This window comes from Podarcis gaigeae (assembly GCF_964106915.1).
Source record: "Podarcis gaigeae genome assembly, chromosome: 4".
NCBI classification, from domain to species: Eukaryota; Metazoa; Chordata; class Lepidosauria; order Squamata; family Lacertidae; genus Podarcis; species Podarcis gaigeae.
Genome location: NC_139677.1, coordinates 28,171,038 through 28,315,216, shown reverse-complemented (window position 1 = coordinate 28,315,216; position 144,179 = coordinate 28,171,038). Strand labels below are relative to the sequence as shown.

Genomic DNA, 144,179 nt, shown 5'->3' with positions numbered 1-144,179 from the left:
GTCTCAGAAGTTTTCTGAGAATATATGTCTTCTGAGAAATTTCAGCTCAGCTCGAACTGAAGCAACTGACCAGAGCCATTTTGAGTAATCAATATTTATCAACTCTTTAATGTGGCAGATCTATATCAGTCACCAACAACAAAAAGATGTCTATTACCAAATCACATCTCTTATTTGCTTAAAGTTTGCAGGTCTAAGCTGCAAGTATGTCACATTTGGACCAATGAGGGTAAAAATACGTTGTGGAACACATCCTAGATTTCGAAGGACATGATAATAGATTTGGATGACGTGCATACCTATGGCATGAAAAAGCAAAGGTCCATAAAGCATTTCAGAATCATATAATAAGAAAATTGATTTTCAGGGTATGGGGAAAAATTTATTTGTGCAAAAAATGCCCTGGTGGCTTTCCCTTTTGGAAGCAATATCTTTGAGAAAAGTGAACATGAGAAATAATTGGCTGACATATAGAGAACTGCTAACCAAAGTGGAAAATCAGTTAAAATTAAAAGATTTTGAAGAGATAAGGGAACTAGTAACAGATTGGCTATAGTATTTTCAATTGAATGATATCTTCAAGATAAACAAAAAGAGAGGTTTTAGTTATGACATATCAAGATTCCAAAAAGAACTTCTAGAAAACAATATTAAAACCCTGTCCAAAATGTACAACTTGCTCCTAGAATAGCATACAAAGGATGAACAGGTTAAATCGCTTATGATGAACTGGGCAAAGGACTTAGGACATAACATACAAATGGCAGATTGGGAGAGGCTATGGAGAACAGATTTGAAATTCACTGCATGTAGTACGCTGAAAGAAAATTATATGAAAATGATGTACCGGTGGTATCTAATTCCTACTAAGTTATCCAAAATGTATAGAATAAGGTCCAATAATTGTTGGAAGTGTAAAGAAATGAGGGTACCTTTTATCACATGTGGTGGTCATGCAAGATAACAAAGTCTTTTTGGGAACTGATATACAATGAATTGGAAAAAAACGTTTAAAATAACATTTGTTTTTAAAAAATCAGACACATTTCTATTAGGAATCACAGGTTCCGATATCCCACTTGCATATGTTACCTATGAATCACTTGGTTTTCTATGAATGCCCAAATATGCCCAGATAATATGTACCTTGCTTTTTTCTATTGAGAAGTTTCCTGTGTGTCTCTTTATCATGTGCCACAACAACAACAAAATCAAATGTTTTATAAAGATAGTAATGCATTCAAAAATGTTTTAAAATCATTTGGAATCCTAAAATTGCAGAGTTGGAAGGAACCATGAGGGTCATTTAGTCTACCCTCCCCGCAATGCAGAAATCTTTTGCTCAAACCCATGACCCTGAGATTAAGAGCCTCATGCTCTACTGACTGAGCTGGCTGTGTTTATCCACTTCTGATGTATCTAGCATTGTGATTATTAGGCTCTTTTGAAATTGGAAATGCTTGCAAATTAACACAACACAGGGGTGCAATACTGCAGGTGGCGCAAACACACAGTGAATTCATCTGGTAGAAACCAATAGTGCCCTCTGTCCCCTACCAGTACACTGAAATACAGTCATACCTCTGGTTGAAGTAGCTTCAGGTTAAGTGTTTTCGTATTGTGCTCCGCGGGGACCCGGATGTAACAGAGCATGTTACTTCTGGGTTTCGCCACTCATGCATGCGCAGACGCTCAAAATGACGTCATGTGCATGCGTGGAAGCGGTGAGACGCAACACGCAGTCATGTGTTATGTTCTACTCAGGATGCAAACGAGGCTCCGGAACAGATCCTGTTCGCATCCAAAGGTACCACTGTAGTCTCTTGTGCTAGGGAAGAAAAAAGCTGTAGAGCAGAGATGGACAACCCTTGGCTCTCTGGGTGCTGCTGAGCCACAGCTCCTATTAGCCCAAGCAAGCATGGGCTATGGTCAGAGATTATGGGGGCTGGAGTTCGGCAACATTTAGAGGCCCATAGATTCTTCAGCCTGCTATGGATAAATAACTAAGTCATACTCAGAGTAAACCCATTGAAATTAAAGGACATAAATCTATCTACTCTGTACAGTCATACTTCGGAAGTCGAACGGAATCCGTTCCGGAAGTCTGTTTGACTTCCAAAGCGCAACTTCTGATTGGCTGCAGGAAGCTCCTGCAGTCAATCGGAAGCCACGTCGGACGCTCAGCTTCCAAAAACAGTTCGCAAGCCGGAACAATCACTTCTGGGTTTGCGGCGTTTGGCAGCCAAAACGTTCAAGAACTAAGCTGTTCAAAAACCAAAGTACAACTGTACTGCCAACACTGGATAATGCCCAGTGATTCAAGCAAAACTGTGTGAAATTGGCCCATTCATTTGAGGATATATGATCCCATGAACAGCCCAACTAACTTGGTTTCATTTTTGATTTGCCAATTCATTGATACCTTTACTTAGCAATAGGGATGAAGGAGAATTCTGGAAACAAGAGGAAATACCGACAATAGAAGAATGGAGACTGAAGCTGACTGACTATGCAGAATTGGACAGATTAACCGGGAAAATTAGATATCTTCGAGACCAAAAGTTCATCGAGGACTGGGGGAAATTTGTTGAGTATCTGAAAAGAACATGTGATGTGCAAACAACACTGGTGGGATTTCAAGAAGCACTGTGAAAGTCGAGATATATTGTTAAAAAGAAATAGGAGTGGGAGGGAAGTTTAATGGCAATATAAACAGAGGAATGCATAAACTGAGAAGTAAATATGGATGATTGTCAGAGAAGCCAAAGGAAGTCTAAAAAGAACCAAATTTGTGAAAATCTGATAGAATTGAATATTTGTGCTGGAAAATAATAAAAAAATATTTATTTAAAAAAAAGGGATGAAGGAGAATTCAATTTGGTTAGCATTTAAATGCAAATCTAACAAAGTCATATTTCCCAAAACAATATGAAAACCAAAACACAACCAGAGTCAAGTCTTCACACATATAAAAAAATAATGCTGTGAAAATGCTTTTTTAAAAAACGTTTTGAAAAATACATTAAATTTTGCATAGCTCGCTGTCACCATCTAGTGTCACATTTGTATATTGCACTTTACAACACATTTTAAATGTTTTATTTGCAGCTGTATAGCTGAGTCCCAGCTTTCAAAATTCACACTCATCTGAATTTTGCAAGCCAGTTGTCTAACCAAAGAATGTCCACACAAATGCATGTATTAGGGAGAAGTGTACATAAGCATTAATATATTAGCAAAAATAACATACAAAAATGCATTGCAGTAGAGGAAATTGCTTGTAAAATGTGCACATCAGTCAAAACGGCATCCAGAATGTGTTTATTCAGAGAAATTTTCACTGAAATGCTAATGAATTTTCAAGGAGAGGGTTTTTTTAATGTAAATTGCTGCAGAAATGTCAAGAATTGAATTTAAGGTTGGAAAAGTGAAAATTAAAATTGACAGGTCCTTCAATCTCTATTTGGCAATAATCTCTATTGAACTCAGTGGAGCTTATTTCTGATTCGATTTGCATATATGATATGATTGCTCTCAGTTTCCAACCTTCCCCCCCTCCCCAGCAAGGGACACCTTCTACATTCCAGGTCTGCTTTCAAATAAAGCATATCTGAGTTTTATCAAACATTATTAAAAGAAAGAAAAGAATTCATGTATAAAAGAATTTTCTCTTGTATTTCAGGTTTATAAATAAGCTCCCATAGAATGGCAACATTATATTATTAACAAGCCTGCTTCAATCATTGCACTTTCTTTGGAACATATTTTAATATTGCAGATCTCAAATAAAATAAGCGGCTTGAGAAACCGTCTGCCCATTCTTTAAAAGTGTCTGCTTTTCTGTAAATATTCTACTTCTGTACACTATAATGGTAGCCCTCAGTGAGTGGGGAAAGGTAGCATTTGTGGTGTGGTGGTATTCAAATACACTGCTGAGATCAATGTTTTCTCAGAACAAAATATCATAGATGTGTTTTCCCTGAGACAATAGCACATCCATCATGAAATATTTACTCCCAAAGTGGGTGAAATGATTGGAAACTAGTCAGTTTGCTACAGCTATCCTCTGGCAGCTCTTTGGGGTCCAACTCCCTGGCAGGGTCTACCACTTAAAAACACACACATTCCAATCAGTGCTGGGCATCTGGGTCTGGGAGATGCCAGTTTAATTTTCCAGAATGTCCCCAGTGTAGCATCATCATGGAGCACTGTGGCAAATTTAAATGCTCCACATATCTTGAGCTGATTGAGATAGCGATTGCTACTGCTAGACTAGCCCTCCAGAATCTCTGTTTTCTTTTACCTTAAATGTTTGCACCTGCAAATAAATTACAATATTACCAGATCTATATTTTTGGATGTATTAGGTACCCATCTCAAAATGCAAAATATAACTTTCCCCTACTTCATCTAATTAATAACTTGGAAAAAAGGGGGGAGGGGGAGCCTACAGTATTGCGTTGGTACAGCTGAGCTTTCTACAAACATCTTCAAAATCTCATCACTAGATGGCAGCGACCTTCACAAATTTCCAATCAATGAAATCTTTATACGAACTCAACGTATGAGCCAGCCTTTTGCATTTCCCTTATTAAATGCTGATTAGTGCCTAATGTGGATGTTTTGTTTCCATCCGCAAATACTATTCACTCGGATTCCTCACAATATTACTGAACCATTTGTCAGGAAATTAAATAGGCAGGTTTTCAAGATATGCCATTTAGAAAATGAATATTTGCATGCAGGGAAAGCGTCGCCTTCATTTAAAGTAGAGTTCTGCAACAAACTTAAGGAAAACTTCTTCACAGCTTCTAGCTGATTTTGGTGAAATGGAGAATGTGCATACAGACTAGCCGTTGTGCACATTTATCCAAAAGTGGATAATGTGTACAAATGAGAATGGACAATGGTCAGGGACTATGCAGACCCTCTGATCACCAGTGGTACCATATTTTGCACATTGCCTATTGCACAAATTCATATTCTCCATTTGGAGACTATGGGCATTAGCTGGTCAATGTGTGTAATACATTGTCCAACATGATGTGAGGTCTATGCATATGAAACAGACAATGTGCACAGTTCTCTATTTATGTTGTCCATGAATGATCATGACAGACCATTTTTATGCACATTCTCTATTAAACTCACATCAATTCACACATTGGAAAGAAATGAGCTGTTGGAAAGTGCCCGAAGATTTTTTTAAAAGCACAATATACAGTAAGCATCACGTAACCCAAAGCGATGAGTTGAAGAATTAACCAGATTAGTTGAGCCCTAGATACTAGTGAGTCCAATGCTCAAGAAGGTGGTTTCTGCACATGCTATAGAGCAGGTACCCCCAAACTCGGCCCTCCAGCTGTTTTGAGACTACAATTCCCATCATCCCTGACCGCTGGTCCTGTTAGCTAGGGATGATGGGAGATGTAGTCTCAAAACAGCTGGAGGTCTGAATTTGGAGATGCCTGCTGTAGAGGGAAGTAAAGGATAGATGGGGCTCCTCAACCTGGGAAGGTAGCCCATCTAGGAGAAAGAAAACTCTGATCCTAAACCTCCTCTGCCTTGCAGGATATCTTCAGAAGAAGAAAAGGCTAAGGAGTAAACCCTACACCAATCCAGAGTGGAGTTGGGTGGCATTTGTACACTCCCTTCCAGCAACTCCTGCTGCCAAATGTACTGTCCTGCTTTCCTTTGGACCACATCAATGAAGTCAAGAGGGGGTTCTTATTGTCTGGGCAGCCCAGAACCTCCGCACACACTGCCTAGGGCAGGCTTCCTCAACCTCAGCCGTCCAGATTTGAGACTACAATTCCCAACATCCCTGACTGCTTGTCCTGCTAGCTAGGGATCATGGGAGTTGTAGGCCAAAAGCATCTGGAGGGCCGAGGTTGAGGAAGCCTGGCCTAGGGCTTGCACCTGAGGTCACTTCAGTGCTGCTAACACAGCCATTTGACTTCACCCCTGGAGGCGCACTCCATTGTCTTTTGAGACAGATGGATGTCAACAACAAATGCTAGGCAAGGAGGCTTACTGCACAGGGGAAGAATGGGAAGAGGAATAATAAGCCTATCTGTCTCTACAGTTGAGTGTCTGGTGTTATAAAGAGTTCCAGGAAGGAGGACGGATGATGGTACATATGGCATGGAAAGGAAGGGGCAAAATTAGAGATATTGAAGCAGAACAAGAAGAGTCAGAGCTGAGGCTAGGCTGCTGCAAGGCTACGCTAAGGTCAGAAATGATGCAGTGAGGAAAGATGAGATGAAGGCAAACAAATCTGAACAAAAACATAGCCAAGAGCACAGAGATGTTTAGTAATCAATAAAGGTAAAGGTAAAGGTACCCCTGCCCGTACGGGCCAGTCTTGCCAGACTCTGGGGTTGTGCGCCCATCTCACTCAAGAGGCCAGGGGCCAGCGCTGTCCGGAGACACTTCCGGGTCACGTGGCCAGCGTGACATCGCTGCTCTGGCGAGCCAGAGCCGCACACGGAAACACCGTTTACCTTCCCGCTGGTAAGCAGTCCCTATTTATCTACTTGCACCCGGAGGTGCTTTCGAACTGCTAGGTTGGCAGGCTCTGGGACCGAGCAGCGGGAGCGCACCCCGCCGCAGGGATTCGAACCGCCGACCTTTCAATCGGCAAGTCCTAGGCGCTGAGGCTTTAACCCACAGCGCCACCTGCGTCAATAGTATGCACCAAATCGTGTTGCCCCCAGTGAATACATCTGTCTGATGCTCAAGTCACACACCTCTATAATTAAAAGTTGGGTTTATCTCTCCACTCCTTTCAGGTCATGATTATTGATAGATGGGGGAAACAATTAGTGATTAATTCCAGATAATTACTGGCAATTACTCTAGATTAATAAATCAGGAGTAAAAGGTTGAATTGTATGTACATAGCACTGAATGGTGGCGCTTGTAAATTCGACCTATACAATTTATTATCGTGATCCTTTTTAATAATGAACATGCATGTTTGAGTGATTACAAGTTTGGATGTGAAACAGGGCCACCCAAAAATAAGAAAGGGGTTTCTACATCCTTGTGGGAACCTCTTAGGAACACAAATTGTGCAAACTAATAAATTGAGGGGGGGGGGGACTAAACAAAAAGAGGTTGCAGTCTTTCAAGACCCGAGATTTTCCAGCATTTTTTGGAATGTTTAGGGCATATCAATTATAAAAGTCTAGAGCAACTTATATTCTGGAGAGGGGACATCTGTATTCACACTGAATGCTACTTTTTGTTTGGTGTGAGACACCCTGTCACATCCACACTAAAATCCTGTATTTCGCCATCCCTTCACAATGGACACATCTCCCATTTGCTCCAGAAAAAGGAGGGGAAAGGGTTTAAATGAACTGGAATTCTTGCAGATGTGGGTGTTGCAAGCCAGTCTTTAATTAAGGGCAGTTGAGTCATAGTATGTTTGAAGTGTCAGCTGAAGAAGGAAATATGAAAACAAAGAGGATTCTGGGCTGCTTGAGCTCCTAACATTTTCTGCTATACTTCCCCCCGCCCTTCTCACATTTGTTGTTGTTGTTGTTGTTGTTGTTTAAAGGAACAGGGTCAGCACTGACAGTCCTGATATTGATACCTTCTGAACAGCAGGAGGAGGTTTGAGGAGGATGAGTGTAATGTACTGAGTTGAATAGGATCCAAATGCAGCAGTCTGATTGGTCCTAGAACAATAGGATTCAGAATGCAGCAGTCTGATTGGTCCTAGAACACTGCAGCAGTATGATTGGGTCCGCAGGAGCCACCCAATCCAGCTCCAGGTGGAAGTGAATCCACAACCTGATTGGCCTACAGGAGAATCCAGGAATTAGCCAATCATGTGCGGCCCATTGTGTAAATAATGTATATAAAGCAGATATTTTGGGAGAACTTTCATTCCTCACTACTATGAGCTGAATAAAGAGCATGAAATCCACACTCAACTCTGAGTATATTTCAGTGAGAATGAAAAAAATGTCTCTTCTTATGAGCACTAAGCCAGGTGTGGATAACTTTTTGCCATCCAAGCTGTTGCTGAGCTGCAATGACCATCAGCCCAGGGGTGTAGGGTGGGGAGGGCCAGGGGAGCCATAGCCCCGGGGAACAGCCAGGCAGAAATCCCTGCCCTGTCTGCCACTGGGGGGGTTGTCTCTGGGCCCCAGAGCCTGCCCTGACCTTACTGCCACACCCCATAGCTCCTCGCTGATTGGGTGCCCGGACAGTGTTGGGGAGATGCAACTGCCAAGGGCAGCCGGCTGGGCTCTCACCTGCACGGGCAGGCAGGCAGGTAGCACAGCGCGGCCCCATTAACCCTCTGTGCCCTGCGCCCACCCGGCTGGCGCAATGGTTTTGTTCAGCCCCAGCAAGCATAACAGCTGGAGATGATGGGAGTTATAGTTTGAAACAGTTCGTGGACCAGAATTTTCCCACACCTGCCCTAAGGAGTGCTATGCTATGAGGCTCTTGTTTCATAATAGCTGGAGCTCTGATCAGGAGTACTGTTAGGGGCTGAGGAGACACAGCGCCACAGGGACACACAAGTTCCTATTCACTCCCTCTAATGCCAAATGTGAGTGGTCTGCTTTCCACCCAAAAAAGAAGGAGTGTAAGGGAACTCTGTAGGAATTTATTGCTTTTTAAAAAAATAAATAAAAAGAAATGTTCATAACCTCCAAACATAGCCAACAAAAAAATCTATGCCCAGTGACTTCCAAGAAAACATTGAAGGAAGCCGATCCACAGAATGCCAGCAGTAGGTACTTCCAGATGGGGATAATGTTAAAATTCGGTCGCTCAGATACAGTGGTACCTCAGGTTAACTACTTAATTCGTTCCGGAGGTCCGTTCTTAACCTGAAACTGTTCTTAAGCTGAAGTACCACTTTAGCTAATGGGGCCTCCTGCTGCCGCCGCGCCGCTCCGCACGATTTCTGTTCTCATCCTGAAGCAAAGTTCTTAACCTGAGGTAATATTTCTGGGTTAGCAGAGTCTGTAACCTGAAGCGTATGTAACCCAAGGTACCACTGTATCGCAAAGAGTCCACTGGCAATAGAGGTTTGTTTCCTAACAAACTGAATGTCCTTTGGAAGAGGAAAATCTAAATTGAATTGAATGGGGATGAGGGAAATATCGACTGGCATTTTGATGGCAAGAATGTTGTGTGAACCCTGCGGGGGGAAGAGAGACATGTATGTGGAATATCAACCTCACAATAAATACAGTGGTACCTCGGGTTACAGACGCTTCAGGTTACAGACTCCGCCAACCCAGAAATAGTACCTCAGGTTAAGAACTTTGCTTCAGGATGAGAATAGAAATCGCACAGCGGCGGCAGCAGGAGGCCCCATTAGCTAAAGTGGTACCTCAGGTTAAGAACAGTTTCAGCTTAAGAACAGACCTCCGGAACGAATTAAGTTCTTAACCCAAGGTACCACTGTGCTGGCCTGGAAGCATAACTTGTAAGGTGAAGAAATGGAGTGGGTTTATAGAGTCCTGGAGGGAGGGTTAGATTGTGTGTGTTTCCATGCACGCATGCATGCAGGGGCACACATCTCATTTCACCACCTGAGGCGAGACAGGAACATGCCGCTGCCCCGCCCCTGCCGCCCCGCCACCAGCGCTGCTCCCTCTCTTACTTGCTTTGCACAGCAGCACCCATGAAGAGCCAGCAGCAGCAGCACTGGTTTTTGGCGAGATCTCACCAAAATCTCGCAAGATCTTACCGGACACTGGTGCCAGGGTGGCTTTCCCACTGGCAGCAGAGACAGCAGAGTGGAAAGTAGAAGCAAGGGGGTGCTGTTCCTTGGGCTTCTGCTACTTGAAGCAAGTGCCTCACCTTGCCTCATCACTGGGCTGGGCCTAGGTGTGTGCATGTGCCTGTACATGACATGAGATTCTTAAAAACCCTCTTCTCTGCATCCTATGGGGAGGTTTCTAGAGGAGGAAAACAAAAGAGGACAACTTCGTTCTCCTTGTTCCCCAAAACTCTCTCCAGCACATACTACATAACACCAGGGAAAGGGGGTGGGGAGTTTCTGAAAACAGAAAAGGAATGATCTTATTTTCCCCTCCTCACTGCCAAAACTCTCTGCCTAAGCCCTGAACTCCAGATTTGAACACTTGTTTGTTTTAGACTATTTATAACCACTGCGTTTTTCTGGGGGGATGCAGGAGTACGCATACCCCTAAATATTTTGTGAATCTAAGTTTGGCCTCATGGAGGGGCAGTATTTCAATGTGTGTAGGAAAATGAGAGTGCCCCTAAACATTTTTTAAAAGGAGAAAAAAAGCACTGTTTATAACCAACTTTAGGGGGATATAAATAGAGAGGCTTCAAAAAAAAAACTTCTCACAATAAAAAGGATGTCCACAGAAATGTCCCACAGAGGTCCTCTGATACAAAGGAGAGGGGTTGAGCAGCTGGGTTCTCACTCAGAAAATCAAAGAGGCCAGTCAACCCTTGCTGGTAGTTAGCATTGCCAGACAACAGCTCATACTGAGGCTGTAGAATGCGCTGCAACCTTTTGTTGCCGATTCCTAGTTGTGACTTAATATTTATGATTTGTTATTTATAATGACTATTTATGTAGCTCCAGCAATGCCCAATGGCACCTTATGGAGGACAAGCCTCAAGGTAAAGGGACCCCTGACCATTAGGTCCAGTCATGACTGACTCCGGGGTTGCAGCGCTCATTTCAACTTATTGGCCGAGGGAGCCAGTGTACAGCTTCCGGGTCATGTAGCCAGCATGACTAAGCCACTTCTGGCAAACCAGAGCAGCGCACAGAAACACCGTTTACCTTCCCGCCGGAGCGGTACCTATTTATCTACTTGCACTTTGATGTGCTTTCGAACTGCTAGGTTGGCAGGAGCAGGGACCGAGCAACGGGAGCTCACCCCATCACGGGGATTTGAACCGCCAACCTTCTGATAGGCAAGTCCTAGGCTCTGTGGTTTAACCCACAGTGCCACCCGCGTCCAGCCTCAAGGTACATACCATCAAAAATATGACACAGGAGGATTTAACGCAACATGTTCAAAATCAATGCACAGGAAGAAGCAAAAGAAAGAGTCAATTGAACTCTACACAAAGGGTTTAACAAGGTGCTCAGGCAGTGGTGCATAAGAAAAGAAATGCAGTGTTAACGCTGAACCTGCTAATTTTCTTATTGACACCTGTATAAGTAACTTATAGATGTTTTGACCTCAGAGAAGCTACTCTGCCTACACACTGATTTAACACCCCGAATTGTGAGCCCAGAGAAAAGGGAGGCTGTAAAATTGAACCCTGCTTTAGAAAATGGAATTGCATGTCATCCGTCAAAAAACGGTCAGAGGCAGAGAAAAGACAAAATCAAGTTCATAAGTTCAGTTTCTGGGATCAGAGAGGCTGATTCACAGAGGTTAAGTACAGTTTAAAAATCCATAAAGAAAGAAACCTTAGCACTGCTTGATGTTCATAACACAAATAAGAAGGCAGCATATTTTTAATCAGTAGCCCTCAAATCTCTAAGACAGAAATAACACTGCTGCTCTTCCTTTCTCTGCAGGCAGAGTAATTCATACATTCATACACAAGAGGGAGTCTCTCTTTTCAAGTAAATAATTGTTTATGCGACACACAATCTGCCTTGCGTCTTGATACAGAGACAGTCAATGGAGATTGCCCTGTAATTTTGTGCTTTTTATTTCCAACAATAACAATACAGTAGTGATAATAACAGAACAGAAGCTGTTTTGATTTTCTTCCTCATTCAGCTAATCTGCAGGGTTTATTAACCAATGTTGAAGTTTGGGGAGATGAGTTAGCAGCACAATTCCATACAAGTCTATTGAGAAATATGTGCCATTGATATCAATGGGACTCACTCCCAGGTAAGTGGGTATAGGATTGCAGCCTCAGATACGCAAAACCGGCTGGTTGCTGCATTTTAGCGGACTAGCTTGATTTGAGAAAGACCATCCAAGATCAGGCCTGCCAACTGAGGGAAGGCAGATCAAAAACCGGAGAACATGCATATACCCTTAAATCAACAGAAGTATAGTCTCTAGATCAAGGGAAGTAATAGTGTCGTTCTTAATTTTTCTCCTGCAGTTTTCTCCTGTTCTGAAACCAATGGCTTAAAGTTACAAGAAAGGAGAATCCGACAAGAGAGCTGTTTGGCAGTGGAATGGTCTCTCTCAGGAAGTTGTGGACTCCCCTTGCTTGGATGTTTTTAAGCAGAGGTTAGATGGCCATCTGTCATGGATGCTTTAGCTGAGATTCCTACACTGCAGAGGGTTGGACCAGATGACCCTCAGGGTACCTTCCAGTTCTACAACTCTATGAAACCTGGAAGGACAGAGATCAATTTGGTCACAAGCTATGTGGTCACATTTGTAACCAGCCCTTTGCACAAGGAACTCAAGATGGTGTGTGCTCCATAACTCTACGGAGAATCGCAAGTACCCCTTCCAAAGGCAGCTCCCAGTTCCAGCCAACCAGCCACAGCTAGCAACTTAGGTTGACTTTGGAAGTATCTTCTAAAAGCACAAAGAAATGCAGGGGTGAGGGGGAAGGGGAGTGAAAGGACTCCTAGCAGTATTGAAGAGACCTTAGGTACCCCAGAATGCAAGCTTTTTTGTGTGGACGGGCTTTCACCCACCAGTCTTTGTTTGACAGAATGAGAAAGTAGCTAATTCTCAGCTCTACTCACAATATGGATTACTTACAAGACCGGTGCAAATATTTTCAAGCCCTTAAACAAATAGTGCCGCAGGGACAAAAACAGATAATGCTCAAATTATCTTGTACACAATGCAAATGCAGTTAAGGCAGAGACAATCTTGTGCAGAACTTGAACACAACAAGGATTGATTTCCACTTGGTCTTTGCATCCTTACCAGGACTGCTAAAGTTCCATCTGAATTCAGGAATGATTTTTGTGAGTTTCGTCAGCTCCTACAGTAGCAGCTCTCAAACCATTCCCCTTATGAAAGTTGTGCCTTTGTTTTAAAGCTTTCTTTTCACTTGGACTGAAAAATCACGTCTCTCCGGGGCATCAAGCAGCATTTCCTCCACCATCTATTCCCAGAAACTTGACACTTTACCTGCAACCCTTTGATGACCCACCAGGCCTTTCACAGACCTTTAATTCAGGAGTCCAACAATATCTGAAGGGCCGCAGGTTCCCCACCCCTTATTTATCTAAAATAACAAGACCATCTTATTTGTCTAGAACAGCTAAACAACAAGGAATATGTATGTAGGGTTTTCATTATATGCACAAGTGAACAAAAAGTCAGTCCAAGTTCTGCATAAGGGCTGCTTCTGATGTCTTAAAGAGAAAACAGTCACCTTCAGAGCTGCAGTGGCTAGAGTCTAGACCTAGGGGAAGTGTAAACTATGTTTTACCCAATTGCTCACTAGTAAGTAATAGAAACAAATCACTTTTAACAAAGTACCTGTGTTTATATGCTGGCTGTTCTTCAGTGTCTCGCATGGCCACCATGTCCTATCAGAACAACATTTCCAGTTATAGTCCTGGACCTCTTGCAAGAGATGAATGCTACAGGGGGTTTCCAATTAACCTCCTAATGACTTTATGATCGGGGGATGGGAATGCATCTGCTGGCCACCCCCCCCCCCATACTAATATGTCTGTTGGCCATGTATTAACATGCAGAAAGGAGCTGTGGACACACATGTAGGTCTTCTTCATCTGGTCACGAATGCTCATTTGCTAGACTTTCCCAATTAGGTGGAGGAGTCCACAGACCTACAGCAGAATGTGCATATTATGTCCCTTTTCTTACTAACGTCGAATGTGCAGAGCTGCTATGGGCATGTTTTCAGCATGTGAAGTGGATGGCCAGAAGATGGCCTGTTTCCACTACCCCGAATGTGTGAGGGGAATAGTTGGAACCCCCTTTATATGCAAATATAGTGTGAGACCACTCATACACAGAGGACATGGTCCCTTTGAAAGAAATGGGACTTAAGGTAGAAAAAGAGGCACTGGAACTTACCATGAACACCTCCCTCATTCTCTCATAATGGCAATGGCGCCTATCCGAGAGGTGCCAGAACTGAATTCTGGAGAGCTCAGGCTGAAAAAAAGCACTGAATAGGACCACAGTCACAAGTGGGGTTAGAATTAGGCTGGAAAGAAGACATTGGGAGTAAATAACTGTTCTCTCAGTACATTTATGTATCCTTCAGGTTTGCTGCATTCAATGTGTTGGGAGAATATTACCGGTATATACTGAGAGATGAAGGTGTCTTATCTGAGTGCGCCAGTGTCATTAAAATGTGACCTGAGGAAATGGCCCTCATTTCTTGTTCTCTATTCATACGTGTGTGTTTTCCCCCCGCTTTGAAGCAAGGTGAGAACATGGAGCTGGAACAGGAAAGTCGTAATGTATAGATGTTTTGTGCTAATACAAAGGGAAAGGTTATCATCTCTCAGCTCCTTCTCACAGAGTGCTGGGAAGAAAAACGAGATAAGAATTCTAAAGCTCTTTGTGCATTGAAAAAAGGCAGCAGAAGTATATTTCATAATGGTAAGGTTAAGAAAACGCATCACGTTTGTTTAGAGGGCCCTAATAAAACGCCTGCTTTTTCTCCCAAGCTGGAGCACTTAAACTAAGAGCATTGGAGGAACAAGCAAGTCGGTCTGCATTTCACCGTAATAACAACATCCTTTAAGATCCTTTCAGGGAAATTCTATGCCAAAGCCTGTCAAAGATTTGCAATGAACTGACATTACATGTGGGCAGCCTCCGGGGGGGGGGGGACCACCAATGCTCATTTTCAGCCCATCACTCAATCTTGGGAGAGGGAGAGAGAGAGAAACTCTTGTGGAAATCCTAAAAGCAGGGGGTCAAGAGGAGGTTGCAATAGCAATGAAAATATGAATGGAACCAAATATTAATGGTTCTTCTGGCTCAATTGTGGTCATTTTTGCGTTGAAAGCTTCTGTACTGTTTCAAGCTTCCTAACAGTCAACGTCGATTAACATAGCCATTCAGTAAAAAGCAGGGAGAGAGGTACATAATGAGCACCTGCCTGTACACGTGGAAAATGGAAACTCTTAACGCTATTTCACTTCTCTGTACCAAGCGGCAAGTCGTTATTGTAAAAATGCAAATGCCCTCTGTGAAGGGCTGTTTCATTCTGGTGTTTCGTTCTGCCTTAGGTATTTCATTCTATTCCACCTAAAGGGCATTTGAAGACGACAAGGGGGCTAGTATTACATGGAAGAGGCTAATTCTGCAGAATAACGTTAAGAGAATGAGCTTGCAAAATGCAAGTCCGGCTAATTCTCCCTGAGATGGTAAACTTGTGTCTGTGGTATGTGTACCACATAAGTGCTGGGTGACTCATGCAATTAAATCTTCCTTAAACAAACAAACAAACAAACAAACATTTCCCAGATAGAAAATGAGAAATCAAGGGCAAAGGATTCTATCAAAATCATTTATTTGAAATTTTCTATGCTCAGTCATCATTGTTACTTGTGTCTGCTGGTTCGTGCAGGGGTGCATTCAGGTATGTGAATTGCCACCACTTGTGGTCAGCATTTGGCTGACAATGCAAAATAACTCCCCCAAATGAATTAGGTTATCTAAGACTCTCTGCGTTAGTCATTCACTTACTCTTTTTGGAAAAAAATAGAAGCCACTTTTGTAGAGCTTCTCTATCTGGTTGCCTGGAGAAAACTATCAAGTCACCACAGGCCAGCAGAAACATGACTATTTGCCCGCCTTAATTTAGGGAGCTGTGCAGGTCAGGACAGAGGTAATTAGAACTTTGCAGGTAGTGGGTGTAAAGCACAGTAAAATCTGAAATCTACCAAATTTTCAGACCCCCAGTACCTGTCACCTGAAACACAAATTTTCAGCAGTCAAACTCATGAAAGACAGTATGTTGACAACCCTACATGAAATGGTAAGAAGAATATGAAGTATGGTTTAAATTTGCTACAGGGAAAGAAAGCTCTTCGTGCTGGCATGACTCAAGAAAGCTCCAAAAGTAATGTTTCCTCTTTGATCAAATGGCAGCAATGCGCTCAAAACATTTCACAAGAGTGAATCACTATAATTCAAAGAACCTATGACTTTGAGCACCAGATGCCCTTTGGAGCTCAGACTTGAGATTCGGTAGCCTCTAGTCACATAGCAAACATCTTTTGAAACTGAATGGGGAGGAGTAGGGAAAAAGAGGGGGTGGGTGGGAGAGACAGTGATGTGGCAAATAAGCCAAAAAGTGAAAGAAAAGTGAAAGATTCTCTGGGCACAAATGAGACCTTGCTTTAGCCTAAAGTAGTTCTCTGGATCCTGGCCAACATCTCTGGACAAGTTCAGCCAACGAGAGATGTATACAAGCTCTCAGCTTGAAGAGCCTTGCTTGCAAAACATGTGCATAAGTATCAGGCACTCCTGTAAGAGTTGGGAACTGTCATGACCAGGAAAACAGGTCACACAGCTGCTGCATCCCCACGCCACTCTTCCCAAGTGGCCTTGAAAGGCTCGGATCCGGGGAAGGCGCTGCAAGAAGGGCACAACAGTCATGCACCTCTCAAAGATGAGGCTGGGATCGGAAGGCACATGGCTGCGGCCCCACTCCCTACATGGTCACCCCCATGAGCGGCCTTGCAAGGCTGGGATGCGGCAAGAGCAGCGCAAGAAGGATGCAACAGTCATGTGCCCCTTGATCCCAGCCTCACCTTTACTGGCAAGGTTGGGATAAAAGGGCTCATGGCCACCCTCTCATAGCACCCTTCCTGAGCTGCTTTGCAAGGTCTTGGGGAGGGCAGCAGGGCCAGTCATCCCAACAGCCCCACCACCACACTCTATGCCCCTGGTAGCAAAAGGAGGAGGAGAATGAGAGGAAGCTGTACATGTGATTTTAATAAGCATATTTGCTGGGCAACCACCAGGTACGGTAGATGGTCTTTTCAATAGCTAGTTATGCAACAGCCTTTTCCAAGAAGCCTCACCTGGTTCCAACCTCTGTGGTCCTTTCAGTGCCTGGTGAAGAGTATTCAACTCAACTAGGCTACTCCCTAACTAAGCATATCTCCACCCATCTTAAACCGTTCCCCGTCAGCCAAAGATGACCCACCAATTCAAACGATCCAATTCTGGAACGTAAAACAAGTGTAGAAAGAAGTTAAAGTCATGAGTGTTTTAGAAGTACAAATGAAACAGAATTTACATGATAATGATTCATCCAAGTTGGCACCGCTTGTTCAAAGTGAAACCATCGCTTGAATTGTAAGTGGCACTTCCATTGTGGGTTAATAATCAGTCTCTGCTGTCTTCAAAGGAATTATTAGTATGGGGGACAGCCATTCAAGGTTGGGGTGGGCAGAAGGATATGTTGGCAGTTTGCAAATATTTGATAGGACCTCGGATAGGAGAAGAATAGCAAGCGCTGACTCGGTTCCAGCGTTGGGCAATAGTTTAACTAGTTGTTTACTACTTGGGCATAAGAAAAGCCTGGTGGATCAGGCCAACGGCTCATCTGGTCCTTCATCCCATTCTCACACGTTGCCTATGGGATGCCAGAAAGGAGGACCAGAGCAGAGCAGCCCTCTCCCTGCTTGTGATTCCCAGTTCAACAAACAGCAGAGGCAGAACATAGCCATTGATAGTCTTACCCACTATGAATTGGCCTAAACTTGTTGTTTACTTTACATGTAGTTGAATGACAATTGCAACTACTTTCAGAAAAGTGGTTTAAACTATGTTGTAGTGTAGGCTGAAGGGACACGGTGGCGCTGGGGGTTAAACCACAGAGCCTAGGACTTGCTGATCAAAAGGTCAGCGGTTCAAATCCCTGCGATGGGGTGAGCTCCCGTTGCTCAGTCCCTGCTCCTGCCAGCCTAGCAGTTCGAAAGCATGTCAAAGTGCAAGTACATAAATAGGTACCACTCCAGCGGGAAGGTAAACGGCATTTCCATGAGCTGCTCTGGTTCGCCAGAAGCGACTTAGTCATGCTGGCCACATGGCCCGGAAGCTGTACGCCGGCTCCCTCGGCCAGTAAAGCGAGATGAGTGCCGCAACCCCAGAGTCGGCCATGACTGGACCTAATGGTCAGGGGTCCCTTTACCTTTAGTAGAGGCTGACAGAGCTCGGTAGGGCTAAATGGAAGGAAACCTCTGCCCCACAGAGACATATATAGGGTCCCTTGGACCCTTGGCAAGCAGCTGTATTGGCATCCCCCCTCCAAAAAACCCCACAACAAACCTGTGGGAATGTTCAGGGATGCAGGAGAGGATATATTGTTTGATTGTGTCCTTTCCAACTTGTGTTAACAAGTTCTACAATTTAGCAGAGTAACATTCCCCTTTTTAAACTTGCACAGCGGATGCATTTGCTCAGGCTTGCTAAAGCCTCTAAAATACGTTTGATTGGCAATTTCCCCTTTAGTCCCTCATAAAAAGATAGTTTACTCAGTCACAATCTGTTCACAAATGGATTCCAGAAGGCAGACTTAAGTTACAAAAGTAATATACCTGGAATCTATCCCATAAAGAGACAGTCCCTTTGTCCTCTCTTGGCTGGAAGCATCTTAGGCTAAGCAGATGTTGCTTCTTCGATGAATGTAGTCAGAGAGAGAGAGAGAGATGGCTGACCAGTCCTGCTCTTTTGTTACCTGGGCAGGTGAGGTCATACCCACCTCTAGTCACATGCAGAGGAAGTCTGTCCCAGCCTAGGAGAAACAGGAAGTTCCGACTGGCTGGTCCAGACATCCCCTTTTATATCCACTCTAGGGATGTTGTATTTGACTCCTCTTGTGTTTCACATCCCACAATACCCTTTTCCACAATAGCCACATTATTTGTCTAAAAATTACTGCGAAAACGACATTAATGACTGTCAGTTTAGTTGTGAATGCTTTTGTTTCATTGATTAAATGTGGCATGTAATTTAATAGTGTAAATAATAAAGTATATAAATCAATTAGACAGTAAATCAATATATACTATGAGCATAAATCAGTTACCACTATAATACATGGGCTAAATGTATTAACTTAACCCTGGATTACTAACCCTGACTAAAATTTACATTGTAACTAACCCATCATATTTGTTACAACTTAGGTAACCTTTTTTAAAAAAACTTCCCCCCCTATTCGTGTTTATTTGGGGGGGGGGTTTACATGATCTACTATGGTAGAGTATGGGGATGCAGGATAAAATAAATAAAGGCCAATCTAATTTCATTATTTATATATTTACGTTTAGGAAAACATTAGCTTTCTAAATGCACTATCAGATGGCTTTTTAAGCCCCATGTTGTTTTATACCATTTTATTACACTTTATACACTGTACAATACTGTACGCTGAACCGGCATTGCATGCTGACATCTACAGCAATCAACTACCACTACTTTACAAAGGGACACACCTATCTGATCATCTAGAAAAAGACAGTATTGAGAAAGAATATTTTTTTTACAAATGAATATGTGACAAGCATTTGAATTTCCCAACATCTCTAAAGGTGATCTGAGGCTGACCAGCTTCCCAGTTGATTGATTAGCCTTCCGTTCATGTAACATAATCCTCCCTGTCAACAAAATCCAGCATAATGCAATTTACTACTCTCCATTTATAAGTGAAGATATCAAAGTACATTCAGATTCCGTAGTACCCAAAGGAGTGGGGGGCATCAGGGCGCTCTCCTGACAGGTTTCACACAATCAATTTTAGCCGCTCTGGAGTGTTGAAGTTCTACATAATTTTCCCTGTCATCTTGCAGGGCATGAAAACCAAGTTCTAAGCTTCTTGTGTGTGTGCGTGTCATTTCAGAATGAAGTCCGATGCAATATATCATAAGGCACAAGGTGCTAATGGGTGAGCAATGATGTGTTAACGGGCAGATTCCAACATAGTAGCACACCCTGCTTCTGCAAAAGAGCTGGGTGCAAAGTTACCTGTGGAATTGGAAGCAGTGGTTGGTGGCCACAGAACATGCCATTCAGTAGCTGGCGGCCCAATGGCACCAAGTCGCAGCATGGTTTTTCGCCCCCTGGAGGCCTGCATCCACGGCAGGAACTGGTTCTGCCAATCCCTAGGTATGTCCTTACTGCCCAATCCAAACTGGCTCTAGATGAGAAGTTTGGATTGCTCTGTTAGTGCCCATCAGTACTCTTATCCATTTATTATTTGAAGCATGCAAAGCGTGCCTTTCCTCAGTCAGACTCAAAGCCGCTAACAAGAGTAAATTAAAGCAACTTTAACACACACACACACACACACACACACACACACACACACACTGGTACCTCTGGTTGCAGACGGGATCCATTCCGGAGGTCCGGCTGGATCCCAAGGTTTTTGCAACTGGAGAGACCGCTTCTGCACACACACATGCACACACAGTAGTAGAGCGCTTCAAATATCCTTCCGGGTTTGCAGCTTATGTATCCCGAAGTTTACGTAACCGGAGGGATACGTAAGCGGAAGTACGACTGTATATACTCAAAGCTGCCATGAAATAATAAAAGGGGAATTAATAGAGTATTTCACAAACACACACTCACACAAGGTTAGGAAAGTGGGTGAAGTAACTCTGAAACAGTTTCCTGCCATGACGCACACAGATGTTTCAGGTGCGCTTTACAACACAGTGGAAGGCAGGACCTGGTGTCACCTGCCAGTCACACATACAGCAAATGTGCAAGGAATGCCGCATAAGTAGAAGTGTGAGCATGTGTGACACACACATTCCTGACCATTGGTCATGCTGTCTGGGGTTGGTGGAAGATGGAGTCCCACAGCATCTGGAAGGCAGTGCATGAGCTACCACTGCACCATTTCTGGTGTAAACATCCATCCGTCTTCTCTGCCCAAGGAGATTGAATATGCTGCTGGGAAGCGACACAGGAAAGCAAGCTCTGTCTCCCCAGTCAGGGTGCAAGAAGGGCGATATTCAATAGCCTTTGTAATGGATTTCACCATTGAGAAAAAGAACAGAAATGTATTCCCTTTCCTTGGTTATTCAATGTAACAAGATGGCAGAAAGAAAGAAAAACTAGTCAAAAGATTAATTTCAGTTCCTTGGGCAATATCTGGACTTGAATTCATACCATCTTGAGCAAATCATTCATGTCTCACCAGGTTATCTCCTATGATAGCTTTCCTTACGTTTTTACTACCACATTATGCAATTATAAACTGCTAGACACCTATATAACTATATAGTATTAAGTTTGCTTTTAATTTTATTTTTAGAATTCATACCAGCCTTTCAGGAGGACTGTCTCAGCATGGCATACCCTCCAGTTCCATGAGAGCTTGAAGCTCACAGCGGAAGCAGGCAGTGCCATGGCAAAGCAAAGGGCAGACAAGAGCAGGACCATGGATAGCTCCAAGAGGAGTCTTGCTGAATGAAACATTCTTATCCTATGGCAAGGATACTAACAGGAGCATGTCGTCGTCATAGTCCAAAGGGAGGAAGGGTGGGAGTAAGTTTTTACCTGGTACCGAGAAAGATGTCAGCAAAGGTACCAGGCATACCTCACTGGGAAGAGCATCTCATGAATAGAGCCACAACTTGAAAAGGCCCTTTTATCGTATCAAGCCATCCCAATCTGCTTGCCACATTGTACATATAGGAACTCCAGCCCAAACACACACCTCCATACATGAATCTACATCACCTTCTTGAGGAGTTGGATAATAGGTGGGTGGAGTGTGCCTTCCCTGTTTGGGGAAAGGGTCATAGCTCATGCTTTGCACGCAGGTTCAGTCCCTGAATCTTCAGTTAAGAGGACTTGGGTAGTGTGACTGGATCTCACAGAGCTTTTGAAGGAAAGCAGTGAAGGAACACCTGCCTTCCATCCAGAAGGCCGAGGTCCAGTCTCCAGTACCCCCACTTAAAAGAATCTAAGCTGCAAGGCTGAGAAAAAGCTCAGAGCCTGGAGAGTCACAGCCAATCAGGCACTAATGAACTGACTCATCATAGGTGCATTACGCAGCAGTGTAAACCTAGTGGTCCTCTAGATCAGGGTTTCCCAAACTTGGGTCTCCAGGTGTTTTTGGACTACAACCCCCATCATCCCTAGTTAGCAGGACCAGTGGTCAGGGATGGTGGGAACTATAGTGCAAAAACAACTAGACACCCAAGTTTGAGAAACTCTGATCTGGATGTTGCTAAACAACATCTCTTACCACCCCTGGTCATTAATGGTAGAGCATTCATAAGGCCCCAGTTTCAGCCACTGCTACCTCCACTTTAGGGCTGGGGAAGTCTCCTGCCTGGAACCTCAGATAACTGCTACCATTCAGAATGGATAGTACTTTAATAAATATACTGAGTCAGACCATTGGCCTAAGGCAGCCACCTATTATCCTAAGGCAACTTGGGTTTTCATTCCCATGCAGCATTTCCTGAAATGGAAAAGGAGGAGCAGGGTGTGTCACAAGCCAATCTATGTTCACAGGAGCTCAGTCATATCAATTCCTAGTCCGTCCATCCGTCCCAGAACTAAAGAATCAAAGCCAGAGTGATATGGACTCTCTAATACAGCAGTGCTAAATATTTCCATTTTTAGCTTTTCAGCATGATGTTAAAATATTATGTATATAAAACGTTCAAGCAAGTTTAAAGTAACAAGATGCAAAAATCAGGAAAGAACTATGTATGTTGGATTACAGCCAACTGTGATGAATACTGAAGTTCATGACATTATTTTGTCAATATTTCTGTCAGGTAGTTTCAAAGGAGGATGTAAAATTATTAAGGTATTCTGTGTTGTATCCAAAAATACTTTTTTAAAAAAAGCATAATATTCAGAGATGTTTATTTGCACTAAATGCAGTTTTGTTTTCTAGATGATAAGGTCAGCCATGATGACCACAAAACCACTGAGATCAGGGTTAAAACATTTAAGTGGTGCTTACACAGGTATCACAGAAGCAGTAAACAAATGTAATTCAAAGCTCATTCTGCTTACATGTTCATCTTAACCTTAGGTCACCCCAGTACATTTCATTTCCTCCTCGTTCATTCCTCCTTTATTCATGAAGAGGAAAAGCTAGCAGAGCATCATCAACATTTTCCCCAAGCAGAAGAAACTATATTACCATTAATCTTACTATTTATACCAAAGATAACCAGTATATATAGCCACTGTAAAATAAAAACATGCAAAAAACATCTGAACGCTACTCAAAACATTGAAAATAAAAACATGATGTGTTAACTCAAGGGTCCGTTGTGCCATTAAGAAATTAGTGACAAGTATGACCGAAACTTCCAAAGCATATCAAAAACATTTGTACACTCATTTTGTAATGGAGTGTCAAAAGGACTACCCACAAATGTCATTCTCTGCTTGACTCTTTAAGAGTGCTTGTTTTTTGAAGCTCATATGCTGATAAGAATTTGCCTAGGAACATTTAAGAACACCAACAGAAAGGTGTTCCTATGTTCATTGTGAATGTCTAAAGTATTCTGTGAAATGTCTGTCTGTAAAAAACGGAGAGACAGTGGACAGTCTGTTCAAATGAAAGGACAGCCATTGCAAGAAGCCTATAGTCCCAGCTTTTTTTTTTTACTATATGATTATTTGAATACTTTGAACAATGTGCTGGTACTTGACCATTTTTGATCATATACAGAGGTTTGCATAATGTTAAATATTTTTAGATTACAGTACCTAAATTTTGTTCATTTCACTTGCAGGCCCAGGCACCTTCTGAGAAAAAGCTGTTCTGCTAGAAATTTGTGAGACACAAAAATGTTTGCAAAAAATAATAATAGTGTTTTACAATTATACTATTTTTTCCCCAAGAACTTTAGAGTTTGTTGCCTTTTCTGGCCCGAAGTTGTGCTTTCTACCACTCATTTTGTCTTTCTGGTACTATAAGGGAAACAGTCATCATTGAGTGAATACTGTGAATATTCGAATTCCAACCGCCACTGGCCAACAGCAACTTTGTTGTTGAACCTAGCCATCTATGAGGATGTAAATGTGTGTCAGATTGTGCAGCAAAAATGTACTTCTAGGCATTAGAGCAGATATGCAACAGGGATGGGGAATCTGAGGTTCTCCAGGTGTTGACAAGACTTGAATTCCCATCATCCCTTGGTCACTGACCATACTGACTGGGGTTGATCAGATTTGGAGTCCAACAATACCTGAAGGTTCTCCATCCCTGATCCAGAAGAAGTCATAGTCAGGTGTTGTTGGATTCCAACGGCAATTAGTCTCAGCATGACCAATAGGTGGGGATGGTGTGAACTGTAATCCATCAACTTCTTGGGGTAGGGGACGGCACCACAGTAGCTACCTCTGAAGTGACTAGAGTGGATCTGAAAATGCATGTTAGCCATCCCTAAATTCTATGCTATCCAACACATTTATTGATATATTTCGTTCTTTTGAAAAACCCTCCCTTCAGAACAGGGCAATGACCACTGTGAGAACACAATGGTAGACTCGATGGACCTTTGGTCTGACCCAGCAAAAATCTTCTTCTAATTTTCTTACATATATTTAGTGCTTTTTTTGACAGTGCTCACTGGTACAGAGTCCAAGCACCTCTCTTTTTTTGTTGCCCATGGCAGCCATTTGGTGCTGGCATCCATGGCACTTTTATCAAGATATGACTTCACTATCACTTCATTATTCATTATTATCACTTCATTATTATTATTTTTCAAAAAAAGGCACTGTATATCTTCCTCTGTTATCACATGCATGCTTTCTTGATAATAAATCCATTATAATAAACTTGTTGATCCTGCAGTTCTTGGGCAGTTCTTGTTTGTGTTATTACTTAAGTACAGTGGTACCTCGGGTTACATACGCTTCAGGTTACATACGCTTCAGGTTACAGACTCCGGTAACCCAGAAATATTACCTCGGGTTAAGAACTTTGCTTCAGGATGAGAACAGAAATTGTGCTCCGGCGGCGCGGCAGCAGCAGGAGGCCCTATTAGCTAAAGTTGTGCTTCAAGTTAAGAATAGTTTCAGGTTAAGGACGGACCTCCAGAACGAATGAAGTACGTAACCACAGGTACCACTGTAACTTGGTTTCACATAATTGCATTGGGTTATTATGGATGGGAGGGTATTCCTTTGAAAAACAACTGCAGTTATCAAGAAGTGTGTTCATAATAACACTTAATCCAGCAAAAGTTGTGGCGAATTTGAAGGCTTTTGGTCCTACCAGATGAATAATAAACAGTGAGGTCCCTGACACTGAGGGAGACAGCAGGTATATTATAAAGAGAGCTCCACTGGTTCTCTCATTCTCTCAGCCATAAAGGAGTGACCCCTATCCACACTCACAACTTAAGGCTGTAATCCTACTCATACTTACTAGGGAGTAAGCCCCACTCAGGGATAGCCCTACCATTAAGAGTATGACCCGATTGCCTAAACTGGCAGATACTGGGCAGTAATGGCTGCCCTGGACCATGTCACCTACTTCCTTCTCTTAACCAAACACAGGTAGCGTTCTTGGGAAAGGGCCCTGATTGATTAAGTGAGCTAACAGAGTAATGGCCAGGCCATGCGCTCCAGAGGGCATTGTGCATGTGTTGCGCAGCTCATGCGATGCACCGTGAGGCTGCTGCTGCTGCATCACAACATTGGTTCAGGGGGCTGTGAGCAGCTGCCAGGTGGAGCAGTGAGTGAGCAGAAATTAGTTGGTGAGGAAAGAGCTCTGTGTGCAGTGAGGCCTGTCTTGTACCCCTAAGCTAGCCTGCTGCCCCTCTGCTTCAGTGAAAGCTGCTTTCCAGTGGCTAGTCTTGAAGTCAGATTCAGCTTATAGTTTTTTAATATTATTATGCCCCCATCTGACTGGGTTGCCCCAGCCACACTGGAGAGCTCCAAGCAAAAAATAATAATAATAATAATAATAGTAAAAACACAACACAACATCAAATACTAAAAACTACCCCGTACCCCGTACAGGGCTGCTTTCAGATGTCTTTTAAAAACCACATACAGTGGTACCTCAGGTTACATACGCTTCAGGTTACAGATGCTTCAGGTTACATACTCCACTAACCCAGAAATATTACCTTGGGTTAAGAACTTTGCTTCAGGATGAGAACAGAAATCATGCTTCGGCGGCGCAGTGGCAGCAGGGGGCCCCATTAGCTAAAGTGGTGCTTCAGGTTAAGAACAGTATCAGGTTAAGAATGGACCTCCGGAACGAATTAAGTATTTAACCTGAGGTACCCCTGTAACTATTTATCTGTTTGGCATCTGCTGGGAGGGCATTCCACAGGTGGATGTGACTACCGAAAAGGCCCACTTGGCCTCTCTGTGTTGATAGGTGAGGGACTCCGTCTTGTCCTTCTCTTCAGGTAGCAAAGGTGCATTATGCCAGCTTAAGGAAATCAGCCCTGAGTGCTCACTGGAAGGACAGATCGTGAAGCTGAGACTCCAATACTTTGGCCACCTCATGAGAAGAGAAGACTCTCTGGAAAAGACCCTGATGTTGGGAAAGATGGAGGGCACAAGGAGAAGGGGACAAACAGAGGATGAGATGGTTGGATTGTGTTCTCGAAGCTACCAACATGAGTTTGATCAAACTGCGGGAGGCAGTGGAAGACAGAAGTGCCTGGTGTGCTCTGGTCCATGGGGTCACGAAGAGTCGGACACGACTAAACGACTAAACAACAACAACAAAATGCTCCCCCCCCAAAAAAAAAGGCCAATGGAAAGGAGTTCACAATCTCAGGAAGGAGACCTGGGAAAGAATGTCTGGGTCATTATGAGGAACACTGACGTATCCATTGAAACATTTCATTTGCATGTCCTAACTGTAAAGTTAACACTGTCATTATACATTATAAGTAGAGGGTCTTTCTTGCGCCGCCATATCTCAGATTAATGTTGGTAGTTTACGGAAGGGGCAGGCAGGAGGCTGATCAAGATCTAGTGGTGAGCGATTTGCATGAGATCAGCAAAGGGTTTCTATCTCCCAGTTGTTTAGCAATAGCAACAACAACCTTACTGCCCCACCTAAATTAGGCTGTTGAAGTGAAGAAAGCTTGAAGTATCCAGTAGTAGTTGGAGGAAATGGGAATTCAGTTTTGTTTTGCAACTTAGAATAAATTTCTGGGCTCAGAGGTATCCTGTTCTTTAATATGAAATGCATGCCCTTAGTACCTTCTTCTGGTTGGTAGATCTTGAGGTTCTTAATAAAAAGCAAAATGTCTGAAGTCTGTCCACCCCTGGTTTAGAGCAACAATGTAAACAACCTAAACTTATATAAAATATGATGTATTGGTGTTAGGTGCCATTTCCGAAGCAATTCCTTAAAGGTGCCATTTTAATATCCAAAACTGGGCAAAATGTTGGGTGATACCGCACTAGCTGAACTTCCAACTTCAGATAATGTGATGTTATTGGGCACATCTCTGAGAAAGCTGGATGTAATTACATCCTGCTGAGATGGGGGGAATTCTGAAGTCCCACTTCTGAAGTGTGCATGCTTTGTTTTGTTTTTACTGAATTATGACCTTTCGGGTTTTTTTGTTTTGTTTTCCTCTCATTTCCCTCCAGTGGTTCCTTCCTGAGGTGTTTCTGGGATCAGCAGATTTACAAAGCAATCATGATACATAAGTACATGACTATCCCAACGCAAGATGAAAGGGCAAAGTGGTGGGATTCATGTTATACCATAAACCTACATAGACAGTTATCACTTTATACCAAAATACCACCACTAAGCATGCTAAATTTGCATATCAACATTTCCATGTATCTTCCATAAGTATTGCAACAGATATTGATCCAATGAGATATACCAACTAGCTTTATCCATTTCTTGTATGTATAACCTTCCTTAACATTAAATTTTATATATATATATATATATATAACTTCATCGTCCTGCAAAGTCCAATGATCAGCATTTTTATCTATTTCTAAAACATGTACACCGCAGTTCTAAAGTAGAACTCATTTGGATGTATATTACACTATTACTCAGCAACCAAGCAACTATAAAGCACATGCAGGCGAATGCTGGGAAGCAAATTCAACTGAAGTCAGTTAGCTTGGGGCTAGTCCTGCATAGACAGAAAAATGAGGGGGTGGGATGGACTGTCCCATTTTTCCAACTGCAGGTATGCTGCCCATCACAAACATAATCTGGGAGGACACTAACCTTGGCTTCTGCCTGTTCTTCTAGGCTTATTTGAAGTGATTATTTCAAATATTTTTATGCCACCTTTATTAACTCGCTATGTAATTTAAGACCATATGTCTACTTTCAGGAAGCATTTTACAAAGAGGAGAATTCCAGTCAAATTAACATCCCCTGCAGCCTGAAGCTGTACAACCCATTTTTACCATCCAAGGGCTACACCTGACGACTTTACAACCTTTTCCAGCCTTCAAGCTGTTCTACACCTTATTCAGAACAAGGCAGTGGGATGAGATGGTAGAATTCTGGACTAAGTCACTCTTCTAAAGTTTTCTAGTTTTCTAAATACAGGGAAATTTTCATTCTGTACTACAGAATACAGCCTCCCCATTCTCCACCTTGCAATCTGATTTCTACCACCTCAGTTTCTCACCTCATTCTGCCTAATATGTGGGATGGATCTTGTTGTGTACAACACCACTTAGAAATTCTAAGGATTAAGCAGTATATAAATGCCTTAAACAAACAAACAAACAAGTACATGTGTGATGGGCTGAGGTGCATGGGATTCGTCCAAAGATGAATAAATAACAGTTTCAAGAAAATGTATTATTTTACTTCCACTCCAGGTGAACAAAATAGTGACAACCACAAATGTTTGCACCCTGTTTCATACGTGTGAGAGCCAGAAAGAAAGGTATGTTTAAATCACACAACCTTCACCCCGCCCCCCCCCCCCGCCCGACATGCTGGTTTTACTAATTGGATAATAACACATATTACCACGACTGTCAGTTACCACTGTGCTCATAAAAGTTATGTGACTTAAGTGTGCAATTTCATCACTGAACTGCATAAATAATCAAGTAATGGCAAACCATTTAATGTGAGGCATATCCTCCCCCTTCTCTATTTCTTCCAACACAGCATTTGGGTTTCTCTGCTACAGTGATGTGTACATTTCAAGCTCTTGTCTGAATTCTACAATGCAAAGGTAAGCGTTTCCTTTACCTTATTGTAAACCCAACTCAAGAGTTTACCAAGGTAAAACCCAAAAAGAGGTTGTGCATCTGGTCTCTACTTCATAGCATAAGATTGGAGTTTCTGGAGCTGCTGTTGTGAACAGTGCAATCTCTCATTGTAAAAACTGCGATGGGGGTGTCATTAATCCTTCGGTACATCATCTCGCTGTCTTCTAACAGAGTTTCAGTCTGCATGCAGTAACCCTTTTCTGACACATTCTTCTAACACTGATCTTAATCTATATATCTGCAAGCAATTGAAAGATATACTGCCCACTGCTTTCTTCCAACCAGCATCTGTAGACTAACAAAATTACTGACATCTTTAATATAGTAGGGATTCCAGATGTTGAACAAATGTGTGGTTTGCTGAAGGTTGAATGTAGCATCTGCAAATATTAATAAATGTCTCACAAACTTGAGACCTGTGGCTGAATTTTTAAAATAGTTTTTATATGAGAATTCATGAACATGACAGGTACTAAACAATATCCAAAGTCGAAATACATTTAAGCATACACACACACATTCATTCACACAGAACTTCTCCTTCCCCAGCCTCCAAGTTAAGGCAGAGCACAACATCCACTTTGGACAATAGACCATCTTCTTTATATACCCAAAAAGTCTCTATCTAAAAGTACCAAGAACATGTATGGCACGGGACAAACAAATGCATCCATAAAGCAATACTGGTGTGTCTATTGCCATGTGTCAGATAATGCACATTAAAGATTCTCTAAATTGTGTGCTAGAACCATATAGCCGACATCTCTCTATAAGACAAAACCAAACCAAAAGCACTTCACACAGTTTCCAGTGCAGTCTTAGCATACATGTCCTTACCAAAAAATAAATAGACTCTACTCCATCTCAAAAATAATACACCTTCCATTCTGGTAAAGTAGTCAATCACACACACTCTTTCCTTAGTTGTTCCCTCAACACCACTTCCAAGTTCACCGGTAGAACTTTCCCCAGTTTCTTTTACCTCACCTATTCCTTGACTCACACTTAAAAGCGAAGGGGATTTCAGCCTACCTCTGGGTGTCTTGCGGTCCAGTCGCCCGTACTGTATGTACACAGTGATGGAGAGCAGGGAACTCTTCAGTGATAATCAGTGCTGAGAGGCTGCTCCCTTGCATAATGTACATCCTCTAGCAGCAGGCTCTGTTCTCCGCAGCTGGCAGCAGCCTTTGCAGGAGGAGTGATGAGCACAGCTTGAGACTATCCACAATTAACCAAATATTGTATGGCAGCAACAAATCAACAACTGAAAAAAAAGGGGGGGAGAAACCGAGCTTATAAATAAGAGCAAAGTACAATTTCAGATGGGAGCTGAAAGCTTCGAGTCACCGAACAGTACATTTCGTCTTGAAGATTATTCCAGCAAAGCTCCTTCTGCTATTTTTTTTTTTTACTGTACCATAATGCACTAGGTCTGGCTTTTACCCTATTGAAAGAACATGAATATATTATTATCCACACAAAAGAGCAGGTTATTGTTTATGAATTACCAGCCTTCCCAGCAACAAAGGCTATTTTCATAAGAAAACTCAATTTCATTTTAGCTCCAATTTGATTACCAGCTGAAGAAAAGAAACCCTATGCCTAAACCTCAAAGGATTTTTATTCATGCCACTGAATGGGCTTTATTGCTTCCCTTTCAAGACTGACGTAGAAAGCTTTTAGAGTAAAACATTGACAAAAAATTATTGCGCTGCTATTTTGTGCAATAACAGAGCTGAAGAGGGGCAATGATTTCTCAGTCATCCTTCACTGTACTTCAGAATAGCAAAGGCTGGAATTAATGACAGACCATAGAGAGGAGCCAAGCTAAGGTCTCACAATGCATGTCAAATCTAAATGATCACTATACATTGAAAAGGCCCCCAAAAAAGAGCTTGCAGCTGATTGATTCATGGCTTTCACAAGAAAGACAGGCTTGAAGAGTTTATTGCACCACAATTTACTCTGAATTATCATAAAAATGAATGTAGAGGCTGAATGTCACCCCGGCACACTCCAAAATCACACATCCAATGACAAAGTTCAACCAGGAATTATAGCAAGGCTGTTCATGCTACTGTAGTTAAAGGTCTGGCAGGGTTTTTTTTGGGGGGGTGCTCCCCCTATTATAAGAGTGTTGGTTGTTGTTTTCAGCTCAGCTGTAAAACTAGGATTTAAAAAGAACTTGGCGCACAGGGTTTCCTTTTAAAAAGAGTATTCTTTTAACAAATTTAACAATTTTTCCCTCCTTCCTGCCTGGTTTAAAGTTAAACATTTGGAAAAGAAAAACACAGAGCAACAGCTTAGCAATTTCTTCTGACTCAACCATTCTGTGTCGCTTGAGAACACTGTGTGAGATGTTTGTGATGCGCGTCTTTAAAAATAAGATTAACTATCAGATCACTGGTTATGAAAGTTGGCTTCAGTGGTAAAGTCTTTTATCTAACTTATATAGAAACACCTTTACATGTTGTGTAATTCACTTATATTGATTTCTATACATTCTTGGGCATTTCCTCCCCACTCAGAGTAGTTGCCATCTTCCTCCTCCTTCTCCTCCTCTTCCCCCTCATCTTCTGGATTCTCAACTTGACTGATGCAACTGATCAGTGGATGATTTGTTCCATTAAGAAATCACCACACATCTAAGAATATGTAAACCAAAATAATTCTGCAACTTATAAATATTAAAAAATGGTCTCACTCCGTTTTTCTACAGCATTGTTTTTGCTGCCTTTTGCGCTGCATCTGGAATTGGCTTCACCACAGTGCACAAGTTTGATTCAATCAGACTAAAGCTTCAGTCCTCTGTATCAGCCTTCCCTAACTTGATGCCCTCTCAGAACCACACCTCTCATCATCCCTAACCACTACCTGTGGTTGACTGGAGTTGTATTCCAAAACACTGACAGGGCATGTAATTGAGGAAGGCTGCTATACACCTTTCCATGCGAGAATGCCCCACTGAATTCAGCAGTAAACTTATTTCTGCCACAGATGGCAATATTGAAGGCTTAACGCCTAGCTGATAAGGAGGCTGTACCAATGTGCCTCAACACAAGAGGAATAACCAGTATCAATACAATCATACATTATCATTCTAAATGGATGAAATCTAATGTAAGAGATCTTTGCTTCTTCTTTGACTTAAACTTGTACTTGAACTCTGAGTTAGAACTCTGCCTCTAAAGGAGGCATTCTGGAAGTGGGCATGAGTGAATGATTTAGCATTCGGTAAAACAATAAACTACAAAACAGACTTTCAGCAGGCTCGGCTCTATCATGGTTTCCTTTTGGGTTTAGAAATCCAAGTATGAAATAGCTTGTCCCCAAATCCTTAACTTCTGGTGCCTTACACTTAATCTGAATTGATGTTCTTTTCTTCATCAGTAAACAGTAATTGGACTTCTAAAAAAAATAAAGAAATTGAACAGCCCTTGGAAGCTTGGATGGAAACCCTAAGTAAGAAGAGGTACCGACAACACAGCTTAAGTCAACATCACACCAGGGCTGCCATAAGACTTGGCGTCTGAAATCCCTTTCAGGTACCCTCCTATGCAGAAATCTCACCTCTCCGTTAATCTTTGCTATAATAATATGAAAATTACTAAATTTAGGATCCCAGATCATAAGTCTGTGAGCTACCCCCCACCTCAGTACTCAACCAACAAGAAATATTGTTTACCTTTTAATTGACAATGTGGCTTTAGATGTGCTTTAGCTTTTCTAAAACTGCATTTATTAAGGTAAAGGTAAAGGTACCCCTGCCCGTACGGGCCAGTCTTGCCAGACTCTGGGGTTGGTGCGCCCATCTCACTCAAGAGGCCGGGGGCCAGCGCTGTCCGGAGACACTTCCGGGTCACGTGGCCAGCGTGACATCGCTGCTCTGGCCAGAGCCAGAGCCAGAGCCGCACATGGAAACGCCGTTTACCTTCCCGCTAGTAAGCGGTCCCTATTTATCTACTTGCACCCAGGGGTGCTTTCGAACTGCTAGGTTGGCAGGCGCTGGGACCGAACGACGGGAGCGCACCCCGTCGCAGGGATTCGAACCGCCAACCTTTCGATCAGCAAGCCCTAGGCGCTGAGGTTTTACCCACAGCGCCACCTGCGTCCCAACAAAACTGCATTTATTAGACTTCAGCTAAAAGCCAACAAGCACAATCGCTAGGTCAAAAGCAGCATCTTATCTGCATGTTGTGTTTGCATCCTGCTAGTCTTTCAAAGCCTTCACAGCAACTCAGGTAGTTCCCAGGTGGTCTCTCATTTACATGCTGCTTCGGGCCAGACCTGGTTAGCTTCAGACATTCTATACCTTCAGACAGTGCTCTGAATTACAATTACATGAAGTAACTTCAGAGGTAGTAATGCTTCTAAACCACAGGAGGGGAGATTGCCCTTGTGCTTGGGGTTCCCACAAGCATCTGGGTGGCCACTGTGAGAACAGAATACTAGACTAGGTGGGCCATTGGCCTAAGCCATCAAGTTCTTCTTTTGTTCTTCTGTTAACTGCATATTCCTAAGCATGTTCGTTCATTTTCTATCACCAGCCATATCTCCACACACTTGAAAAATGGCATTTGCTGCAATGTGCAAATGCTGGAATCTATGTAGCAGTAGGTAGTTGCACGTGACTAGCCAACCATAGGTAGGGAATCAACAAGCACAGAAAGCTCAAGCAACTAGCACACCCCAAAGATATAATCCTTTGTTTTACTAGCCAGAGTTGTCCTGCCAACCTAGTAATTTGAAAGTATACCAGCACAAGTAGGTAAATAGGTACGGCTGCGGTGGGAAGGTAAACGGCGTTTCCGTGCGCTCTGGCACTTGTCACAGTGTTCCATTGCGCCAGAAGTGGTTTAGTCATGCTGGCCACAGGACCTGGAAAACTGTCTGCGGACAAACGCCAGCTCCCTTGGCCTGAAAGTGGAGATAAGTGCCACACCCTATAGTCGAATTTGACTGGACTTAACCGTCCAGCGGTCCTTTAACTTTACATAGCTCACAGCCTTTTCAAAAGCTTACGGTGATCCATAATCTCTCAACATATCAGTGATGCATTCAAGTGAACATTATCATAAAGGCACTTTCATTAGTTTTTCTTTACTGATCAATGCAAATCTCCCAAACTTACTGTCCTCCTCGCAGTAATTTGAGGCATTTTTTTTAATTTTTTTTGCAAAACACAGGTAATGAAGGAAGTCTGAAATTTATTTCACAGCAGGCCTATCACACACAAGACTAAAGTAGACTAACATACCAGGCAAATGACAATCCCTCCTTTCAGTTGCTGGGAGCTCCAAGGATGTAGCAGCAGAGTAGACGTCATTCCGGCCAAGCTAAGTAGCACCTACGTCACTTTATGCCTGCATCAAAGCTCCCCCACTCGAGCCCTAAGGTTTTTAAGCTACTTCCCCTGGCTTGATTGTTAAGCTACCTTCACCAGGCATGGGGGTCTCATGACCTAGGCCAGCAGGCAAACAAAGTATTAAACTACAGCTGTGTTATCTCTGCACCAAGAGCACAGCTGTAAGCAATCAAGTCAGCATTAGAATCACTACTGCTGGGCTTTAGGAGAGCTATGAAGCCCTGCTTTCATATGGTGATAATTAAAGGTAAAGGGACCCCTGACCCTTAGGTCCAGCCGTGGACGACTCTGGGGTTGCGGTGCTCATCTTGCTTTACTGGCCGAGGGAGCCGGTGTACAGCTTCCGGGTCATGTAGCCAGCATGACTAAGCCACTTCTGGCGAACCAGAGTAGCGCACGGAAACACTGTTTACCTTCCTGCCGGAGCGGTACCTATTTATCTACTTGCACTTTGACATGCTTTCAAACTGCTAGGTTGGCAGGAGCAGGGACCAAGCAACAGGAGCTCACCCCGTTCATGGGGATTTGAACCACCAACCTTCTGATAGGCAAGTCCTAGGCTCTGTGGTTTAACCCACAGCACCACCCTCATCCCTTCTTATGGTGATATGAAGGGTTAATTGTGCAAGGCCATGTACACATTTTCAGATTAACCATTCATCTTCCACATTTCCACTACAATTCCTGGAGTTCCCATGCAACTTGCTCTTTGATCCTGAGGTAACATTCTCACATACTTCCAGTGGCATGGGACCTCATGGTAAAAGGCAGATAAGGAATCTAGAGTACTAAAACAATAATAATTCTCTGTGGCGTGAATCCAAGTCACTTGGAGTATTAGTATATCTCCCATTTGTGTATTGGAGTACTACTTTTTTGTGGGTCTTTCCCAGCCAAAGGGCACCCTCTCTACCAGACAGTGATCAGGTGAATGTTTTATTGAGGTGGAGATAACTACTACTCCTTCGTTTAAAAAAGTACTCACTGCTTTTCTCAGCAATTAATATATCGTCTGCTGCAGTTCTGCTCCCCCAACTGCACCCCAACCTGAGGCATCCTTTCATCTTTTTACAGCATGGCACAGATATTGAAGAGGTCTGTGTGCCATTAATAAGCACACTCTCCAAAAATGAGTGCAGCCAATTCAGAACTCACCGAACAGTCTCTGTTCAATCTAATCTCTGTAGAGGAGAGAAGGGTGAAGATCCATGCCAGCTGGCTAACAATGTCACCAGGGATGCACAGAAGCAAATAGAAGCTTGAAGAAAAGCCATAGAAAATGAGAAGAACAAGCCTGAGACGCAGAGCTGAGGGCAGAATGGTGTGTTTGGGCTGCTTGCGTGATAGCACTCCATGAGTCAGTCAAACCGGTCGATTAGTCAGAGGGGTTGGAGCTGGGAGTTAAGAGCACGTATCTTCTGTTTTTCAGGTTATTTTGTTTCCGGTGTGTTATTGGTAATAATATGAAACGAAAAATAAAATATTAAAGGTGGCCTTTCCTTCTAACAATGAGAACTTTTGTTTATTAAATTGTATGATACCACAGGATCCCCAAAGGACACCTTTAATTAGCAGGGATGCTCTGCAAATCTACTTAAATGTACTACACGAGGACATCATAATCAGTGAAAAACAAACGCTTAAAACTAAAAACTATTTAGTCATTTGACAACTCTAATATGTGGTTGCCTTGTTAATTCTGGTTTTCTAGTTTGGGGTTTTCATTTCAATTTTGGAAATGAATGCTATTTACTAGTTATACCATTCAAGAGTTTCTTAACAAGGTGGGCTCTAAGGAGGGGGGAGGGAAACCCAAATTCCTCTGATTCTGAGCAATTTATAAATGTGAAATAAGTGAAAATATCTAGTGGGCTGGGAGACAGAGTCAAAAGCATGTGCCGATCAAAGCACATTTCCTGGTTATTGGGAACTGCTTACAAATTATGAGGCCTAGTGTTTGAAAATTGTTGGAATGAAAATTTATGGCTTTAGCAGAAATGCTATAAGGAGTTAAGTATAAATAAGTATTTTAGTATTAATGGAAAATAAGGTTAAAATATGTTAAGACATTCATAATGATAAAAATAGAGAAAGATGGAAAGGATTTGCTGAAACAAGTAACAGAAGTGGAATACGAAAAGGGAGGTGAGAGGAAGTCGATGAAATAAGGGAATGAAAGATAGACTAATGAAATGGTATGCTATATGTTTTTTAAATTGTTGTTTTTGTTTTGTTTAATTTAGTGTTAAGGTTGTGTTTTGTATTGTTTATTGTATTGTTTCTTCTTTTGTTCTTTTTTCTTGTCTGCTGTAAGTTTGAAAAGTAATAAAGATTATTTAAAAAAACAAAAACAAATTATGAGGCCTAGGAAAATACAAGGTTTCTCATCAGGTATTCTGGGAAGGTCAGTTTATTCACACATGTGGAACAGTAGAGAATGGAGTACTCAGAAAGTAGTAAACTTTGGCCATTGCTAGAACGACAGTGATGGAACGGTTCCTTATTTAGAACCAAGCATGCCTACACACAACACCTCTGAGGGCCCACAAGATCTGCGTTTTCTGCAGCTATCGCAGCTTTGTTATCATGGGCAGAGATTTCTTTTGCATGCCAAGCCCCGTTCTGTGGAACCCAGAGATGAAATAGAGAGATATCATTTAAATCTATCCTTGTTGATAACATTACAGAATAGGGAACTTGGCATCTAATGCTGACATACTGAGACATTTCCCACCTTGGAAACAAGAAGTCAAAATGATACCTTTCTTTCTTTCCTCCTCCCACCTGTCAAGATGGATACTGGAAGCCTCTCAAAACAACTGCTTCGCTTCGCTTTGTGGTAAGAACAGCCCCTTTGCCTTTGTCTTATTTTAAGTACAATCCTGGCATTCAACTGCATTTTGTTTTATAGTTGCTTGGTTGTTTAATAATACAGTGACATACCTCAAGTTTTCTTTCAGCCTTCAGTGAGTTATACCCAGTGTTTTTTCCCCCAGAAAAAAGATGCATTTCCTCCAGAAGACCCATCAGGGAGCCCAAAGAGATCCTCTCCTCCTCTCCAGCCAGAGGCCTGCTGAGGCTGCTGAGCTGAGGCGATGGGAGCCTTCCACACCTCAGCCAAGCAGCCTAACGAGCCCCCACCTGGCTCATGTGAGCTGGAACAGCTGGGGCCTTGCTCAGCTGAGGTGAGGCTTTCCCACGGGTCCCCTGTTAGCTGGGAGGCTGAAGAGCCTCAGCAAAGCCCTGCTGTGCCTTTGGCTCATGAGGAGACCCTCCCCAGAGCCCTTGGACGATGTCCCTTTTGGGCTCCAGGGTGGGTCTCCTCATGAACTGGGAGCGCAGTGGGGCTTTGCTGAGGACTTGTCAGATCCAGCACACTCTTATTATGTTCTTCGGTTTAGTTCCCACTTAATTCTTTGTGCTCCAGTTGCTATGTAAAAGGTGGTCTTGATGCAACCGCTTGCTCTGCAAAAAGTAAATCTACAGGGTGACATCTAGTACAATGGTACCTCGGTTTATGAACTTAATTCGTTCTGGAAGTCCGTTCTTAAACCGAAACCATTCTTAAACCGAGGTGCGCTTTCCCTAAGGAGGCCTGCCCTTCTACCATTCGGATTCCATTTTTAGACTGAGGTAAAGTTCACAAACTGGGACACTACTTCCGGTTTTGCAGAGTTCGTAAACCAAATAGTTTGTAAACAGGGCTGTTCTTAAACCGAGGTATTAGTACACCCATTGAAAGCAATGGATGTGTTCCGACTATCTCCCTTTTCACACACACACACACACACACACACACACACACACAGCATTTTTGTGGAAGTAGGGGTTACACTGGTCTTCAGGAACAAGAAATACAAAGCAATGGCTTTATTAAGTCCAGTTTGTTTGTTTGTTTGTTTTTGTTTGTTTGCAACATTTTTTTATATAAAAATAAAAAATGGTGTTGCAGAAGAATTAAAGTTTTGCCTTTATATAAGCACTATTCAAGGTGTGGCACCATTTTTCATGCTAAGAAAAAGTGACTTCTCTATTCCAAAAGAAAGAGACAAAGTATGCAAGAGAGAATCAGAACTGGAAGCAGGTAAGAGGGGATTGAAAGCAACATAAATTAACTGGTGGCACCCTTTGAGTTCTCCTCAGTATAGTGCATTAAGCGCATTATGTATCAAAATATTAAGAAGGGCTTCTTCTTTTTAAGTCCACTGTTATTGAACTTGAAACCTTTAATAGTGAGCAAAGCAGTGTTTTTCTTTAATATAATTTTACTATTGATTTCTTCATTCATTCAATCTGAATGATTCTGACAGTTTTTTGAAAAGATACATTACCTTGATGAAAGATGCAATATTTCGCATCCAAGGAAGCAAAGGCTGATAGCCTTGCCTCCTGTGCCATGGAACTGAATACTAAACTGCAGCTTCGTAGCATCAGCAAATGGAGCAATGCATTAAGTTTGCATTCTTTCATTATGCACCATCGTAAAGTATATATTAAAATGCAGGAGTTAACCAAGGTGGGACTATGTCTTCATCTTCTATTCATCTTGGTCCTCTCTAGAATAGCAGAACGCTATTTTCTTTGGCCATGATTTATGCAAGTTGGTTGGGGTCCCTGACACACAGCCTGGCATGGAGGCGGGGAGGGGAGCAAGATTGTCCCACCTTGGTGCGGCTATGCTGCTGAGGGAGGCAGTGGCGTAGCGTGGGTTGTCAGCACCCGGGGCAAGGCAAGTAATTTGCACCCCCTAACCCGTGGATTTGCGCCCCCTAACCCTAACCCCAGATGTTGCACCCAGTGCAGCCTGCACCCCCTGCACCCCCCACGCTACGCCACTGGAGGGAGGAGGCCATATGGTGACATCAGCACAGATGGGGACAGTGGGTTCCCCATGGCAGTCAATTCGGTGGGACCCCCAAGCAGACCAGAGAGAAGAGTGCTATTTAAATAGGCCCACCCCCAGTTTGCTCACCCAGTCTGTAAAAAAAAAAGGTTGTTTTAGTTTAATTTTGATTATTGAAAAAGCATCCAGTGAAGTTCCATGAACAACCAATGAGGGATTTCCCCCATCACCACCACCAATTTCTTCATGGCCCCACTGGATAAAAATTCAATGGGGAGGACCTATAAGGCAATACAGTGGTACCTCTGGTTGTGAATGGGATCCATTCCGGAGCGGCGAAACCCAGAAGTAACCCTTTCCGGTACTTCTGGGTCGCCGAGGGACGCAACTTGAAAACGCACAACCTGAAGCAAAGGTAACATGAGGTATGACTGTATGGTAAAACAGCACTACCTGGTGTGTGCAGGTTGAGAAGCCTGGACTAAAATCAGATGCTGGAAATTAGTTCATATTCCAGGACTGTCTCACTCTGTACTATCACCGTGTTGTCACACCAGTTGATGCTGCAATGCACTCGCCCTTTTCATGCGTTGAAAAGAATGCATGTGAGCAGAGAGTGTAAACAGTGTGGCGGTCCCGGCCCACTCATGGGGCAGGGTGAAGCAGCTGCCTAGAAGCAGCAGAGGCCCCTGAGGGGACACCCCCATGGATGCTCCACCAGTCACTCCTAGGCTGATGCAAGAACCACTTCTCCTGCTGGTGATGAAGATGGTGGAGCAGGCAGAACAGCCATGTGAGATGCTACTTCCTGCTTCACCTCAAGTGGTGAGACTGGATGCACTGGCTGTGAAATGTGGACATACCTTCTCCAGCCCCAGTCTTCCTGTGTCAAACAGAAAGGTCAGAAGGTGTTTTCTTGTTTTTAAAGTACGCTCAGCATCAAGTACACATCAGTATCAAGTACACTTAGAAGGCTCTTCATGATGAATGAACCCATCTTTAGGTACTAAGTAGGGTTCACAATTTCAGGGAATCTGACCACATCTTTAGCTATCAAACTTGATTCTACGATAAGAGAGAGTGAGCTGGTGTCAAAAAATGGCAGCCAATCTGCTCAGCAGCTTAATGAAGTATGCTTCCTAGGAGCAGGAAGGCATCATACCGACTGTGTGACTGTCAGTGAAACAAGCAAGGATGTAGACACAGCACTGCTGGATCAGGGGAAAGTAGGAAAACTGAGGCAGAGTGTGTGCGACATCTTGTTTAACAAGGTGGGAAACAAAGGGCAAACATGGAAGGGCCATCTATCCCCTGCTCCTTACTCCAGACAACCAATCAATGTGCCAACCGAAGTGAACTGCAGTTGCAAGCTGGATTTTGCATTGCGAATGTATCCAGTTCTCTTTCAAACTTTTTCAACCATTGTTTATTCCAGGGAGACTATTCTAGAATGTTGTATCGGCAACCATTGGAAATGTTCTTTGGATTTCAACTCTAAATTCCATGTTGCAGTCACCGGAGTTTGTACACACAACATTCTTTGACCTAATTAGATGGCTTTCCTATTATCTGCTGCTAATATATTTACTGAATAGCATCATATCTTCTCTTAGCCTCCTTGTTTCTATGCTAAAAAGGACAAGCTCCCTTTAATCTCTTGTCACAAAATGAATTTGGATGAAATTATCTAAACCAGCTAATATTATTTAGTTCTTTTATCTTCTTCATTGTGCTCTCTCAGTCTCTCGTTCTCTGGCAGGCATCTAGGTAAAGGTAAAGGTAAAGGTACCCCTGCCCGTACGGGCCAGTCTTGACAGACTCTGGGGTTGTGCGCCCATCTCACTCAAGAGGCCAGGGGCCAGCGCTGTCCGGAGACACTTCCGGGTCACATGGCCAGCGTGACATCGCTGCTCTGGCAAGCCAGAGCCGCACACGGAAACGCCGTTTACCTTCCCGCTGGTAAGCGGTCCCTATTTATCTACTTGCACCCGGAGGTGCTTTCGAACTGCTAGGTTGGCAGGCGCTGGGACCGAGCAGCGGGAGCGCACCCCGCCGCAGGGATTCGAACCGCCAACCTTTTGATCAGCAAGTCCTAGGCGCTGAGGCTTTAACCCACAGCGCCCCAGCTTTAATTCTTTCCTATTGAACTTGGTTACTAACAATGGACAATACTATTCCAGATGTAACCTCGCCAGTGTCTTGTACAAAGGTCCCAACCTTCTCCTGTCCTTACTAAAAATGCATTGCCTAATTAATCCAACTATGTAATCTACCCTCTTTGTATAATCATCACATTATACTTTTTTTCCCCATGCAGGAGGATGTAATGGTGCTTACCCACCGGCTCAGCCTTCCACACACTCAGCAAACATTTGCACATGCAAGTTTATGGATGTACCGGTAGGTTCCATGCAATGGGCAGCACTGCCTTTTGCAGGGTTTTGCAGCTACAGTATGCATAGGCCAAGAACAGAGACAGCATGCACAACCCCCAGTTGGTCTGTTGACAATTCTGTGATCTCTTCAGTCTGTCCTGGATGCATTCGCTAAAATTCTTATATCGTTGCCCTTACAATAATGATCAGTTACTTGAGCTGTTGAATTCGGTTCTTTATTTCTCCACCTGGTGAAGTCACACAATTAGTGTTGACTCCAGATCTTGGGTGGGTCTGTGGTTGGACCCTAAGCAGAACACCTCCATTCCTCCTCGTTCTTCTGACCACACCCTCTTGCAACAATTTGTTCCTCTGCCCAAAGGGCAAGGCAAGTGCAGAACTTCTCTTTGCATTGCTCCTAAATTCAGAGAGTGCCATTGAACAGGGAGCAACCATGAGGAAGAGGAAGGATGCGTCGGGGAGATACCCTCTGCTAAGTTGAAGGCTTGAGCCCTATGATGCCAACCTTTGATGCCCTGCATCTGGTTCACACAGTGTAATTTTTTAAAATAAAAAAAAACCCATCGTGTTAGCAATGCCTCCCAACTTTGTATTTATTTGCACATGCCATACTCGCTCCACCTCCTGCTGTTCGAGTGTCCAGATTTCTGAATAAACTTTCTTACAGAGATAATTACATGATTCTGTCTAGGCCAGCAAAGTATGAATTTCTGTGAAATTCTTATTCAAATGCTCCACTTGAATGAAAGTGCATGGATCGATACAGTCATTCTGTGTTGAGCTTTCATCAAACCTTCTTAAAGCTACCTATTTGAAGAAAGAAATAAAAAAAATACTTTTTCCATAAAATTTAATCTACATTGTGTCCACACAAAGGGGAAAAAACACCCTCAGCAGTAAGGTAGAAATTAACCTAATCAAAATTATTGGATGAGAACAGAATGCCACAGGATCTAATTCATGCACAATTCATATACTGATGATAGGTTTTACTGGACCATGTGAATGTATTTAAAATATTGAACATGAAGACCAAAGTTCAGCCGAGTCGACAGCTGAGTAACCATTTTTTAAATGAAATTCATTATTGTTGCCCTGGCTAGTCTTTAACTGCAGGACAAGGAAATAGAAGCTCCCCTATAGTCAAACTACACCAAACATTAACCCTTTAATCATCTTTTAACTTGACCACTTCCACATTCTAGGATGACAGGAGGTGAGTGACTTGACTAATATAGTGAAAAACAGCAGGATTTAGCTAGATGTTGCAGCTGATCAGGAAGTTATGGGATGGTAGTATAAAAGGCCTCTTCCACATAAATCTCCATGTATTAACATGGGATGGTATTTTTCAAATGAAAAGGAAAATGCAAATTGCAGGATGCTATCCATTTGAATAGATTCCCCTCCCCTATTGTTACCCTGTTAAGCTCTGCTGGGACATGGAATAAGCAAACTGTACAAATATGAATACAGTAGGGTGCTTTCTTGGGGCTTGCAGAATTTGCAGATTACTACTGAGTGTGGTGAAGTCATTATTTTTCTCTTAGTCAGGATGTCTGGTTTTTCCTCTTTGAAAGCACAGTATTCAAGTCCAACCAAAGTGAACTGCAATTGCTGCGTGCTTTGCAAAATCTGGTGCAGAACAATTTACACTGGCCAGAGTTGCAGATGAACGCACGTATGAAAGCAATTTCAGAACGTTCATGTTCAAGATTTTCCTGCTCTGTATAAGCTTTGTAAATTGGTTTTTTCCCCTTCAGAGATGTTTGGCATGCTGGGTTTTGCGGGTCTGTCTTCCTGCCACACATTCTACACCTGGACGGTTCTATAATTGATAACATAATTATCAGCAGAGTCATATTACTTCACCTGGAACATTCTCAACCATTTATCACAATGTTGATCTTTATTTTAAACATAAAAAAATCGGGCGATCATTTATGTCTCCCGTGCTCTTTGTATTTATTCAAGAATATTTAACAGGAGACAAAAGGTGACTTATTCATTATTCATCCCGAACAAGGCAAGTATGGCAATTTGAAAAGCCTGACATTTGAGCTTTTTGCCAACACTAGCAAAATTATATCCTTCCCATTGTAAATCAATGAAGTAGAATCATTGTGCACAAAAGAATTAAATTGCCTTGTCACTTTAATAAGGCCACCTTATATACATCCTTCAGCCAGTGCCATTGAGCAAAGAAAGAGTGCTTCCTTTGCCTCAGCTGCCTTAGATCTCAGTAGGCTTTCCAATTAAATGAACATCCTCTTAGTCTTTTGCAGCACTCTGGGCAAAGAGGAGGAATGAAGTTAGGATGGCATTGGCACAAACCTTCTACCAATGGCACATACCTATCAACGTGAATTAACACTCACCCCTTTCCTCCCTAATTTTTTTTGGGGGGGAGGGGGCAAACTTTTAACTGGTTTACCCATTATCAAAATGCGAGAGAAGCACTTGAAAAAAAATCCATTGAAGATTTTGCCCTCTGGGATACAAATATTAGTATCCTGGACAGACCGTGTCAGTACCACCAAGACATCATGTCCAATCAAGCTGAATGCAAATGGCATGAGAAAGAATGGGAATAATTTTCTGTATTGCTAACCTGCGACTCTGTTATTATAATCAGAACTGGGTCCGTCCCTCCTTTTGCTAGCCTAACCCCTTCAGCACTTCTCTCCCTAGAACGTTAACCTTTGGCGTTGCTATTTTAGTTCTCCGAGACAAACAGCGATTTGATGATTCAGAATCAATGGTCCTCCTCATCCATTGAATCCATTGCACACTGACATTCATGGAGCAAAAGTGTATACTTAAAGTACATTTCCCCCGTCCTTGAGAAAGAGAAGGAGATGGGAGGGAGAGAATACTGCCATTAATTTCTCTCCTAGGGCAGTCTTTTAATAGAATCTTCATATTTCAAAACATGTTCAAACTGCTGCAACCTCAAATTTATGTGGGGCATCAATATTTGGCATTGTTTTGATATTGTTCTGAAATATAGATAATGAAATGGTTAAGAGGGGTGGGTGGGAAGGAGGGAGCAAAATAAGACCATGGCAAGGAGCCTTGAATAGTCTCAATGCCGCCAACATTTCAAGTTTTCGTCAGAAAATGTTAATGCCAAATGACCTTTTTTCTGAAGGGCGTTTTGAGGAGACCAGGCGAAAAGATCATTTCTGTAATATGGTTACCATAGTGATCAGCCCTTTTTAAAAGGCTGGGGGGGTGGGAGAATGGATGTACATTTGCAATCAACTAGTGACTATAACAACAAATGGGCTTGATAAAGCAACACTTTGAATTTAATTCCAAGCAACAAGGATAGCGGGGAAGAAAAGAAGCTATTCAAGGAGGTGGACAAAAGGGACCTTTGGTAACATTTATGATGAACTGGGAAGCATTTTGCTTGAAAAGGATATACTTGAACATAATAGCAGCCAGGTTTCTCTTCCCAGCTATGATTTCACCATACGTACTGGAATAATGAAACATGTGATGCAGTGATTCTCAAACTGTGGGGGTTGGGGCGACAGATCTACACCATACATTTAAAGGGCAGGACTTCCCCCAAAGAATCATGGGAACTGTAGTGTTTACCCTCACAGATATACAATTCCCAGGATCCTTCACAAACCACAGTTACCAGGATACTTTGGGGGAAGCCATGAATGTGTTTTAAATGTGCGGGGGAATCTACTGAAGTGTGTCAAGAAACACTAGTGTGCTAAGAGATGAGCAGATATATGAACATAGGGCCATTGCTCCATCCACCTCAGTACTGTCTACAGCAGCTTTTCTAATCCATGGGTTTCCAGATGTTTCCGGACTACCATAATCCCTGACTGCTGCCCCTGCAGTATGTTAAGTGGAAAAAACAAGTCCCCATTGATTCTAGAATAAAACATCATGTGTATACACCCTTTGCGAAAGATTTTGAACCAAGCTTTTTTTTTTTTTTACAAAATTTTATTTTGTGTGTGCGCGCACCATGCGCACACCTCCCCTTCCAACACAACTCCATAACTGCCTCCTAGGATTTTTTCTTTTTTTATTTTCTTTTTAATGGGCATGTTGCAGCTATTCTAAAGCAAGCACCGTAAGATTTTAAAAGGCCACAGTTGGTATTTGTTTAATAAGACCCTATTGTTTCAGGAGTCAGTGCTGGGCAGGCTCTTAGTAAGCAATGAAGTCATCACGGCCAAATTAAATCCAAGTTTGGTGTCCACTTCTGTCTTGCCATTCTACAATTCAGTGAGAGCTAAACAGAACAAAATGACTTGCTTTAGAATCAATCAAATCCAGAAAGAGAGAGAGAGAGCAATTCTTTTTCTGACATGTCCACTTCCAGTACTAACCCTTCCCTTCTCAATCAGTACTTTGAGTGCTATAATTGATTGATTGATTGATTGATTGATTGATTGATTGATTGATAATCCACACGTTCATAAAAATATATCAAGGTAGTATACAGCATTTAAGAATAAAGTCAGCAATAAGCATCCATTAAAACATAATCAAAACAACAGTCAGTTTTGCTTCTCTCTGTTTCTCTTTTTTCCAATCTTCAATTCAGTTCTCTGCATTTTTAAAACAAAACAACCTCATGAAATGTCTTTAAAAATTTGGTGCAAATTTCTCCTAACACACTTTTGTCTGTGATTCTGACTAATGGACACATTTTTGCTAGCCATTTCTCCTAATATTAGGCATTTCTGAATGTTATGTTTACTAATATGTTCCTTTTTATTTATGCACAGTTTCTTCTAACGCATGCCTTAAAAAAAAATTGGTTGGTTTGAGAACTGCATTGCAAAATTTGGGGGGAAAAAGTGTGAATTTCAAAATATGGCCGCATTTCAGTTTTCTTACCGTTTCGAAAAGTGCAGATTTGATTCATTTAGTTTTAAATGTGAATGTGAATCAGATTTCGCCCCCATCCCTAACAGGGATGGAATCTGATCTGGGATCTTAAGTACACTTTTGCTTCTATGTACATATCTGTATACCATCTTGGACTGCCCTGATTATCACTACTGAATCAGATAATGAGAAAGCATTCAGTAAAACGTGTTCTCCTTAGCAGAGAGCGCGTGTTGCGGTGGGGGATACAGGCCACCCCATTTGTTGCTGGGCGGATGTTTGGAGAGACCCAGGCAGGGATTGGTTAAATTGGGTCGCTGGGGAGATTTGCCTGTTGCCAATTTGGAGGAGGGGACAGAGGTTTTAAATGCTGGACGCCCAGCTTTGGGCGTCCTCTTGGCTGCTTGCCCCGGATCACCCGCCCACCTTCCCTGAATTGGGGAGGTTGTTTGCTTGACCTTGCTATGCCTGTCATGGGGTCGTCTGCCATTGGGGCAGGGGCCTGGTAGGAATTTTGTCCATCTGGCTGATTGGCTGGTGCCATTTGTTTTTTGCCTACTGCGTAGCAAATTGTCACAACTTGTAAGGTTGGCAGTTAGGCATTGGTTAAAATTGGTTGGTGGAGGGGTAAGTGCCTACCCCTCCAATGGTGGTGCTGAAAGGGAATTCCGTTAAAGGAATCCAGGGGCTTGCGGCTTGCCGTCCTTTTCGTCCTAATCCCTGGCATCGGACTTGGGCCCTGCAAGCCCCCAGGAGCATGCGGGTGAGAAGTGAGGGACTGATGCCCAGCTTCATTTCTCCCCAGAATTGTTTCCCTGACAGGCTTCCGCTGGAATCCGGAAGTCAGTTCTGCCCCAGAGGCAAGGACACATAGTCGTAACCAATGTCTAAGCAACCACTCACATGTGTGTATTTAAATAAAGTTGTGGCCAAAATCATGCCAAAAACCTTAAACAAAAATTGATGTGTGGTGTGTGAGTTATTGGGGGGTGACTTGGGGACCACTTACTTTTCATATACCTGGAGCTAATCTTCATCAGACTCTGCAGAACTGTCACTTTCATCTGATGAACTTTTCACTTCATCCTCTAAAGATGACTTTCTCTTTTTACCTGCGCAACAACTGTTTTGAAATTTTGTTATTTGCTGTCAATAATAACCAGGGTGGATTTGATTTGAATAAAATCGATTTAAATCATGTCAGTAAGAATTGATTAAATCATATTTTTACAGAAAGACTTATTCTTGCTGGTATAATCTATAATTTACAACCAGATGAAGGTTTCATGTTTGGAATAATAAATTTTCAGAGTAGATTTTACGGTTATATCAAAAATTACTGATTTGTTTATACTGTTAGAAGATAGACAGATAATTATGAAATTATTGTGAGGTTTAATAAGTTAACTGTTTATATTTGGACAACTTTTCTGCTGTACTTTATTGGAAGGAGAAAAATATTCCTGATGAATAGCCTTTGGATTATAATGTAACTTAAATAGAAACTATCTTTAGAAAGATTTTTCCTCCAAAAGCATTTTATTTTAAAAATTAAATTTAAATTTTAAAAAATCTGTTTTAAATTTTAAAAATCTGGTTTTTTAAATCATTTTTATCCACCATGATAACAATAATAATAGTACAAATTCCACACTGCACTGTTGGATTGAGGTGGACTTTATGTTAAACCAGTGGTTTTCAAACAGTTTCAGGAATCCCTGGATTTTCTCAAAAGCTCATTAGCAGCTCCTCAGCTTGAAGATCAGTAATACTAGAAGAGGCAGTTTTACAGTAGACCTGTGTGACCATACTGGGCATTGCGCAGCAGAGGGTGCCACAACAATGCTGTAGAACAGAGTGAATGAGGCGGAATGTGTGTGCCAAAATTTAGCATCGCCCAGGGCACCACCAAAATTTGAGAGCCCAAAGTCCGCCACTGATACAGGCCAAGTTTCCCCAAAGATTAAAATTTAAAAACTCATTCTCTATCACTGATCTCACCCTGCAGTGTGCAGTCCCAAGATAAGATTGGGTTCATGCGGTTTTATGTCAGGGGTGTTCCAATGTTTTGCCCTCCAGCGGTTTCGGACTACAATTCCCATCAGCCCTAGTCCACATGGCCTATGTGGGTGTGTTGGGATCTGTAGTTCACATCATTCAGAAGGCCACAGGTTACCCACATTTTGCTATCTGAGAAACCATTCCAGGGGAAACCTTACTTACAGGTGTTTCTCGATGGAATGGGACCCTGACCTTACCTGTAGTTAAGCTCTTAATACCCTTTTGATGAAAACATACACATAAAGCCAAAGAAAATTGCCTTGCTTGTCCCAGTGCAGCATGCTGATTAATTTAGGAATCTAAATTTAGAATTCTACTGGTATATCTTGGTGTGATGTATTCCCTCTATAGGGAAATTTTTTAATGTCTACCATTTTATTAGGTTTTCATGTATGTTGGAAGCTGCCAAGAGTGGCTGGGACAACCCAGTCAGATGGACAGGGTGCAAATATTATTATTATTATTATTATTATTATTATTATTATTATTATTATTATTTTCTCACTCTTCCACATAGACCACCAAACAAGAAAGCCCCCTTTTCCAGATGCAACCAGTTTAAGATATTACAAATGATCTAAACTTTCTTTCAAAGAAAATAAAAGCATTTTATAGGCTTTAGATGGAACTATCCCATTCATTCATTTATTCAGTCAGTCAGTCAGTCAGTCCAAAACCTATAGCCCTCAGCCACACATCTCTCAATCTCCTCCTTTTTGTGGATCTCATACCTTCTTTCATGAATCAATATGAAGAAAAAAATAAAATCCTGCTCTCCTTTTCTAAACTATAACATTAGAAACGTTTTCTTGGGGCTAAATCCTGGAATATTTTAAGTAACTCATGGGAGGCCAATATTTAGCTAATCAAGTTTGTATAAAGCGTCAACTTACCTATACAGCACAAATATACAGAAGGCCACCATGACGATCACTATTAAGCAAATAAACGCTTTCATGTATTCTAAAAATAAAAATGCAACTTTCTTCAAATTTCTGACAGGGTGAAGTGTTAATTTTGAATTTATTTATCTTCTTTATAAAGGACAGCTTTGCTACAAGCATGCAATGGAGAGTTACATGGTCACTACAAGCACAGCAGTTGCCTACCTTACCTTGTGGTCTGTGCCACTGACTAAAACAGGCCTCTGAGAGTCATCCTGTTCTGCCTAATCCTATAGATAAACTTCCCTTCAAAGCGATTGAAACCATCTTCTGAACTGAAAAGGTACAGTTGACATCGTCAGACTTTTCCTGTGTGGCACAGTCTTCACTTTAAGAGGAGAGATGGTTCTCTCATTTATTTATTTTTTTTAAAGGGCCACATTAACCAGGATATTTCCCCTCCCCCAAATCATGCACACATGCACAACTGTATATTTAGGCAACATTTCAGTTAAGGAGAGCTTCATACACAGCCTGTTTGGGTTTGTCTAAACGATGAAAGGACGGCAGTCATGAATGCTGAAGTCCATGGCCAGCCATTTATCCTGTATTTGAAGGAGTCAGCTCTTTGAAGCATTGACGGGTCCAAATAGTTTAAAAGATTGCAGTTAAAGTTAAAGAACCACAACACTTGGACAGCCCAAAGTTTTCCCCACTATCATGAGATGCATTCTACTTCTATTTAATTTATACTAAAGGTAAAGGGACCCCTGACCATTAGGTCCAGTTGTGACCGACTCTGGGGTTGCGGTGCTCATCTCACTTTACTGGCCGAGGGAGCCAGTGTATAGCTTCCAGGTCATGTGGCCAGCATGACTAAGCCGCTTCTGGTGAACCAGAGCAGCGCACGGAAACACCATTTACCTTCCCGCCGGAGCGGTACCTATTTATCTACTTGCACTTTGATGTGCTTTCAAACTGCTAGGTGGACAGGAGCTGGGACCAAGCAACGGGAGCTCACCCCGCCGCGGGGAGTCAAACCGCCGACCTTCTGATCAGCAAGTCCTAGGCTCTGTGGTTTAACCCACAGCGCCACCCGCGTCTCTTAATTTATAGTAATTATTTCAAAATCTGAATTGGCACATATAGATTGGCCTACGCAAATTTTATGCAGATCTGTGTCCTCTGTTTGATGATGTGGTCATCCTACCAGCAGTGCAGGCCAGCTGAGTTGGGGAGCTGCTGTGGCCAAGGCCCATTTAAGTAGCCAACAAACAAAGCAGGTGGCTCAGGCCCTGCTAAGGCCCTGCCAAGTCAGAAGCAGCACTTACCGCCTCCATCTAGTGGAGACCCACAACCAATGGGATTGTAGCCCTGAATCCCAACAGACTCTCAACAGGTTTATTAATCTGAGTTCAGATGGGCCCAGCCAGGCAAGTGGAAGGCAATCCACACTGCCTCTGAACTGGCTCTGTGCCTCAGAGTCCCATGTTGCGACTGTGCATAGGATTATTTGGTATTCTCCTAGGTATTCGTTTTCACTGCATTTTGTTCTATCCTATATTTCAGAAAGTTGGCTCCCAAGGCACTTCGCAACTGAATTCCAGTGCAAAGCGAACACTGAAAATGCAATGCAATTTAAAAAAAAAAAGCAACCATTCCTGTGCAAAATCAAAGTTCCTTTTCCCAGTCTCCAGAAACTTTTCTGCCTACTCCATTACATAGCCCTAAAACACTTAGGCATGAGATTGGCTGGCTGCCCCTAATCTGAGTTCTTTAACACAGGAGTGGAAATATTTGGATGATGAGGATTCCCCCCCCCCCCGCACTTTGTCTCTTTTTATAATTTTCCATGTCCCTATAAACCAGGGGTCCTCAAACTTTTTTAAACAGGGGGCTGATTCACTGTCCCTCAGACACTGTTGGGGGCCGGACGGGAAGTTTTGGAGAGTGGAGACAAGGACAAGCTGGTGCCTCACCTGCATCTGCCGCCCCATGCAGGTGTTTCCACCCCTTCATCCTCCTGAGGTGAAGGCCACCGCCTGGGCCACTTCACCACTGGCCTCATCGTCCTCCGTCATGTCAACTGCCATTGGAGCGCAGCAGCGGCCCCACTGAGCCCTAGCCCGGACCTTGCTGTCCTCCTCCAGGAACGCCGCTGCCGCCCCCTTCATGGGGACACAGAGTGGCAGCAGCCACAGGAGCACCAAGGTGGCAGCGGCGGCGGAAGAGACTGAGCGGCGGTGGCTCTGCCAATCAAACACGAGCCTCAGTTACCTCAGCACAGCGTGGGGACGTCTCTGCCAATCAAACGCTGCGCCTGGTGCGGCACAGCATTTGATTGGCAGAAATGTCCACATGCCACACTGAGGTAAAACAGGAATGGCGTTTGATTGGCAGAGCCGCCGCTTGGCCTCTTCCTCTCGTCACCATCGGTGGGAGTCTCGGCTTCGCGGCGGGTTCTTAAATGGCTGGGCGGGCCAGATTTAGAACCCTGGCGGGCCTGATCCGGCCCAGGGACCGTAGTTTGCCGACCCCTGCTGTAAACCTTGAATACACTACAAGGGTCCTGTTAAGAACTGGAAGAAACAACTGGGACATTTTGTCTTTCCTCCAGTCGCAAACTTCATGGTGCCATGTCTGTCAGTTTGGTAGTGATACAAAACCATCCACAGTACAGTCAAGATGGTGGATGCAATACTACTGCCCATACATACACATATACATACATAGTATATTCATTACTAAATGATAGAAAAGAGCTCTCCTGCCAGAGAGAGAGATACTAGGACAGAGCATGCTCACTAGCCTTCAGGAGCCATGGGGTATTGATAGTGTCCATTGGAGAGGAGGAAGGAAAAACGGGGTGGGTCGATAGGAGTTGCCTTGCTTAAGCCACGGGATCTTATAGGAGTCTTGAAATAAGGACTTTGGTGTAGAAGTGCACACCATGAGTTTTAAGAAAAGCTCTTCTCCTTGTGCTATATACAATGAGGCTTCAAGAGGGAAGAAAGGGGAAATGAAAAGTTTCTTCTTTCCTGTCAAACATTTGTGATCATGCTGTATCACATCTCCTTGTTTTTGTGCAGTAATTGCCAAGTTAATTTGTGGCTGTCCCAGGAAGTCTGCTTTCTAGAAGCAGCCACAGAGGGATGGCAATAATAATAATAATAATAATAATAATAATAATAATAATAATAATAATATTCTTACTTGAAGAAAGGGGAATTTGCTCTAAAGGTTGGCAACTGGGCTTGAGTTTGGGCTACAAAATTATAGTTACTTACGTGGTACAGCTTTCTTATAGCACGTTTGTTTGTGGAAACAGCACCCCAACTCTGAACACTCAATTCTTGATACATTTTCACGGCATATTTCATAAAAGGGGAATTCACATACTTCAAAAAAGAGAAACACCCAAAAGCCCAAAGTGAATTGCAAGCATGATTTTTAAATAGATCTATTCAAATAAGAGTTTTGCACTGCTGTTCTGTTTGTTTTAAATAGATTACGAGCTGCATTCAATAGCCTTAATCCTAAAACCTCATATCCAAAGACTTTTTGCACATATGTGGATCTGTCATGCTCCCATATGACTGATTTGGGACAGGGAAACCAAACTTCTCACAAAATTTCTGTGTCAAGTGGAATGCAAACAGCAGACAGATATTGTAAGACACTTCTGCACACAGATTTCTATGCTGAAGTTAACGCAGCAGGTCAAAGTAAATGGGAAATGAGTCACTTGAGCTGAGGGACAGGATGAAACCCCAAAAGACTAGATTCCAGCCATACCCCTTCCTCTCAATAGTTCTTCAAGTCGGAAGTTTCTTTTTCTGTACTCCTGCATCTCCTGACCCATGTTTAGCACTGACACTTCCTTCGTGGTTCTACTTACTGACCTTTGCCAAGTAGACAATGGAGACTGTAACTCAGCAGCCTCTCAACAGATATGGATACCATGAACCACAGTGTCCTTCTGGACTGGCTGTTCAGGATAGAAACTCTGGCACACTTTCATTGCTACCTAGTATGCCCCACAGAAGGCAGTGCTTGTGGGACCATTACTCTGCCAGCATCCTGTGCATATTTGCAGGACCATATTTTGGAACACAGAAAGCTGAGCTTTAGACAGGCAGCCAGATCACTGACCCACCAAGCTCAGTTTTGTTGACAATGAGTGGTAGCTGCTCTCTGGGGTCTCAGGCAAGAGTCCTTCCTTGTCCTACCTGAACATGCCAGGAATTGGACCAAAGATCTTTTGCATAAGAAGCAAATACTCAACCGCTGAGCTATAGTGGCTCTTCCCCATCCTCTCTATGTGAGAGCCCTTCACATATTTGACAATGGCTACCATATCGCCTCTTTTCCAGGATAAAGATACTCCTTCAAACATTCCTCATCGGACTTGGGTTTCCTAGCCCCTTTAGGACTGGGCAATATCTGGTTTTCAAGTTGTGAAATTTCAGCAGCTAAATACCGCGATATGATATGTCATGTCTGACTCTGGTATGTATCACGGCTGCTTCTTCCTCCCTGCCCAGCCCTACAAAGCCCCCATAACACTCCAGCTCACACAAGCTAGAGGAGCATCGGGGCTTCATTCAGTTGCTCAGCTGGGGGACAGGAGCTTTCCTTAAAGGCACAAGCAAGCAGGCAGATGGAGCCCATCTGCAGGCAATTTGAGCTGCCGTGTTTTAGCACCAGCTCAAATTGTCTGAAACTGGTATCGTTATCTGAATGCCATACCAGTTTCAGACGATCTATGCACATATATAATTTTTTTATTTAAAAAAATATGTTCAAAGATGCCAGTTTCAACAGCCCCTTTGCTCTTGTATGCGTCCATTTGCATGCACTCTTCCCATTTTTAACAGATTTATATGTGGTTGCCACCAGAGGGAGCTCCCCAGCAGATAATATAACACCTGTACAACTTTTGCCAGAAATCTTACGGTGGTGGCCTCAATTGGAAAGAACGATTGAAAACTTTTCCTGAAATAATTGAATCATCATTGTTTCAGCCAGGAACAGCACAGCTAACAGCAAAATTAGTCCACAAATGTTGTAAAAGATGTTCTCCCCACCCCCATTTGCTTTGATCTGCTTGAAAACATAGATTTTATTTATTCCATTAAGGACTTCCAGCAGCGAGGCATAGCTGAATAGCTTTCAAACAGAGAGCTAGGGAAGCAGCTTGTGTTAGTGTAGTAAAGATTGTTTTATTATGAGCAACAGGTTGGATACAACTCTGTACTATTAAAACACAGAGAAAAAACCAAGGTTTCCAGAACACTTCCTGTGTAACTTAATTTGTTCTGTATCCTAACAGTGAACGTGAATATACTGCAAAGTTAACTTGACCGTCTCTTGCAAAAAGTCATCTTATTGTTGGGTACTTTCATGGCAGCAATGCAATAGTTTGCTAACTTCTTACCTGCAAACCCGTAACGGAGGAAATTGGTATTTCGTTTTTCCAGCCGATGAGGCAAGGGTGGAAATTGTATTGCCCTGTCTAACTTCAGAGGCGAATGAACACACAAGCCAGGAGGAGACCACAATGTTAGGCAATACATTAAGAAAACAAGCCTTGTTTTCTGCCCAAGTTCTTCCAGGTCTTTCATTAATGGGCTTAATTATACTGATCCGTAAAAAAATATTTAATGCAGTCATGTAAACAAAAACAACAACGGCTACATTCTTGTGGATTTGCCAACAGCTTTGATTCGTAAGTTCTTTCAGGGGAAAAAATACTCAAGATATTGGTTAAGTGCTACTATTTCCATACATTTATAGCAGGTGGCTGATCTAGCTAGTGTGGAAACCTGCCTTGATGCTTTCTCTCCACCAAGTCTGCCACATGATCTCCCCGCTGTCATGGGGAACAACTAAAGGATGCTGCAAGTTGTGACATCACAGTTGACTGTGTGTTGTCATTAAACTGGTTGCCTAGAGTACTGAAGGTTGAGAGGAAGTAAAAAATGCAACACAAAGCCTGAGCAAAGAAAGGAGAAGATGAGGTTTGTAGCTCTCCCCGGACTCCTGCAAAACTGCCCATGGCTTGGAGAAGTTATCTCCTTCTTCTAGCTGAGGAGGCTGTACCACATTGTCCATACAGGGTATACTGCTAAGTTAACAGGAATTGAGCAGACTATGAAGCCTAAGGCTAAAGTGCCAGGTGGAGGGAAGCACATTCAGTGCTGGTACTGGTGAAGTTAACAGCACAGACACTAGAAATTGATGAGCTAGCTCCCTTTATATGAATGTAGAAATCTGTCTCGACTTGGGGTTGGGGATCTAGCCACCCAAAAAATGATTATGTACCAGTTCCTTTTGTGGCTGAAAAGCCGGGAAATTCCAGACACGCAGAGGGTTGCAATGAGAGAACAGGACTATTCATTAATGTTTTCCCCATTTCCTAGATTGCGGGATGATCTCCCCAAGAAAACTCAGCTTTCCAAGGCAAATACATATTTGTTCTCCAAAACTGATGCCATTTTTAGCCTGTCTTAATGCTCCTCTTTTAATGGGGTGGAGAAGTACATGGTTTTTGTGTGTGTGTGTATGTTTATTTATTTTTGTTTATTTGGGGGGCATTTTTATATTTCAATTCCTTGCAAGTCACTTTTCCTCACAGAAAGATATGGGGGGGATCATAAATAAAAATAATGCACCATATCTCAAAAGTGTCAAAAGGTAAGCCTGGGGAAACCTGTTGAAAGTTTCGATTGTAAGCTCCTCAAGGCAAGGGACTGTCCTTTAAGCTCCTGCATGTTTGCACTAACATATACTGTGCAGTAATGTAATGTCAAACATTAGTTCCAGGATTGGGATTAGTTCCAGGATTGGGATTAGTTCCTATTTCCAAATTCACAACACGACTTAAGTATTTAGATATTTAGCCCCATGAAATTTACTCCCACTCCTGAAATTATGTGTGTATGAAGGCAGTTCATAAAATAAGCAGCCACATAAGCCCTTTATCGTCACAATAAACATTTATTTCCAACGGAAGTATAGCTGCCCATTTCTGGTTGCTGACAGCGAGAAACAATAAACAGCTGAGTCTTATTGCTTCGTGGGTGGGGAATGTGGATTGCCTGTTTGATGGAAGAATCAACCATACAGCATACAGTATCAGAGACATGTGTCATCTTTTAGGGGTGACATTACAAGAAACACAAGAGCTACCTCCTTAGATGGCTCCCCTATGTTGGGTTCGCTCCTCCTGTAACATGCAGTAAAAGCAATCTTGACTTCTGATCTCATCACAAGTGTTCCCCCCTACTCCAAATCACCAGCTGAGGGGCAGGTAAAGTAACATGTGATGCTATTAAGAGTCAGGCAAAAGTTTTACTACACAATAAGGCAGGGGAAGAGCTCAGAACAAGGGTGCGTTCTGCTGCAGGATCCTGCCTAGACTCAGCAGTAAGACTGATATTTAACACCACCAGGATTTGAACTGATTCACTGACTTCAGGAGCCAAATCCCTTGTTCCTTTGTCTTCAAGAAATGTTACGCAACTTTCAGTCTGACGCACTGACATGGTACATGATCACAATGGTAATTTAAAAGTATATACTGCCCAAACTGCACGTCATAGAGTCCCTGATTACCAACACATTGCAGAGTCCCAGGCTGCAACCCAAAATGTCACAGTGCCGCGTTTCACCGTAACAGCCATTTTATACGGACAGAGAAAACTAGAGAGACTTATTTTCATAAAGCACTGGGGTTTTCCCCTCATTCCTTTCTTTTTTATTTATTGTATAAAGGGAATGGAGGTTATGTGGATTATAATTTCATTTGATCTTAAAGGATGGAGGGGATGATTTCTGCACAGTAGTGGAAGATCAAATGTCAGTTCTGAGGTTTGAGTTTTGCAAATGCTTTACATGCATACATTAACCTAAACTTGCTACGATCATGATAAAAATAAATAATACATTTTTTTTCCATCCCAAAACAAAAACAAAAAACCCTACACACACTTGATTGGGACTTTTTGTTTTGACAGCAGTGCTTGAGTGTTCAATTAAAATACTAGCCAGCTGTATGTTAAAAGTATATGCACAACCATAAAAAAAACGTACTACACAAATCATCTAATAACTAGCCATTAAAAAAACACAAGAGCAAGTACATCCACCTTTAACTAGTAATTCTGCATATTGGCATGCCAAAAGAAACTTAACTGTCTGTCTTGGATCTTTAGGATGCTAACTTGAATACAAAATGGTGTCAATTGTCACTGCATTGACAGCTTGGTGTTTTAAAAAAGCGTGTTAAAATTGTGTCTGAAGCTTTAAACAGACATAAATAAATTTAAGTTATTAAAACAGGCTGGTGAATACTGGGAATTAGGTAGGGAAATTACAAAAAAAAAAATTGCAACTAACATCTACTATGTCTAGAACAATTTAAAACAATCCAACTTGGAGCAGAATTTTCAGTAAATTTTAGAAGAGCATCAGGCACTGCCATGTCTGTCTGCTGCAATCATTACAGGAAGAAACTATAACACTATATCAGTCCTGATACATTGATCACATATGCATTCAAAATTACAGCTAATATTTACAAAGTGTTTTTTGGGGCGGGTGGGGTGGCGTCATGGACTGCTTAGCCAGCTGTTGCACTTGCAAAAATGAGGTAATTTAAATGCACACAAGTTAATTCTAGTTCAGTTCAGGGTCCATGCTATCTACACTTAAGTACAGACAGCTTAAGTGAATGGATTATTATTATTATCATTATTATTATTATACATTGTAAGAAATAAAAATAATTTGATCCAGTTAAGTCCTACTTTGTAGTGCTTGTTATGCAACACTGACTAAATGTCAGAAGACTTCCCAGCTTGATTTGACAACTGGTCTTTCAATAGAAAGAAAAAGAAAAGAACAACAGTAAGTTTGTTATAAATTGGTTTCATCCCAAGATGGATCATTCATACTCTTTAGAACTTTCCGGACAAGTTTTTCCAACTCCTTGCGAGCTCTTTGTTCTTCTTCCAGAGACTTCTTCATCTTTTTGTTATCCTAACAAACAAAAGAGAAACATATCATGGTAACTTGGTCTGAACAGCTGGAAGATTAGTTTCTCATCGAGATGTTTGTATAAGGAGAAGACATGAGGATCTCATGGAGCACTAGTCTGTTGCTCTGTAATATTATCCAGGGACCAGAGATATTTTGCCTCATGAGGTAAAAAAACCTTTCTACATCAGTAGGCCCAAGCCACAAATGGAAGAAAAGATATATTAGAAGGGGCTCCATTTTAAGTACATGAACAATGTTAAGTAAATAGTCATAAAGTATAACTATTTATCGGGTGGCACTGTGGGTTAAACCACAGAGCCTAGGACTTGCTGATCAGAAGGTTGGCGGTTTGAATCCCCGCAACGGGGTGAGCTCCTGTTGCTCGGTCCCTGTGCCTGCCAACCTAGCAGTTCGAAAGCACGTCAAAGTGCAAGTAGATAAATAGGTACCGCTCTGGCAGGAAGGTAAACGGTGTTTCCATGTGCTGCTCTGGTTCTCCAGAAGCGGCTTAGTCATGCTGGCCACATGACCCGGAAGCTGTACGCCGGCTCCCTCAGCCAATAAAGCGAGATGAGTCCCGCAACCCCAGAGTCGGTCACGACTGAACCTAATGGTCAGGGGTCCCTTTACCTTTACTATAACGGGGGGGAACTCCACAAAACATTAAAATCATGGCAGTACTCAAAACTTAACATATCTCCAAAAATAATAATCTTGTACAAGGTAATGCTGAAATGTAGGAGGAAGTTATCTGTCCTGTCATCGCAAGAATTTCCACTTGCACAACGAGACTTTCCCACCTCTACTACCCCTGTGCGCCCCCTAAATCTGTTCCCCAAATGCTTCAGAGCTGATCTAGGAAGGGCATGGGCTGTGCACAGAATACGGGGTAAGGAGACAGGGAAAGCAGAAATCCTTGAGCTGACAGCATGATTACTTAACACTACTGAAAGATTCATTTTATTCCTTTTAGTCTCTGACCAAGAAATCCTGATATTTAGGGATATATTTCACTTTGGAAACTTGGAACACTGAGAGCGAAAGGGCGGAGACTAGCCAACGTTCTAGACATGTGTCCAGCATACATTTCCGCATCTGCATTACTTGGGAATAGCTTTCCGGGGCTTGTATTATATGGCTTTCATTTTCACAAACTGTTTACAATAATACATCTGCTTAAATGCCGCAACAGTTAGTAAGCATCAAAAGCAAAGAGAAGGACATGTGTTTATAGCTGATGATGGGGGTAAGGGGAGTTGCGACACAGCTTCACGTTCACTGTTTCTCGATAGGGCTTATGCATTTCCACAGTATGACTCGGCTTTTCACAATTAGTTCACTAGGTATTACATTGCCGTCAGGTCATAGGAGAGCAAAGTGCAAAGGCCTAGTGCCTATATGCCACAAGGAAGGACCAGCAGTGAAGAAGCAGGCAACTGCATGGAGTAATGCTGACCCCACATTAGTAACAGTGATAGCAGTAATCAGCAAAGTAAGGAGGATATGTAGATTGTTGGCCCACCTTGACACCTGATAGACAGATCTAAAGGAGGCAGAGCACACTCTTCAGACATTTGCTATATAGCCCATGGTGCAGGAGCAGAAACTTAATGCTCCTCCTTCAACCTCCACTCCAGCATTGATGCTATGAAACAGCATTGTTCCTGGGGCTTACTGATTCTATTGCTAACTCTTTGAAATCTTAAATGGCCTAAACCACAGCATACTGCCCCCTCCTAGTCTGTCTTGATAAAGGGTGGGATATATATCTTTTACCAACCTGTCTTAATTCCTGAACTTCATCCTTTAATGCATATACTGTGTCAACAAGACTTCTAAAACAGAAAATTAAGATAGAATACTTTGTAAATATATTACGTTAAAGTAAATATAAAAATCACATCAAGAACTATCAATACACATTTAAATGAGAAGCCATACAATTTTTAAAGTGAAACAAAAATGGCCAACATATTCCTCCGCAGTATCTCTTGGTCTTTTCTGGCATATTCTTAATTTAGCCTTTCTTGGAATAGAGGTTATACAACTAGGCAGCATAAAATCACTTTGCTTGGTTAGGGAGCAATCTGCTATAGCAGATGCTGTTCATCTGCAAATCCTCTTTGTTTTAATGGGCTTTGAGATGAAGCAACTCTTAACTGCACATTTTAAAACGGAAACAATAACGTCAACCGGTACAAAAAAAAGGCACCTAGTAGTGATTCTATGTATCAATAAGAGCAGAAATCCCGGAGCACTCAAGAATGCCACCTTACCCACAAAACTGATCAATTCCCAGCTGGTACAAGGATGAAGGGAGAAAGATGCAAAGAGAAAAGTTAGAGAAACGAAGATTGTTGATATTAGTCTTAATGGGCTAGAGAGGAACGGCAGTGCACATTTATACGCAAGTCAGCAATGAACTCCAGTAGGATATTCATCTGCTTAAATATAAAGCCAGTGAGTATATAAGGAACAAGTTTATATGCAGCTCAAGTTATCACACAAAAACTTCCTATGCTCAAGAACGCGGACTGCTTAAAAGCCATCATTTTGCTAAAATAAATTTTAAAAATCTTACTTTTCTTCTATCACAGTCTGACCATTACTTTTTGTTTCTTCTACAATAATTTTCTCCTCCTCTGGAAGCAGTACTTGGGGAGCAGATTCTTTACGGGAGCCTAATGCAAAATAATAGAATTAACAGATAAACATCCAGGCACTATTAAAAGCATATGAAAGAATAAGTTTCTAAAAACTGCAGGATTGTTATTACATAGCAGCTATTTGAAATATTGGACATTGGGACATATCATGTCTAGTTCTCTTTTTTGGAAGGGGGCGTATGCCAATTACTACCATAGGTGTATTCACACTACTTTATGTGAGACTGACCAACAAATTTGCCACTTATGTTTTTCCAGCTATGAGCCGATTAGATTAGCACTGCCTAGTTAAATCTAAGAAAACTCTATATAGAGAGCCTAGTAACATAATCAGGCAATAATGATCTTTCGCCAGTAACTTAATCAGGCAATAATGAATTTTCACTAATATAATTGAAATTTCTGTAGATACTGCAAAAGCACGCCATATGAAAATATCTTGGTTAGTTGTGATAGCCTGACTATATAATACACCTAATAAAAGAGGCATTTATGAAAAAATATTTAGGAATTGCAACTGCTTCAATGGGGTATCCTGGCTCTAAAACTGGTTGGTCATTAGAAGAAAAATTGTAATGATGCTCCACTCTGTTGCTAAGCATAATTCAAAGTATTAGCCTTCACTTTCAAAATCTATTTGACCTGAGTCACATAATATCGAGACTGCTTCTTCTCTTATTTGTCACTATAAAATTTAGGATCAAGGGGGGAAACACATTCTTGACAATATTCTCAGAACTAAACACAAATAAGGAGTAGATACAAAGGAACAACCATACAAGAGGTGTAGAGGAAAATATTTCTGCCACAACAGCTAAAGAAACACACCACCACAAAGCCTATATTGAGAATTGTTTATCACTTATCTGTACCAAATGTGTAGTCAAAGCCTCCTTACAACCTGACAGGGTGATACCAGTTTACCAGGTGGCAAGTTCCCATTTGGCAAATGGTCACTAGTTAAACCGAAAACCTATGGTACAGAAATCTTAATAAGCCACTTACACACAGGAGTTGTTCTGAAAATAGGATCAAAACCAGATCTTTTATGCTGCAAACGTAGGAAAAAGAAGATACAAAACAAGTGTTTTCCGTCTAACTTGCTCGAACTCAAGAACTTTAAGAAGTAAAATCAAAGGACAAGGCAAGGTAACATAAAAATAGATGTTCTTTTAAACAAGGAGTACTTCATCATTACCCAGAACAATTAGGCACAAGAAATATCGTTGACACATCACTGCAACTAATTTTAAAAGAATAAACACCATAAAAAACCACCATGTCGTAAAAAGAGGCAACACTGAATGAATTGTGCTATTCTTTGCACACAACGATGACACATCATTAACTTTTTAAGTACAGTGTAAATCAAGTAATTTCTTGTTACTGTACTGAAATAAAGGATGCTATTGCAATAATGACACTGAAATTGATGACATGGAAACACTGTTATCCCTTTGTGTGTGGTAAGGAATGGCTATTTCCAAACATTTTTATCAGTAGCTCCCCGACATAAATTAAAAACCTAAATCCAAACTATCAGTTCAGTCCCTTGGAAATTAGGTAACTACCATTTTAGAATGTATGAGATCTGAAGCACAACTTATTTCAACAAGTAATGCTTTGATTTCATGGATGTTACAATAAACGGAGAAGGAAAGGGAACTGGAAGGAATGTAAGCCTTATGGATGGCATCAAAAACGGTTAAGTTACTAAATGTTTTTTGATACATGGTAAGGCAACTATCACAGAATGTCATGAACAGATTCTAGCAAACATGACTACACAATAGGCCAGATCTGCTGCTCAGCTCTAATTTATGTACGTACTAAATAACAATCTAAACACAACCTTCAGCTTGACCTGCTCTCACTTATTTCCCACTTATTTCCCAATAATAATGCACACTTAGAAGCACAGTCCTTGTGTCTCAAAACAACTTTGTTAAATGTTTAGGATATTAAAACCATCCAAGACTTGTATCTTCTTAAAAAGCATGCAGTTGCATGGCAAGATAAAGCATGGTTTTGTAGTGACGGAATGGGCTGAAATGAAGGCACATCAAAGCTCTGTATACGAGAAGGGGAAAACAAAGACACTTCCACACTTTTGGTCTAGAAAAACCACAAAAAAACCACCAATCATTTCAAAACATTTTAATTACATTAATCCGAAAGGTTTATCTAGAGATCCCACAGACAATTCATTTAGCAAAGGCTTGGGGTGGAAATCTACTGATTGACCTACAGCTCATTTCACAAAATGACCACAACTTTTCAATATTGACATTAATTTACGCCCATTGAAGTGAATGTTCCTAACTTGTATTTACAAGCCAGGAAGTAGTGAGCAAGTGGTAGTGACTTGTAAATGTGCCCATGTTGTGTTGATTTTCTTCTGTTAATACAAATGCTTTGATTAACCCAACAGAACTTATGTTCTTCTGTTTCCCAGAAGCCAATATAAGAAAGCCATCTATGCTGCAAATTTGCATCATACATGATATACAGAAATGTGTAAACAACCAGCAGGAACACATACATGTTTAGAATTACATTAAAACAGAAGTCAACTAAAGCAAGATAAACTTTTGCAACAAACAGGTAGACTGTTAATAATGGAAGAAGAGTTTTGAAAAACAATATCCAGCAACATCAAGAAATCAAGCCCAAGCCGCCCATGTTATAAAATTCTGCACTTAAAAAAAAAAAAATTACAAATACAAATAGCAGCTGCTGGGGAGACTGGAGGGGACATTTAACCCTTTCCTCCCTTGCAGTGGTCCTCGTGGAACTTGCTCATTTGAAGCTATTTGCATTGGAAGGATATATTCATTTGTGTTAATAAAGGATTTCATCTCAAAGCAAACAGCAGCTTTAAAAGGGAGTGATTTTCACTGACAAAATCCTATCATTCCTACTGAAGTTGAAAAGTGTCCCCAGATTCATTGAAAAAAATCTGGTAACCTTATGATAGAGCCACTGAAAGTGCTGTTTTAAAGGTTTCCCCAATGTTGATTTTCAAGTGTGCATTCTACAATAATCATAAGCCAATATACAATTAGTATTTTGCAAGTAAGGAAGTTGAGAGACTTTCCTGTTTTGCCTCCCACTCCCCAATATTTTCACATCATGGCTTCTGGCTTCCTGCATTAAAAAAGCATGTGATTTACTCCTGCAGGCTCTTCATCATTTATAAAATAAGTGAATGTTCTTGTTTAACTTAAATTTAATTGGATTTGTAAATATACTTCACAGTGCTGTGTTACCAAAGTAAGGCATGAAGATGTCTAAAATTACAACCACCAGCTGCTCTTTTTCTTTCATCTCTGTAAGAGAAGCTCTATTCCTTATATGGGGGTGTTTTGTTCCTTAAAAATCAAGTAAATAAATAAATAGGAGATTTTTCCAGGTTGCAATTCTAGAGGTAATCCTGTATGACCTGCATGCATGTACCTGGGACCAAAATAACTTAATTTTTATAACTGGGTAATCCAAATTCTGCACCATGACAAGTATAAAACTGGAACATATATAAATTAAGCAACATTTGCACACACACACACAAAATGTGTTGCATAATGTTATGATTTTTACATTCTTGCATAATTTGAATTTGCTTGCTATTAAAAACAGCAAGCTCAATGAAACCCGCCCCTTGATTTCAGTGGGACTCAAGCCCAATTTGCAAACTCCTTGTCTTTAAGTAAGATACTATAAATCTTTTGGTTTGATTTACAAATACCTATAGATGTGCTTTGCAAAATGACATGTTCATTGGTCTTTAAAACTGTGGTAAAAATAAAACTACTATCGTATCAAGGTTAAAAACTATTGCAGTTTGCACTAACAATCTCATTACTTAGGAAATACAGAACACAGGACACACACACATGGCAATCATTATTTTATTCACATCTCAACTGGCACTCCAGTAACAAATTCAGAGCGGCTTGCTTTGCTGATTGATATACTTTAGATAAATAATGCATAAAATCAAGAAAATAGCTGGTGAAGAGAGAGCGAGAAAAGAATAAAGGATTAACCACGATTAAAGATAAAACTTTCTGATCTGTAGATTTAAAACCAAACTATGGAACACTGAAAGGTATAAACCATTTGAAGAAGTTCATCTGAAGATATGTCAAAGTAAATAATCACAAAAAATGCCTGCACATCAATAGGAAGTCCCAGTCAAACCATTAGAACAGCACACTTCATGACATGGCAACGTGGGTGAATTTACTGGGAGACAGACATGTGAAAGGGTTGAAATCAGAGCTTGACAACCTCCACACAAATACACCAAAGTAGCATCAGCCAAAGTTCTCTAGATTGGTGTCAAGAACATGTTTACATCCTCAGGGATGTAGCTAACACTGCTGTTCCACTCGCCAGGCTTCTGCATGTGCAATGAAACTTCCTCCTCCGCTCCCCTGCGCACCTGCAAAATATGCTACATAGTGATGGGAGATTTTGGAGATGCAGAGGGAGGGGAGATGAGAAGTGGAACTCCATTCATGCAGCGTTGAGTACATCCTTCCATCTAGGAGGACAAGTGTCTACTTCCAGGCATTCTGGCTTGTCTTTAAATATGACAAACTTTGAGGGGAGATGACAGCACTGCTGCAAGAGGTAGCGACAAGAGACCCTTGTAATGGCAATGCTTCCACTTACTAAGCACCTTGTCGATCCATATGCATTACTCAGCTAAACGGGCCAATTGTCTGGCTCGGTATAAGGTGTGTTTCTGTCAATTCCAGTACTAATGATAATGAAGCAAAGAACAGATAGGAAAGACAAGAACATTCCCCAGGCCTCAAGGAGAATAAGTACATGGATCCTTACATGAAGAAGGAATTGTGTACTTTGCCCAGTCAGTATACATAATCTTCAACAGGCCTTTGAGAAAGTTCATATATTGACTGAATTTTGTATGTTCTCTGGCTAATATGCATACTCAACAGACCTTGGGGTATGTGCATATCTCAGCTGAATCTTGTACATTGTCCAACCAACATGCACATTCTCTGGTCAGTATGCATATAAGAAACATGCACATTTTCCCCGTTTCTTGTTTACAAGTGCAGTCAGCTGCTTCTAGACCACTGTCAGTACTTACATGGCCCACATCATACTGATCAGGCAAGTAGCAGAAAGACAGGGGGGCAGGAAAATATCAATTTTTTCCTGTTGTCCAGCCCCCTTTTCACCTCTCAGCTGTTCACCAGTCAGCTGAGCAGCACAAGGGGGGCTGCAAGGAGAGGGAAAGTTTAAACCAGCCATGATTATGATGGAAATTGCCCTCAAGTATGTCTATTAAACTTAGGAAAAAGCTTAATAGCAGCATGAGGTCAATCATCATGGGAAAAGAGCTGGGAGAGAAAGAGTGTAAAGTACCTCTGATTCAGGTCAGGAAAACAGCAGCCAGGCATAATCCAAAACCTGCCTGAGGAACGTACAAAATTCTATCAAAATATGCACATTTCCCAAGGCCTATTGGAGGTTAGATATATTGCCTGAGAAATGTGTGCAATCTCCTCCTCATGAAAGAATTATGTGCACATTCTCCATGATGCCTGGTGAATGTGCACAATGGTCAGTTGTTATGCACCATAACCGCTTAACTCACATTCCACTTAACATATATAGGAAGTTAGAATTTTTTACCCCAATGTGCATCAATTTACACTTGCCTACATCGGATAGCATATGCCATTTCATTCAGTTTGGAGAAATCCTTTTGGAGCAGCCTGCAATCGCTTTTTGTACTTACCACCCTGAACAATTTGGTGTCATCAGCAAACTTCGCCATCTCACTGCTCACCCCTAACTCCAGGTCATCTACGAACAAGTTAAAAAGCACAGGTCCCAACACTAACCATTGGGAGGTCTCACTTTTTACACCCCTCCATTGTGAGAATCAATTTATCCCTACTCTCCATTTCCTGTTCTTTAATCTGTTATCCTTTAATCAGAGGATCTGTCTGTTTATCCTGTGACTGCTAACCTTACAGGAGTCTTTAGGAATTTTATTAACATTTTGATAGTCCAACTACACAATGTGTACTAGATTACCCCATCCATATGCTTACTGACACTCAACTCTGAAAATTGGTTAGACAGAACTTACCCTTGTGGAAGCCATGCTGGTTCTTCTTCAGCAAGATTTGGTCTTCTACATGTGTGGCAATTATATCTTTAAGAATGCTTTCTACCATCAGAACAAATGCTAACTGGCCTATAATTCCCCAGATTCCCATAGGATCTAAAAACTGTTGTTACATTGGCACTTTCCAGTTAGGGACAAGTTACAAATTTTAATTTAAAGTTTTTACATTTGAGTTCAAGAACTCTGGGTGGATTCCATCTGGACCCACTGATTTGTTCATTTTTAATTTGTCATTAGGCATAGAACGTAATCTCCTGGCACCACTAATTGCCCCAGTCTCCCTTTCTGAGAAAGTTTAGGAACAGGGATCTTGCCTTCATCTTCCACAATGAAGGCAGATTCAAATGATTCAGTTAGCTTCTCTGCTATTTGCTTTTCCTCATTTAGCACATATATGATCGTGCTAGCCCCTTTCTTGCTTCTAATATATCTAAGGATTTATTATTTTATTATTATTATTGGAGGTGGTGGTCTTAATGTTTTTAGTGATGTGCTCTTCAAATTATTGTTTTGCTTTCCTTATCATCTGCTTGCATTTCTTTTGCTAAAGTGTATGTTGTTTTTTTCATCTGGAGACTCCACTTTCTGAAGGAAGTTTCCCTTGCCTCTGACAAGCTCCAACTTTTTGCACACAATAAGATTATTTTACAAAATATTTGAAACTCACCTACACTGCCAAGGTGTTACAATACTGGTGGCCATTTGGTTAAACGTGAATAGTTGGGAATCAGAAACATTATGAGTATGGGCAAAAACCAAGAGCCGATGAGAGGCTAACTGGGAGGGTCTTGTATGGAAAGAGTTCATTCCTGTTTATGGAACTTGGGAATCTGCAGTGATGGTAGTGAATGGGAATGTATACACATCCATGAGATTCTGTGAAGGTCAATAAATTGCCATTTTGACTGGCTTCCCCCATTGGAATATGTGGCATTTGACAAGCTTTGTAAAGTTAAGGTGGCTCTCTAATCTCTTGACAATTATAAGATTAACACCCAAGGTCAACTAATACAACAATAACATTATTTTTCAAGGCTTGATGAAAGTATTGAATGAATCCTTGCTCCACAAGGACAAATGGCCTGGGATTGTATGGAGAGCATCCTCCTGTTGCTCCTCTACACTGGTTGGAAGAGAACTGTAACTGGAGTTGGCTGTTCCTTCCAATAGTGTTCATGAACTTGTTCTCAAATTGTTTAGTGGTCAAATATTCTTGCTGTGAGGCTTGTAAGGGACACCCGTAATCCAAAAATGGGAAGGGAGGAGCGAGCAATCTAAGTGAGCATGTTAGGTTAGGGGGAAAATTAAAGCCGTACATTAATCCCCCTAGAGCTGCACTACAGTGCTATGGCATAATACTCCAAACACAACCGACACACCTTCTGAAAACCAGTCAGAAACTTAATATTCCCCCCATAATAATAAGAATAATAAGAATAAAGTGTATGAATGATGGGTGGAAATTCCTGTTCCAAACATGCTGAGGAGTTTTCACCTAGTAAATGCTGAAATTTGTCTACATTTTAAGAGCCTGCTTTTCATGTTTCTCCTTCCCAGCCTTATGCCTTAGGGTGAAGGTGGGTGGCAGGACTGGCGGGTAATTTGTGGGGTCAGGGCATTTGGCTTTCTGCTTTCTCTCTATTCTCATGGAGGCCAGTACTAGTATATCTGACCACCAACGTGCAAATCAAATTAAAAAAACCTCTGGGTGAACACCCACACCCACTATGCTGGACAGGAGAGGGTGTCCATCCCCGGCCCAAAAGTCCATGCTTTTTTCTGCCAAGTGAGCAGCAGTCCTAGGTTGGTGGTGTCCCCATTCCTGCTGGTTCCTAGTACCCCAGGGGCTAACCACCTATTTATGGGGAGCCAATGAAGCATCCTGTTCCTAGACTGGTGGTTGTTGAAACATTATCAGCATGATCTTTGCTCCTCACGTTTTCTTCTTCTTCTAAGTACCTTCTAAAGGTGAAGCTGTGAGTTGGCTCCCTTCCTGATCAGACTCTAAACCTCAAGGAGGGAAGGAGACAATAAAAAAAGGAGTGCCAGCCGTCTGTTTGGCACCACAATGCTAGTGCACCAACCTTGTTTACTCAGAGCAGAGGGAGAAAGAACTTGGAAGTCTCCCCCTATCAGAAGGGCCAAGAAGGACTTGAATAGAGCCACCTTCAGAGCAAGTGGGATGAGTAATGTGCTCCGGAAATCCCTCCACCACTGAAGACGAACTATATTTAACCAAGGTGAAACATATACCTCCTATCATAAATGATTATATAAACTCACCCAGAGTAAAAAAATAATTTTCAGTTTAGTTTGACAATTCTGCTCATTCAGTTTGAACTCATGGTTGAGATAGAAGACTGTTGTGTCCTGATCTGAGTAAATGACACATAAACAATAAAACCTTTTAAAATACAAGGATGAGAGAAGTGATTATAAAACAAAACATTTTGGACTACACATAGGAGCTTAAACCAAATCAATAAACAAGGTAGACAAGCTAACAATTGTTCACTTATTCCAGTAAGCTATGTAACACATTATTTACAGTTGTAAAGAAACACACCTTGTACATCTTGTCTTTTCATGAAAATGGTCTCAAGAAATGAAGAGACCACAAGATGAGGAAAGGATAATATATTTTTATATAGCAGATCACCTGTATTCACTTTTTAAAAACAGGAGGACGAGAGGGCATATATTTAAAAGGTAATTATGAATTATATGCTTTAAAAAGCCCCTGCTCAATTTTTTTCACGAAACTCAACAAGCTGTAGATTCTTGCTGCGCTAAGTAGGAAAAAAAATCTAATCCTACCATTCATTCTGGATCACAGCCTGACAGCTTAACTGGAAAACATCTGAAGTGTTTTAACTGTGTTTACTTAAGTTAATTGGATTTCCCTAGCACAATACAAAGCTGATGAAGCATTTGGGTATACTTTTGGAACTAAAACAATATACACAACAGTAGCGCTCATATTGAAAGTCTGCTTCTGAATACCTTTAGCCAAAAACCTACAAGTGTTGCATTTCAGAGTGAAAATTGACTGGCAAGTGTCACCTGGCAAAATATTAATTAGTTAAGTCAACCATTAACAGCACATTTCATTGGCTTGGATCTTAGTTTTCCTTCCCTGAAAGGAACACAGTTCATGGAGCAGGAATTCCCCTTCTCCCACTACAGACCCCTACCTGCCCAACTCAATAAATGCTATTGGCAGATGGGGGACTCTTGGAAGTAGTGTGGATCATGATGTGAGGGGCTGCAGAAAATCACTGATGTTTACTTAACAAAAGAATAACTTCGGATTTGAGACCTTGTATTTATGAAGTCAGTTGTTTATGCTTTGCAATATTCAAACTGATAAAGGGAAAATATTTAATTGTGTTTTATTTTAAGGCCATTACCATGGATTACTGTTAGAATTAAGCTTTATGTTCACTTCTAAATAAAATTTCTTTATCTCTGTTTTCAACATTAGGTGTTTACATAACACTTTCCTGCATTTTATTCCTTTAGCTGTTGCTCCCACCTTACCACACATCCTATTATTCTTCAGTTTTATACTGTCAATATTTGCATATGGAAATGCACTGAAAATTTATGTAGCTAAACAAGCATGTCATAAATCATTTTACATCACAGACAATGACCAATATTCTTTATTACCAAGAACAGGTGATGAACATAAAAAACCTCAATGTCTGAGTTCACACGTAATGCTAAACCATGGTTACTATCAACCAAGGTTTATAAACCAATAATAAACCAAGCCTCATGAGCATGGCTTGTTCATGATTAACAAACCAAGGTTAAGATTCTATTGTTTGGACAATAGAAAAATGTGATTTAATAAACCATGGCTTAGCATTACATGCTAACCAAGTCAATAAAATATTTCAGGCAACTACTGAAATAAAAATCTGTTAAAACAGCCTTACAGCCTGATCCTATGCATGTTTACTCAGAAGAAAATTTTGCCATCCAATGAGACTTAATTCCTAAGTAAGTATATACAAGATTGCAGTCTTAAGAGACACCAAACTCCAATGTTACAAAGTTACAGTATTAGCTCCTGTATTTTGACAAAGGAAGTCAGAGGAAAGTGCACATTGTTTCCCATTTTTTTTGGAGTTTTAAGGAATGACACAGCAATACTTACTTCAGAAAGAGACCTGCTCATAAATCCCTAACTGATATGGATGCTCAGTAGGGAAAAAAGCAGTCGTGATTAGTTCAGATGAATTGCCAACATAGCGGTAACAACACAAATATTTACATAGCAGGACCTTTTCCAGTATTTTACTTAGTTCACACAATGACAAGGTTTAAGAACAACAACATCACACACATTTACTCTTTGAAAATCCAGGTACCTCGGTGAAAATTCTGTGGATCTCAAGAGCCAGTTGATGGATATATGCTCCACCCAAATCTAGTCACTTCTCCTGGGTGCCAGAGCACCGCCACATCAGAAAGGTCCCTCACTCACCTGGGATCCCCCACTGGATCTGCTACTGCTATTTATACTATTGACCAGCCTATACAGCAGAGCTCCAAATATGTAAACATATACCCTGAAAACATCTGAGACATTTCTCACTAATTTTTTCTTTAAGTCATTTAAGCATGCTCCCTGCCAAATACCAGAGGAGTAACACTACCATATTAAAAAGTATTGAATCATGTGTACCCTGATCCAGCAAATAAAATCTTCATACACAGCTGATGTTTTGGGTGCACATCCATTTCCCATCTAATCTAGAAAGACACATTTGATGCAGATGAACACCCACAATCTGAGGTCGCCCACTGTACAGAATGAAACGCAACTACAGTAGTACCAGAGCCATGTTCTATAAATAGCAAATAACTGGAAATTTAGAACTTTACAAGGTGGTGGTGGTTGTTTTTAGAAAGCTAAAACCCTACATAAAGCAAAATCTGTGTGAAATAACTCATCAGAGCACAAAAGGTGTTATATATACACACCCAGGCCCTAAATGAAGCATGTTTACTTTAGTGCTTGGCTTCCATATTGCTTGACTATATCCAAAAAGGAATGTTTTTTAAAAGGAATTATAAAAAGCTGCCCTTTTCAGAGCATAATAATTTTAATATTAAAGGCATAGGCTAGTAAATGCAAAATTTATTTCAACTGTACATAACAGAAACCTTTTTTAAAAAAAACAAAGAAAACACGCAGTTGTTATATGCCACCACAAACAAGAAAATGCAAACTGTACAATACAATGCACATTCAGATATACATCTATTATAATTGTCTTCAAAAGTCAGTAACTTACTAAAGATGGCTTCTCCCATTCACAAATGAAATGAACAATATATATATTTGTTCTTTTTTAAAACATCACTATATACACATTTTATTGTGTTTTGGCAAGATTTATGCAAAACACACAATTAATAATAGCTTACTGTCACCTTATAGCAAATACTTATTGAATGGCAGTATCATTTAAGCTGTGTGAAAGGGACTGACAATGGCTCACACCTAACATTCTAATTCAAATTCTGTACGCCTTCATTTTAATACTAACTGTACACACTTATCTTACAGATTGTATAACATTAGGTACCATTATTAATATCATTTAAGTTTCACAAAAATAAAACACTAAAACTTTGGGCTGAATACCACCATTTTAACACTGGATTATTATTATTATTATTATTATTATTATTATTATTATTATTATTATTATTATATTTTAATGCTGGTTGCATTAACACTTCTGATCCATTCACAAAAGCCAGCAGTCTGCCACAGTGAGAACACTGATAAGGACCTTTTAATGGCATGGTTAAACAAAAGAAAATTACCGTAAAAAGAGTCCATTGTTCTGATGGTTCACAGCTCTTGTAATAATTAATGGTGGCAATTTTTTCAGAGCTTTGGATATTCAAAATTAGTTAAACATAATTCTGAGGGGGGGGAGTTCCAAGGAAACCATGGTATACTATATCCATAATACATTATCTTGAGAGCAACAGAATCAATTAAAAAGCTTTCAGCTACTGTAAGAAACATCTATTGTCAAAAAGCCAGAACACAATTGCTTAAATTTATGCCTTCAATGTTGTCTGCTTTGTTTTGTTTTTAAACTGAGTTTTGAGAATTCTCAGGGTCAAATTAGTCTTTATGCAGCAGACATGTTAGAACAGTTTCCTGGTTTTCCTTTTTTGTTTTTATGAAAGGCAACAGAGGCCTGGCCACTTTGACTCAAGCTGCCTCCTTCCAGCTGCTTCTGCACTTGCGGTGTATGTGCATGAGTACCCTGTATATTTTTCCCCCAAGGAAGGAAAGCATTCCAGCAGGGGGCACATTTTGAAACAGAAGATGTTCTGAATGTAGTGTGCTAAGAAAACCCACTCCTGCCATTTCCCTACTCAAAACTTGAGCTGAATCCCATAAACCACTGGAACTGCAGCATAAGCCACAGGGGTGCAGCGGGAGCCAGAAAGTGACTCAAAACCCAGTAAAACAGCAGCTAACAGCTCTGTAGATTGGTGCTCCTGGCTCATCCCTCTGGGTCACTGCTAGGTTGCATACGGTTCCTCGTGTTACTATCTGTAGCCTTAGGGATGTGCAAAGGTAGAGCAACTACAATGAAATGCTGGTATTATGTCAAGGCTGTAGCAGCAGGTAGCTTGCTGGTTAAGTGGGGCCAGACTGCAAGCAGTGTCTTGCCTTCCATGCCATTTGACCTGAAGCAAACCTCTCTCTCTCTCTCTCCAGCCAAAACTGGACTGTCGGCTGGCAGATGAATTAGGTGCAGCTGAAACAGGTCCATGCTATTTCATTGCTAACAATCCTCTCTTGAGTGCTTCAATTGTATCCTGTTCAGTCATTAAGCAGTGGAAACTAAAGATTACCTGCATAGATGTTTGTTGTCATCTGAGGAGTCATAATCATTTATGTTTAAGTTTCTAGACAGCAGCAATGGAACATTATGTTTGGTTTAATTTATTCAAACAATGATGTTAGGACAGTGGGTACAGTAGTTTCAGCATCCTAGGGGGAAAGAAGTTGCCAGTTTCTAATAGCAATTCTGATTCTTTGTTGTTTTATTTTAGATTACATTTCCTAGTAATTTTATCTGCAAAACAGAGCTCCCCAAGAAGTATATTGGGCTCCTATAATACAAAAAGTATTTCAAAGTATTTAATGGTACTATCAGTGTTATTTTTCTAGAAAAAGAGCTGTCAGAACTCACGAATGAGCACCTCTCTTATAACAGCAATGGCCCCTACCTGAGATGTGCAGAGACTGATTTCTGGTGAGTTCTGGCTGAAAAAAAGCCCTGGGTACTATTAATCCAAATGAAAAGTGTGCTTATGAAAGAAATTAATAAACTTATACAGTCATACCTCGGAGGTCAAACAGAATCCGTTCCAGAAGTCCGTTTGACTTCCAAAGTGTTCAGAAACCAAGGCACAGCTTCTGATTGGCTGCAGGAAGCTCCTGCAGCCAATCGGAAGCCACGTTGGACGTTTGGGTTCCAAAGAACACTCACAAACCAGAACATTCACTTCCGGATTTGCTGCATTCAGGAGCCAAAACGTTCAAGTCGCAGGGCGTTCAACTTCCGAGGTACTACTGTAGTTACATTCAATTGCAGACATGAGCAAGATCAGGAGAGCTGAATGAACTTCAAAAAGTCAACAGGGAGAGACATGGCACTTCCAAAAACTGGACATTTTTTAAAAGGGACCTTAGCAAGTGTTTTTATCGTCAAATAAAATTTAGGAATTCCTTCCTACCGCAGAAAGTAATGATTTACTGTTGCACATGTATTGGTTAACATTGCCTTATAACTTATCAGCCACAGGCCAGAGAGCTTTTTTAGACACAGGAGCTTACAAATCCTTCAGCGCACTGACATTCTTTTTGTCACACCAGGCAGCTGTGCTGAAAACTGCTTTTGAAATTCCCTTAAGTATAAAAAAATGGTCTGCTGTGAAGATAGGGGAACGAAGGGTCTGCTGTTAAAGGAAACACATCCAAATCCCTGATGGATGTGTGGAGCTAGCTGCAGAACTCTCTGACTTGTAGGCATAAAGTGGCAGTGAACTTCACCTTGCCAATAGTTATCAGAACAGTATTTTACATTTGTGAACCATCCCGTGCTTGCTCAACTTTTTAAACGTATATGTGGTTTTAAGAACTGTAGGCAGGATAGTAACAAACTTGGCTTGCTCTTCGAAAACGAATACACAGAGTTAACTGCATATACACCTCTCTGGGATTTTCCTTGTACATTTATACAGTTGTTGTGTTTGGTTTCCCCTGCTTTATTGTTAATACACACCAACCTAAACACTGTAAGGCTAAAAGGATTTCCATACAGATGGCACAAGTGTTGCTTCACAGAATACGAGCCATGGGCTGTAAAAATGGGGCTGGGAAGGGGGCTAAGGAAATAAGTGTTATGGCTACACCGAAACTTAAAAACCAAACAAAAACTAGACCATTCATAGCTACATATCAATGTTCCCATCTTTATATAAAAAAGAGATCCTATTAGTGTATCCCAACAAGGTGTGACTGAAGTATCAGAAATTGGTTTTCCCCCACCCCGAAGGTTGTTAAAATATCACATTAAAAGAGACAAGGAACTGCAAGAAAACATCTAAGAAAAGCAGGCTGTGATACAACAAGCATTTGTTAAGAAAAGCTCAGAAGTGCATTAGTTCTGGTGAGAGATATATGAGCAACAGCTCTTACGAGATGTAGACCCCATTCTGTAACTATGGGCTGTCCATATACTGTCATAGTCAGAGTCTTCAGAGAGGTCGGAAGGCTCCAAACGAGAAAGGCTACTGCGACGACCCAAGGAGTCTAGACTTGATTGGTCATCATCAGCCAAGACGTGATTATGCATCAGGTCAGTGCCTTGCCATGCTAAGGATGTATGGGGTGAAATGAAATGGTGGATGTAGACAGGCAAAGGTGGGATGAGGAGGAGAACATACAGGATAAGCCACAACCAAAACACATGAAAACAAAAGCAAAAGGTGACGGGAAGAAAAGGAAAAGAGAAAATATTGTTAAAAAGGCACCAAATCTTGCTGTCCTTATTTTGGCTGGGTTTTATGTACAAATTACATTTTTAAAAAAAAAAAGAAAAAGAAAAGACATTTGTCACAATAAGAATCTGAATTTGTTTTGGTTGGCTTGGATACAGACTTGAGACTTTCCTAGAGGACACCCATTTAAATCCATGGGACTTAAAAGTAAGTTCCAGTGATTTCAATGGACCTACTCCAAGCATGACTGGCAGCACAATCCTATGTGTGTCTTCCCAGAAGTAAGCTTACAGGACTTACTCCCAGGTAAAGGTGTACAAGATTGCATCAAAGTCTGGGTCCAACCCACAGTCACATTTAGAAGGTGCTTCTGCTTGCATATTCATTTTAATGCTATTAGGACCAATTACTCTGGTTAAAATTGGGTATTTAAAAATGAAAATAAGTGGAAGCACAGACTAATGTATCAAAAGAACAGTCTCTATTGTTTTTTTTTTATAATGAAAATATTTCTTACGGCTCTGCTGTTTTGCATTTCCAGAAGAAATGTCTTCTGAAAAGTGCTATAAAGCCAATCTAAATGTAAACCAAATCAGGAAATTAAAAAAAAAATGTTTAAAGTATTCCAGATTTAAGTGGAGTTCAGCTGTCACTGATCTAAGTCTATGTGCCCACTTTATTATTTGCTACCTCTAAATCACTTTCCCCTTGTAAGCGGATTTCAGCAATATTGTTCTTCAGGAGAGGGCCTTGGTTAGGTCTAAGCGATGTACTGATACATCACCCAGGACCAGTTTGAGGACCAGAGTGCGAGGGCATCTTCACCCGGTGGCATATCATGGGTGAGGCTTGCCCCCTGTGCCTGACTCCGCCGCCGCCAGAGTCTGGAAGAAGGAACGAGCGGCATCGACCCCAACCCCACAAGGCTGAGGGAGCTGAGGCACCACCGCTCCCTCGCAGAACCATGGCCGATGAAGTTTGTTCCTCCCTCCACTTTTCAACATCATGTTGTACCACTATATTGTGATGTTTGGCTGGTAATACATCATGATGTTGAAAAGCTGACATCGCCCAGCCCTGGTCTTCCCATGGAGAACTACTTTGGGGGGTGTGGGGTTTGAAATTAGTAACAAGGAGCTGTCAGCACTCTACCATCCCACACAAAGACTTTTCTGGGAGACTACGCAAGAAATGCCATTTCTCCACAGGAACTATTCCAAACCATGCCCGTGAAAGGAAAAACTTGGCCCCAGAAGATTTAGCATGAAAAATAAAGGAGAATCTTAAAGTGATGCAAAACTGGATTCTCAAGAGAAGCAGAAGGCTCACTAACTGTACAGACACCTAACATAGCAAGTATTGGATCAGTCTGATCCAGGGGAAGAAAACCCATCTAGGAGCTAAGGCCCAATTCACATGTGCCATCTCTGGGTTTGGTACCCTCTAGAGATAATTACGTACAGCCAAACCCAGCTGCTTGCATGAGCAACGTTTTGTAGAACTGCAGCCATTTCAGCAGGACCATGCCGCAGACTGGACATGTGAAGAGGGACCCCCAAATCTGTCGCTTCCACAGATTCTCCATTTGCTTCAATGGAGGGAACAAAATTGTACACACAGAAGCACCGTGTGCACATTGTGGCACACATGGATTTCCCTACTAGGGCAAGTGATCGCAGACCATTCATACAGACATTAAAAGCAAACTAACCCAGGGCTTACAAGGGAAGCTGGGCTCCACCTGCTGTTCTTTCCACTTGTTTTCAACAATACTTAAGGACCTTTTCACATGATCAGTGAATGGAGTCATGGCCTTATCGGTGGCATTTTAGGCTGTGAGCAATGTTTCTCTAAGTCGCTATTCAATGAATATTCAATATTTTGTCCACATCCCCAAAGCCTGGATGGCCATTTGTCATGTATGATGTCGTTGAGATTCCTGCATTGCAAGGGGTTAGATAGACTAGATGGCCCTTGGGGTCCCTTTCCAACGCTACAATTCTATGATTCTATATAATAAAGGAGGCAGATAGGCTTGCCACGTGGAAGAGAGAAGCTGAATATTAGTGACACTAATAGCTGGTCCTCCAGCATCAAGAACTGTGCGGTTGGGTGGGTGTGAGTGGGTGGCTGTTGTCTTTTTTGCTGGGAGAGGAAGATGAGGAAACTTTTTAAAACACAAATATGCTAGATTAGCACTCCTATGCTGAAAATCCCCAGCAAAAAAGGATGAAAACTGAATAAATGTTTTCAATCTCTCTCTCTTAAGGGATTAAAGAATGATGCAGGCACTAACTAGAAGAGAATAATATTCAGTAGGAGCGTTAGTGACGAGCATGATAATAATCCCTAAATGTAATAAAACAAATCCTGGGACCTGTGATGCCTATGCAGCCAAATTCCATTTGGCAATTGCAATAGATCTCCGCAGGAAAGGACTGCTTCTCTGCAGTCTCCCCTCAAAAGTAATATACCTCCTTCCAGACGATGTGTGAACTATACTCAAAAGAAGAAGGAAATACACATTTGCTGCACAACAGATTGATTGTGTGGAAAGGCCCTTAGAAAAATGCTTTTATTGCCCTGAAAGCAGCATAGAGCACACAGAGTTGAAGACATGGTTTAGCTAGAAGGAGAAGAGGGGCAGAGGCAGAAACCCTGGTGGCCAGCCATTTTCCTTTTCATGCCCATCTCCCAAAAACCTTTCACAAAACATGGGCTGTGCTTTTCCACTGGAGAGAAAAGACTTCTGTCCTACCTCTGATGCCACAGACTTCCAGGGCAATGGGGTTCCCCTATCCCCTGGCCATAGTTAATGTGCATTTCCAGAAGCAGCACCTCCAAAATGAGAGATGGACGGTGCTACTAACAGAATTGCAGACCTGCACTATGAGGAACAGTCAGGATGTGAACACAGAGGTGAGGACAGACTGGAAACAAAGAAATGGTGTTGTGCTAAAGGGGCCTATTTAAGCTATTGCATGTCCTCTCGAGTCTGATGCAGGCACACACGTTTCCCAGTCTCCTAAACCACACGCAAGAGACTGAGAAGCATTACATCTATACTTGGCCTCATTCCTAAAGCACAAGGCCAAATCCTGTTCCTTTTGCCAATTCTTGTTAAATTACACCTGGGCAGATAATTTTCAAAAACAAAAACAAATATAATTTTAACAATATCAGCAGCCTTGGAAAAAAGAAGCCGTGCATCTAATAGCTATTACCTTTATTTTCATTGCAGATAAATGCAAATAAAAGCTACAGATTTTTTGATGTATGCAATGAAATTTATTGCACTATGTATATTTACAAAATATACATAGAAAGGGGAAAACGGCAAAAAAGCAAAATACATTTTGTACCAGCTGTGAGCTTCCGTAAGCACACTGTTGCATAAACTAAAAAAAAGTATGCTTCACAAAACACTTCTTTTCACTTTGTTTTTTTTCTTATAAAAATAATGACAAACACCAACTGAGCACAGTTGTGCCATTCAAAACATCAGCAATTTATCTGATCCCACCCTAGTGCAATCGCCCATAGAAACGTAATAGCTGCCACTTCAAAACAATTGTAGGACTAGAATAAAGTCTGATTTTAGAAAAGAATGATTAAAACAGCCTAAACGTAACAGCACAAAGACATAACACAGCACCAACGATTTGGTACCGTGGCTTACAAACATTACGAACCTTTTCATAAAGGTTCTAGCCAGAAAATCTAAATATGAAAAGACTAAAAAGTAGTCCTACAATAAATTCCTAAGACTTAAACAGGTCAAATTTCAATTATTGGTGGACACGTATGACCTCTGATTAATGATCCAAAGCAGCAAGCAGCATGAGAGTCTTAGCTCCGAGTCTAGTAAGACTGGCACTGGCATTAGATATTCCCAACAATACATGTTGCTGAAAACCTGATTAAATGTAAGGCTTAAGAAGTTTTAATAGGCAAAACCCAAACCAATGTCTACATTGATTTCTGCCAATAGCAAACTATTTGACGAATTTGGAGCATGGAAATATAGATTGTAAACTAGTTTTATAGACTAATGGCAAAACTGTGCAAACTGGAATAAACCAAAGAGTATTTTATTCCCTTATGTAGATGTGATACATGCTGGCAGATTCTCCTGATAGGTGCAATGCTTTACTTACAATAGAGGATCTCCACCATTGCAGCCTTGTTTAAGATTAAATAACCTGGGTCCTCAAGACACAGTGTAAGTTGGATATATATCTGAGTAATTGAAAACAGCAGCTTTGCTCAACATACAGGTATTTACAAAAATACATATATTTTTTTCTGGAATAAAGGGGAATTATTGATATCTGTAACAAAAAAAAATTTAAACTGCTATTAGTTGTTTATGCCCCATTACCTTTTTTTAAAAAAGTAAAACTAAATGTCTCTTAAATGCCTTTGAAAAATGCGCATCTCACTGAATATGATGCCCTACAATCAACACTTAACCATTCTTAAAAAGAAAATTTTTGACTTAGGGTATTGAAGATCACCTGTTCTTAGACACAAGTTTTATGCACAATGAATAGTTTTTTAAGACTTGCTGCATCAATAAATGAACATTTAGGATGGGCTTCAGCATCATCTGTGCTAACATATAAAACCATGACAATGTACGAAGTTTGTAAGGATATTATTCCAGAAGTGGAAAGGTTAGAGTAGGGCTGAAATGCTTATGGCAGCAATTTCCAAACTGTAGCACGAGAGAGTGTGATGTGTGCCTTGCATGCACTACTTTATACCTCTCAGAGAAGACAGTCCTTAGACAACTTATATATCTTCTTTCTCCATTATGTGGGGAGTGACATCATCCCAAACAGAGGAAGTAAGGATGTACAGGAAATGCCTATCACAACCCACGTTGGAGCGGAAAGGCACTATCTCTGAAACTTGGCTAATTAGACAACGGAAATGGCAGAAGGCTATTAAATGGGTTGCCTCTGCAAAGTTGAAAGAAGGATCTCTGTTCCCTATTCTAAGAGCTGACCGAGAAAATGAACATTTATCTTTCTGAGCGTCTCTTGAAGTGTGCCTCCAATTCGAACCACACCTTAGCAAGCAAACAGTTAGAAAATACTGGTTTAGAATGGTAGTTTACAGTCCTCTTATTCTAGAATAGCCCTGTGGCATTTCCAGTGACTTCAGTTGGGTAAGTCTAAAACAAATGGGTGCATGGACTACAAGTGTTGGCACAAATATCCAAAACGAAAATGTTAGTATGCATTAATTCGAGAAATCCAGTATGAAAACATGGCAGTCACTGCTCTGTTCACAGGCCTGACCCTTACAGTGCTTCTCCGATGGCTGAATCTTGGAAATTGTCCCGAGTGTGGGGTGCAAACGACCACAAAATGTCACCTGCCAAACTTGCGCCACTATGCAGAACAAGCTGTATTTACATCATTGCAAATATTTTTACCTGTGCTATTCTTAGCACATTTATCTGATAATCACTTGACATGCCACTTGTCAGCCAAAAGAAGATGAAGGAGAAGAGCTGGAATCACCACTAAAGATACTGCTTACTGAATAAGTAGGACAGTTGTAATGTTATTTATGTTTTTTCTAAAACTTACTTGAATTTAATGTTTGGCGCGTTTTGGCACTTGTGCAGTAAGCTTCAATGACTTTTAGAATCTGAGCATCTTCCTCTAATGCAGCAGTACCTGCAGAAAATAAAAAGGTGTTGGTCAATTCAAGACAATATTAACAGATGCAGCAGCTGGCGCACCAATCCCATACACATACCTTTGAAAGCATCAACTGTCTTATGTCAACATGGCCATGGCATCCTGTCTTCCTGGGTCTTGACCTGCTGCATGAGCACCTATCTCCACTAATCCTGTATACCCCTAGGTGATTCTCCTAGGTGACTTCGCACAGTGACTATTGTTGCTAGTATGGTGCTGCTAGACCCTACCGCTTCGCCAGCATGGTATCATTCAACGCAACAAAATGTGTGAAATGTTAATTTATTGTTGTGATAATGTAAAAACGCTTGCCTATCACAGGGCAGTCCTGTTAGCAACATCTAACTGTGGAATGGTGACTGCTGCCTTGGCGTTCAGAACATTAAGCTGTATCCAAATGAGTCTGCTCAAGATTAGATGCGCAGAAATCAATGGACTTTTAAGTTAGTCAGGACTAATTCAAGTCTACTGATTTTAATGGGCCTAGCTCTGAATGTGACTTAGATGTGTACAGCTCATTATACCTGCATTTATGAAAGGAAGTAAGAGCAAGCCATATAACCACTGACCTTGTACATTTAAGCTGAATGATATAGATTTTGAGCCAAGGGTGAGCAGAAGGTATTGGTATCTAATGGTAGATCCAAGAGGTTTGCAGTAAATCAGCAAAGATTCTGATTCCCAGTTGTTTAACAACAGTAATTTTTGGACTAAGCAGAAGGAATGAAAAGCTTTCACTCGCCCACACAGCAAAACACACTTACTTTTTCTCAGCGAAAACTCTTCTTCTGATGGTTTCCGTTCAGGTTTTCGCTTGGGCAGTAGTTTTTTCATGGTTTTGGGACTTTTGCTGAGATCCTGGAGTTAAAAGAAAAAGGGGGGGAAACACATAGATACACACAAACACAGTGAAAACCTACTTGTGTCAAGGTATCAAAACACACCAATAGAATAGCAATTCATTATTACAAACTCTCATTCATGTGAACCATTTCTCCCCATTCTGGGTTGTTGCCTAGAAATACATAACAATAATTTTTTTCTTTATTGATTAATGTTTATATTCAACTTTTATATTAGTGCAAAACATAGCTAACAAAAATCAAGTTTGCATAAATAACTTCAATTTAAAATCACAACTTAAGAATCATAAGAATCTGATGGAGAAATGATAAGCCGGTTTTGGTCTTCTGACACATGGGACTCAGCTAGACTGGTAAAGAAAAGCGATTTACAATCATACCTCGGAAGTCGAACGGAATCCATTCTGGAAGTCCGTTTGACTTCTGAAATGTTTGGAAACCAAAGCATGGCTTCTGATTGGCTGCAGGAAGCTCCTGCAGCCAATCGGAAGCCGCAGAATCCCAGTCGGACATTCGGCTTCCGAAAGAACATTTGAAAACTGGAACAATCATTTCCAGTTTTCGATAGTTCAGGAGCCAGAACTTTTAACTCCCAAGGTGTTCGGGAGCCAAGGTATGACTGTATATGTGTTGTATGTGCGATATAACATTGTGCCACCAGATGGCGATTTGAAGTCCTATTTTTCTCTACCTGTTTTCCCTGTTTAAATTTACAACGCTTTAAACTGAAATGCTTCTTTGATGTGTCTAAATTCAGCCGCGGCCTTCTATTGTGGATGTAGCCTCGGGAGTTCAACTTAGCACATTTCCTTGGCTTCCAACAGTTGACAAATAATAAATTTCCAGCTGTATCCAGTGAAATCATCCCGCCCCCACCAAGGTACTTCCTCTCCCCCTCCTCTCCCTGTGTGACCCCCAAATCTGCTCCAGAAGCCCTAAAGCAGGTAGAGATGCACAGGTGAGGAGAGGAGAAGTTCCAATGTACAGGTGGAAGTTATTGTGCTAATAGGATGATACAACCCTGTGCATTAAATTAGAATACTGTAAAGAGGAGACCAACAGACACAGAGCACTTCAGTTCTGCTGAGCAAACAAGCTAATTTAGAGGAATTCCAAGATTCCGTCTGTAAACTAGTCTGTCTGTAAACTAGACGTCTGTTAAAAAAGTGGACAAGGAAGTGGTGGAAAAACATGAAAGAAATCTACTAAATGGCCTGAGTCAAATGTGTTTGCACACTGGGTCTCTCCTTGCCCTTTTGCTCATGCATACCCAATTCCTCCTCCTCCCTCACTTCCCAGTTTGATCAAATTTTGCCTGGCTCCGATGTAACAGAAAACTATGGTTTGATCATATCAGAAAGGGAGAGAAGGAATCTGAATATTCAAGAAGAGGGGAACGTGTATGAGCCCAGTATCTGGTCACCATGGTTTGCTTGATAAGCCATTGGGCTGCTTTGCCTCTAACACTGAACCATGGGCTTATCACTATGTGGATAAGCCCAAGTGAAGTGTTGGGCTCATGTACTCCCCAGTCCGCTCCTGTATGATGGAAGGATTTACGTCTATTTTACTTTCAGTTTCCAAGCTTCATATGAAGCTGGCTTGTTGAGCCATTGTTTGTTCCAAATCAAGATTCCTTGTTTGCACATAATACTAATGGTTTGCACTGAAAGTAATCTCCATTGTAATCTTCCTCCAAACTGCACTGGAGGAGGAAAGCACCAAGACAAAAAAAATTTGAACTCCTATATAATCTTGCTGCTCTAAAGATATGAGTGGGTGTCGATTTTAGGAGCTGCTATTAATAAAACCCGCTTAAACTATTAAACTACAAGAGACATTTGCTGGGCAAAAACTACTGGTGAAAACAGAAGGCCTGTGCAAATTCAGAAACAGAGCAAACAGGAACCCTGCTGTCTCGATTTCTATTTTTACAATACTAAATTTTGGCTGAGGAAAACTGCATGTGGCCTGGAGACAGTGAAAGCGCAACCGAAGGAGGATTTGCTTTTTATATGCCAACACACAGGACACATTTTCCCTAGTGTCTGATCCATCATCATTTCAAGAACATTACTCTTTCTATTAAATATTTCCCCCCATCCTTTCTTCCAGTAAGAAACGTGGCTGAAGAGAAAAAGTGTATGGTGTTCCAAAGTCAAATTAGATATTCCCACTCACTAGAAATCACAGCCTTGGTTAATTGTGACTGACTCAATGCAAGCTGAATCTCAGCTGGAATCCTTTATGTTATCCATATAGAATTCTGACCTGGAAAGAATTTAGACTTCTCACTGGGTTGTACATGCTCACCTCTTTGTAACAGAGTGCTGCTGAAGGCCGTAATGGAGGTGCAGGCCGCAAGCAGCTCAAACTCCACGGCTTAGGAGTTTTAGGAGGCTCCAGGGGTCCCCAGTTTATAGTGGTATGAGGCGTCCCATGATGTGAAGGATGTGGAAGAGTGTGGTATACTGGAGTCAGGGGCATTTGCTTGCTGTCTGCGTGCTTGCTGGATGGTGTTACAGGATGAGAAGGAAGCTGCCAAAATGAACAAACATCACACAAGCAAAGAAAGAACAATCAAAAGGGAATGCCATGTATAACCCTACACCAGTAAGCTTTCATTATTAAATTTGCTGCAGTAAGACTTAAAAACAGGTTTGTTGGACCTATTAACACTATGGTATGGTTAGCACATCACATTAAACCATAGTTTAAAATGAGCTATGGTTGAATGTGAATGCTTCTACCTGCTGCAAACAAAAGAAATCAGTGTTTGGTTTATCTTTGTGCCCGAACACAAAGTGTTTCTTTTCCCCCAAACAAATCACAATATTTCATGAATACCCTACTTTAACACAGCTCCAACACTGACTACAATTAAATTATCAGGATGCATTCGTTTGTCTCCAGGAACACAGGAAAAAATGACCTATTTTAAACCCAATGGTACTAAAGGCTGGTGGCTTCTTACCGTGTGAGATGGCACAGAATGAGGTTTAATAGCAGGCATCCCAAGAGTAGTCACTTTGGTTTGCTTCTGCAGATGATCTACCCATTCATGCAAATCTTGTTGGTTGTTACAAGATACTAATATCCGTTCAATCATACTTCCTGGAACCCAACAGAAAATACAGAAGGAGAGAGCGGTTGTGTTGAATTCTCACATTAGCAACAGCCAACACGGCAAAACGCTTTCGTGTTTCAAACAAATGAACATATTCTGCTTCTTAAGGAACAGCGCACTTCTCCTGAATCTGGTGTCTCCTCCACATCATCACCTTACCACAATTTGGGAATGAGAAAAGAAGAATGCTTCCAGTTAAACAAGCATTCCTTAAGATTTCTCTTGTCCCTTTAAGGATGAGTAATAGTTGGTTACAGACTATGGGAGGTTTGCAGGTTACAAATACAAATACATATTTTTAGGGCTTCTCTCCCTATGAACCACTACTATACCTGCACAACGATGGCCACCTCACAGAGAATCACCACTACATCTTCAAGAACCAGCACTCTTGTTTGGAGTGCTACGGTCAGCTAACTCTGCTTAGCAGAGAATATGGCTTGCTCTGGTTTTAGCTGGTGTTAAGTCTCAATATACCCGTGCTGTATAATTTCCAGGCACAATTCAAGGTGCTGATTTCGACCTCTGGAACTCTAAATCAGGGGTGGGGAGCCTATGGCCCTCCAGATGTTATTGTGCTCCAACTTCCATCAGTCCCAACCAACATGGCAAATGGTTGGGGATGATGGGAGTTGTAGTTCAGCATTATACGGTGGGCCATGTGTTCCTCACCCACTGACTTGGGCCCTGTGCATCAGAATATCTGTTCCTCTAGTGAATCTCTCTGGGATCAGCTGAGGAAGCCTTGCTCCAAACGCCCCACCCCTGACTTACTGTGACTTTGGTGAGGACCTTTTTAGCTGTGTTGCCCTGTTTTTGGAACAGCCAATCAGTATGCAAGAGCTTTGGGGGGGGGGAGTGCAGTGAAGGCACTAAAATCCTCTTCCACTAAAGCCCTCTTCAGGTGTTCAGCCGGACGGCAAAAATATAAAGAGGGAAAGGGACACACAAATGGGCACTGCAGAAAACGTATGAAGATCAGGGTGGAGGAAAAGGAGGCATTGGAGCAGGGCTGACATGTATACTCCTATTCCTCTACCCACTTTTGCCCTCGCATGTGCAGGCTGAAGGCTTGAAGTGATTGCTAGCCCAGTGATCAAGTGGATTACAAATCCAGGCATTGAGACCATATTGTTATTTTACTGGTATACTGCTAATTTTTTTATTGACGAAGCCTGTCTTGAGTTCTTTTTTTTAAAAAAAAACAACCCACATACTATTTTAAAAATGAATAAATTATAAACAGTATGACCAGAAAGGTCACTTAAAACTGTCTTGTAACTTATTTTTTCAAGCTGGCTTTTGCCACATAAAATGATACAAACAGAACCAGACAGGGAAGCGCAAGGACATTACCTGATATTTCAAATGCATTTCTGTGATTTTCACTGTCTTCTAGCTTTGCAATGGTCATGCCTGTTAGCGGCAATTTCCCCTAAAAACAGATATATCAAACTGTTCTTTAAACAAAATCCAAAAACACGGCAGCCTTGTATTTAAGCACTAGCCTAGGAGCCATGGGTGACAAGGAATTGCATGCAGGGAAGCAAGCGTTCTGCCAAACAAAAAGAAGGGAGTTCTCGGTCTCTCCTCTGCCAGCCCCCAGCAGATTAATAACTTTTGTGAGCTTATTTACATTGATAAATCCTAAAATACATTCAGTGAATGAAAACAAATGTATGAATTGTTTTTGAGCCAGGGGGTGGTTAAGCAAAGATTGGGACACAGCTTGCTCTTGGGGAGTGGTTTATGTTCAATATCCACAGTGCCGCCTTTATGCTTCTTACTTGCTCCTCTACCACAATAACAGCAGGCTGAGGAATCTTTTTCAGTCACTGAGGACCACATTTTCTTGTGAGCAACATTGCAGAGGTTGTATGTTCATGGTGGCTGGAGGTGGAAGCAGCAAAAGGGAGTGCGCCTCCTCCATAAGAGAGGGCAGCAACACGAGAATAGGCCTTTTGCACGGCTCTTGCGGGCTTTTCCCCAGGAGGGAAAAGGGACTGAAGGGGCCAGTCAGTCCCTTCTCCCTCCTCGTAGAAAAGCCTGCAGGAGCCGCGTGCTCCTTAAAGGGTGCGTGGCTCCTGTAGACTTTTGTGGGAGGTGGGGAATACTCCCAGAGCTTGTCAGGGCTGGGGGGGGGGGAACCCAGGCTTCCCCCACCAGCCCAAAGAAGCTCTGGGAGAAGCAGACACGCTGCTCTTTGGGGCTCGGGGGGGGGGGGAGGGAATAATATTTTTTTTATTGATTTCCTCCTCCAAAAACTAGGTGCGCCTTATGGTCAGGTGCGCCTTATGGAGCGAAAAATACGGTAAACGAACAAACTATAGCATTTTAAACTGTGGGGATGGGTTGTTTTTGTTTCCTATTACGGCACTTTTTGGTGGTTTTATATTGCAAATCGCCCTGTGAACTTCAGATGAAGGGCGGTATAGAAATTTAACAATCAATCAATCAATCAATCAATCAAACAAACAAACAAACAAACAAACAAACAAGTGACTCTTGCTGCTGTAAGGTGGACTTAATTCCAGTCACACAAAAGTCAGCCTTTGTGTATATATCTCCAACGAAGCAAGAGGCATTATCGCAATTCAAGGCCACATCTGAGCCACACAAAAGTACTTGAGGGTGCCAAGAAGGCGTGGTGAAGGGGGCATGATATGGGGGAGGGGGAGTCCTAAGGTCATGGAGGGAGGCCTAGAGGGTCATTTTGGCCTTCAGACATAATGTTGCCCACTTCTGCCTTATAGGATCAGTCAGAGGATATGATACAAATGTTCCAAAAGCTAAAGATTACATAAACATAGTATGAAGAAAAAGTTATACTAAAAGTTCTTTTACCTGATAGATAAACCCACTCATTCTAGGACTGGCGGACAACATGAGCAATATGTTAGGAAAGAGAAGAAGGTATCTTTCATTCTTTTCCTTATTAAAAAAAAGAGAGAGAGAGAAGGCGAATCATTAAAATACAAAGTTACAATTAAGTGACAAAACAAAATTTCATATGGCATATTGTAATCGCAAACACTGGTATGTGTTAATATTACTAAAGTAACAATATTAAGGCATGTCAGGCATTTTATAAAATCAAGATTATCCGGGGGGGGCGGTGTAGTGAAGATGGGAAATCTTAGTATGTTAAATTCTGGTTCATGCAAGAGTGAGGCGTTGGTGGAGGAGTTAAAACTGTGGATTTCTGGGAATGGATGTCTAGGTTCTTTAACTGCAAACCTCCCTGTCTTTAGAAATGTGAATCAAATTGCATCCTGACTTGGGCAGGAAGGAGATGTTATCTGATTTGTAAATTCTGGAAGCTGGGGGCTCAGACTCAAGAGCCTGGTACATGTCAGAAAAGTATGGGAACAAAGAAGCGGTCTTTTGATCTCAAGGTTCTTTGAGCATAAACAAAGTTCAGCTGTGCTGGCCTCCTGACAATCAGGAGATATAGTCCCATCATACAGCCATTGGTAATTAACCTAAAGAAATGATTGGTCCCTAAACCCCTTCTCCACGTGGGATTCTCAAGGATAAAAGTTTGGGGAACTGAGATGCAAATTGCAGACTATCTTGCCCTGGCGTTCACCTGAGGGCGTTTGACCAGAAGAACGGACTTTGTGACTTCTTGCTATGCTTTGAAATACTGATGCTTTGTGAGTATGTTGTAGTTAGCTATATTGCACAGTACAATGTTTTTATTTTTTTGTTTGTAACCTTCCAAGAAATGTGCAAGTTTTTACTTTCTAAGTGGCTTTTTCAATAAATTTGGAAAAGGACTTTTGCCTTTTGTATTTTGTGCCTTTTGCCGGAGAAGCTAAACTAGTGCCTGACCCTTGGTGCATATATCTGTTGGATTTCTGTCTGCGTCACGGTACAGTGACACAGGTCTGGGCAACCCAGTAAATATCTAAGGGGGGTTCTCCTCCTTGGACCCCATTCGAGGGTTGACCCAGGAAAGGAGGTGGTGGCAGCTTTCTACCGTTTGGCTTGTGACTTGCAACACCTTGCGTCCTCTCCCTATCCCTGCCAGGTTCTTCCAGAGTTTGGAGGACTGGTTAGGGGGAATGGATAGGGGCCTGCGAACACGACAGAGGGGCGGCAACCACTTCAGGTTTTCTTTTAAACAGAGCTGCATTACCTCACTTCCAGCACACTGAATCATGACTTGTGACATGTAAATAACATTTCCAAGTGTTTTAATGTCCTCTCCTTCCCAGCAGCGGATAGCTTCTGTTAGTATCTGGAGTTCAAGCTCCTTTCTTTTCCGCACTTCTTGACACTGTGCCTATTGGACCAGGAGAAAATACTATGAGCCAGAATGCAAGCACAACTGAAACAGCCCAGAAACAACAGTTACTCAGTACCATGCCTGGGTCTTTTCATTTGATTTGGCTGTAGAAGAGGGGAGACACTCACAGACGTAACTGCATCTTGAACTCTCCAGAACACCAAATCCCAACTACCCTTTTTTTTACTTAAGACAGCTATGAGTTGCATCATTGCTGCTTTAAAGGCTTGTCTATACTTGAAGCCAAAATAGAAACTTGAGGCACCTCAACAGTAGTGGGACAGCTGGTTACCAAACAGTTTTGTTTTCCCTTGACTTTTTTTTAAAAAAATCCCTTAATGTTCATCTCTTACCTTTCCTCAAGGTGTCATTAAGATTGCAAGCTATGGGTAGGGGTTGTCTCTACTTAACTGTTTCATGTATAACATATAGCTCCTATAGGCACTTGAAAAAATATTATTAAAGTATAATCAGTTATAATGACTTAGCTGTCCTAGTCTGACGTTTCAAGTGTTTTGGTTTTAAGCTGTTTCTACACAAACTATTCCAACGCTTGGTTTGACTTCTTACCAATTCTTTTTGTCCTCTTTTAACAACTGAAATATTTTTCAAAGGGCTATATACATATGCTTTCATTCACTGTGCTCAGTAAAATAGAGAACACAATCAATTATCACCCAAGGATTACATTATATAGGACATTTATCGCCATATCAGGGTGTGTGAAACGTGTGAAACATCCTAAACAAAGGAAGCTGCTCAAGAAACTTCAAGCACAAATAACTTTTTAAAAGAGTTTCAGCACACAGGGGTTTGCTTCTTTTTCCCTCTGTGAACCTCAACTGCAGAACGCTTTCTCAAATTTGTCTGCCTTGAACTACTTTGCTACATTAAGCATTTGCATAGGAGGAGTATATCTAATTTAAACAGGAAAAGCACCTGCTGGTTCTGCATTCTGAATGACCAGATTCACATTTAAATTCTGTTGGCGTGCCATGATCCATGGGAAGTATGATGTGTAGGCAGCCTAACACCACACAATCAAACAGGAAGCTGGCTATGTGGATCAATCACAACATGGGTGCTTTCATCCTTATATGGATTTATAGTACTTGAATTCACTCAGACAGATTTCTATATGCAAAGGTTTGAGTCATGGTATTTCATGTAGTACCATGTGACTCCTCTTTTATCCTATAAATTGTCTGTCCCTTGAACCCAGACCAGAGTTTCCAGTGGAACCATCTTTTTAAAAATTCTTCCATAGCGATTCATCTTTAAATACTGTTCCCTCATGATACCCACCCAAAGTGCTCTCGTGACTTTGATACGCTATTTGTATGATGTTTAGACTAGTATGTTGCCATCTATCACCTATGTAACTTACAGAAAGGTTTTTGAAAGCTGTCATGGATTTCTGAATGTCAGGCCGGTCTGGATGATAATCCTAAAAGAATATTAAAAGATACTTATATGTAATATGAAAGGAACAAAACTTACTTTATATTCTATACAAGGTTTACACATTCTTCTGGTATTATATATAAATCAAATGTTAAGATACATTTCTCACACCTTCGCTGCTTTAAAGGCAACAAACCTTTAGATCAGGTCATGTCAGATCTAGAGAACAAATTTTATTTTAAATAAGCCTATTCCCTCCCACTGGTCTGGTGACACTTTGCCTGATGGACTGGCCATAAATCTGTATCCTTCACTCACTTCTATATAAATACCTAGGGGACACAGGTGGCGCTGTGGTCTAAACCACTGAGCCTCTTGGGCTTGCTGGTCGGAAGGTCGGGAGTTCAAATCTGCGCGATGGGGTGAGCTCCCATTGCTCTGTCCCAGCTGCCAACCTAGCAGTTCGAAAGCATGCCTGTGCAAGTAGATAAATAGGTATTGCTGCGGAGGAAAGGTAAACAGCGTTTCTGTGTGCTCTGGCACTCATCATGGTGTCCTGCTGTGCCAGCAGCAGTTTAGTCATGCTGGCCACATGACCTGGAAAGCTGTCTGTGGACAAACACCAGCTCCCTCGGCCTGAAAGTAAGATGAGCACCGCACCTCATAGTCACCTTTGACTGGACTTAACTGTCCAGGGGTCTTTAACCTTTATTATAAATACAATTTGAGCAAGATTTCCCTGGCGCACAATTTAAAAATACCGTAAATTTTGCTCCATAACACGCAGTTTTTTTCTCCTAGAAAGTAAGGGAAAATGTCTGTGCGTGTTATGGAGTGAATGCCTACAGATGGCGGGGGAATTTGCTGCAGTCGTGAGCAGTCCGTGGCTCGCTTTGAAACAGCAAAGCGGGTGTAAGCGGCTCCTGTCAGCTAGCAGAGCCGGGGAGGAGGGAGAGAAGCAGAGCGGGGTTGGCTGCTTTAAAACAACCCCGTGCTGTCTGTCCCTGCCTGCAGTTTTTTGCTGTCCGATTTTGGATTAGCCACTGTAGGGGCTGTGTGTGTGTGTGTGTGCTTGAGCTATCGTTCTCCTCCTCCTGCTTCCCCTTCACTCTCCCTGCGCCCCTGCGACTTTAGGATTGACACTGTGTGTCTGTGTGTGTGTGAGTCATCGTTCTCCTTCTCTTGCTTCCGTTCACTCTCCCTGCGCCCCTGCGACTTTAGGATTGACACTCTGTGTGTCTCTCTGTGTCTGAGGGCTCCTTCTCCTTCTCTTGCTTCCATTCACTCTCCCTGCGCCCCTGCGCTCTCCCAGCGCCCTGCGACTTTAGGGCCAGTTCTGTGTGTGTGTGTGTGTGTGTGTGTGTGTGTGTGTGTTTTGACCTCACTGCGCTTGTTTGGGGAGAGTGTTGGTCACAATTTTTCTTGATTTGTCTCAGAGTGATTACTATCGTGGTTTTCTTGCCGGGGAGGAGGGAGAGAAGCAGAGCCTGCTTGTTTTAAAGGAGCAAAGCCGGAGAGGAGCCTCTCCTGCATTATTCGCAGCATCCTTCTCCACACCCCCCACATGTGCTCCTTGTCCCTTGAGTGTTTTTCCTTCCCTCCCCACTTAAAACGTGGTTACAAAGCACGGATCCACATGGATCCTCAGGATTTTTGTATTGGGCTACCCCAAACTCACTGTCAGATCACATGTCTGTGGCCACAGCATGAACCACAAAAATCATACATCCACTGTTTCATTTAGAATATTTTTTTCTTGTTTTCCTCCTCTAAAAACTGCGTGCGTGTTATGGTCAGGTGCGTGTTATAGAGCGAAAAATACGGTAAGTTGATTTACTACTGGAGATGTAACAGTAGCAGCTGGTGGGGCTGCCCTGCTCTGCCTTCTGAACATGCTGGGTCACTTACCAAAAAGGGAAAAGGCAAGGCAGCTGGAGCTCAGTGTGGTGCAGGCGCTGTGGCAGAACCAGCCTAATGCTCCAGATGCTGTGTCCTTACTGTGCCTACACCATACCAAGCTCTCGGTGCCTTGCCCCTCTCCCTCTTGGCAAGCAGGTATGACCTGACATATTCAGAAGATGGGAGAGCAGCACAGTTCCATTGGCTGCTACTGGATGCAAAGAGGAAAAGGAATTTTGTTCCAGCCCTAAACTAATCAAAATATGTTTGACCCTTGCAACTAAAAATTCTATGTCCCATTGTAATTTAACATTGAAACTAACCTTTCAGCCCAACTCTATACATCATTGTCAAACCACTTATGTTAAACTAGGTTTGGTAATAAGGACCAAGCCTACAAGTCGGACCTTTAAAGCCCTTCACAGCCTAGGACCCTCATACCTACAGGACCGCCTCTCCCGGTATGCCCCACAGAGAGCCTCAAGGTCCATAAATAGCAACACCCTAGTGTTCCCAGGCCCTAAGGAAGTTAGATTAGCTTCAACCAGAGCCAGGGCCTTTTCAACACTGGCTCCGGCCTGGTGGAACACTCTGCCTCATGAGACAGGGCCCTGCAGGATCTGATTTCTTTCCGCAGGGCCTGTAAGACAGAGTTGTTCCGCCTAGCCTTTGGCTTGGAGCCAATTTGAGTCCCTCCCCCTCTTTCTGTTTCTTTTTCCTTTCTCCTCCTGTGATGAGGCTGCATTTTAATATTTTAATGTTTCAATATTTTAATGTTGTATTTTAATCTTGTTTTTAAGTTGTATTCATTCAACTTGTTTTTATTATTGCTTGTTAGCCACCCAGCCTTGGCTGGGGAGTGTGACGTATAAATAAAAATTATTATTAATTAATTTTTATTATTATTAACTTTTCATTAATTTTCATTAATTAATTTTTATTAATTAATTATTATTATTATTATTACTGTGAATTTGTACACGCTGTTGAACAGCAGTTAAATAGCCAAAGAATGGCGGAGTGGGGTGGGGCAGCTCCCAAATGTTAAAATTAAACAATTATGCCAATGTAGGTAAGCTAGGAGTGCCGAGAAAAACACATATGCATTGGGGGTGCACAGTCCACTGGGCTGTTCAAGCAACTGCTCGCAAAACTCCAAAGGAATGTCAGAAAAGGCCTCCAACAAGGCTTGACAGCCAAGATTCATATATGAGAAGCACAAACAAGGCAGTTGTGTAACAGTGGGGAGACACCGAGAAGTGCAGCTCTGGGACTTTTTTCAGAGCATGCGCGATGACATCATCTGTCGGGAGTGTCTTGTTCCAGCAAATGAGTGGGCTGATATCAAGACTTTCAGGTTTCACTACTGTTTGTGACAAATTAGAATCAGAGAATGAGGTCAGCTCACTAGTCTAAGGCTGCTATAGCCAATCCTGAAGCATTGGCTTTTATGCTATGCATTGATGTGGTTGTGCAGGTATGATCAGAACAGCTCCTTGCATTTTGGACTTTCCATGGGGGTCACCATTATGACCTCTTCCACTTCGGTATTTAACATTACAGCACTGCTGTTAAATACCCACCCTGTCTGAGACATCTACAAGTGCCTCTTGGGAGACTGGAGTAATAAAAAAGCAACAGGTGCAGTGCCATATAAAATGTGGCAATACACTCATACTATAGGCCAGAGCAAGCCACAGTTTTAGGATTAGGGCATCTTATTTTTGTCTTTGAAAACACAACCCCAGAACTCTAATGGAGTTGATCCTACCAGACTACTATGACTTCCTTTACATCAGAAGAACGAGAGCATAGTAATGTCCTTTAGGACTCATCATTCCTGAAATGTACCTTTAAGGTCATCATTGTCAAATCATCATTAAGATGGAATGTTAATGCTGATGAGATATACCTCCATGTGTCTTTCAAGCTCTTTGAGCAAGGTGGGATATTTATCCAGGCGCATAAAAGGTTTGCTCAGGCCTGTGGTCAATACAAGAATCCCAGGGCTGTTGGCTCCTTTCATCTCCATGAATTCTCCCAGCTCTTCACTGTTCATAAAAAAAGAAGTTAAAGTTAAAACAAAAGCAAAGAAGTAAAATCAGCCAAACCAGAGAGAAATAAATCATTTCACTTTTTCAGCAATAGCCTGCTTTTCATTTTCTGAGAAAGGGCTAAGCTTCCTCATAAAATAAAAGATGAACAAGCCTAAACTTATCCGTATTTTTTGATGGAAAAGCAGTTCTTCAAGCTTAGCTTTAATTCTCTCTGAATCCCAATTGAAAAGAATGCATCAATTTAGAGCTAAAATTAGGACTCCCAGCACTATAAATAATCAAGTATTTCAGGTGATGTTAAACATATTATTCATACTGATGACGAGAGCTAACGTCCAAGAAGATTAACAGTTCAACCCTGTGCCAATGCACTTGGAATTAAGCACTATGTTGTTCAATGGCGTTTAAACCCAAGCAAATCTGCATAGGGCCAAAGCATCAGGGGAAAATCACACTACCAAAATAATAACAAGCCACACTGTGAAATGAACATACTGGCCTTTAAGCAGGCATTGAAAGTTGCTTTAGTCTAATCATAGGTATTTTCAAGATCTGGTTCCTTTAATGATGTTTTTTCATCTACTGCTTTTAATTTATTTATTGTATTTTATGCTATGGTTTTGTTTAATTTGTTGTTTTATTGTTATTGTTTAAAGTTAAGGTATACTCGGGACAACATGGTAATGCAGAAGGGTTAAGGATAATTTAAATATATAAATACACTGAACACAAAGTTAAATAATAGATTACTGAACATTTTCCAAAAGAAACACAAGTAAAAAGTACATTTTTAAGAACCTCCATCGCAGTTGCATTTGTAAAGCCTCAAATCTCCCACAGCAATTTAATCCACTTTAGCACAACTGAGAGAATGTCAAGAAAGCATTGTATGTTGGCACTCCCACCATCAACACATACACACCCTTTTCAGCATTAAGTCACAACATTCCTCTAAAAGGAAGTCTCGTCTACCTACACATCTGCAATGTTGCATTTAACTATTGTCATGCTCTAAATAACAATCCAACAAGTGGAATCCCCAAAACTTTCCTCTGCTAGGTTCTCTTATGATTCCTTGCAAGATCTAGGGGTCTTAGTAGAATACAAGCTTAACATGAGTCAACAGTGTGATGCAGCAGCAAAAAAGTGCTAATGCTACCCTAGGCTACATCAACAGAAGTATGGTGTCCAGATCAAGGGAAGTCATAGTACCACTCTATTCTGCCTTGGTCAGACCACACCTAGAGTACTGTGTCCAGTTCTGGGCACCACAATTTTAAGAAGGATGTTGACATGTTGAAATGTGTGCAGAGGAGGGCGACCAAGATGATCAAGGGTCTGGAAACCAAGCCTTATGAGGAACGGTTGAGGGAGCTGCGTATGTTTAGCCTGGAAAAGAAGAGACTGAGAGGAGATATGATAGCCATCTTCAAACATCTTAAGGGCTGTCACATGGAAGAGGGAGCATGCTTGTTTTCTCCTGCTCTGGAGGGTACAACTCAGACCGATGGATTCAAGTTACAAGAAAGAAGAACCCAACTAAACATCAGGAAGATATTTTTCTTAGTAAGAGCTGTAAGATTAATGCATTTCAGGGGGCTGGGTTAGATGACCTTTGGAGTCCCTCCCAACCTGACAATTCTATGATTCTGTAAGTCTGAACTGACCTTTCCCCATCCATACAAATGGGTTCTTCCCACTGAACACTCTCATTGCCAAGAAAGTCCAAGGCTAGCTGCAACACCTTCCTGCTACCGCAACACTTCAGGAAAATATAGTTTTGATTTCAGGAATAATATCAAGCTTCCTCATTTTGTGTTTAAACCAAATCCCTAAGACCATAAAAATGGTCCACACCACCACCAATATGTTCATGGACATGTGCTTGACAAAAGGCTGTATGTACATACGCAATATACAATATGTGAAGTACACAGAGCAGCAACAGTTTTGATATTCAAGAGTCCGTGTATATTCAAACATGAGATAGAATCAACTAGCCAAGCACTTAAAAATAGAATCTTTTAAATAGTGTTCTGATCAAGAAAGAACTTTTCTTTTTTTAAAAAAAAACTGCCATTAATGAACTATTTAAAGACTATGCATAGTTAATTTATTTCCTTCAACAACCATTACATCTACAAATCAGTGTGGTTAGTTCAAGATCACAGCTGTTTTAACAAAGACACTAAGTTTTTAAAATATGCATTTTTGTCTAAATACTGCTGAATATTTCACAATGAATCCACTCCATATTTAGCTAAAGCAGTACACAGGGAAGAAACAAAATGAGACATGAAAGAGATAGTAGTTTAGGCAAGAAACAAATAGGCCTATTATTAAAATCTTAAATCTATCCAAAACAGACTAGGTATGTAAAATAAATAAGCATAAATATTATTACGAAGCTAGCATACATTTACAAAATTTGGGTATCAAAGAATTTTTGAAACCTCTCCTATAAAGATAGTCCTGAGAACTGACTGTTTTTATCATCTGTGCTTTGTGAAGTCTCCTAGGTTAGTAAGGTATTAAAATAGAATTTGCAATTTGCCTCTAAAAAGGATCCAAACCAACAACATTTTTAACATGTAAAATCACTATTAAAAAAAAACTAGCAAGAGTATCTTTAAAAACCTCAAAGCACCTACAACCATGTGAACAAAAGGAAAACTCTTAGCATTAAATGAACAAACAAATGGAAAAAGAAACATTTAAAACTGCAACTTACACTTCCAATTCCTGTCTATAGTAGACGGAACATGAACTCTCACTGCTGAAAGGTCTAAATATGTCACATAGACAATGCATGCTGAAAACCCTCCACTAAACCCTTGGCTCACTTAATGACTCTAAGCTTTTTACTGTCTCTAGTGCAGCATTTCTAGATAGAATGCCTTATTCTTGGGCTGTTGCTTCAAGTATGACATCACCCTCTATGTTAGCAGCCCTTTTTCTGAAGCAAAGTGGAGGAGGGACAAAAGGTTCTCTGACTCAGATGCTTATCTGTATTCCATGCTCCCATTATCTTCCATAAATGCTATTTAAGCTTCACATTTCGAAATCTGTTTTTGTTAAAAAATGCAATAAAGTATTTTCAAATCAGGTTCCAGCTACAGGATCTTCTAACACTCTGTTAAACTGTACATTAAAAGAAAAAGTGGATTTAAGCCTTGCTCCAATTCTACAGATACAATTTTTAGCCTGAAGCATGCAGGAGAAGTTTTGAGTGTTGTGCTTGGTTGTAGTTTTTTTATAATCTGCTCCCTCATTTGGGTTAATGCTGGAAAAAGATTGCTTCCATTTGCCTCCACAGAAAGTATTCTTACCTTTGTTTTAAAACTTTTCTGCCTTTGGTAAAGATTTAACTGAGGCTGCATTAGTAAGACTGATGGTAAAGGTAAAGGGACCCCTGACCATTAGGTCCAGTTGTGACCAACTCTGGGGTTGTGGCGCTCATCTCGCTTTATTGGCCAAAGGAGTACAGCTTCCAGGTCATGTGGCCAGCATAACTAAGCCACTTCTGGCGAACCGAGCAGCGCGTGGAAACGCCATTTACCTTCCCGCTGGAGTGGTGCCTATTTATCTACTTGCACTTTGATGTGCTTTCGAACTGCTAGGTTGGCAGGAGCAGGGACCGAGCAACGGGAGCTCACCCTGTCGCGGGGATTTGAACTGCCAATCTTCTGATTGGCAGGTCCTAGGCTCTGTGGTTTAACCCACAGCGCCACCCGCGTCCCTAAGACTGATGGAGATGTAACCTTTAACTATGGTTAAGGGGGCAGAGTAAGCTGCAGCTCTCCACCTCATATGCAAATTTTCGGACAATCCTTTTCTCCATAGTGGTTAAGGGTTATGACATTAATCACAGTTAACGCTAAAGCAGATCCGCTCTTAATGATATTTCCTTGGGTCAAATTCATGGTGAAGTGCAAAAGAGGGAAGGCAGAGAAATGTCCAAAATAGGGATGAGGAACTTGTAAGCCCTCCAGATGTTGCTGCACTACAACTCCCATCATTCTTGACCACTGGCCTTGTCAGCTGGGGCCAATGGGAACTGGAGTCCAACAACATCTGGAGGGCCACAGGTTCCCCATCCTTGGTCTAAAACAAAAATGAGATGCTCTGGGGAAAGAACGTATAATCCTACAGCCTGATTCTGATCACTTTACCTCATCTAAGGTGACATTTGCACCATAACTATAAATATTTTTATGTACAGTGGTGCCTCGCAAGACGAAATTAATCCGTTCCGTGAGGCTCTTCGTATAGCGGTTTTTTCGTCTTGCGAAGCAAGCCCATTGACAGCTTAGCGGATTAGCGCTATTAGCGGCTTATCAGCTTAGCGGATCAGCTGCTAAGCGGCTTAGCTGCTTAGAAAAAGGGGGGGGGAACCCGCAGGAACTCGCAAGACATTTTCGTCTTGCGAAGCAAGCCCATAGGGAAATTTGTTTTGCGAAGCGCCTCCAAAACGGAAAACCCTTTCGTCTAGCGGGTTTTCCGTCTTGCGAGGCGTTCGTCTTGCGGGGCACCACTGTACAATAATTTACAAACATTGTGCATGGCAGGCATCAGCATAGAAGCAGCATTTCTTCTCCTCCCTAGAGGAACAGAAGGCCTCCTCTTAATATGTTGTCTGCATAATCTAAACAACAAGGGAACCCTGTTGTTTCCCTTGTCTGAACTTCTTCAAATGTTTTGTTTTATTTTTATATAATTAAACTCAACCAACTAAATTCATACATTTGAATTGGCCTGCTCATTTTATGGAAAGGCAAGGTACTAAAACAAAAACATTTTAGTCAGGTTACTTTGATATGTGGCTAAATACAGGTTTCTGAATAAGCAGTGAGGGCTGTCGATGGACAGAAATGTCCACATTCCTTCCAAGCCTAAAATATTATAGTTATAAGCTGAATCAATTAATGGCCCTATTGGTCCTTAGATAATCATTTCAAAACATCGGGTACAGTATCAGAAAAAGGAAACCCTATTCATCTGACCAAGGCTAGTGAGGTAGACCTCAAATTGTATATTAAAATATATTTGTTTTAAATGAAAGCACTTCTGTGGCAAGCTAGTTTCTACTGTCTATTATACTAAAAGCACAATCAGATTCAATCAATCCCACAGCAGGCCTGACACAGCCCTTGATAACAACACTGAGTGGAACTTGAACCCCTGAACCTTAGGAATGTAGCCAAAGCTTCAATACACTCAACCACTGTGCGTCTTTTGAAAACGAAGTAAAAAAATATATATTAGGAAGTCTGTGCTCCCAGCCGCAGAATTAAACACACCGGAAAATATTATAAAGATTGCTACCATAGGTGCTAGCATTAGCCTGGAATCCTCAGAAAGAATCATGTTTTTCCATAGGCTGTGCAACATTACTTTTACTTATTCTAACATCCCACCCAACATTCAGCCATTCGATCACAACACCATTCCATAAGCACGATGGATTAATTTCAGTTTTAATGCATTACGCAAATATAATTGAAACAGAAAATCCTAGCCCTATTCAGGTACTCCAACTTTTAATATGGCACTTTAGAAATTTTCTCAATTTTTAAAATAAATTGCCTAAGAAAAGGAACAACTCTGATTGATCGGATCAAAGATGCGTCTAGTCTGCATTTTGCTTCCCAAAATGGCCAACCAGATCTTGAATGCAATACCTCTTGCCTGCTGCTGTTTCCCTAGCAGCTGGCATTCAAGGGGATACTGCCCCTAGACATGGAGGTTCCATATATAGTTGTTGTGGCCAACAGCCAGCGATAGCTCTATCATCCAGGAATTCATCTAATCCCCTTTAAAAGCCATACAAGCGAGTGGCCACCATCATTATCTTGGAGCAGTGAGTTCCTAGATTAACAATGCACTGTTCAAAGTGCTTAAGTGGAGGAAAAGGAGGGAGCGTGTAACTGTTGGAAACTACCTAGTCTAGTTCATGTAGGGCAGGGGTGGGAAACCTGTGGCCCTCCAGATGTTGGCGGACTACAACTCCCATCATCCCTGGCCACTGGCCACACTAGTAGAAGCTGAAGCCCAACATAATTTCAATGGTCTCAGGTTGCTTATCCCCAACTTAGAACCAAGGTATCATATGCCTGAACTACCTCTGTAACTATTATCTCACACATCCAATGAACAAAATTATTTAAGGCATTTTATGGACTGCTCAATCCTCAGCGTTTCTAAGTGATGTATATAAAAGTAAACCACACAGGAGATTAAAACAATAAAAATTCATTGTGAAACTGGACAGTAACACAAACGCCACCTTAAAATGCCTGCCGGAATAAGAAAGCCTTTGTCATGTGCCTGAATAAAAAGTATTTGATTTATTTAAGGCACTGAACTAAATATGAATAGCACTACAGGACTTGTAAGGTTGCAGACCTGTGCACACTCCCTCAGGAGTAAGGACTCAACCACACTTCTGCCTCTTTCCTCTAAGAAAACCTGCCGTTTACCACTAAATATGGGTAAATATCCATTGGGTTTTCTCTGGACTGATGTTTGTTCCAATATAGCAATAAAGACCATGTTTTCTGGGGGGAAGTGGTGGGGCAAAGGCTAAACTGCTTTGACTCATGCCTACAAGCTACAGGACAAGTGATGCACACTTAGCTCAGTTGGCAGAGTATGAGATTCTTAATCTCAGGGTTGTGGGTTTGAACCATATGTTGGGCGAAAGATTCCTGCGTTGCAGGGGGTTGGACTGGATGATCCTTGTGGTCCCTTCCAACCCAATGATTCTAAGTGGAAGTGTGAATGAGCCCCACGTTATATTGAAATCAGTCTACATGCTGAACACCAGCAATGCTTATTTTCAAATCCTCCACTAAAAAAAGCTGATTTCAAAACTGACGCTCACATCTGCTGCCACTTCATCTTCCGTCTTGTGCCTGATAAAACACCTCAATTTGTTTGCAAAACACCATTAAAAAGTGGAAAGAAAAACCAAGTTAAATTTACAAGGTTTTCTTGTTCTTGATGCACATACCTGTGTTCTGTGAGGACGGTTACTGCTGACGGGTGGTTGGCACAGTACGCAAGGTATAAATTTTTCATTTGTGGCATCAGATTTAGGAAGCAACCACCAACCCGTTGCTGAGTTTCAGGCAACCTGAAAGAAAGCAATGCAACTGTAATTTTTTTAATGTTCTGAAGCTTAATGCACAATGCATTCCAAATGCACCAAGGACATTTGTTTTAGTAACCTCAAAGACCAAGTGTAGCTTTGGGAGTCTAGTGTTGGGGAAACTGTTGCAAAATTGTTATATATTTGATAGTTCATTATGCATTGCTGTTACTTGGGATGTGATGCCTTCTATTTTTTATCAATCAATGTCCTGGCTTTTGTGCTGAATGCCCATAAGCATGACAAACATGGAGGAGAGATAACTCAGTGATGAAGAGAATAAAGCTAGAGCAGGGATAAAAGGTAAAGGGACCCTTGACCATTAGGTCCAGTTGCAGATGACTCTGGGGTTGCGGAGCTCATCTTGCTTTATTGGCCGAGGGAGCCGGCGTACAGCTTCCGGGTCATGTGGCCAGCATGACTAAGCCGCTTCTGGCGAACTAGAGCAGTGCATGGAAACACCGTTTACCTTCCCGCCGGAGTGGTACCTATTTATCTACTTGCACTCTGACGTGCTTTTGAACTGCTAGGTTGGCAGAAGCAGGGACCGAGCAACGGGAGCTCACCCCATCGCGGGGATTTGTACCGCCGACCTTCTGATCGGCAAGCCCTAGGCTCTGTGGTTTAACGCCACCCACATCCCCTAGAAGCAGGGATACAATAACCCAACAGCCGACTCCCATGATCCTAGCTGAAGAGTCAGAATTGTTACAGCTGCACCAACTTTAATGTTTTGAAATTATTTACTTCAAGAATGTTCACTGCTGGAAAGCATATTTTTAAAAAATAAAGAATAAAAATCACCTGCTTTAATATCCTTTATCACATTGCATAAAACTACTGGTGGTTGTTGTTGTTTTTGCACAGTACTTTCATATTATTATTTTTTTGGAGAAGTCACTCCTGTTCTCTGTTCATACTTTGCAACTGAACTGCAAGGTTTACACATTTACATCAACGTGTGTGCTACAAATGTCTATAGATGCCAGGTGTCATTCTAAACAGTTAAACATAAACAGGTCTGCTAGATTGGATAGTACATACTTGGTGCATTCTTCTAAAGACTGTACAAGCATTTGCTGAAAAGAACTGATTTCTTCTAGATTTCCCATTAAATATGAAGTATCTGTAGAGTTTAACCTGGAGCCAAAAAGAAAATAAGAAAATTAAGCACTTGTACGTAAAACAGCCCACGTCATTTCTGGTGTTGCTTATATGGCAGAGACTGGCTTCCAATATAGGAGGCACAAAATCACTTTCCTTTCACGTGCACCCCTGGCATCACAGACCCACCCCCAATTTCCCACTTGGGGGCTCAGGAAGCTAGAGAGGTGGGGAGACAGGGCAAAGCTCTTTCCCACTATATACATCCCGGAAGATGCTTTCCATACGCTTTGACTGACAGCTTCCCCCATAGCCAGCTTCACTGCATATCCTGCATTGCAGGGGGTGGACCAGATGACCCAACTCTATGATTCTATCATAGAGTCCTCTGCAATACATAAAAGATGTGTGAGGTGGGGAACAGGGAGGGGGAGGGTCTTCTCTGGGGCTAACTTGCATAGGGAGCTTGCCAGAACAGAGTAATATTTGACAACTGCTGTAGAATCCTGTGATGTCATACACTCTGCGGCAGTTATTTCAGTTGGTTCGGTTATTAACAGTCCCCCGATTCTCAACAACTTGATTCTCTTAAGGGAGTTCTTTTTGGATCATCTTTTAATAATTTTTTTTTAATCTTTCATCTTGTTAATTATTGCGGTTCTCAACAGTTAAAGCAGCAGATTATGTTGTGTTGTGTTGTGCTGTGCTGCTCTCTGCCTCAGACTATCCGTCAGTCTGTAAATGTTTGTTCGTCTGTAACCATTTAATCAACATAAGGTTGATAAGCAACTAAAAAAAAATCCACCTGCACTGTATACCAGTAAATATTTTTACACTGTTACTTGCAAGTACACCAGGTAAAAGTTATACATTCTTTAAACTTTAAAAGAGAGCATCTTTCATAGTTTTTAACAGGAGGGAGAAGAGAATTAAAAGGGTCAAACAACCCACATACACATAGTTCTCTGTAAATGAAAACTAAAGTCTAATTCCCACCATATACACCTCTAACAAACTAAAACTAAAACTAAAACTAAAAATCAGGGTCTCTTTCACCCATAAGCCCTTGGAACCATTGGCTGTGATGTCACAGAATGTTAATTCAACACACTGCCAAAAGGAAAGATCAGGATCAATATAAATTCTACAGTGCCCCCCCCCATACTAGCCTCCAAACAACAGATATAATATTGTGTGCATCTCTGTTACAGTGTCACAGAGTACTACTATGACCCCTGAGAGTTGAAATTCCTGCATTGCAGGGGTTTGGACTAGATGACCCTCAAGAGTCCCTCCCAACACAATTCTAGGATTCTACTACTATTATGAATGCTTTTTGAATTTATTGCCTGCCCTTCACCATGGGCTCGCAGAGCAGGTTTTAAGCAACTTACACTGCCCATAATGGAAGGCCCTTAAGATGCATGCTGGCTCAAACAAGGTTTTTCAACGGCAAGATGTACTTACTTTTCACTAGCTTGTAAGGGTCGCAGGTAGTTAGAAAGCATGGTCTGTAGTTCCTTAGCATATTCGTTCTCTGTCTCTAGAATGTTTTGTAGCACCTATAATACATTTTAAAAAGCCTGTGACTGTCGTGTTAAAGCTACAGAGAGGAGGAAACCAAAATGTCAAGACACCAATATTGTTTTCTATAGTTTGACTGTAAATAGGAGAGGAAGAAGTGTGCACTTGATTAAAGGTGTAAGCAATTGGCGCAGTAAAAAAAAAAAAGCACGTTTTTAAAGGGCTGTAGTAGAACCAACACTTTGCAGGGTTAATCCTCAGCATCTCCAGGTTAGGGCTGGAAAAAAATCCTGCCTGCAAAGGGCAATATGTCTGGCATATCTTCCTTATAGCACCTTGATTATTTAAGGCAGGCTAATATTTCTCGACAAATGTGTGCTAGAAATTAAAAAGTGTGAGATGGTACTCTGCTCTGCAGTTCTCCTTCCTGCCTTGGGTGTGGTTTTTGCCACAATCTACAAACAGCAGCACACAGGAGTGATATCGGAAACTCCAAATCTCATTGTACTGCAACCCTGAATTTCTTTCTCACACCCTTGTCTAACATTACACACACACACACACACACACACACACACACACACAGTGCCACTAGAGTGAAGGCGCAGCTAGATGTCAGTGTTTGAAATTAGCAGGGGCATTTTGCGACCAAGTGAAGATGCCCAGGCACCAGGATGCCTCCTGACATCTACACCATCTGGAGGTGCATGCCTGGAGAGGCATGCATTGGATCTGGGCTGTTTACGCACACTAATACCACAATCAATTATATTTTATCTGCACAATCGGAATGAATTTCTGGAACCCAAGTGCTTTTTCTGCGCAGCCTGAGCGGGAGCAGTCACCATTCAGAAAAAGAGGTCTGAATAGGCCAATATATATACAGTGGTACCTCAGGCTACATACGCTCCAGGTTACATACGCTTCAGGTTACAGACTCCACTAACCCAGAAATATTACCTCAGGTTAAGAACTTTGCTTCGGGATGAGAACAGAAATCGTGTGGTGGCAGCAGGAGGCCCCATTAGCTAAAGTGGTGCTTCAGGTTAAGAATAGTTTCAGGTTAAGTACGGACCTCCAGAACGAATTAAATACTTAACCCAAGGAACCACTGTATATGAGGACTGTCCCTGGATCAAGTGACTTTTCTTCTTTAAGTTTTCAAAGCTCTTAACCCAGTTCAAGGCTGTCGCCTGACCAAGCCAGATGTTTAACTGAGAATCAATCACAGTCAGTCCATCATTTGAAAAATAAGACTTTGGAGATGCCTTACCCAAAAATGGCAACCAGACATTTTAAGGAGCCATTTAGCACCTAGCTTATATATGAGTTTCTAACACTGCTAGGTGTACAACAGAACTGCCCTAGGAGTAGGGAAATGTAGTAGTTTTCAATAGTTGCTAAGAGCATTGCAATCTGCAAGAATAAGCTATCCGTTTTTACCACTACTTTCCCTTTTAAACCCCCAATTTTTTATTACTTTGGGAAGGCCAATATAACGCAATGGATCTCCTAGGACCCCCATGATCTTAGGATGTTGTTAGCCTAACTACATTATTCAATACAGCAGTTTATAGTTGGTATGGGCATAAAACCATTATTCATGCCAGATGTCTATATGAAAACCTGATGAAACAAGTGACATGCTGAACTATTTGAAACGGAGAATTCACTGCTTCTTTCATTAGTGTTGCTGAACTCAGTTTTATTCCTTTGAATAGGCCTATTGAGCTGAAGAGAGGGCGCGGAGGCTGGGGGGGAGACAATTTCTGAGTTCATTCTTTTGTTGGTAACTTGACTCCTGCCCCGAAGATTAAAATGTCTCCATTTTGCAAGAAGCGCTACGAAGGACAGATGTCACAAAGAACACATAAGCTATTAATTAGTCAGTCAGAAAGTACTGGCTTGCACACAAGAAGCAGAAAGATTAATAAATTATATCTTAGAAAGAAAAGACAATGTTGAAACATCAGCAGACCACAACACTATCGCATGCAAAGCCAGGAGATGCAAGGTAGCCTGTTGCCTGCTGCATTACAAAACCAACAATCAGCAAAAGTTGCCTCGTATGTGGGGAAGGGGGTATTAAATAAGCATCTAGAAGAAACATTTTATACGGCTTTCAAGTATTTCACTGGCACTATTTTGCATCATTTTTACGCAGGAGTCATCAAGGTGCATTCTCATGATCTAATCTCAGAAAAAACATTAATTAACTGTATTAGGCTTTGAATTAAAGAGTGATCCTATTAAGAGACACTTAATAGGATCACTCTTAAATGTTTTTAAATTAACTGTTTTTAATTTTAAAATGCACACAGTATATTTGCTAATCTGAGAAAATAAACCGTATCTAAATTAAAACATGCTGTGTAACACAGTTTCTTAATTACCAGCAGCTAGCAGAGCTGCATTTCGGCTAAGTGTAAATTAAATTCCCACAAATAAGCATGTTCCCGAAGTTTAAATAAATTCTCCTTTACATTACCTGCATTCATGAAGTACCATTAAAAAAAAGCCTATTTTGACTTTCAAGATTCATACTGATTTTTATGCAGAAAGTTCTCAACTCTCAGAATTTATTTCTGTCTCACTGTTTTCGGATGGGCTTCAAGTTCACTTACCTGCCTCCCAGGCAGACAATTCACATTTACAATATTTTTTGAGGTTACAGAGAATCAAACATAGTAATACTTCACTTTCAGCATAGCTGCCCCTCACGGTTTCTAATCTCGCCACCATGCTGGTCTGCTCTAATAATCACCTTTCTCCTCTTTCCTGCTTTCTGCACATTCTGGCTGCTGCAAGAACCCATGAGATTTCAAAGACCCTGTTCCAAAAGCTCCATCACCATCTGATGGAACTAGGTACCAACTGTGGACTACTTTCACAGACATGGTAACCTTTAGCAGTCTGCACACAAATGAAAAGCATAAAGAGCTGGATTCATTCAGTGTGAGCTATTCCCTCAGTGACAAGAGGGGAGAAAAATATCAAGTATGTCTAACAGTTCACTCACACAATGTCCAGTTATCATCCCTAACTTCGACTATTCTTTTATTCAAAAGAATAAATAACAAAACTGCTTAAATAACTGTTTTGATATCAGGTGAAAGGAAACTAAGGGCCACTTTACAATGTTTTTTCTTCCACTAAAAAAAAAAAAAAAGGACACACAATCATAAAGGGAAGCTGCCTAAGTACCCACAAACATTTTGGAACAAAATAGATCCTTGCAATTTTTTTGTTTGTTTTTGCATGTAATAGCATATACTTTGCCCCCGCCCATCCTAGAAACAGAAGAACTAAGTATATGCAGAATAAAAAGTCAAAAATATGCAATGCACAAATAATGGTGTGTATCTCTAAATAGACAAATTTCAAATAGTCACAAGATAATAACAGATAAACCAAATTCAACACTGTACAAGTGATTGCTAAAAGTCCACAAAATTACAGGGGCCTGTCTCCTAATCTATTTTAGGAAATCTTCATCAAGTCCGTTTACATGCAACTCATAACATGTGTGAACATTCCTTTTAAAAAAATACACACAAAAAAAGCCATGAAAAATGTGGGCTGAGTTTAATAACTTCACAGCAACTTTTCTGAATTTTCCGAGGAATGTTTTTGAATCCTGGGAGTCATTATGAAAACTTTCCCCAAGAAATACTCTTCACAGATTCACATGTCAACTACCAAGTGAGAGACAAGTGACAGATTTACTCAGCATTCTCAAATACTAACATTCCAGCTGTGACAAGCCCCCTTTTAATATTTTTCAGCAATGTTTAGATTTTGTGCATAAAGAGTGAAAGTTACATTTCATCAGTGAAGTTCTCTAAAATTTGCATATTACATATTCACTTTTCAAACATTCTTTTTTTAAAAAAACATTTACTATCCCAATCGGCTCAATTGTTCCCTTTCTTAATTAATTTGGAATAACCTCCTTTGAGGAGGGCAATGGTAGGGGACACAGGGGCTCCTGATATTGTTGTTCTACAACTTCCATCATCTTTGAACACTGGCCAGGCTGACTGCTGGATATGGGAGCTGGAATCCAACAACATCTGGAGGAAGGCCATAAATAGGCTCCTTACAAACTGATGTAGGGGAACCAACATCATCGTTCCATAGGAAGAAGTCCTGAGAGAAAATGGCCAAAGATGGCGTCTTGTCATAAGATTTGAACATACAGTTGTAAGTCTAAGTCCCAGTCTGGGTGACAGAGCACCATTCCTGCAAGGTGCAGAAGAGACCTTCCTTCAGTGACATCAATAAAATAGGAAACAAAAGAGCAAAAAACTGCACAGACTAGGCCTCTACATGTATCCATTGTATATTTAGCATTATCTCTCTGGTGGAACAGGGCTCTTCCACAATCACATGAGGATGGTGCTCTCCCTTCCCAATGTATGACACGGCCATTATGTGGAACTGGAAAAGCTCCTTTAAACACCTGATTCAGGTGCTATTAAGGCACACATCAAAAACCTTCCTTCCTTTTCCTATGAAGATCATAAGGAGAACAGGAACAGCAATGTGTGCATTAGCCCTCACTCACTCTTTTCAGACAACATAACCCCACATTACTAGAAATACTATGAAAATGCCTGTTTGGAATTTGCACCAAAGCCATGCACCATTCCAAGTTTAATTTCCCACCTCTTTCTCTTTTGCTGCAGTTCAAAATTTTGTGCACGCAGCAGCAGGTTTCTTGCACAAAGACTAGCCCCAAACATCTCCTAGGACTTCCTCAGCACCAAAGAATTTGCAAAAACAAGAGAGCTCAGCAGCACAGCCTCTTGACTTTCATTTCATTTTTTAAGGTAAAGGTAAAGGTACCCCTGCCCGTACGGGCCAGTTGTGTCCGACTCTAGGGTTGTGGCCAGCGTGACTTTCATTTTTTACATACTGCTTAATACCAAATCAAGACTAAATAGTTTACAAAACAGACAGCAAATAAAATGCACATATCAAAAGAAACATATCAAGTGTCAGGATGGAGTAGCCTGGCCAACAAGTATCTGTAAGATGGGTGGAAGTTCAGAGAGAGGTGGGTATGGTTTGCAACCCTCTGACCTCCCCACCCTTCACTCTCTCCTACCCATAACCACCTGAATAAAAGCACCATCCCTTCTCTCTTTAACCGCCCTTTTGCCAAGGCACATTTTGACTCGCAAAATATGCAACACTCACCCCACTAATACATACACACCACACCAGCTCTGTCTTACATCAGCTCCCAACTGATCTCCCTACTGCAATCATTCACACTGCATAAACACAAAGCATGCAGTACCCACTACTGATGGAAACACCTTTTCATTTTTGCACAAAGACAGTCTTCAAACTGAGCTGGGTATTTGGGGCGGTCTTCAACAAAGTAGTTCTGTTAGTGCAAAGACATTCACCTGTGTAACTGAATGCCTTGTCTTCTCCTCTCCCCCTGCACTCCCTAAATCTGTTATGGGGTTTTCCCCCGACCCTCCGAAGCAGATTCAGGGAGGGTGCAGGAAGCATGTAGGGAGGACAGATTCCATTTTGCAGACAGGAAGATCTTGCACTAAAAAAACACTTATTTGGATAACGTCCTTGGAAACTACTCAGACTTGATCATTGCTCTTCCTTATTCATCTTGTGCTGTTTTGTAGCACTAAAGTCTTACAGGCCAAAATGTGCCAGTAGGCATATAAGTTGCCAGCTTTTCCAAACACTGACCAATTTTTAAGTATCAGCCTTACACTTCAGCATTTGGGTTCCAATTCTTTAAGCCAAGACTGTAAACCTGTGAGCCTCCAAGCCACATACCTGTACTGGGAACTGGGCAGCTTTCTGCTTTGTTGCCTATGTTGGAATACAAAAATGGGCAGGAGTCGTTGTCAAGCATCCTGATTTGCCACAATACATGGCTAGTGGGCTCTCTGCAGCTTAGCAAATAATGGTTTAAGGTGCCCAGATCCTGCAGATGAATATCATTTGCAAAAAAAAACCACACCAAACCATGACATCATCAACTTCGGTGCTCTAGCCTTCAGCAAGATTCTATGGATAAGTAGTGCACAAGAAATTCAAATAAAGATTACTCACCACATTATAATAGCTTTTGCTAATTGCAGATGTATCAAATCCCTTTGGTGGACTCTTCAGGCTTCCTGATTTTGGGGAGACAGGTTTTTCTGAAATAGGGAATATATTAGCAGTAGGATGCAATTTCACAGCTCAGACACTAGAGGTCAAACAAAATGCTCTTCTTAAATCTTGTTGCAGCAAGGTTCAGGACCATTTACTTCAGCTATTTATTTACAAGCACGTAGCTCATTCATATGGATCCGTCTCGGCTTAGTAAACAAAGATATGAATGAGTCCTTTTGCCTGAGTGTTTCATGTTCGCAGAGTCTGTTCCATCAGCACACTGCGGTAAGCTAAGAAGTCTTCAATTAATAACAGTTCCTTGTTCCACTTTTAGAACAAGCCAGGATCTTAAACCACAATTTGAAGATTTTTTTTAAAGTCTGCCTTCTTCCAAACCCATTGTTTCCCAGTTTGGACAATACAGGAAACTGTAGTTGACTGAAAACTTACGGAGTTAAATTGCTGTGTGACGAGAAGGAAAAGCACTGAATATGGGTCATTTGTTATAAATCATAGCCTGGAGACTCTGGAACACATTATAGAAATTAACAGGTGTATGTTTAAAAAATGAAAGATAAGACCTGAGACTTTACATTCCCTGCCACTGGTCAGTGAACCATCTTCACTAGGGCTAGGAATCCAAGTGTCAGAGCATACAGCTGCTTAGCAGTCACCATCTCATAATGTGTGGGGATCTTACTGAGGCTGCTAAACATGAAAGGAAATCTGTGTATCTGAATGCAATGCACCTAACCATACTGTCAATACACGTACTGGAGTTTTCAGAATAAAATCTCTCATTCAGTGCTTTGCCCTGATGTACAAAAGGTAGATTAAAGAATTTCACACTCATTTTTGTAGCTGGGATACACTGGCATGCATTGTCACAAATATATATGTTACATAGAAATCCACAAAGAAAATAAGTTTGGGCAGTTTATAAGCAGACTCCTGAAACTCACCATTTGATTTTACTTCTCGTACGTAATTGCTGGGAAACCAGCCTGTCTTGCCATTGTGAGTTCCTTCCCACCAGCCTCCTTCTTCCACTCTCGTAACGTGAATAATATCTCCTTTTGTAAAAGAAAGCTCATCTTCGTTGGTTTGTTGAAAATTAAACTTTGCTCTTACCACCAGCTGGTGGTTGCTGTTATCTGTCATATCCTAGAAGTGACAAGACAAGCAAAAACAAAGAGTTTTAGGTACATTTTCAAAATGTTAACAAAATTTAACTGAGTGAGATGTATGAAACGGCATCTGCAAATCCCCAGTGCAGGATAATAAGACAGCTTTTTCACAGGCTGAGGAACAAGAAAGGTCTCCGTGGTTGTACAATGGGTTAACCATGCCATTTCTATAACATTTGGGAGTCTAGGAACATGTAGTAAACAGTCATGGTCCCCAGGTACACAAGACAGGCAAAGGTCCTAGAATATTATGAAGCCCATGATACTTTCCCAAGCTTATACTGTGAAACTTGGCATGAATTGAAAATTCACCCACCCACACATATTTGCTGCAACGTTTTCCAAACTGAACCTGCAACTGCGTACTGATGGAAAGGTTAAGTCAAAACAGATGCCTGCTATCACTTTCCTAGGAGTTTTAGAAGAGCTCTTTCGTTTAATGTCCCAGCCTGTATGTGTGAATCAGTATAAGCTGACATCGCCAACTGATGCAAAACGAAGTGTATGAAAGGATACAAGCACTCTTTCACATCCATGGGTGGAGTCATTCAAAACAGACTGGAATAAAGCCAGCCACTGATTTTAGGATTTACGGCTGCCTTGACTAGTGGAAAGTATGCCGTAATTTCAGCTGCTTAGAAACTTCAGGAGTAAAGAGTACAAGACAGCCTTAAAAGAAGTGGCATGGCCACTTACTCAATTCTAGAACATGGACGCCAATTCCTCCATCAGCTTGACACCAACCTCACCCTTTGCAAACAGTGTGAACAGTCATTGTTCGGCAGATTTGCCATTCCTGGAAATGCACGGGATACCTTGACCATACCAAGCTAACCTTCAAATCAAACACAGAGGCTATTTTTACATAGTTCTATAAAAGTTCACACAGTAGGAAGAAAGTGAGCATCAAATGGCAAGGACTGGTCATAAGAAGTGGGCCTCATTTTGTTCATTTGATTTATATCAGGGGTGAGGCCCTACAATGTTGCTGGACAGCAATTCCCACCATTCCCATGACCAACAGCCATGTAGGCTGGGGCTGATAGGATCTGGGAGTCCGACAGCATCTAGAAAACCACTGGTCCTCTGAACCTGGTGCATATCATTGGTTAGTTGCCTTTCAGCAGAAAAACTCTGTTTGAGATAACAATCAGAGGAACAACATTTATATGAACGAATCTTATTTACTCTCACAGATTTTAATCACACTTCAAAAATTGGAAAAACCACAGATTCAAACAAAATCTGAACCAAGAAACAGGGTCGAATTCAACCACTCACTGATTAATCATGGGCCAGTCACTGCCTGATGACCTAATCTACCTCACAGGGTTGTTATGAAGATAAACTGGAGAGGGCGGGAAACACTCTGTTTCTAATATTTGTAATTCAGCTTTTTTGTTTGTTTTCCTACATCTAAATGATATTTTAGATCCAGATTTATTAAAGTCATGTGTTATGGTCTTTAATTCAGCTAAGAGGCTTTCCCCCCAATATTCACCTTATCCATTTTTTTACATCTAGAGCTCTCGCATATACAATGTCTCCTGGCTACCAATTTAATTGTGTTCCACATCAAGGGGCCACTAATACTTGGCTGAGCATTTTCTTCAAGAAAATATGGGATATAATTGTAATAAATAAACAAATTAAAATAAACCCTTATTTTTTCCTGAAGCAGAACAGAACTTGAACCATTATCCAGAAGTCTTAGCCCAAGTATGAAACAGAACAGAACCATCCGCTCCCTAAACAAAAAATTAGGTTACCAGGTTCTGACCAAAAGCATAGGTTGCTTCTTCACCTATGTATGTGTATGATTGTATTAATTAAAAAGTACAAATGAAAGAAGCCTTTGGGATTTATTTAGTACTTAGATAGTATGCTTTTAAGGTAGGATTCATACCCCTTAGCTGTAAAAGTTTTAGACCTATTATTTTGCTCTGAACTGCATTATCGTGTGCCTTATTTTCTCATCACACATTCTCTCGCGCGAACTGGAACTGAACGAATTCATTTGACATTGGCCAACTTGGTTGCCGAGGGCAGTAACTAGTGCTAGCCTCACTCAGAACAGAACCATTAAAGTGAATGGGCATGGCTAACTTAAATACATTGGTTTGAATGGGTCATTTCTAAGTGGGACCAATGTTTGACGCAACACTGAAATTTAACTGGTTAAAACCTACGTGGAAATGTATCTTGGACACACACCCTCCCCACCAAGTAAAGAGGTCTTTTCTTCCATGCATTATGACTTAAGATAGTGCACAGAATAATAATAACAATAAAATAGCACAACAACAACAACATGCTGCCCATTTGACTGGGCTGCCCCAGTCACTCTGGGCAGCATCTGTTAACAAACATAGAGGAACTAGATAGATATGAGCTCTGTTTACAAATACACCATTTCTAGGACTCTTTGGCCACAAGCCAGTAGTTAAGCACACTTAAACCTCACTGATGCACTAGTGGGTTTTAGCAACACTTGACTGCTCTGAATTGTTGATCTCAACCCATGAATCTGCAGAATCTGAAAGCAGATTCCTCAAAACGTCACAAAACATATTTAAAGTCTCAGAGGCTTACGCTACGGATAGGTGAGAAGGCAACGATCAAGTATCTGTGAATCTGAGTCAAGCTTCTCACTTTGCAGCACTAATTAAGGAGAGTGAAAAGAAAAGAAAAAGAGAGAATAGAAATAGGTCAACACTTACCAGACTTCGATACTGGCCCTGAAAAAGTTTTGAGGTTCTGCTATGTAAAGATTGGGATCCCAGGGAATCAAAAGATTTTATTCGATGAGATGATGGCCTTGCGCACACAGAATCACTTCCTAGCCCAATATCTGAAAAGAGATAACCACGAAACATTAGCATTTCAGTAAGGCACACATATATAAAATTTGTGCTGGGGACAAGCATTTATATTTGATTTCCTAAAACAGAAGTGTAGAATTCCCAGAAATGTATGTGTAAGATGGCAATTACTTGAATTAACCTACTTCTATGCAAGACAACAGAACTATATTTTATCATCCCTCGGATCTGTAAAGCGAGTTGTCTTCATAGGAATGTACTGAGTACCAAAACAGGAAGAGATGGGCCTGGAAAGGATCTCTGGACAGATGCAGCCAACAGGTATGCAGACAAAATTCACTTCAAAAGCAAATAATAATAATCACACCCCTCATTCCCCAAAATCCAACGGAATCCAAGAGGACATACTTCCATATCCACACCAGGAGGCGCATTTGCATGCACGTCCAATTTAGACTGCCTGTCCCTGATCCCAAAAGTGATATCATTACTACTGAAATGATGAGGATGATGAACCACTTCCATGTATGTGTCTCCTGATGGATCAGGCAAGAAATCCAGGAGACATGGGGTGGGAGGAAGAGGCCGGTAGGTAAAGTCCTCACTGTCTTATTTGGGAAAGGAAGGCACCGTACCCCAACAACAGTAGCAAAATAAACAAATCATGAAACATTTTCAGGGGTCTAAACTTATTAAAATGTATATAGCCCACTCTTCCTATATTCAGGGAGGCACAACATCTCCACCCCCATCGTTCAGCCCGGACACTGAGATCCAGCACCGAGGGCCTTCTGGCGGTTCCTTCATTGCGAGAAGTGAAGTTACAGGGAACCAGGCAGAGGGCCTTCTCGGTAGTGGAGCCCGCCCTGTGGAACGCCCTCCCATCAGATGTCAAGGAAATAAGCAGCTATCCTATTTTTAAAAGACATCTGAAGGCAGCCCTGTTTAGGGAAGTTTTTAATATTTAATGCTGTATTGTTTTTAACACTCGATTGGGAGCCACCCAGAGTAGCTGGGGAAACTCAGCCAGATGGTCAGGGTATTATTATTATTATTATTATTATTATTTATAGACAGATTATATGGGAATGTAAGTGCCACTGAATTCAATGAGGCACCTACAATTGAGCACTTAAATGCATCTTTATAATCTACTAGCCCCCCCAAGTCCATTTGCAGCTCCTCTCTCTGGATGAAATCCTACAACCATCCTAGACTATGACACCAACTACCAGGAACCAGAATAGCCTACCACAAAACCTATATCCGTAATATATGGTATATTGTAGATGTAAACTGGTTTGAGAGCTAGTTTTGGGAAAAAAGTGAGTGATACATATAATACAATAAACATTCAATTAGATTGCTTTCAAAGGGACTTCTGCTAGATTATTCCTCAGCTCTACTGTTATCCAACTTCAATGATGTGCACAAACACATCAGAGGAATCCGGTTCTTGTGTTGCCACCCTCCGGACCTCACATGGGCTTCATGCAATAAAAAAGGCATTAACACAAATACTAATATTATGAACTGTCAGGTGTATGCTTGTGCATGCACACACATGGGTGCTTTAAGAGACAGTGACATTTATGCCCCATACTCATGGGGTATCAAAATCATTAGAGGTGATCCTATAATCAAAACAACAAATATCTGGTACACACCACAGTATTACTAGAGAAATCTGAAAATGGGACAATTGTCCATCTATCCTCTTAAAATGGAAAAAAGGGAGCATGGGATGAACACCAAAACAGACACAGTAGGTATATATTACTATTTAGAAAATAGAGGTGTTCTGTAAGGTGAAGGTAAAGGGACCCCTGACCATTTGGTCCAGTCGTGACCGACTCTGGGGTTGCGGCGATCATCTTGCTTTATTGGCCGAGGGAGCCGGCGTACAGCTTCCAGATCATGTGGCCAGCATGACTAAGCCGCTTCTGGCGAACCAGAGCAGCGCACGGAAACACCGTTTACCTTCCTACTGGAGCGGTACCTATTTATCTACTTGCACTTTGACGTGCTTTCGAACTGCTAGGTGGGCAGGAGCTGGGACCGAGCAACGGGAGCTCACCTCGTCGCGGGGATTTGAACCGCTGACCTTCTGATCAGCAAGTCCTAGGCTCTGTAGTTTAACCCACAGTGCCACCCGTGCCAAATATATTCCAAATAGTATCAAAGTACGGAAATGGGGCACTTGTGCAGGTAACACTGAAAACCAAGCAAATTTCAAGCTAATGACTTGGGTGCTATCATCAACAGAGCTATTCAGCTATAGCTCGTTTATTTAGTTAAGGAAGCATATTCAGCTCAAGGACAACTGGGGGAGTTGTGAGCCGGAGTGTCACAAGAGCGGAGGAAGAAATGAAATGAAATAAAAATCTTGCTGCTGAATGGTAAATGCAGTGAATTCTTTTTTTAAAAAAACCCCGAAACATAGAAACTTTCAGTTCAGAGCAAAACAAACAAACAAACAAAATACAGAACAGCAAGAAAATGAAGTAGGGGGAAATGGATTCTACTTACCTGCTGTTACTTTATTTAGAGCAACCAAGGAGCTAAGCACCTTGCTGAAGTTCTGTCCCTGATAGAGATCATTTGCATCAAACGTCTTTAAAAAAAAAGAAACAAATACATATTAAGTCATGCTAGAAAGAAAGCCACTGCAAGTTCAAAACGATATTGTTCTAAAATATCTCAGCCAAGTTTTGAGCCGTTGTTTATTTTTTATACATACAAACATGAGTTGCAAAGAGTGTACAACTTCTGTTTTGGTTGCGAGGACCACCTACCTTATTAGCTTCCAGGCCCAATTCAAAGTGTCAACAATGGGTTTTAAAGTCCCAGACATCATGCACTCTGCCTACCTGAGTGAACATCTCCTGCCACATGTGTCTCCCACACCCATAGACATGCCAAAGGGAATCGGCTGTGTATGCCCTTTCACACAGAACTGCAGGGCCACAGAACCACGTCTTCTCTCTTGAACAACCTCCTTATGGAATGCGTTTCCAAAAACACCCTTACCTGGCCTATTTTATGCCCATCTTCCATAGGCCACATAAAGGTTCTCCAGAAGTTGTCCTTTTTACAGGCTGATGAGTCAACTGCGGTACAGAGGGGCAGTTCTGCCAATCTGTTTCAGCAAACAAAATAGCCCTCTTCAGGCATTAGCTTCAGCAGAGGAGATGGGGGGGGGGACCTTACTTTACTGTACCTGTACACAGGATATATTAGCCAATCCTACAAAGTCACCCAGAAAGGATAATTTATTTTCCACATGTGGCCCCCTATCTCTGCTTGGACCAAACGATGTTACTGTATTTTTCACCCTATAGGACACACTTTTCCCCCTCCAAAAATGAAGGGGAAATGTGTGTGCATCCTATGGGGTGAATGCAGGCTTTCGCTGGAGCCTGGAGAGCGAGAGGGGTCGGTGCGCACAGACCCTTCTCGCTCTCCAGGCTTCAGGAAACTCTCCGCAAGCCATGGGAGCCATTGTGCAGGCTCCCACGGCTTGCAGAGAGCTGCCTGCATCCCAAAGCCTGGGGCGCGCAGCGGAGCGCACCCCGGGCTTCGGGCAACTCTCCGCAAGCCGTGGGAGCCCGGTACGACTTCCGCCGGGCTTCCTAGGCTTGCGGATAGCAACCTGTTCTGGGGGCTGGGCTCAGGGGAAGCTCAGGTTTCCCCAGCCCCGCGCCTGGGGGGGGATAAAAACTTTTTTCTTTATTCCCCCCCCCAAAAAAAGCCCTAGGTGCATCATATGGGCCGGTGCGCCCTATGGGGCGAAAAATACAGTATCTGTTGTCTCTTTTTAAAGCAAAAATACAGAGCGGAGACTTGTCTTTAAGCACAGCCTGCATTCAGAATCCATATACATAAGGAAGCTTCACACACACACACACACACACACACACTGAGGTTGCACACGCTTAGCACAAACAGGAAAAAGCCAAAGTGTTATTTTCCAGGGTACACTGTACTTTGGAAAATGTTTTTGCACCTGCATGATTGCTGGTGGGCACGGCCCACAATTCCCCATGTTCCTGACATGAAGAGGTAGGGAATCATAAGCAGGCCACACTGTGCCTGTGTTTGCAAGTGCTGAGTGCGCTGAAGGAGCATGCCTGACACTCTAAAAAAGCACTCTGCATGGAAGCTCTCCAACAGTGGGACCCCCCTGAAGCCCTGTGCACAGACTCCCACCTGCCCAACAGGGCTTCCTACTTCTTCCCCCTGGACAGCCCATGAAATCAGCTTTTGGGGAGGCAGGAAAATGCCCAGAACAACCCATGAGGGAGGAGACATCATTCTATCTCACAAGCTGGAGTGCTTGTATAGACACGGCTCCATCCAGGAAAACAAGAACCATTGCCACGTAAGACACATTCCAGTCCGGCAAAAGAACTTGAGGAGGATGCAGAATGGAGCCAGCGAAAGGTATGGTCTAGGGAGAATCTTGAGGGCCAGACAAGAGGCCTGGAGGGCCACATTTGGCCCCTGGGCCTGAGGTTCCCTAGACCAGTGTTTCCCAACCTTGTGCCTCCAGCTGTTTTTGAACTACACCTCCCATCATCCCTGACTAGCAAGTTCAGTGGCAAGGGATGGTGGGAATCGTAGTCCAAAAACAGCTGGAGGCACAAGGTTGGGAAACACTGCCCTAGACCAGTGTTTCCCAACCTTGTGCCTCCAGCTGTTTTTGAACTACAACTCCCATCATCCCTGACTAGCAAGACCAGTGGCAAGGGATGATGGGAATTGTAGTCCAAAAACATCTGGAGGCACAAGGTTGGGAAACACAGCCCTAGACCTCTTTTAAACCAAACATTACCAAGAATATGCATTTACCGAAAGTCTTTAAAAAGCGAAAGGCATAAAAGTTGTTTCCAGCAGGAAAAAGAAAATGCCACTCCCTACCCCTCACTCCATCGTCCACCCCGGAGAGTTAAGTACCAACCGGAAGAAATCCAGTCAAAGATATACCAGGACTATTTTTCGAAACAGCAAAGTCGCAAAATAAAAATGGGTTAAGAAGCAAGAGAATCTATATAAACAGCATACAAGAGAAGGATTTGGGCTCACCATTGTTAATTCTCTCTCAACAAAAGTAGACTGCTGAACGTGTATCTTCAAAGAAGTCAAGAAAAACAGGATGTGAAGAGGCTTATGTTTCCTGCCAGTCTGAGGCTATCTGGGACGGTGGGAGCGAGTTGATTGGCCATTCCAACAGCCAGTTCATCATCGGAATAACACACGCACCTAGGCGGCGTTACTCAACAGGAAGCCAAACAAGAGGATGAAGGACAGGGGATTGCAGAGAGTAGAGTATATATGCATGTGTAATGGTTTCATGGAAGTGATTTCATGTCATCTGGGAATTCTTTTCAAACAGAATAGTAAGAATCGCCAACAATGTACCAAGGGGGGGGGGGAGTCAACTTGTTTTTGAACACTCAACATTTCTTTGCACCTCAGAAATTATGTGGGGATGCCAAATTTCATGATGGTATGCTCCGTAGCATAAAGATGAAAACAAAAATAGGTGGGGGAATAAGAGCAGCTGATTCGTGATGACATGGCTCAAGGTTCAGCCCACGACAGTTCAGTTCAAAGCATCAAAGAAAGCAGAACTCGGGAAGGGAGCTTTCCACCAGAGACTCTGGAAAGCCACCTATGGTCAGTGCTGTAAATACCAACTGAGAGGCTTCCTAGATGCTTCTGACCATCTCCTCTAGTTAGCCAGTCAGAATAATCACTACCAGCAGGCCCCACCCAGTCTCCTGCAATTCTCTATCCCACAGAAATGGCTTCCATAGGGTACAGACTCAGTTTCCCCAACCTAAGTCAATCAGCCCACCCTAAGCCAATCAGAACCATGCATTCTTTCTGTGGGTGTTTGCCTTTCTGAGTCTGCAGAGAGGGATTTGAAGAAAAAGCAGCAAGCTAGCCAGTAAGAATGTTTATAAACTTATTGTTCCACTGGGTTTTCCCTGTGCAGAAAGAGCTTTTAAGCTGTCTCCCTTGCTTGCCAGGCAAGGCTCACTCAGCACGCCAACTCTGGAAGGGTAGGGATGTTTGCATGAGACCTCGCAGGAACTGGACAGCCCTGTGAGATCTTGCACCAGTGTGCCAAATCTGTGTGTGCCTTGCCCCCACCCCCCAAGCAAATCAGAGCGCTAAAAGTTATTTTCATGCAGGCAAAACTCAGTGCAGAAAGAGCTTAAAAGCGTTCTATCTTCCTTGCATTTAACTTGCAAAATTTCAGTCAACCAGCCTTCAACTGCATATGGTTCGAATCGTGCAAATTAAATGTTTGTAAAATGCAATTGTACTGAAGACTAGTTCACCCAAGCACTTTTTAAAAATGGCAAACGCTGGCACAAGTTGATGTTCTGAGATACTGATCAGTTATCAGTACCACATACCCTGCTGATCATGTACTTGGCGCCATTTGGATTTGTGACAGCTGTAAAATGGAAGCCAGCAACTTGCAGTCTACAGAAAATCAGCCTAAATGGCTCTGAGTCTCTTCTCACCATTATCTGGTATTTAAAGTACTATTGTTTTTCAAGGTAATAAACCATGTTCTCAAGAAACCAAGCCAAACACTTCTGATATGCCTAGATGCAGAAAACTCTGTAACACACCATTTTTTTTCATCTACAGAAATAAGAATACAGAGTTTTGACTCTCAAGCAAACTTCTTCCCTTCCAGAAACCTGTGCAGTGATAGGTTACACACATATCGCCCGACCATCTCTTCTTTAGTAAAGGAATGCTTTCAAGTCTCTACCAAAATGAGAGTTCAATACTTTTGCTGTCCTCTCTTCTTCCTCTGCTCCCCGTCTCCTGTCAAGAATTCAATTTCTCCTGGCCCAGAACTGTGTAAGTAGATATAAAAGTATAAATGGGACAGAAAGCTATAACCCAGTGGCAGCCTAATCCTATGCACGTTTATTTGGAAAACACAGCAACATCGTGAGGGCCTGAGAGTCTACACAAAACAGTAAGCCTCTGCCTGGATTGTATCACTAGTGGCTACAGAGGACTAAAAGGTCCTCCATGCAAAAGAAATCAATAATCTCTGCATATAGAAAAGCAGGTGTAAGAAATAAGACTATGCTAGAACCCTCTCCCTTGAAATCTATTTCTCTAAGAAGAGGAATTTTATTTATGCATTATTATGGAAGAACATTTAATTTTGTGACTTCCCATTTACAGCCCAGTAGCACAGCCCAAAGACACACCTGCCCCTAAATGAGAATTAAAGGTAAAGGACCCCTGGTTAAGTCCAATCGCAGACGACTGGACTGGCAGTCCAATCGCTCATCTCGCTTTACAGGCCGAGGGAGACGGCGTTTGTCCACAGACAGTTTTTTCCGGGTCATGTGGCCAGCATGACTAAGCTGCTTCTGGCACAGCGGAACACCAAAACCAGAGCAGCGCACGGAAACGCCGTTTACATTCCTGCCAGACTGGTACCTATTTATCTACTTGCCCTTTTTGTCATGCTTTCGAACTGCTACGTTGGCAGGAGCTGGGACCTAGCAACGGGAGCTCACCCCATTGCAGGGATTCAAACTGCCAACCTTCTGATCGGCAAGCCCCAGAGGCTCAGTGGTTTAGACCACAGCTAACACTGATTTTAATACAAAAAAAATTTCCTTCCAGTAGCACCTTAAAGACCAACTAAGTTAGTTCTTGGTATGAGCTTTCGTGTGCATGCACACTTCTTCAGATACCCGAATCTGAAGAAGTGTGCATGCACACGAAAGCTCATACCAAGAACTAACGTAGTTGGTCTTTAAGGTGCTACTGGAAGGAATTTTTTTTGTTTTGACTATGGCAGACCAACACGGCTACCTATCTGTAACTGGAACTGATTTTAATAGTTATTCCATGTTTCCAGGGAACTATAGTTCTACAACAGATAATTCTAAGCACGTTTGTCTACCAACCATTCCCACAATTCCCTACAGTAAACGTGAGATTTATAGGTTTGCAGTGTAGATATGTTCCTATGCTTTTCCCAAGACAGAACAGTAAGGCCAGGGATATCTGAAATGTGCTGAAAAGCTCAGAAATATTATTTAGAACAGAAAATGGCCCCCAAAAAACCTGCAGGTCAAGTACAATATATGATGCAATAGGGTACAGCTGGGTTTTTTCCTATCCAGCATTCTCTTAAACTATCTAGTTGTTATCTTGTTCACAATTTGTGCCTGGGTTCAAAATATTTCCAATTTTCCCCAAACCGTGAAAATACAGAAGTCTCCCCTCAACTCCCCCCCAAAAAAGTGAGTCATATAATCTTGAACTTTCCCACAATTTTGGCAGACTTTGTTCCTGTTATTATACGTAATGCCCATTCAATTTTTAAAATACGTTTCCAATTAACAATTTTTAAGTTCCATGTCATAACAGAAAGGCAAGTGCAGGCAAGATGACAAACAACTTGACAAATGAATTCAAACAGCACTGACCACTTAATATAGTAAATTGCATATTGTTTATGGCCAATAATCAAGAAGTTTCAACACAAGGTAGTCAATCACAACTGTTCCTCAGATGGCCCTGTGAATTCCACCCCCTGCACCCCACCTAAATAAAGCTAAGTCATTTTATAAAACTCTTATTCTTTCTGCCTTTCCCCTCCGAAAGATAAGAAACATGGGTGGGGCTTTACCTTGGGTAAACAAAGCCAGAAGTTCAATTGTCTCACATTTCTACTGTAGTTCACAAGCTTGTTTCAACAAGTCTGCCATAACTGTAGTCCCACACAGGGTTCACAGACAAAAATGAAGCAAGGTAGGTGTGTGATTGATCATGGGACCAAAATCTAGGTCTCTATGTTATAATCAATTACTCATTAAAAGGAAAGACTATAAATTTGCTAGGTATTAAAGTTATCAAGTGTTAAATCTACAAGGCCCTTTAAAGTTAGATTCACTAACCCAAGGGAAAGTTAGCAAGCTTGGGGGGGGGGGGACTAATTTAAATAGCTGTGTAGAAAGAAAGTAAAGGGGGAGTTCATCATTAACTAATTGACTCTGACTCAGCAATGTAGCGACACTGTCAAAAGGAAGAAAACACCATACTTGGATGTAACAAGAGAATTATACACAGAAGACTCAGAAGATACTTGTCCCGTTCTAAACTGTACTCCTTATAACAAAGAAGTCATAAGGAAACCAAAACCAAGACAACCAAGGGTCTGAATGAATGAGGAAAAAATGTAGAAACCAACTAGTCCCGTAGAGAAAGTGTCACCTAGCAGTCAAAACTGAAGAAGTCTACTTTTTACAGAGCATTTAGCTTTGATTATCACCTACACATTTCCTCTAGTTATCTCATTACGGAAAAGGGCTGAAATCCTGGAATCACAGAGTTGGAAGGGATCCCGAGGGTCATCAACAAACAAACGAAAAATTTAAGGCAAGAAAGGCCTAGAATAGCCATCACGTCCCAGCCTCAGAATCTAATAGAAGTATTCAAATGCGTTGAGATTATATTATTTGTCTACTGTATATGAGACATAAAAAGATGGAACCTTGCTGTGCATCCTCTGTCAACAGAGGTCTTAAATATCAAGTTAGATCACCGTTGATTAAGATTTGTTTAGGTGCTGTCCTTGAGGAAGGAGGGTTGACTTGATGATTTAGTGTCACTTCCAGCCATATATCCAGGGACTGCTTTAGGTAGACAGGATGAATGCCTTTGACAGCAACAGCTTTGGGTAAAGGTAAAAGGTAAAGGTACCCCTGCCCGTACGGGCCAGTCTTGCCAGACTCTGGGGTTGTGCGCCCATCTCACTCAAGAGGCCAGGGGCCAGCGCTGTCCGAAGACACTTCCGGGTCACGTGGCCAGCGTGACATCGCTGCTCTGGCGCGCCAGAGCTGCACACGGAAACGCCGTTTACCTTCCCGCTAGAAAGCGGTCCCTATTTATCTACTTGCACCCAAGGGTGCTTTCGAACTGCTAGGTTGGCAGGCGCTGGGACCGAGCAACGGGAGCGCACCCCGCCACAGGGATTCGAACCGCCGACCTTTTGATCGGCAAGCCCTAGGTGCTGAGGCTTTTACTCACAGCGCCACCTGCGTCCCTAACAGCTTTGGGTAGGATTCCTTAAATGGTTGGACATGATCACCCATGATGTTCCTTCTACAAGTAGGGTAAATTTCTCATCGTTCAAAGTGTTTGAGCAGGTAGAACCAGAACAAGCTGTTTCTCCTTGCTCCATAGCCCAGGGATACGCAAGAAAACCCTCTTTCTGCCTCCAGTGTTAGGATTTTTTTTGGTCATGCTGAGCAGAAATCCACCAACTCTGAGGAGGCATGAACACATTAGCTATCACCTTCATTTTGAAGTAGTATAACACTACATTAAACAGGCATGGCTTCCCCAAAGATTCCGGAGAACTGTAGTTTGTCAAGAGAGTTAGGAGTTGCTATGAGGCTCCTATTCCCTTCACTCAGCTACAATTCCCAGAGTTCCCAGGGAAAAGGGACAACCAGTTAAACCACTCTGAGTATCGTAGCTCTGGGGTCTCCTAACAACTCACTGTACACTTAAACACAGTTTCCAAGGATTCTTTGGCTGAAGCCTAGTTGCATAATAGCGCTTTCAATATATCGTGCAGATGTGGCATTAAAAATCTGATTCTGAGATGACCTACGGTTTGTTCACTACAAAACAAAAAAACCTCAATATACAGTACTTCATGGGAGGGCATGGGTTCAGTTTTATGAAACTAGAGACTGTATATTTTAATATGTTTGCATTACATAATGATATTAATCAGGCTATTTGAAAGGGATGACTCTTTCATATATATATAAAATTTGGGAGAATCCAAATAAAATCAGTGTGAAGACAAACACAGTAGAAAACAATAGATCTCTTTGAAAAACAAGGCTAGATTTGGGGCCAGATGAGACAAGAGACAAGAAACAAGAGGTGTGGAACTGAATCTCACAACATTTTCATGTTCACTTAACAGTAAAAAAACAAAAACCCGTGTGTGTGTGTGTGTGTGTGTGTGTGTGTGTGTGTACGCGCGCTTGGGCTTTGACTATGATCAAAGAACCAACATTGGGGGAATGGAAGTTAACTGCCCTTACCCCCAAAAAAACTAATACAGTACTCTCACAAGCAGTTAATAACCTCCCAGCAGAAAACAGAGATGTCTTCTACTTCAGGGCTAATAGCAGCTGGAAAGAGGTATTAAACAGTGAAAGCGGGGAAATGTAAAAGCCTCACTCCCCCTGCACCATGACTCCAATAAAATCCAGGCTTCTCCATGGCTGCTTTTAAGGAAAAATGCCAGGAGAGAAGACTCACAATCCTCCTGTGTTTCATCTGGTCTGGCCTTCAATGAGAGTTAACAGGAGGTGGGAAAGCTTGTTCAATATCTGGCTGTTAAAACAGCTACCCGTACAAAATGATATATAGCGTTCGCAAGGCAATATAAAAGGGGAGGCATGCAAAAAAAGGACAGTGTGGCTGCACAGACACGAGTGTGCTAAATAGGTGTGTGGGTAAGAAGAACCACCACCGTGGCATTACGCTGGAGGAGAAGAAAGAAACGCCTGTGTGGAGAGAGAGAGAGGATGGAACAGGTAGGCGTTTGTTTGCTGCCAACCGTCCGGCACAGTTGCTCCCTTAACTTTTAATTCATTCCTTAGCACGCCCTCTAATCTCCTTAGCCCCCTCCGCCCTCACCCCATATTACATGCTCATATAGACACGTGTGTGTGCATATAACACACACACACACACATGCATGCAAGCAAGCAAGCAAACACACACACACATATTGCAAACACACACGTGCACAATTCTCCCCCCCCCCTCACCTCCAGGCGGAGAGTGGCGCCGCAGGCGCGGAGGAACTCGCGGATATTGCTCAGGCACTCGCTCTCGGTGCGCGGCTCCGGATAAACCTGCAAGAGGAAGAGCAGAAGCGGCTCAAGTCAGTTTCGCGGTGGCGGGTTGCGACCGTGGAGAGAAGCAGGGGCTGCGGAGCACCCACCCGGGACTAGCTCGCCCTCCGTGGGCTCCGGGCTCTCGCTTCCACCCGCCCACCCACCGCACTTTCTCCCCTCCAGGCTTCACTTGGGAAGCAGCTTTTGGATTTGATTTGCCCGGAAGTAAACACGCCGACAGGAAATGGCGTGTGAACGGGGGACGAGGGAAGTCCCTCGTTCCCCCACTCCGGGATGGTTTCCCCTTCTCTTCCCTCCCTCCCGCCCGCGCCACCCCCTCTGCAGGGGCAGGGCTAGAGAGGTGGTGTCTTATTAGCTAATGCAAATACAGCAGACAATATAGAGAACACCCCATCAGCGCAGCAGCAGCAGCAGCGTGTGCAGAACGGAGTTGCCAGGATCTTGCCTTTCTGGAAGGGCTCTCTCTGGCGGGCAGTTTTGCTAATGGGCTCAGCTCTTGTCCTTAAGTCACTAGTTAATAAAGATCCACCTGTTGGATTTGGGCTAACTATTTCCAAGGCACAGGGAGCCTGCTGGAAATAATTGGTGGCCACCTTCAGGAAAATAATATACAAGGCAGGGCTGACGGACTTTCTTTCATAGGCTTTCCCCATCAGCAACGTTCTGCAATGGCCTGTCCACATTGTTCCAACATGTGTCTTCCCAGGGGGGCAATCTCCCTGTTAATGTAGGAGCATCCACACAATGTCCTCCCCATCTCAGTTTTCCCCTGGACCTTTCCACCTTGAAATGAAGAGGGCTTTGATGCTTGGAAAATCAGAAAAGGTCAGGATCAAAATGCCCCGCATTTAAAGGAGGAAGGGTCTGAGACAACACTGGGATGGGGGTCCACATTTTGCCCCAGTGTGGGCAAGCCCCGAGTCTGCTGTCACACACAATAGGACCATCTGCATTCCACAGTATCCAACACGGCATTCACTTCATGGTGTGCTACAAAGCACAGCACCGGTGCTTGCAGAACAAATAGGTTACAGGAGACTCGAGAAATCAAGCCAAGCTCCATTGTACAGTCAGTAGGGGGGTGGGGAACCTACTTAACTTTTAAATACCAATCTTGCAAGCTGCTAAATGTAGCCTACGTCAGTGATGAAGCCACTTGTTTCTCTCATGAGGAACCTGCTGAATTTGCATAATGGTGCAAAACACAGTGAAAGTGGGAAAATCTGCTGGTGTCACATTTACAGAGTTTCTGCAAGCAAATCATTTCGCAGCACTAGAAGCTGAACCAGAGAAACGGGCCCCTCCTTGAAGCAGTGATTTCACTGCATTGATGCCACACACAGTGATACCTCGGGTTACAAACTTAATTCGTTCCAGAGGTCTGTTCTTAACCTGAAACTGTTCTTAACCTGAGGCGCGCTTTCACTAATGGGGCCTCCCGCTGCCACCGCCACACGATTTCCGTTCTCATCCTGGGGCAAAGTTCGCAATCTGAGTTACTACGTCCGGGTTAGCGGAGTTTGTAACCTGAAGTGTTTGTAACCTGAAGCGTTTGTAACCCAAGCTACCACTGTACATGAACAGCAAAACAAAGTACAGTATTTTTCCATCTATAAGACACCCCCATGTATAAGATTGCCCCTATTTGGGGGGACTCAGATTTAAGAAAATGGGGGAAGATGGCCTAGAGTATAAGCTGCTCCCTAATTTTTGACATTATTTTTTAGGGGGGGTGTTAACTTGTGGGTGAACATATCAGACGACACAGCGATTCTCCAAACAACTCTTGTTTATTCACAGGCCAGAACAGAAGGGTTCAGCCAGCCTACTTATATAGAGCTCCAGTACAATGTAACTGTAACAACTTTCTGTAACTATCCAATCACTGAACATCACTTTTGATCCCTTATTTGCATAACTATCTACAGTATCCCCCTGCTGGCCCAGGGTGAGAACTTCGGTACATAACAGGGGGAAATCTAGTCTTATGCACAGAAAAATACAGTACTACATAGAGAGAGCCTCCTTGAATCAACCCGTTTCAACTTCTTCCCGCCAGCCCATGGGTCTAGTAACAGACACAGGCATGGTCCCCTAAACCACAGAAAATACAACTTCAACTCTCATACAGAGAGTCCAGAGTAGTCACAGAAGCATAGAATTGTAAAGCTGGAAAGGACTCTGAGCATGCAGAACTACTTATCTATGCACCCACTATAAGCATGCACCAGTTTCACGCCACTGTAATTTCTGTGGTTTCTCCCCATGATATAGTGGGGGTTATAGTTTGCTGAAGACACCAAGAATGCTTTTGCATAAATTGTTAGCCTCCAGACCCTCACAGGACCACAATTCCCAGGGTTTCCTGGGGGTAAAGGAATGACTGTTAAAACCATGGGTAGGCAAACTAAGGCCCAGGGGCCAGATCCGGCCCAATCGCCTTCTAAACCCGGGTCGCGGACGGTCTGGGAATCAGCATGTTTTTACATGAGTAGAATGTGTCCTTTTATTTAAAATGCATCTCTGGGTTATTTGTGGGGCATAGGAATTCATTCCCCCCCCCCCAGAATACAGTCCAGCCCCCCCCCATCCCTATGGCTAAATGCATTCAGTGTTAGTATTTTCAGTATGTTTCAACTTAGGCTACTAAACACTTCCACTACAAAGCACACAGATGGGCTATCCAGGAAACTACTGAATACACGTCTGAAAATCAAATTTCCAGTGAATGTGGAAAATAAGAATCTGAATGTATGTACATGCATACAGTCAAACTACTTTCTTCTGGCAGAAACAGGAGAAGTAAGGTGGGAGCATACTTGTGTTTGTCCCCCCAACCCCTTCCCTATTTTATTTTATTTTTAATGGAGCTATGAGGACTCCCTCACAGGCAGTTTTACATGCCCTAAAGCAGTGGAAATGAGTACTCAGGTAGGTAGGTAGGTAGTAGCAGCTCTGTGTATCTGCACAAAATCTCAAGCACGTAAACACCTCATTTTTGTGGGGAAATTCACAGTTTGGCTTGTGACGCTCACAGAGTTGGCTGCAAGTGAATGAATATAAAACCAACTATCCCAGAGTTCAAGGGAAACAACTGAAAAATCCAAAAATAGTTTTCTTACTTCTACTTTGCAAACATTTCTGAAGACTGCCAAATTGTTCTTCAAGCTGCCTTAAAATAAATGAGTTGGAACTAAAACCTGTGTGATAAATTAAGCGTTACATAAGCAACCTTTATAATGCAGGAGGAAACATGGGCGCCTGTAACACTTCAGCCGCGAGAAGTCTTTCTATTGGTTATTTAAAACATAGGTACAAAAGAACAGAAACAAATAGCCAGCATTCAACATGAAAAGAGATCGAAGAGAACTACCCTACATGTTTCTGAGGTAAAATTGATCCGTTAGAAGAGAGTCCATACAATCCTTTGACATTTTATTACATATTTTTGCCTAATGTGTGGCACCATGTTCTGTATCACTTGGCAAGACACTCAAGCTAAGAGGTGAGGCTTCATTGCAGGGCAGAGCTCTATATCTGTTAACTGTCTGAAAGACTTCATAGTGCATGGATTCAAAATTAACTTCATAATGGCAAGAACAGCTTATCACACTTACTTGTGAATACTCCCACAGGGATCAGTGGGGTCGATTTACAAGTGACTCAGTCATTTAAAGCAAACTCCAATATAGTAGGCCAAAGATCTCCATGACTACTATATTATTTATTTATTTATTTATTTATTTATTTATTTTAAAAAATCTTTTGCCCCACAGTTGTGGGCAAAAGCCTCAAAACTGGGCAGTTTCTGCTTCAACAGCTTGATTTTGAGTGCTACCTCACATAACACATTAGCTGTGGCACAAAATTATCATCGTTTGTCATTTTTGGGTGTGCTTACCCGTCCTTTGACTGTTCGCTTCATAGTTAAGTTTTCTCCTATCCAAATTAATTGCATGTAGTAAGCAACAGCCTCATCATATATTGGTGCGTTCACAGAACCAGTCACTAAGTGTCCCGCTATAAAAAGAATCCACACTCATGCTGAGTCATTGCTGGGTCATTGCCATATAAACATATTCATCCAAACACTGTCCTGAGTCTTGGAAGTCTGGAGAAGTTTCTATAAGTCACAGTCTACAGCTGTTTCATACCACACAATAAACAGTATTTCTGGGTTCCAACTTAACAACCCCTATACACACACACAAAAAAGAACCAGTTACAGATAGGTAGACGTGTTGGTCTGCCATAGTCAAAACAAAAAAATTCCTTCCAGTAGCACCTTAAAGACCAACTAAGTTAGTTCTTGGTATGAGCTTTCGTGTGCATGCACACTTCTTCAGATACACCTGTATCTGAAGAAGTGTGCATGCACACGAAAGCTCATACCAAGAACTACCTTAGTTGGTCTTTAAGGTGCTACTGGAAGGAATTTTTTTGTTTTGACAAAAAAGAACTTCGCATTAGTGTGCATGAATTATTCGTAACCCAACTTCCTGCCAAATAACTCAGAGCAAGAACCAGCAGGAGACTAGACTGGCTCCGCTGGCGCACTTGCACCACGCTGACCTGGCTGCCACCCCACTCCCATTGTGCAGCCCACTCTGCAGCAGTGGCTCAGCTGGGCAGAGGTCAGGTATGGGGCCCAGCCCCACACCTCTGTCTGCCGCTGAGCAAGCTCAAGCCTTGCTGAGACCGAGAGACAGCGACTTGCCTAAGACCACCCACCAAACTTCACAACTGTCTGTGGACAGCTGAACCTGAGTTTTCCGTGTCTTAAACCCAATCCAGGCTTGAGCAACGTGCCACACACTAACGTAAGTGCAGCCCACCGGCCGTGGCACCCCATCACGTGATGGGTTAACCCCTTTTTTGCCATTACCTGGGTCTAACATAAAAAGGGAGTGTCGGTGAGCCTCTTGCAATACATTGCTCATGGGCTTGGTGAGTCACGAGTTGCACAGATTTGCTGTAGCCCCCTACACCGGCTGAGACTCCAGATGTAGTGCTGTGCCAACACAAGAGATTCCCAAGCGGTCTACAATAGAAGTCAATTAGCACATGGAATCTGGAGCCATCAGCTCTGTAGTGGAGCTCTAGACCTTCAGGAGCAAATGTCAGTTCCCCACTCCCTGAGCCACCAGGACAGCTGGTGTCAAAATTAATTTGATGCACATTCAGGGAATGTTTGCACAGCCAGTTTTCAGAGAATTAACATTCTAAACGAATAGTTAATGTGCAGTGTTATTCCTCAAACAGACCAAACACAGCTGTCCTGTACAGATTATTCCTGTCAGGGGCATATATAAATCTCCACAGGAGGCTGCACATAGTGAGTATTGTCAGGGAAGGAGACCATATGTGTGTAAATATGCAGGCCATGCCTCAGGCCCCAGTGTAAAGACCTAAAATGCCTCTGAAAAACTGTCACAATTGCACACTGGTGTCTTTAGGATTGCCAGGGAAGGAAAAGAGCTGCAGCTTACACCATGAAGTCCTCTGCTTGCGATGCCTTGGTCCTTAGCTCAGCAGTTCAAGGCAACCTGGTCCCATAGTCTGTGCCTCATTATCAGTTCTCAATTATCTCCTCAGAAAAAAGCATCCATATTTCTTAACACGCTGGTCCCCCAATCCTCCCTTCCCCCAAAGCACTTCCGTCTGATTCTTGTCCCATTTATGGTTCCTCTCCAACATCTATAAAACACCAGGTTCCGTCTCCAAAGCTGAAAAGCAAGGCAAGCACATGAGATGTCCTCACATCCAGAGCCAGTTTATGCAAGCGATGAAGTTGTGGCAGTGGCAGTGATGAGGTCTGAAACAGCTTGAATACTCTCCCATGAGAGAGGACAACTTTGGACGGTGACAGCCTGAAGACACATTAAACCACAACCTACTGTGGCTGAAGTTAAATACATCTGGGTCTCATCCATGCTTAGATGAGAGAACCTTCTATGCCACCTTGCAGTTTATGATGGAAGAAATATGGGGTATAAATGTAAGGGGGAAATTAAAAGTAAAAATGCATGATTTGTTTGTTTTAAAACTTATATTGCACCTTTTGCCTTTATACGGCTTGCATTAAAAAAACACACAGTTCAAATGCAAATCAAATCTCCTCAAAAATAAATAAACGTGCCTCCAGATTATGACTGCTTTGTGAGTGAGATTCAAGTGCATATCAGAATTTTAAGTTTTACATAGTTAAGAGTGGGATATACGGCTCTGTTGCCCCAGCACAATAAACATACATTTTTATAAGCCTTTCCGTAGTTTGGAAAGTGATAGGGAAATGAAAAGTGATAGGGATGAAAAATAAAGACTAATAGAAATAGATATCAACATTCCACAAGCAAACCAAGACAAATGTTCCTTGTTGTATAGCGGCCCTACAAACAAATAATGAATGCTCAATAAAGACCGGATATAATCTAACCTCCATGTAAGCTTTGTGAAAGCAAAACTGGATTAATGTTCAATAAACAGGTCATCGGGGAGATGGGACCCTAGTGCACAATAAAATATCTGGAGTGCAAGGTATCTGTAAGCTCTTGCACCTCCTGGTAGTTCATCATAACCTACAACTGGATCGTACCCAGACCTACACCACTGGCATTTTCTTTTTGTGCAAGTTTTGAAGAGGAGAGGAGAAAGGGAAGAGGAGAAGAGGCGAGAGGACAAACACATAGGTTGAAAAAGGATGAGCCTCCATGTGAAAACTGAAACAGGGATGCTTCTAAAACTGATATGCACAGGCAAGAGTGCAATGCCTCTCATCCTATAACATGTGTGGACCCTTATCACATGCCCTGCTTCTCATGCCCTGTTTCTCAGCAACAACTAAAATGTGTGGAGGCAACAGTTAAGAAAATGCATAATATGGTATCACAGCATATGGATGACACATTATGTCAACGGTAACATAAACACAGAGAGATGTGGTCGATAATTAAAGTGTGAGCCTTACATGCCATGTTCTGCACATGCAATGCAAGAGTTGGACAAGGATCCATGTTTTTTAATAGTGTGGTGGTGAAATAAAACTAAGTAGTTACTAGTCATGATAGTTATAGCTATATGCCTCTGAATACTAGTTGCTGCAGATCACAAGTGCAGAGAGTATCGCTCTGTTCATGAGCTTCTCACATCTGGTGGGCCAATACGAGAAGGAAATACAGGACTAGATGGCTCCTCTGGTTTTGACCCTGCACAAGGTCTTCTTACGTTCTCAACATAAATATAAGGAGTCATTCCCAGAACGATCCTAAGAATTGTGCACCCAGAAGTAATTCTTGCCTTTGGCTGCAAATCGGTTACCTTGGGAGGAAGCACCATTATGCCCAGTGAGTCTTACTTTTGAGTTAACATCACAGGACTATGATGTTACTCCCCCCATTCCAAATAAATGTCTTCTCCAAAATAAACCCACATAAAACACGTTATGCACAATACAGCATTGTAAAAAGATTAACATACAGAAAATGTTGCATGTTGTTACTTTTTTCTGTATACTTCACATGAAAGCACTATTTCTCATCAGGTTCTAATTAGTACCTCCATTAGTGCTGCAACATTCCTGTGTAAGGGTAGCTTGCTGGGTATTTACATCATAGTAATTAATGAGCTGGTCAGCTGTCATCAAAAGGGGCTTCCAGATGGAAGTTTATTATGGAATCACAGCTGCTCATGTGTGCAAGTTTCTTTCTTTCTTTCTTTCTTTCTAATATTATTTTATTCTTTTTTCCATACAGTTACATTTGTTACTCAACAATTATATTCCAATTCATCAAAACTAGTGACTTCCTGCTCACACCCAACATCAATGTTTATAACCCAAAACACATACAACTGTGTTTTAAGGTTCCCTCTTATCTAAATTCATCCTCTCTCTAACATGTTTCTTCATATATTCTGCAGTTTTCTTACACCTCAAACCCCACTGTGGTCTTCGCATATGGGAAATAACTTTTTTTATATAAACTAGAAAGGGTTTCCAGTCTTCTTTAAAAGGTTCGCAATTTGTGTCTTTCATCAGTGCCATCAATTTTGCCATCTCTGCATATTCCGAGATTTTCATCAACCATTCTCGTGTGCGCAAGTCTCTTTCCATCATCCGTATCCCATGAAAATGCCAGTTTGTACTCTTTCCATCCATTTAAATCCAACTTTGCTCTTATTGCAGAAATTCTGTTAAGTAAAAATAACGTGTTATGCATTTGCAGTCGCAGCTTATGTGGAAGGTCATTAGCAACTGTTTGGGGGTGGGTTCTGTGTGTGTGGCGACATTTCAGCAAGGTCTCTATCAGCACACTCCTAATTCTATTCGCTCCTTACTTGAGCACAACCTAGCCTTTTTGTTTTTGGTGGTCCAAATGATAAAAGAATGGCTACTTTCACCAGTTGCCACGCTCTCTGGGCATAGTGGAATTTCAGCAACCCAGTTTGGATGTTACTTGATATTTTGACATCAAAGACTCAGGTCTCTTTCTATGCCAGGTTCTCTGCACCGTGCATACAGATACACACCTAGAAAAGGGCCATCTCAGTGAAAGCTGCTTTTCAATGGTGCGGAATCACTCGTCATATTGCAAAGGACAATAATGCAACTTTCTGTTACGTGTCTCTGTGCTAGCAGAAATCATACATCCAAAAAATGCAGACCTTTGTACCTGAATGTGTAAATTACATCTAAATTTGTTTATTGTAGCATGAGCTTTCATAGACAGTATCAAGTAGTGAATGAAAGTCAGAAAGCCTGAGGAAAACCATAGTTTACTATTATATTCAAACCAGGAAACCATGGTTTGGTAAACATTACCATCTCAGAGCACAGCAGTTTTTTCAGTGCATTTCACAGCTCTTTCCCCACCAGCTATTCACTTCTGCACAGCTTCAATTAATTTCAGTTTGTAAATACATCAGGGTCTGTCGATGACAGGGATGTTTTTATCCTTTGCAAAGGTGTTCATACCTTAGCTAGAGACAAATTAAGGTCCACTTAAGGACTCCAATTGGTGTGAAGTGACACCACTGGTTGGAGAAACAACACATCAAACATTGGTATATCACAGCAAAGTACAGGATACATATGCATTTTGGACAATGTTGTGTGGACACGGCTTAAAAACCCAACACTGAAACTCAGTGAGTACACAGTAAATGGGAGTATAAACGCAACATATGGTTCCCAAGTTTATAACAACCCAAAACATTCAACCACCATCTGAAGCCATCTTAACATCATGACTTGCTGGTAACTCTAGTCTCCCAGTTTGGATGAAATGGTAAACTATGGTCAATTCCCTTCCTGGTTCATATGGCTCAGTCGAGGGGGTTGTGTGTGCAGGCAAAACACTCATTCATTTCTCAGTTTATTAAGCTGGGAGTGGATTGTCCAAAGGCAGCCAATGTTAAGTCAGCTTTTCAGTGTCATGCAGATTGTTTACAAAAAGAACTACAAACGCACAACAACAAAGCCCACTCCAAACCCTCTTGCTGCAGTCCTGAGAAAACGTGTTGTGCTTAGGCTTGTTGACTGGCAAAGGCAAATGAGCCAACTGAGAAGCCCTCTTTGCTGACTTGAATCCCACAAGCAGCTTGTATCTCCTTCTAGTTTGATCTCCATCCCTAGTGAGCCATCTTTGTTCTGGCCACAATTGGAAAGATACTTTTTCCTGATTTGGAAAGATTTTCTACCATATACCTTCAAGCAGTAGAAGGGATGCGGCAGCAGTGATTCAGAGGTCTAGGCACCATACTCAAACAAACTGCTCTGGGGGTTTACATTGGCAGTTCAGCCTTAAACCATGTTTCTCAAAGCACAAGGCAGTACGATGCTCTCTAGGAATTGCAAGATTCTCCATTGCTTCCAATCAAACCAACGGTTGCTTAAGTTCCCACCAACAATTCCCTATCCAATAGTGTCCACACTGCACATATTCCATTCACACTGTTTCAGGGCAGCAGCAGATAGTAGCTAACGTCCAATTTATCTGGTTTCTAGCACCTCCCTGCAACTCCCAATTCCTTCTCTCCCCTCGCCCTCCGGCCACACACATACAGTCTAAGCTTTCTTCTTGTGTGCCACTGCTTGCCCTCCAAAATCCTCCCACATGCCAAAACACCAGATATCTTGCCAACCCAAACAGCCCTGTCATCTAAGATGCACTCTCCCCAGGATGTCCCCACGACCCCTTCCACACTCCCTTCTCCCTTGGCTGCAAATGCAAGCAAACAGCACATTCCACACTCTGCCCCACCCTGCCCCAAGGACTCCTCTCCGTATCCCTTTGCCCTGCAAATTTAAAAGGAATGGTGGTGCTGGGGTTAAACCAGGGCTGCGCTACCACGGTTGGCTTTTGAATCCATGCACACACAGGACGTTATGCCTCAGTGCAGAGCTATCCTGTAATTCCTTGAGAGGCCTTATTGTTTGATGCGTTTTGTCAATCCGAAAGGAAATCTTAAGCCTCTGAAATATATTAGGAGTCGAGTGTGGATTTCATGCTCTTTATTCAGATCATAGTAGTGAGGAATGAAAGTTCCCCCAAAATATCTGCTTTATATACATTATTTACACAATGGGCCACACGTGATTGGCTAATTCCGGGATTCTCCCATGGGCCAATCAGGTTGCGGATTCACTTCCACCTGGAGCTGGATTGGGTGGCTCCTGCAGACCAATCATACTGCTGCATTGTTCTAGGACGAATCAGACTGCTGCATTTTGAATCCTATTGTTCTAGGACCAATCAGACTGCTGCTTTTTGGATCCTATTCAACTCAGTACATAACAGCCTCATTCACCTTGCTATTAAGATGAGGTGTGTATGCGTAACAGCCACAGTACATGCGCAGAAGACAGCTTCCTGAATAGGTTGCAAGACTGGAGAAATCAAACAGGTTCACGTGCACCGGGTGAAGACACCCCTGTCTCCGCCCCAATGTTCGCAGCAATGTGCAAATGCAACTTGATACGCAGAATGGAGAAAACGACATTGCTGTGTTTTAAGCCTAGAAGTGGGTGAAAGGGAGACTGGAATCTGCTGGTAGATCTCTGGGTAATTTGAAGCAGATGAGCAAGGAAAGCTGGCTTCCTTTAAAAAAAAAACAAAAAACAGGACAACCACAAAAGTAATTGTCATCCCCAAATTATACTGCTAAGACTGCTCAGGGAGAAGGGGCAATGAGGAGTGGGTTTTTTGTGTGTGGAATGGCAGTTCCAGTACTCAGCCATTTTTGGGGGGTCAGAATTATTTCATTCTAAGTGTATGTCTTTTGCACCTGGGCTCCACTTGATGGATCTTGCAAGGTTCTAATACCAAAAAATAAATCAAAGGTGATTCTGCCAACCTGGTCTAAGTCACACTGCCCACGGGACAAGATTTGCTTAAAGCGATAGTTTTGGATTACCCAGTAGCAAGCCCTGTGTTGCCAATTTCTCCAAGGTTAGAAGAAAGGAAGGTGGGAATTCAAATTCCACATGCTCTGCAAATGTAGCTGGGATTCTCAGCTCCACCGCTAACAACCACTACACCCTCTAGAGGACACCACTGTACCAATAATATTCCGAATGCACAAACCTATGTAGAATAGTGCCAAAACTTATGGCAAAAATACTACAGCCAGAGCAATATTTTTTTTCCTTGTTGCGTTCACGCAGGTTCGTGCATTATACTGATGCATCTGTAACGAGCAAAAAAGCTGAACTTTCCCTTTCTCCCTCTACCCACACATAAACTAGACAACTAGTATGAACTCGAAACTTAGCCAATATGTAGGTCAAAGTTCACATTAATTTACAAGGGTGGAGTGGGATCAGCAAACAGGCACCGATTTTCCCAAGTTTGGAAAAGTCTACAGTCAAAACTATACCCAGAGATAAGAAAATACAATAAGCCAATCTGAATACATTGTTTATAGACCTTGAAATAAAGCAGCTGGCCTTTTTTTTTTTTTTTTTGCCTGTAAAATAAACCAGGGGTAGGGGGGGGCTTTCTCTGGCTTTGAATCAATGTTTGAAAAAGACAAGTACCATATTCAAATTTTTTTAACACACAACAGAAAATTTTAAGGTGCTTCGTTTTCAGCTAAAATGCTGTTTCATCTACCAAGGGTCAAGCAGTAAGACACTAAACTTAAGGCTTCAAAATAACACTCACAATAAATCACCAGCGCTCCTTCGAAAACTAGGTCAGCATACTGTAATATGAGCAAGCAGAGATATCTCTTAGTATAAGGGGAATTTTTAAGTAATAGCAACAGTAGTACTATAGTAGTTTGAATTATGTGATCTGCACCTCACCCATGCTAGAACTGTAAGTCTACATGCAGGACTTCATGCAAGATTGTCTATCTTTCTATCTCTCTAATCAGCCATATTTTGTGAAATTTGTATGTTCCATTGCAAGACTGTAGCCTGAGAGTATGTCCTTTCTGTCACACCCATTCTCCCATCCAACAGGCCCAAAATGGGCCTTTGGATCTGTGAAGGCCTCAGCAGATCCTTAGCACCCATGCAAAATTATAAACTGCATCAATCCATAAATTCCAGAGCAGATTGTTAATTTCAGCTGTAACCTTCTGTCTGCATGCCTATCAGACCACAGCTGCTATAGTAATATTACTTCTCAGTAAGAACAATGAATAACAGTGCTTGTGCAAAAAAGGAGAGGCACGCTTTTAGTTTAGATTGCTAATGTCTTAAATAAATAAAAAGGAAAACAGATTTTCTCTTATACATTATCTGATTTTTTGAAAAACGTTTTATTCTTCCCATGGTAAATCACTGTGGGTCTCGCAGGGCGATTTGAAACGTTTTACCCTTAATTTTCGTTCAGGGAAGATCTGCAAACGTTCGACGATTCCTGCCCCTTTAAGAGGAAATCGAAAAGTGCAGCAGCTTAGCCCTGCTCCAAACACTGCTCCTATATTTACCCCACTCCCCACCCATTTCCCACCCCCTTCCTCTTTGACAATGGCGCCTTTCGCTTGCTAGATGGGATGTCCGCGCCGTCGGCTGAAGGAAGGCAACTGCATTCCCCAGGAAAAGGCCGCACGTTTCCTGCGCTTGCGAGGGTGGGGAGACTCCTTGGACAAAGGAAAAGCGCTTAGATGCGATCGGTTCACTTCCTTGCATGTACAGATCGACTGGAATGGAAGGAGCCTCTTCGGGTTGCGCCCATGCGCGCCTCTTTTATCTGGCAAGGGCGGCGGAGCCTCTGGCTACCTGGGTGACTGTTGCGCCCTGTGCCAAAGAGGATCGGAAAAGCAGCCGGGGCCGCTGCATTATTCAGCACCCAGCCCGGGCATTTTTATTTGTCTGCTGCACTCGTGGGTTATCAGATCCACTGTGCACGCAAGGAAAGGGCAGCATGGTGTGCTGCATGCGCTGTGCGAGCACTCTGGTGGTGAAACCCAAGTATAAAATCCGCTTGCCTTACCCGTGTGATGGGGGGGGGGGGAGGGAAGGAGGGCGGTGGAGGGAGAAGAGGAGGCTTAAAGGGGAAATAGAGGGACATAAATGCCACTTACTTTATCGATGGTCCCCGGCAGCAGGCGATCCAGCAGCCTGCACAGCACCACCCCGTCTTTCAGGGACGCCTGCAAAAATCCCTCCGGATCCGAGATGCTCTTTTTGGGCGATTCCAGCACCCCCAGAGTAATCAGCCATGTAACGGTTTGCTCAGCTGAATTCATGGCTGCTGCTCTTGCCAAGAGGCGGTTTTTAATCCCAGCGAAGAGCCAGCGCGAGAAAGCAATTGCGACGAAGGAGGACTGGATCTGATGGATTTTTTTTTTTAATATCAGTGATCTCCTCCCTTAATTTTCCCCCAACCACCCCACCCTCCCCCTTCTTCCCAGCTTTATTTTTGCTTGTGGTTTCACATGGAGGCTGCCGAGTCTGGAATCGCTGCTTCTGCCGCCGCCGCCGCCGCCGCTGCTCCCCCCTCCTCCTTCCCCATGTAGTTGCAGATGATGACGATTCGCTTTACGAAATCCAGTAGGTCCAGTTTCTCCCTCCCGTGCGTTTTGGCAGATTGTCAAATGCCTTTTCATTATATACACATGAACCTGCAGTGTCTCCTCCTTTTTCCTCTCTGCCTCCCCCCTCCCTCCTTCGCCTGCTGCCTCTCCATGACATCATTGAAGCGGGAGGAGGGGGAGAAGAAGAGACGGGCCCCCTCTCGGCAAACAGACCTTGCACAAATTCAGCACCCCTCCGCGCCCGGGCGTTTTGCATGAAAGGCACATGGGTGGCGCGCGCGCGCATACACGCGCTCCGCTTCCCGTTAGAAATTCTGTAGGCAAACGGCTTGCAGATTATTATTTTTTAGACGGCGCTCCAAAGCCTGTCCCTGTTGCAAATGCAGACGTTCGATCCAGCGTGAAACCTGCACGCATAAGAAAAGCATTCACACGCGCGCATGATTGCACGCGAATGCTCTAGGACATGCGATCCCTGTCTTTTTGGCTTTTGTGCCCCTATGCGTACCATGCACACAATAGATGTAGATAAAATTGCAGGCGTACATGATGATTCTGAAGAGCAATATCTGGGTCATAATTCTAAACTCCCGGTGAGAAATACCGTCTCCTGTATGCGAAGGGCTGCTTTTTAAAAAAAAAAATCCAGTTGAAAATCCTATGCATGCTTACTCAGAAGTAAGCGCTGCTTAGTTGAATGGGACTTACTCCCAGGAAAGTGGTTATTACCAGAGCTCCTCCTTTAAATGTGTAGTCCAAAACGGTTGCAACAGGATCTCTCAGATTAGGCTTTAAAAAACTGAATCACTTGACAAAGAAGAGGACAAGCCAGCAACCGGGGGGAGGATAAGATGCTACTGCAGCTGCCAAGCCTTCTTTTACACGCGCGCTACAAATGCGTGCCAAGGTGCGCAACGACAGGGAGGGCAGGTGAGAAGACCTAAGCCGGGCAGCTTCCGGGCTGGGTTAGGGGGGAGATGCCGTTCTGACACTGATGGAGGGGCGGGGCTTTGCACTTCTCCAGGAACAGCTTCGGATGTCTGTAAGATACCGAATTAGAAGAGCAACGCGCTGCCCTTTCGGGCGTTTGAATGAAGAGTCGCAGCGTTGCGCGCCCCCCGGCGGAGGGTCGGTTTGTTCACACCAAAGGATGAGATCATCAAATCAAAATAGCAGGACTACGTTAACGGTTTTATGGTGCAATGAATTAAAAGGGAGGGATTTTTTCTTTTCTTGGTGACAAGGGAATGCAGACACTTAACAGCCAAAAGGAATATTTATCTGGGTCACAGATCTAGGAATAGAAGTTATTGAAAATAGGATGTGATGGCTCCCCCCCCCAAAAAAGAGAAAAGTGGGAGAGACAAAAAATCCTCATTGCATATTTTTAATATGGGTCACGGATTCTTAAATCTGCCACAAATAATCTCTCTCACCTAACAGCATTTGGATCATATTGTTCAAGGCTAAAAAATACATTAGAAAAGCAAATGGCTGGTTAAAATTAATAAAAATGTGGACATTTCCCTTTATTCAAATGAGGCACTTTGTTCAAATGTGTGGTGTTCGCGGGAAACCCTTCTAGTAAAGACCTTGATTAGCTATTTTGAAACCAGAATATGTTTTTTCTTTGCATTTAGCTTCTGTGGCAACGTAACCCAAGATGACTGCATTTCTATTTGCTTCACCTGCTGATTAGTCATAGTTGTTGGATAAATTAGATTGTACCATACACTTTTCACAAGTTCTTTTGTATGCTGTTATGAGAAGCTATATTCTTTCTTTGCCCACCACCCTTTTTCTGTTGCATTTTGGCATTCTGCCAGCAATGCTTTTAGCAAGACACAAGTTTGGCAAGAAGTGGGGGAAATGTGAAGCAACTCAGGACCCTTCACCTATCTTTGTGCCAGATGTGAGGAACCACTGACTCCAGATGTTGCTGGACTACAACTCCCATCAGCCCCTGAAAACATGGTCAATGGCCAGGGATGAAGGGAAGACCAAAGATTGCCAAACTTGCTTAATATCAAAAGGTTGTTAAAAGGTGACAAGGTTCCCCCTCCACAATTAAAAACTGGTGGAGCTAATACTGAAATCTTTAATAGAGGCACTCTTCTCCTTCAACTGTTCATTCAAGATGTCCACTGCAACAAATTACATTAATTTAAGAACTGGTGCCTGAGCTTGTTTTCCCCCTCCTTTTTTCCTGTCGTGTCATGTCTTTCAGACATGAATGGTATTGTTATTTTTTGTGTGTGCATACTCTGATTTTTATGTGTACCTGTCAAATGGTTTTAATAGGCACATAAAAACATGGCATATAACATGATCCTGAGAGAGAATGTGAAAAAGGAGAGCAATGCATATGATAAGAAGTAAGAGATAATAGTTTTATGTAGGGTTTGTTAATCGTTTTTAAAAGAAGCAGGGAATTGGCTTTGTGCATTTGTTTTTTCTCTGTTCATATTTTTA

The 144,179-nt window shown here is 42.0% G+C and overlaps 2 protein-coding genes and 1 long non-coding RNA gene across 15 annotated transcripts; 1 reads left to right on the top strand and 2 right to left on the bottom strand.

Annotated features, from left to right (window-relative positions):
• Positions 1–42,310: 42,310 nt before the first annotated feature.
• On the bottom strand, positions 42,311–56,383 carry TEX29 (testis expressed 29). 4 transcript variants are annotated; one of them, XM_083735399.1, is made up of 5 exons: positions 54,997–56,383; positions 52,847–52,957; positions 49,569–49,638; positions 47,624–47,737; positions 42,311–42,552 (listed from the first exon to the last, which is right to left on the bottom strand). In XM_083735399.1, exons 1-4 carry the CDS (start codon positions 55,181–55,183, stop codon positions 47,641–47,643), a joined length of 465 nt encoding a protein of 154 aa, XP_083591525.1. In that variant the 5' UTR covers positions 55,184–56,383; the 3' UTR covers positions 42,311–42,552; positions 47,624–47,640. The 4 variants fall into 4 exon arrangements, with proteins under 4 accessions (XP_083591525.1, XP_083591524.1, XP_083591526.1 ...); XM_083735398.1 differs by lacking the exon at positions 42,311–42,552 and adding an exon at positions 43,882–44,034; XM_083735400.1 differs by lacking the exon at positions 42,311–42,552 and adding an exon at positions 45,789–46,012 and having other exon boundaries at positions 49,569–49,608; positions 54,997–56,380.
• Positions 50,313–141,928, bottom strand: ARHGEF7 (Rho guanine nucleotide exchange factor 7). 10 transcript variants are annotated; one of them, XR_014563387.1, is made up of 23 exons: positions 141,255–141,850; positions 127,632–127,718; positions 118,303–118,387; positions 115,672–115,802; positions 112,727–112,928; positions 111,720–111,808; positions 105,570–105,664; positions 104,043–104,138; positions 102,861–102,983; positions 95,704–95,842; positions 91,876–91,935; positions 90,339–90,485; positions 89,042–89,128; positions 87,554–87,632; positions 86,045–86,184; positions 85,384–85,608; positions 82,972–83,065; positions 82,094–82,183; positions 76,192–76,368; positions 69,723–69,814; positions 61,183–61,282; positions 60,382–60,436; positions 56,539–58,601 (listed from the first exon to the last, which is right to left on the bottom strand). XR_014563387.1 is itself a non-coding variant. In XM_083735256.1 (22 exons), exons 1-22 carry the CDS (start codon positions 141,417–141,419, stop codon positions 58,479–58,481), a joined length of 2,589 nt encoding a protein of 862 aa, XP_083591382.1. In that variant the 5' UTR covers positions 141,420–141,848; the 3' UTR covers positions 56,539–58,478. The 10 variants fall into 10 exon arrangements, 7 of the variants coding, with proteins under 7 accessions (XP_083591382.1, XP_083591388.1, XP_083591386.1 ...); XR_014563389.1 differs by lacking the exon at positions 76,192–76,368 and having other exon boundaries at positions 141,255–141,844; XM_083735256.1 differs by lacking the exon at positions 69,723–69,814 and having other exon boundaries at positions 141,255–141,848.
• Positions 141,929–142,023: 95 nt separating this feature from the next.
• Positions 142,024–143,040, top strand: LOC310843030. The gene is made up of 2 exons (XR_014563473.1): positions 142,024–142,637; positions 142,732–143,040. It is a non-coding gene; the product is annotated as an uncharacterized lncRNA (long non-coding RNA).
• Positions 143,041–144,179: the final 1,139 nt, after the last annotated feature.

Excerpts from the sequence above, each read along its gene's own strand:
- ARHGEF7 (XM_083735256.1), bottom strand. The coding sequence starts at position 141,419 with ATGAATTCAGCTGAGCAAACCGTTACATGGCTGATTACTCTGGGGGTG. Across the intron at positions 83,066-85,383 it reads CAGCACTCTGTTACAAAGAG|GATCTCAGCAAAAGTCCCAA; the intron begins GTGAGCATGTAC and ends TTTTAACTCCAG. Across the intron at positions 58,602-60,381 it reads AAGTTCAGGAATTAAGACAG|GATAACAAAAAGATGAAGAA; the intron begins GTTGGTAAAAGA and ends TTTGTTTGTTAG.
- TEX29 (XM_083735399.1), bottom strand. The coding sequence starts at position 55,183 with ATGAAAGACCTGGAAGAACTTGGGCAGAAAACAAGGCTTGTTTTCTTA. Across the intron at positions 52,958-54,996 it reads CCTCCGTTACGGGTTTGCAG|TATGTGAATTCCCCTTTTAT; the intron begins GTAAGAAGTTAG and ends TCTTTTTTGAAG. Across the intron at positions 47,738-49,568 it reads TGTATATTTGTGCTGTATAG|TTGTTGCGCAGGTAAAAAGA; the intron begins GTAAGTTGACGC and ends ATTTCAAAACAG.